The 144179-nt window shown below is 41.9% G+C and overlaps 3 protein-coding genes across 3 annotated transcripts in view; 2 read left to right on the forward strand and 1 right to left on the reverse strand.

The window, feature by feature from the left end:
- Nucleotides 1–854: 854 nt before the first annotated feature.
- On the reverse strand, nucleotides 855–88757 carry ARFGEF3 (ARFGEF family member 3; the record flags this gene model as incomplete). Its single annotated transcript, XM_082305643.1, has 36 exons — nucleotides 855–1046; nucleotides 1802–3032; nucleotides 6767–6897; nucleotides 8101–8232; nucleotides 8865–8967; nucleotides 9615–9729; nucleotides 10299–10475; nucleotides 11026–11154; nucleotides 13887–14031; nucleotides 15587–15690; nucleotides 17978–18100; nucleotides 19204–19348; nucleotides 19741–19920; nucleotides 21495–21640; nucleotides 23181–23314; nucleotides 24671–24985; nucleotides 25592–25742; nucleotides 27155–27265; nucleotides 27524–27739; nucleotides 27986–28093; nucleotides 29543–29708; nucleotides 30977–31143; nucleotides 32344–32427; nucleotides 36020–36930; nucleotides 37680–37792; nucleotides 39203–39527; nucleotides 42264–42368; nucleotides 45756–45834; nucleotides 46851–46893; nucleotides 48450–48572; nucleotides 50843–50974; nucleotides 53670–53738; nucleotides 68201–68332; nucleotides 71135–71216; nucleotides 87443–87494; nucleotides 88673–88757. The coding sequence occupies 36 exons, from the start codon at nucleotides 88755–88757 to the stop codon at nucleotides 855–857; spliced, it is 6756 nt and encodes a 2251-aa protein (XP_082161769.1).
- Nucleotides 88758–111815: 23058 nt separating this feature from the next.
- LOC309588019 (p53 apoptosis effector related to PMP-22-like) lies at nucleotides 111816–120435 on the forward strand (the record flags this gene model as incomplete). The annotated part of the gene is made up of 3 exons (XM_082306726.1): nucleotides 111816–112026; nucleotides 119415–119558; nucleotides 120200–120435. The coding sequence occupies 3 exons, from the start codon at nucleotides 111816–111818 to the stop codon at nucleotides 120433–120435; spliced, it is 591 nt and encodes a 196-aa protein (XP_082162852.1).
- Nucleotides 120436–130692: 10257 nt separating this feature from the next.
- LOC309587246 (p53 apoptosis effector related to PMP-22-like) overlaps nucleotides 130693–144179 on the forward strand; it is a gene marked incomplete at both ends in the record, with an annotated part of 14732 nt that continues 1245 nt past the window's right edge. The window contains one exon of the mRNA XM_082305255.1: nucleotides 130693–130903. Within this exon, the coding sequence (XP_082161381.1) occupies nucleotides 130693–130903 (211 nt within the window). The remainder of the gene's footprint in view (nucleotides 130904–144179) is intronic.

The following is a 144179-nucleotide window of genomic DNA, read 5'->3' on the forward strand; positions in this document are numbered from 1 at the left end:
TTCCCCCCAGCTTCACTGGAAACAGCAAAACAAACTTCCCTGTTGCCCTCAGGGGGAATTAGACACGTGGAAAAATGATCAGCTGTAGGCATAGCTGAAGAGGCAGCCAGGGTAGTGCTGTATAGAGGGCAGCTTGACAGTGTCATTTCTCTTGAAGCAATATGCCACAAGAGCAATGAAAGGATGAATAGTCTGTGCTTGGTTCACCAGTTTTAGACCTGGGATACTTTATTAGCTACCCCAAATGTGACCAGACTTCAAAGGCTCTTCTCAGAGCAAAATAAATTTCCACTTTCTCTAGTGAGTGAGGCATATAGTTATCACAATAATCTTTATTTGGCTTTCCTCTCTCATGCTAATTTCAGAAGGGAAAAAAGTTACCCTAAACATGTGTCACCTTTTTACTTGTCCTATAGCCCCACCTTTTCCCTGACTTTTATTTATTTATTTTTTTAAAGTTACATAGGCTTACTGGCCTGGTTTGACATCCAGATGACAGTTGCGTTCACAACTAATTGCAAGTGTGGAAATTCAGCTGCAGTTTCATGTGGGTCCCACTGTTGCAAATTGGAATTAAAATGAAGGCTACCGTAATGTAACACCGCTGTAGGTACTAGCCTGATTTACTGGCAGGTTCTGGGGCCATTCCAGACCCCCCTGGACACGCTCGTGCTTTGCTTCCTTTGCTAGTGTGAGTGAGGGACACACAGTCTCAAGTGGATAGAGTATATACATCGACAAGCTCATTGTTTCTTAATTTATCACCAACAAATAGGCAATTAATGAACCCCAAATACTTCTTTGCTGTATACCTTGGATGTCTTCTCCCCTTATGCAACAGAGCACAGCTAGGTTTAAATGATGATATCGTAAACTCGGCCCACTCTTCCCAGCCATTCCCGTACTGCCTGGCGGACACGGATATCTGTCACATGGCAAGTCAGCTGGCTGATACAGGGGAACACCGCTGGCTGCAGGGCTGTAAAAGTTTGGTCTGGCAGGGCCTGAATCTGGCTGAGAACTGTCAGCACCATGTTGGTCCATGCCTACAAACAAATTGGATACAAAAAAAAGACTCCGTTAGAAGACCCTTCTAAATCAATGAGCCCATTGGTTGAGGCAGAAAATAAGATACCTGGTGGTTGCATTCTCATGAAGAGGACTGAGTAATGTCAGCATATTCATTTAAAGTTTGCTGTGTCTTCCTAATTCACATTCAGTACTGTAAGTCATTGTTTGACTTTGTATTGTGGGTATAGTGCTCGCCCTTCATCACCTTTTATTTTATCCCACAGTGATCAAAGACTTTCAAGTTTGATGCTTTCACTGGATTTGTTCACTTGGACATGCAAGGACCAAGTTTCTGTCTAGCAACAGACCCTGCTATTTCTGCTGTGGAATTAACAAAAAAACCTTCTTAAGTACAAAAGCATTGTGACAAGCAGCATCACATTTTCAATAGCCCTTAAGTGGGCTAGAGCCCCTAGCAGTAAGCAATGAGTTCATTGTAGGTTGTTAGGACTAAGTGCAGCTTTGGCCCCAGTGAGAGAAGCACTCTTGAAAGCTGTACTAGTATATGCCTGATAACACTTCCACTGATTTTCTTTTGATAGGACAGAATCAGGTTTTTATCAGTGCCAGCTGCTGAAATATTCAGTCCTCATCATGATGACTTCTTTATGTAATGAAGACATCTAATGAAGAGATTATAATCATTATAATAAAAGCAATAGAAAAATATTTATAGCTCTCTTTTTAATTATTGCTATATTATTAGTAGCATTCTACAAGTATGTCCTACCTGTATCTGGGCCTCAGCATCCCTAACAGATATATTCAGGGAACTGACTGTGGATCCTGAGCGTGGTCTCTTCTCTTGCCTCAGGATCTCTGGACCAGCACTGAATGAATGCCTCATTTGACCTTGATCTATAAGATGTTGTGGCCGCTGGAGTATGGGCGAGTCTGGTCCTCTTGAACCCAGGAGCTCCCCTTTCTTTTCCACTTTGACCTCTTTGGTGAAGGATGTCATGGCCTGTTGCTGCTTTCTTTTCTTGTATTCTGTCATGAGCTTGGAGATAGTTTTGTCAGTGGCTATGGTATAGATCTTGTTGCCAGCACTCTCCCACCATTCTTTTTTCCTGGCTTGCTCTTTTTTCTCTGGTTTAGGACTTAGGGGGGGAGGTAGCAGCAACATTTCTCCACTCCCTCCTCGGGGTGTCAGGCTGTCTCCCAGTTGGTCCCTGATTTGACTCCGGTCATCTTCTGATGGTGTGTCCTTCCCAGATTGCCCTCCGGTCGATGGAGTGGAGGTTTCTGAGTGAAAAGATGGTAAAATGAAGAAAGGGTCTCCTTTGAACACTGGAGGCTCCTCTACATTATTCTCCAGGTCCAGATGCATCTGAATATAGTTGTTGCACAGTTCCATACAGAGCTTATGAAGCCGCTTGATTAGCCATCCCCAGTCTGCATTGCTGACAGGCTGTACGCTCAGAGATGGTATTCGAGCCCTCCACTGTCTCTTCTCCTTCCCTCGTGGGGGACTGACCTGAGCAGTTTCTTCAAAAATGTCTTCATCTTCTGAAGAACACTGCTGTGATGAGTCTGTGCTTCTCTCGTCATCTTCAAAGAGGATCTTCTTCACTTGCTCTGCAGTGATGTTCTCCTGGTTTGTCAGGATTGCACAAACCAAGGCATGGAAGTAGATGTTGAAGCTCATTGCTGACTGGCGATACAAGTTGGCAGCTCCACTAATGCCAGACACTTTTTTGAGCAAACACTTCAGCCCAGGTCTGGTGTCAAACTCTCTGGCTGTTCTATAGGAGTCCAGCAGTAAGTCAAAGATGACAGCCAGGTTTTGCATGGAGATGTACCTGAGAAAACCAGCCAACTTGTTTTCTGGTACTTGTATTGTCATTTTCTCCTCCAAGTTAGAAGGGCCTCTCACAAATTCTTCCAGCAAGATGTCATATAAATTCTGGAGCAGTACTTGGTGGGACAGCAAGCTCACCACTATTGTCCTGAAAGGAATACTTGGTAAACCAAGCATAGGAAGGAAAAAAAAAAAAAAAAAAATTAAAATGGTGCATTGTGCTTTTACTAGAAGTACAGGAATACTTCGTATTTTAGAATCTAACATGAAATATGCTAATGAAAGGCCAAATTTTCAGAGCTTTGTTACAAAAAAGTGGAGGAAGATAAAGTTGTCTAGAATGGTCTTTCAGCTACTCTTTCAAATACCTTCCTAGAAGGCAAGACACTTACATTGGTTAAGAAAAAAATAACTGTCCACAGCAAGCACACTAATGGCACTTGTGCAGAGGTGGTATTAAAACAAAGCTCTATTATAATTTTTGTCCTTTTCTCCAGAGATGTCTAACACCGAGGGATTAAATATTCTGTGTTTCAATTTCAGCTGCAAGTACTCTCAATATTTCAGCCTGCTGTAACTGAGGAATTTGTTAACGCACAAGCTATGCAGCACTTCTGCCATTGGTCCCTGACTATATTTTCTGGTTTTGTTGCTGAACTTTGACTAAGTTGAAATATCCTTAAAATTCCTCCACCAGCTTTTCAGCCAACCTTAACTTTGCCATGACAAATTGAGGCCAAAACTAGTTTACCACTTGGCTTCCATTTCCACTAATGACAGGAGTACTTAAAAATAAAACACAAAGAGCCAACCAATAAAAAAATATCTACAGAAACATCAGCAGTGCAATGGAGCATGCAAAGAAGCTTAAGTCTTGCTGAAAGCACATTTCGCTGTTTGCTCTTAAGACTTCAACTTGAACACTGAGAGTCTAGCATGGAAATCTTTATTCCTAACCCTGTTTCTCACATGCAATACTGGGTGATTCTTAGCTGTGCTCCTGTTCAGAGAGATGCTGTGAGTTGTTCTAGATCTTACTGATTTTTGATTTGCACAGGGAACCCAGGAATGGCAAATTCCCCCAGCCAAGGTTCTCAGATCATTCACTAGTAAATAACACTGAGCGGCTTACAGGCAAGGGAGGCTAGGAAGAAGGGGTGGGACAGGATTGTTGTTTAGTATCTCATGGATTTAAAATTATAAACTGTGAAACCTATCTTAAGGCATTTAAAAAAAAAAGTCTTTGCATAAGATTACAGTGGTAATGTTTTAAATGGAGCTGATGCTCTGGTACACATAGTAATACTTGTTTTGATTTAGGGAACTATGATGGGTCACATTTTAATTAGCACCGCTATCTAGTGAAGAAGAGATTTTTCAGTTTGCTTGCAATACTGAAGTTTTAGGTCTAAGACAAAGTAAATCTTCATGTAACATGAGATGTTCAGTTGTAGCCCTGTAATTTTTTTGTTGCAAAAATTATCCTACTTGCATTAAACAACTTCAAAAGTGTTTTCAAAGTACCGAAACAAAAAGTCTATTTTTTCTTGAGAAATCATATCAAAACTCAATTTTGAGAATGCAACACAGAAAAATAAACCAGAAAAACACATATTTTAACTCTCAAAATTTTGCCTTATGTTAATTGACTTTATAAAAGCCCACAAATGGTCCTGGTTTAAAAAAAAAAAAAAAAAAACACCAAAAAAAAAACTTCCTGAGACTTTTGAGGGACTACCATATGCTTGGCCATGCAGAAGCTTTACGTCAGACAAATCTGTGCTTCTAGGGTTAATTTACCTATGTCAGTTCACTTACCATGACACAGCTGCCAGTGCCAATACATCAGTAGAATTTAATAGTCTTATTATCTGACAGTGCTAAAATCTTGATGATTAATACAGACATTGGAGCTTTTTATGGGGAAGTAGCTTTCCACTGTAAAAATCATTAGAGGCTCTGACTCAGAAAAGCTCTTAAGAGGATGCATAAAGTTAAATGAGTGCTTGCATTGATTTCAAGAGACTAATCCTGTTTCAAAAGCAGGATCAGAATGGAGATCTGTTTTCCTTGTAATAGCCAAAAAGTCCATTTCCAAGGACAGTTTAAAGTACTGCTCAGTTCCAAGAGAAACTACTACAGAGCTATAGGTGCAAACACACAATGCCAAAGCTGGTTAAGGATAGTATTTTCTTATTCTGCCCAAAGTTTCAAACTGAAACATATTATTACTTTTCAGGAAGAAGAAAAGCTCCCTTACCCCAGCTTCCTGTGAAACGATGCAGCATTAAGGAAACAAAAGCAAAAAGGGAGAAGAGAAACCCCACTAAGGTTAAAGTAAAACTTTTGAAAGGCCACAGTTACTAGCATGCAAGACTGGCATATTACTGCACTGCTGTAGCAAATAATATGAAAAACAGTGGCACAGTCAACTTTTGAGCCCTGTTTTGGTGAAAAATGAGCATTGCTGGGGTAACATTTGCCTATTGGCATATACACTTTTTGCAGTTTTTTAGACGAAGCACAGTGTGAGAGCATTCAGAGTTTGTATTAATTGCAAGCTTTATTTATTTATTTGTTTAAAGACAAGCAAGACCCACGCTACCTTTACGAATGCAGCCTGTTAGATTGCGTGGTCTTATGCGTCATGAGAGGGGAGTACTCCAGTCTTTTGCTTTGCATTCATTATAACAAGAAGAATGATCTGCAAACCTTTGGATAAAGCAGGTATTTTCCCACCACGAAGTAAGGGTTTAGACCTTTTTTCGTCTCTGTGCAGGGCCGTTCTCTGAAGGCAAGGCAACAGAGCACCTGCTCTTGGGGGAAACTTCTGTACTGCTGTGTAAGAATAGAGACATCGTGCATGGTCTTTCTTCCTGTCCATCCAAAGAAGGACTACCACATTCTGGCTCATCGTTGCAAACATTAGCTTAGTTTTGAATGAGAAGTGGTACAGAAGCAGGTTTGGTATCTAGCAACAGACAATTTCATGCCACGTGTTACATACCTTGCAATACAAACACAAACCCTGAATGCAGAATTCTAATTCTTGGCCCTATTGATGTTACAGCAGTTGTTTAAACAACTGAGTGCAAGCAAAAAGAAATATTCTTTGACAGGATCAGATTGTCATGCAAATGCATGAGTTTCTGAGATGGGAACATGTAGAAGGACTTCCACAAAAATAAAGTGCCAAGCAAAACCAACGTTCCCTAGATCAATATGTTGACAGTTTTGCAGCTTTGGATGTGGTCTCTTCTTATACTGCTCCAGTTTATCCATTAACTTTTTCTACCTTCTTAATCCAGTAATACTGAATTTAAAAGACCATTAGTGAAGCGGACATTATTTCATTTGCTAGGCATCCTTACAAATGTAACAGTACTTCCAAAGCTTTCTTCAAACTGCTATTTTTAACTCTACTTCTTAAAGAAAATAATCTCAATATTGGAAGGATTTCCCTAGTATTTCCTATGAGAACTCTTTTTTTAATTTAATCTGCATTTCCTCTACTTGAAGGCTTTGTGTGACCTTACATATCCTTCAGGTATCTGTAACCTACCAATTTTTACTATCTATTAGAAGCGTTTTCCTTATTCAGCTTTCCAAGGGCCACATTATAGACCCTGACACAGGCTTGTCTATAACTGTAACAGCTCTTGCACGTGCCTGCTCACCAGTGTATTAACATGGGAACATTTGGAGAGCAGACAGTAGTAAACTATTCTCTCCTGTATTACAAAACCTAATTTTTATTTGATCGGTGTATTTCATTTTTTTGATGAGACCTATGGAGAGGCATAGTTTGCCAGGCTCTGTTCACATCTCTGCCAGTCTGACAATATTTTTATCTTGCTTTTAATGACCCAGTATTTTCCTGAGAAGATATTTTACCTTCTCTGGGTATGCCCATTTGGTTTCTTATCTGGTGGCAGGTCAATGATGAGCACGCATGACTGGGCATGTTCAAACCCTTCCTTGTTGCTAGGGGTCTTTGGGGAGCACTGAGTCTCCAGCATGAAGACCTAGAAAACAACAAGTTACATAAAGCAATCAGTTTAGCACTTTCACTGGGTCCTTGGAGAGCCTGAGAATAGGATTTCCTGCATTGTGGAAGATCTGTTATGACGACTTATTTTACAGTGATGGAGAGAATGCAAGGTATCCCCCCAGGCAGGCCTTCCCTGGAGCTTGCCGCTTTGGTAAAACAGCCTCAGAGCCGTGGGCTACCTCCAGACACCCAGCAGAGAACAGGGCAAAGGATAGACATCTTTTTCTTTGAACTTGTATAAGGCATAATACCAAATGCCAAAACAAGCTTTCTGCTGTCTGTATACTACTATCACAAAATATCATGTACAGTGGAGACAAGGATCTGTTTGCATAGTTAGTCTGTTGTACCTAGAAAGGTTGGGTTTTGGAAGGATTATTTTCAGCCATGAAGATACAACAGACGCTTAACTTGCAGTTCTTTCAGTGAGAAATGGGGAAACAACTCTCAGTTGCTGCAGCTTTGTTTTGTAGCTTAGTAGTTGTGTCAAATCCCCACTGAGAAGGACTCAGGGAGCACCACTGACAGCGTGTACAAGAAAAGTATAAATGCCACATTCCCTGCTTTCTTGAGTTCTGCATCTTTAAAACTTAATTTAAAACATTTTTTCTATTCAAGTAAAGTCTGCCAGTGCCACATTATTTGTGATCACAAATCCTGGTCTGTGTGTCTCAGATTTTCAAGCAGCATCAGGGTATGATTAATCAAGTCAGAAATTGACACCAAAACATCTGTTGGCTCTTTTAATCCAGCTGCTTTCCCATGCTGAAACTGTCATACAGTATCGACAGGTTTATGGTACCCTGCAGGTCATTAAGTTCAGCCTGCTGTTATTTCAAGGAACCTGTTTCATATAACCACTTTCATGAAATGAACAACCTCCGCTGTAGTCAAAAAGACCCCGAGAAGGTCGTCTCCAAGCTTGCTCTGCTGATTAGGAGTTAGTGGTGAGTTTTAAATAATTTGTTAAATGTCAGCATTTTCCTCTAATTCCCAGTAACTCTTTTTCTTCTCTGCAATCTATACCCTGGTATTAATAGAGAAAAAGATCTGTATTCCTCTTCAAACTCTGCTTTGATAGGTTGAACAAATCTTGTTCTTTCTATGATGTACTTTCATATAGAAAACCCTCAAGTTTAAAAGGTTCTCTGACTACCCCTGAAACATCAGTCAGTACCTGTTGTGCCATGGCTCTGATTCTCCAGTATTCAGCTTCAGCACTTGGCGAGAGGGAGGGGGCTGCCACCTTCACTTCACAGGCATCTCCACTAAAGCTTTCGGAACCACTGTGGAAATAGCCCAACAGGTTCTGTAGAGAGACACAACATCAGACTTTCACTGTGAGTTAAATGAAGTCAGTGACTGTAGCGTTGTTCAGCCTGTTCATATGTAATACAAGATTCATAGTCATCTGTCCCATTACCATCAGCCAGTCACCGGCTATTTAGCATTTGATGTATTTGATGCAAAGGCATTACAACTTCTTATGTAGTGTGGCCTGTGATAAGGATTGTTTTGTTACAAGAAATATAGTGAGTTGAGAAATAATCTATATGGAGCATGCAGCTACAGTATCAAGTAAGCAACTTTGTCTTCTGTCTAGTTTTAGCCAATTCAGAGGAACAAACAGATCAAAAGTTAAGTTTTCACCTACTAAACTCTTCTGATTTCATACTGGCAGGGCAATTTAAAGTAAGTCTGGACTATTAGTGACTAGTGTTGTCTGCACATGTTTAGAAAAACTGATTTCAATCTCCATTGTTGATCTAACACCTTTTATTGTGAGTGAATTGACAAAACAACAAAAGCTACCACATAATCCTTGCGCTTCTTTTTTTGGGACTGTACCCAAAAACTTTTCTGAAAAAGCAACCTGTCAAAAGCTAGTGAGTCTCTAACTAGTGTGATTACATTTTGACTGTCAGCGAAAAGGCAGTTTACCTTTACTGGCTCCAGAGTAGCAGAGAACGCATCCTGCAAGGCACAACATGCAAGCCTCCACATCTCTTCAGTAAAAACAGGCCCTGCTGTCACTAACACATACCTGCAAGGACACAGAAAAACGTTACCATGTTCAAGAAGAAACTAGACAATTCTTACTTGTAATGGGAGAAGGCTGAAAACAGAACAAAAGGCCTACTCGGTAGCTAGCTAATGATATCCAGTCTCCTCAGCTGTTACCCTGACCTGTTTTTGCAATTACACTCTAGTTTTGACTTGTTTTTTTTCTTTTTCCCCTTTTGCTTTTCCTCTTTAAGTAGTCATCCTGCCCGTACAAGAACCACACGTTGCCTAAGTATATAATGCAGTGCTTATTTTGTTTATGACTGTAATAACCTGAAGACTGTGAAAGGTATTAATTACCTCTAAAGACCTGTGAGTTCCAACAGAAAGGCCCTTGGTTATTTTTCCTAAGGATTAATTATTGACTAACTGAATATAAATAACGTACAAGTGCTTTTTATGGTAATGATACACATAGCAATGCCTAAAATCACAGGTTCTGAAGCAGACAGAAAACAGCAAGAGAAGGTTAGTAAGTCTAAAATTAATTATTCAAATAACAAGAGATAGATATATTGTAGACTTATTTTGAGATGTTAGCCAGCTTAATCAGTCCGCAATTTCTTCAGAGATATAAAGCCATCTTTTTTTTTTTAATATGCTAACAGAGTGAAGAGACTGTGTTACCTGATACAAGAGCAGCCAACTCTGGAAATAATTTCTGTTGGTTCTGCTACACAGGCTACCAGCAACTTGAAAAGATCTTTCAACATCGTATTGATCATATTTTCATAACCAATATCTACAAGGAAAAGACACAGACTGGTTTCAACATCATTGCCTTTTCATTATTAATTAGAGATAAACAGTCTTGCTACACTTACTGCTATTCAGAGACTTTGCAAAACCAAATCTTTTTATGCAGCTACCACCCAATTTTGAAACATGCATCGCATCAAACTGAAATAAGAACAGTCCTTTTGATGTTAACAATATAAAACGTCTGGGCTTAAGTGGTACTGGAGAAATTCTGCTAGATCCTGTTCTGAATATTCTAGTTCTTTATGATCAAAGTCTCAGTATCTTCTTTTGGAAAGCAGAATATAGACTAAGATGATTTAAGTTTGAAGATAGCCTTGCTCTGATTGGAGGCTAGAACTTCCCTAGGTCCCTTACAAGTTAATTTTTTCCACAATTCTAAACCCTATAAAGAAAGAAAAACAAACAAACAAACAAACAAACAGAAATTTTCAACCCTCTTCCTCTTACTTTATGCTTGAGTAACCAAAAAGCAATGAAACCATCTCCCCATGTAGCTACAGTAATATGCCACTGATGACTGTCAGTAGATGTGACAGTGCAATGACATACCTGAGTGTATGAAATTTTGGATGTGCTCCACTACGAGTTCGCAGGAAAGGCCAATGGCATGCTTGAAATTAGCAGATGCCACATCCCAGTAAGAATGGTCACCATGGCTGCGATGGAGCCAAAGAGACATCGTGGGAAGAAGAAGATGTACAACTGCGTAAATGCCAAATCCTGGGCCTTAAAATAAACACAACAATGGTTGTATATTTTTGCTTACAAAGCCTACATGCACAGTAAATTTGCTAAGTTGTTCCAAGCTTGAGGCCAGGGGCAGCGCTAAAGAAAGCAGGTTCTGAAACTTTTTTTGTGGGATGAGAGGGGTAAGCAGTTTTGGATCTAGTTGTGAGGTAGTATATGAATATTTAGCCAACTGTTTACCTGCTATTGTTCCCAGCAGGTCTACAGGACTATATAATTTTCTTTTTCCATTTCCTGGACAGCAGCCAAATGTTTTCCGTGGCTAGGACATTGATAGAGTACTGCACCTCTTTGTTTGTGCAATAAATGTAAGAGTATGTTCAACATACTCTTACAAGATGCCTTTTGTCTATATAAAACAATGCACTAACTGGAACAACAGATCACGCTCTGAGAAAATCCCTTTCTACTTGAGAATGTCTCTATGCAGCTCTAGCATGAGTAACACACTTTACAGAAGTGGTTTAGGATTCTAAGAGGTTCGGGTCAGGGCTCTACTAGCTCACATTTTTTCACACCCTTTCATTACCAGGTGTCTTGGCAACATCCCTCAGCAATTCAAAGAGCAGATCCAAAGTAGGAGGCTGGTGCTGGCGGGGACAGTTGGATATGGCAGTTGTTAATTCTTCCAGCAGAATAATCCAGACATTGATAAGGCCTACATGTAACGAAACAAAGGTTAAACGCCATGAGTGAGATACTGCATTGACCACAGGTGGAACTTCCCCCTCAGAAAGTGATGAAGGCTAAGAAATTAATTAACTTAAAGATCATGGGTTCTGGCATGTTCACTGTTGCTGTGTAATGGTTGTGGGCAGTATCAATTTTTGAAATTATGGTCTCCATTTCCTTCTCTTTTTATTAAGTTTGTGTTTTGTCCCATCCTTCCTCCTCCATGTACATCTTGTTCTGGTCTTCCTTCTTAGTTTACTACTCCCACGAGTCCAGTTTCTTTAGCCTTGTTTTTTTGTTTTGTTTTGGTTTTTTTTGTTTGTTTGGTTTTTTGTTTAATTTTTTTAACGGGACATTTTATACACCTCACTAACATTGCAAATGCTTCCCAGACTGGATAGTACCCATTTAGGTTATGCTTTTAGGTAAGGATCCTAAGGTGACTACTCATAATTTAACTGTCTCTATTCGGTACCCAAAACTGAACAGTAATAATGCCTTATGAAGTATCATCAGGCGGCCTCACATGTCCTCTTTAGATGATAAGAGGTCACAGATAGAAGAGTATTAAATGTGGATATGGCAGAGCTGGACAATTACCAGAACAGCAGTTAGGATACAGGTAGTACTGTGAGTTCATATCTACATTAGGAAATGTATCCCTAAAAGATTATGGGATACAACTAGTTGTCAATACAATTCTGAAGGTGGTTAGGAATTTCTGCCCTTTAATTTTTCACAGCTCACTTACGTACTTGGTAGTCCCCCATGATATTATAAATGACTAGAAGGATCTTGCATATTATACTCGCAATGCTCCTGCAATGTATAGTGTTATTCTTGAGTTAAGTCTCCTTAAAACGCTATAGGTTTATTAGGCTAAAATGGATTTTACTTTGGTTCACTAATAAGCCCTTCTTCTCTGCCACTGGAAGCCATGCTGGTAGCCATGCTGATGTAGTTGGTGTCTGCATGATACTTGCTGGCTAATTATGTTCCAAAAGCAATAAAAAAGGCTGTAAGGGAACTTTGTGTAAGATGCACTGAGTTTGCTGACTGCAAGAGTCTTCCTAAGAATCAAGGAAAATACAGTGAAATAGTAACTGGGTTGATCATTTATTTATTCATACCACTTCCACAGGGCAGTATGTATGGTGACATTGTTTGGAGTCATATAGACTTTAATGATGTTTCTAGATAAGGAAACAGCACAAATCACTCAGCACAAAATCTGGGTATCTTCCAATCTGGAAGAACTGAGTATCTTTTAGAAACACTCTCTTGAAGAGTTTGGCACGGAATCAAATACACTGCCCCACCATAAGGCAAAGTAGGCTAAAACATTTTGTCCCATCTTGGTACTGACTTTCAGCACTAGACTGCCAGGTGAAGCACCGTCTTCTGTCTTTGTCAGTTTTGCCTAGCTATGTTCTAATGCCATTACCAGCCAAATACAAATTGGGTGAAAGTTTCAGTGCTTAGCTCTGAGAAGAACCAGATGAGAAGGTTACTTTGCTGCAGGGTGGCATTTCTATTAACAGCAAGCAAGACACTGGTAGGCAGAGCCACTTCAGAACAGTAGGCAAGTGGTGCTCACCTGAGTTGGGGAGACCCTAAGTCAAGTCCCAAGCCTGACTCAAAGCAGAGACTTCAGTAACTTGGGTCTCCCACAACCCAGGTGAACATCCTAAAATTTCCAGAGCGAAAAAAACCCAAACATAGAAAGAAGAAAGTAAAAGGTTTTTCTTTTTTTTTTTTTCCTTTTTTTTTTTTTTTTTTTTTAAACTAGGACTTGTGGTTTGCTTTTTTTCAGAGAACAGCTTTTCTCTCCTTTATCCAGGGCAGCAATGGAACAGGACAATCCATGTGGTGGAAGAGCCTAGATAAAAGTAGGTACCAAAAGTCATTCTGGTGAGGCATATGAATGAAATGCATTGGAGTCAGCCTGCTTTCTGCCTGGTGGGAGCTGGCTCTTCACAGAGGCAGCCAGGTCAGAACAGTTCAGTAGTTCAGATATTCAAAAGTGAGTGTACTGCTTCGAAGGGCCGTCACGAGCCCAGAAGCAGTAAGGCTGCATTCCTCTACTGGTTGGCTCCACACAGATCTAGTTCATCAAACACCTGATTAATCCACAACACATTTAATCCACAATGCATACAATCCACACAAATAATCAGGAGACAAACGCTTGTTTTTCTGAAGGTCATAGTGCTTTTTATGGACTTCAGAAATACGCCATTTAGTTCAACAGACCACAGGACATAAGTCTGGAAACATACTTAAACAAGTATTTTTTATCTTTCTAAACTCTAACTCAACACTGATATTTTTTCTGTTAAAGGCAGGCCTGCCGACACTGACCTTAAAAGGTTTTCACTCCTTTACTTCAGCTGTGGCCTAGAAAGTATTTTTGTGTTAGCTCTCAGAAATATATACTGGTTGTATTATGAATATCAGGATAACTAAAATATTATTATCTTGTCCCAAGAGAGGGCTGTATTTTTCTTATGTATGAGCCGTATCTTTTAACATAAAGAAGGTGATGTGACCTGAACTTCCAAGCTCGGTGTGTGCACATGTGTGTATGAAGACAACTGAAAGACAATAAACTATGAAGTTTTCCCCCTCTTTTTTGCTTTCAGCAGTTGGCAAAATTTACAGTGACATGTGGAAGAAGCAATTGATTAATTTTGCATTTACTGCTTTCAATGCACTTACCAGTGTCGTCATCAAAGTCGGAAAGGATGCACTCAATACCATCTTCACTGCTGGCTGACTGTTCCTGCACTCTTCGGGGCAAGTTAGCTAGCCGGCCACTGAGGAAGATGGGTTTCAAGGGCATTTTATAGATTTTGGCTAGCAACTGGCAGGGGCAGGAGAAAGGAGAGAGAGAGAGAAAAAAAGAGAAGAAAAGATAAATATATATGGGAAAGTTTGTAAAAGCTATCACATACAACACAGGTATGTAAAATAAAATAAAAGCTATGAAAGCAGCATAATGCCAGCATCTATTCTGTTCATCCAGCAGTAGTGTAAATGAAAAACACAACTACAGGCCAGAAGTTCATTGACAAGTAAGGGGTCAGGGGGGAAAAAGAGAGGGAGAAAAGCAATTTAAATAACACATTTTTGGGAAGTGAGTGTGCTCCCTCCTCATTTGTGAAAGACAAATGTTACTACTTACTGATTGCACCTATGACCTAAGAAGCTCCATTAGCTGTACACAGAATATTTTGGAGCTCTGAAGGACTAAGTAAATACTGATAAAAGGACCTGTACAGGTTTACTCCAGAGCTTCATTGCCTGGGCTGTCCATTACACAACAAATACAAACTTTGCAGAATTGTGCTATAGCTGGGATGCTACCAGTATTTTACCAGGCCTTTCTAAAGTAAACCATGTATTTGCAATGCACAGACAGGATTTCTTTTTAGTCATTCCTGTTATTCTTCTGCTGGCAAGTTAAAAGGTATAACAAGATAAAAATGGCTGCTTCTTTTAAAGAGGTGAAAATATTTCTGCCTCACTGTGGAATGGGATTTGTAAGGATGAGGAAGAGTGATGTGACAGACATAGTGTATAGATAGAACATAAATTAGATATACACATAGATAGGCACTAAATTTTTTTAGGTGAACAAGATAGCAAGTACAGTTTGATATGTCTGCTGTTTATTATTCTGAGCTGTCTTATCCTTTCCTTCTCCTCTCTGTGTACTGAACCCACCCGTTATCTCTGAATTTAGATATTAAGTCCTTTCAGCTATGGTAATATCCTTTGTTACGCATTTGTATTGTACCCAGAAAAAACATGGCCTGGGTCCAACAAAAAGACCTGCAGGTACTACAGAAATATAAACAACATTATAAAATCAGACAAAAAACATGCTAATAACCCTGGATATTAATCTGTGCTGTGTGCAAGGAGATTACAGGAAACATGCCAGCATTCTAATTGTTACAGATTTGCCCTGAGCTTCAGATATGTTTTCATGGTACAGATAAGCTGTTGCTGTATTTTAGAGGGTGTAACCTGTTCCTCTTCTTAAGAGCTGAGAATTCTCAGGAGTGTCTTTTTTTTCCCCTCTTCCATTCCCAACACTGTTTACAGTAACTGTTTAAATAAGAATGAATGTAGCTTTGAATATGTTACTACTAGGTTTTGAACATTCACATTTTCCCACATGCTCCTTGGGTCTGAGTGTTTTTATCTCCTCAGTTTTCCCACTGTTAGCTGGCCTAGAAGGTATGGGATTCCTTCAGATCACCACTCTCCATCTGGCAGTGCAGGTTATTACCATCAGACTTATCACAGATTCTGTTGTGTTCATGCAAACTATCTAACCATTGATGCAAAGCCTGGAGGTCAGAACTGTTTCCTAGGCCAGGTTAGTACCTGTATAAGATTGTTCATCATACCTGAGAACATCTCCTGAGGTAATCAAGCGCGGGAAGGCACAAGTCTGTAGATGCAGATCCTGATCCTGGCACACAGTCACCCATCTCCTTACAATCTGCTTCCCCTGGGGATAGGAAAGGTAGCATTGGGAAGGACAGAAGAAGAGAAACAAACAGAGCATTGGCTTTCCTTTTTCATTTAGTTGTGTCCTAATGTCTGAATAGAATCCAGAAAACATCCTTTGTTTGATCTTATTAGATGACAACCAGATGATTCTCATACAAACCATACAGTAATATTGGTCACAGTTTATACATGGACTTTTATATGAATAAATGCTTTGATAAATACATACCTATATAATAACTCTTTAGTAGAGCTTTTTGGAGTTCTTATAATTGTACCTTATAGTCATCTGTCATATTGACTCCACTCCACTTTTTTCCATGGGTGTATGAATTACTTGCTCATATTCACCCTTTTCTCAATTAATATACTCATTTTTTTCTATTCATTTGCATCCCAGTGCCCTGGAAAATTCTTCTACCACAAGTTCTTCCTTTTAGTTATTTACTCCTTAGATATATCATGTTATATTTTGTGCCACAATATTTCCTTCTCCTGCCTAATTCAGGTGTCAAGGTCTCACAGTTTCAACTGTATGATACCACAGACTCTAGTGTCTCAATATCACAGGTATTACTATGTGGCATCAGCAGACTCCTACTTTTAGGACAGCTTCACTAAGTGTATTAAATAAGCAGATCAGTTCCAAGGCATCCTGTTGCAGAGCTCCTCCCTGGATAACTCCATTCACTCCAGTGTTTTCCCTGTCTGCACAGTCTGTTTTCCTCCCCTCTCAGCCAATGTTCTGCCCACCCCTGGCTCATAACCATTTTTCCAGTTTAGCCAAATACTTCCCATTCAGTGCCAAATCTGAAGCTTTACTAAATGCCTATATGCATTAACATTTTATTGCCTTAAAAGCTATTCCTCTCATAAAAAACACAAGATAACTATTAAATCCTTTTATTAAATCCTACTTTATTCTCCTTTCACTACATTTATTTGCTTTTTCCTATGCCCTTAACTATTCCCTCTGTAATGTATTTTGAAGTCTTGTCTACTATTGAGATCAGCCAAGTCAGCCAGTGAAGTTTGAATCCTTTAGTTTTGTTAAAGTGCACATAAATGGTAGTATAGTTGCTGTTGCTCAGTACTGAAGTATTCCATAGTCCTACTACCTTTAATACAAAAAAAGATCTTGCTTTTTGACATGTAACTATAAAGGGGACAAACTTATGAAAGTAAGAAACCTAAAGAAAAATAAGACAGGCTTTTAAGTTTTCCAGAAGGGACATGAGTTCCCTCTACTGGTACTGGACATGCAAGTTTGTTTCTCCTTTGTAGTAATAATTACAATTCTGGTCTGTCATCACAAGCTGAATTCTGCCCCCCTTGAAATCCATGCTGAAATAGCTTAATAAGACGAGAGTAACATTAAGGACTAGATCTGCTGCAGTTAGGTGCTTTGTTTAAATCAAAGGGAGTCACTTACAGACGTAGATACCTCTGTGAATTAATATACATATAAAAAAAAAAAAAAATCCCCATTTTACCACTCATTAGAAGTTTTGCAGTTCACATAAGGAAAAAAAAAATCATTGCCACAGTTCAATGAAAAGTGTCAAATTCTAACGATCAAGGCAAGCCAGGGAACACGAACATGGGGGCAGAACGACCCAACAACATTTGCCTTTGTTCTGAAGTTTGGTGAAGCACCACAATTACTCTGCAGGGTCACCTTGACTTGATACACTGGGTCTCTGCTGCCCTCGGTAACAAAACAAAAAAACTAATCATGGGGACGGAGTGTTGTTAGTTGCAATGCTCATGATCTCATTGAAGGTTCAGCAGGTTTTCAGCACTGCATATGCCAAACTACTGCTGCTGAGGTGGGCAAGGGTAGAAAGGAGCCACATGGCTTTGACCGCTGAATGTAAAACATGCCCTGTTCTGATGCAGACAATCCATGCTGTCACTGCTCAATACCAGGCCACTTCTGCAGTATTCTAGTTTTTGGGTTTTTGTTTTGTATTGTTTTTTTTTTAATTAAATGAATCTAAGCAAGTCCTGATGTAAATTAAGATCAAATAAAGCAGACATTTAATAGTGAGATGCATCTTTGCTGCTATAACAACTTGAAGAATTGATAGCATTAGAAATGTTTCTGAAATAATCCCTTGGTCTTGATTTTATTTTATTTTTTTAAAGCACTCTGGACTCAATTTCTTCACTGCCTCTCTCTTCCCTACCATACTATGTATTACATAACTGAATTCTTCTCTTCTGCAGGATCAAGTTTGACATATCATGACTTAATGGGATAAAAGGAAAATAAAAATATTTACCCAGTCCTTTGACAAACTTCATAAGGCACATAATATAACTGGTGGCGGCATTGGCAAAGACCTGGATGCTGTCTGTGTTTAGAAATGCTTCAAAGACATCAAACACTGGAGCCTGGCGTTTCCCTGTGGAAATAACAAGATGAGAACTCTTCCCATCCCCCATAAAGGTGATTTTCCAACAGTTTTTCAAGAATAACTGAATCTGTAGAATCTCTTCTATTCTGGGCAGAGACAGAAACGATCTCAGAAGTAAAACCTTCTCTTGCTCCTGAGGCAACTTGTGTAGCCCTTCATAGGAAGTAATACAGACTCCCTCTGCCTTATCTATTAAAAATATCAGCTTAGGCCTGCCCAAATGGTAAGAGCAGGTTTGAGCTCAGTAGCTAACACTTCTGTTTGGTGAAGGTTTCTGGTTTACTTCTTGATGACTGCCAAAATGACAGCAGTCACGCAGAAAACTATTCAGACTACACAGTACCAAATTAGCCTTGCTTTTCCTAAGTAGATTATCAGTCTTCAAAAGATGTATACACTTGCATTTTGCCATCGATCACAACAGATCTGAAAGACAAAATTTAGGAGGAAAACCATATCCCTTACACATAACTTGTAACATTTAAAAATACCTTCTAATGGGGCAAAAGAACAGATTCAAGTGATTTTTCCCATATTACCCAGTTTCCATAAAAGCAAACATCTCTGGGAGGGATGCAGAATCATTCTTACAGCAAACATGGTTTGTAATAGTGCTAGCAATTTGAAGCCTTGTGATTAAGTGCCTTGACAAACACTTGCACAGATTATCACACTAACTTACCCTGATGTATAAAAGCAATAGGTTTTACATAGTAAGAAAGACAGTCCATGCGAGATGTGGTGGTTGTATACAGTATGCTTTCCTTTCTCTAGCAGAACAGTGACAAGGGCCCAGCCAACCTCAGTACTCCTGCACTACTGTTTTGATCAAAAATATTCAAGTAGGTTTGAAACATTTCTTTCTCATTCTACTCATCTACCAGAATCTAGACGATAAAAAGTCAGAACAATACCTCTGCTTTCCTTCCCACCCCAACTAATAAACCAGATACTTCAGTGCAGTCCTGGAGTGTTGCAGTGATCCTGCTAAGGTAGGGCATTTAAATATATTGAATTAGTTATTGTGTCCCCAAGGAATAAGACAGGGAAACAAAAGCACATATGAAACAGTCAGTGCAGTAAGTCCTTACCCATAGAGTATTCTCCTACAAGGTACTCTTTAACTTCTGACTTGCTGCTGCTGTGCACTGTTTCCAGGGCACTGAACAGGGGTCTCCATCCTGACTGGATCTGGGTAGAACACATTTCCACCAGCTCTCCTATAGAGGTGACCACCTGCAGACAGTGTAGGAGAGGTTAAAAGAATAAAACCAAAAACCAGAACTGATACATAGATTGACCTTCAGAAGGAATGAGGAAGGCTTATAAAAACATTCCTAGACTTCACTATGTTAGTCTAGACTAATTTATTGTTTTGGGTTTTTTTTTTTTTTAGATAATAGAAAAGTCTTCTTTAATTGCTTTAAAGCCAGGTGTACTGTGTCTATGCTCTACCACAATTCTGTCTTAGGTAGGCAGAGCCTTCTTGATTCCTCGAAGATGATTAAGGGGCACCATTTGAACGGAATTTGGGAAACACTCTCAAGTGGACCAAGTGCACTCTGGAAACCATCCTTCCTTTGGGCATGGTAGGCCAGATACAGACACCCTGATCAGGGCTGACTTGCCTGGTCTTGGACATCCTCATCACACAGCTCTAGCTGCATGATACGCTCAAAGGGGCGGAAAAGCGCCTCATTAAAGTGAAAATGAGAAGGCTCATTCCAGTCTGTCAGCACTTCCGTGAGGATGTCATGGATGAAGGAGACAGCCTTCCGAGACACGTGTCTCTCCTTATGACAGGCAGCCTGCAGGGAAAGGAGGAGTATTAGAGTTTGTCCAAGCAAAAAATTTGCTTTTAGTGCGACACTTTTAAGGGAGGTAAGCACTTCATGCTGCTGAACCCTAAAAACGGCTTCACCACTAACATGGTTAGGGACCCCAGTACAATTGAAATGGGAGAGTACTTCCATGGAAACAGATGACAGACTCTGAGCTGACTGGTGTCCCACAGATGCATGAAGGTTTGCTGACAATTCAAAAAGCACAGAGCTAAAATAAATAAATTAAATAATAAAACCCACAGAACAGAACTCACGTGAAATGTTGTCCTTTGTTTCTACCACGTGACCATTTTTCCTTTCAAAAAGGTAGTTTCTGCATATATTCACCATACATGTCTATGCATGACCAAATGTCAGTTTTTATTTGGCTATTTGTGGAACTTAAAGTGAGAAGGTTCTCATCACTTTTGGAAGAGCTATTAAAAAATTAAACACCAGTGAATCTGGATATAAAGCTACTGTTTTGAGCAACTATGCAGGTTATGCTAAATTCTATCCTTTCCCTGATGTTGCTCCTTCCCAGTAATGCTCTCATCTGCACCGAAGCCAACCAAAAAGACTGACCAGCCCTGCATTCTAAAAACAAGGAAGGTACTTGAGTTTAAACTGGCTTGGGATCTTAAAAGTGTTCAAAACATGAAAAGTATTTAAAGTGGTCTCAGGCTGGCATCCAAAGGCAAGTGAGACACTAGTTTTCAAGATAAAGGGCTGTTAAAGCATACAATAAAACTATTCTCTGCTATTTCTACTTCACTTAGAGGGATTCTACTGAGACTCCCCAATGTCTGAACTCTGCTGTAAGATAGTCCACACATTTTCTTGACTCAATGAAATGAAGTCCCATGGCAATTTACTGAACAGCCTATCTTAAAACTCCAGAAAAACATGCTCCCAATAGACCTGGGCAGATGACACCACATACCTCATCAACAGAAAGAAAGGAAGCACTGCACGTTTATTCATACCAATGACACAAATCCAAAAACTGTGAGAAGTCATGACACCAGCATTTCACTAGATAAGACTGAAAGTTTGGCTGAGGAAAGGTCATTTGTTATGACTGAAATCCATTATGTGGCTGCTACTGGCATGCCACTGACCAGGGTTCACAATGAAGGAGAAGGAAAGGGAAAAATGTCACCATCTTCCCAGCTGAGCTGGCTTATGTGGGAAAAGAAAGCCTGCATCCTTTTATGGGAAGACTTGCAAGGATGCAGACCTTGACTAGCAAAACAGGTAGATGGAGGAGTTACTTTTAATGTCTTCGGGTGGTTTCAGTTTTTTCACCACAGACACACAGGAAGTATTACATTGCAAAAATGGAACACACTGTCCCTGGACCTGCCCATATCAGTTATTTAAAAGTGTACTCCTCAGTGGCGGTATCCCAATATATGACACAGTATATACAATACCCCAACAGGAGTGTAACCAGATTTGACAGTGTTGAGGGTTGATATACATTTTTAAGAGCTATCAAGCCTTCCCCAGCTTTTTCAGCTTTACCATTGCATTCCCATTTTCTCCCCCACTCCTACCTCTACCAGGTGAGGTGCCACCAGGCTCCAGCAGCGCATGAGGTGGAGCAATGGGCGAGATTTACTCCTTACAATTCTGAGCATGGCATCACCAAGTCGGAACAAGTGAAGTGCACTTCTCCTGTCCTGGGTAGATTTTACTTCACCTACAAGAAAGTATAAGAAAATAAATGGAAGCTAAGCAACAGCAGCTCCTCCATCTCTAGATGTCTAAATGGGAATTTAAATCAGGTTAGAAATTATTAGTATTAAGGCGGGAGGGGGGCAGGCAGGGAGGATGGTGGAGAAAAAAAATGAAAAAAGAAAAAAAAAAATCAATGTAAAACACAGCCTACGCCTGTGTAGGTAAAAGAACAGGAGATGGACCCAAGTTTAAAGAACAACTTATTAAATACACTTTATTTTGATTTAAGTGATCCTTCTTTTTGCAAACACTTCAAAGACAAAGGCTTGGATGAATAGTGCAGAAAAGTTCAGCAAGGAGTCAAATAATTGATATTAAGACCCAAAACAGTAGTTGCAAAAACCTTTGGTGACATCTACAGGAAAGAATATAAACTGCAAATTATTTAGTTTGGTTTCTCCTTTTGTATTTCTTATCAAGCAAAGGATATGAAGCAGAGAATGTGAGAAAATACTTTTCTGTTCCCCAGCCAGTAACACTCATTGTTTCCTACTGAAAGGGATTCATCTTCCGTTGCTCTCACAACATTTGGAAAGACACTTCATTCTCTCATTTAAAATATGCTGGTGCTTTTATCTCTAACAAAAGATGTAATCGGGGGCATACCACTTTTAATAAAAAAAAAATTAATTGCTCTATACTAATTTTACTTTCATTCCTACTAACTACTGTTGACTGACTACTACATATATGATAAGAGGATCACTATTTATTGAAGTGATGAATGTTGAGGCCTGGAGACAAGCAAGAGCAAAAAACAAACAACTTGAAGTATCACTTTGAGAAAATGACAAGTAGCACTTGAGGGAGAGGAGAAACCGATTAAATTGGAGACACATAACAGATACAATCCACGTCTGCCACAGGACAGAACAAAGCCCATACCTTCTAAAGGCACAGTACAAATTTAAGTGAAATACCTTCCTTTGGGCCCAATCATTCTGCTCTATTTAAGACAGTGATGGAAACGACAACTTACAGGCTTCGTACTGTAAGGTATACGCTCCACTGTGCTGGGGAAAAGCAAGCAGGACAAATCCCACTGCTTTATTTAACATTCTTCACTTGTGCGCTTTGTTTGCTATCACCCATCTTCTGAACACTTCTGAGGTTATCCCACTGTCAAATGTCTAACCTAAATCCACTGTCTTCGGTCTATGTTCACCTGAATTTCCATACTGGATCGGGCTCCAAAATGGAGCTGTGATTAAATATCTGTGGATAATTGAACACCCCCAAAGTCCAAGAACCAAATTAATGTCCTCTGAAGTGTTCCATAGCAGGTGTGGATCTGGTCCCTGTCCAAAAAAAGCGCTCAACCTCTTCTAAAGACTTTTAATTGCTCCTACATAAAGATCTTCTTAGATTAAATACTGTTCTTTATTTATACCTTGAAATTTCAATTGGAAAAATTAAAACTGTAGGAATTCAAAGCAAGCCCAGTAAGCAGTACAGTTGTATATGAAACACAGAACTCTGTAAGGGACCTTGAGGTGATTTACCTGGCATTGCTAGGGAGTAATCAACTGTTTCTGTGACTGAATGGAAAAGCTGGGCCTGAGAAGCCTTCTTGAGCTGGTAAAGGAAGCCTGCCAATGCCATCAAGTTTAACTTGTCAGCAGCATCTTCAAAGAGCCTGTGAGTAAAAGAAGAGAATCTAACTGAAAAATTCACGAGATGCAGACTTAAATGTTTATCTAAGAGGATAATCCTTATCTCTACATGGCTGCTGGGTGTTGCCTTTGGTGACACATTGGGTTATTGAGGGCTTTTTCATTTATACGGTGCTACAGAAAGGCTTTGATCCAGAAGCTTTATTAATTGGTGGATGGAAAGTAGAGTGCTGTAGGACCGGCCAGAACACTTCCAAGATTCAACTGTGGTACTAAAACAAAAAGCCGCTTTTTCACAGAACCAACACTTCCCTATTACTGTATCTTAATGCTACAAGCAGTTCATGAACAAGTAATCAAAAAAAGTGAGAATATGCCCAGTCCTCACAACATAGATCATCATAGCTTCATTGACTTTAGAGTTACACCAGTTTGCTTCATCTGAAGTTACAACCCCTTACATGAAAAACAAATTAATTCAAGTCTTGGACTTAAAGTTGTTGTACCTGAATTGCTACTTAGGAATACAAACAAGAGTTGTTATTTTCAGCTGCAATGAGATCTTAAGATTTAAGAGTTAAAATCTGTAACCTTAAAGCAGTAAACTCATGCTTACAGAGGAGGTGGGTTCCACAGAGATTATAGTGAAATTTTATGTGGTGCTGCCACAAGTTGACACAAATACGATTTTCTGACGTTGCTTTTCATGAAAAACTTTCTATAGTCCTGGGAAACTAGGGATTGAGTCCTAGTAACGTCGGCACTGAAGTAACAGTGCAGAAATCAAACCTGCATCATTAAAATTATAGTACTACTATTCTCCAGTCTTCGGAACCAAGTTGTATTGTGATCTTCCTGAATAAAAGGTACTTTTCGCTCTGGAGACCGTGTTGTAGGGACACGTAACCTAGCCATTCTGTGACCATGCTTGGTGGCCCTTCCTCCTCCAGACACATTGGGGCAGGCTGACAAGCTGTCCACACAGTCCTGATAGAAGCAGCTGCTTTCTGACACTGGTCTTGTCACTCAGTCCCTTCCTATCAGGACAAGACACCCACTTATTTTGTCTGCTTTAGTGAACACAACAGATTAATTTACGTGCAAGCAATAAATCCACCACTCTCAGGATGCATTTGATTTACTTGGCATATTCACTGTTGTGCACAGACATACTCAGCCCAGGGCAGGTACTGCAGAGATGCAGAGAACCAGGTCTTTTAGGAACTGCTGGTTGTGACACACATGCAGCTCTCTTGTGAAACTCAACTGAAGCAACTGGCTGCAACAGACAAAGCTCAGGCCCTACTGTACCACAGAAAGGTCCATTTTGGTCCTGTTTTGGGAACAGGGATTCTGGTTCCTGACAGCGCTGCTTTTACCTGTCAGCTTGCGTGGAGAGTGTGAGAACAGCCTTGGCAGCACTGGTCCCACACAGCAGGCTGCCTCCACGGAAGTCAAAAGCTCTGCCCTTACTGCTCTCCTTGATGAGCTCCTGGATAGAAACTGGCTGAATGACAGGATTGCTGCTGAGGGTGGTTTCCTGCTGGGGGGTCAGTGCCTGGGGAGACTCCCCAGGCTCAGAGTCTGGGTGCAGCCCTCCAGGTGCCTGCTGTGACTGGGTGATGGTAAGGGAGGGCTGGGAAGCACCATCACTGAAATGGGTGTGCTCCAGTGTGCTGATGTACTCACACACCCTGAGAACAAACAGAAGCAAAAGATGAATAAAACCCTCAAAACAATACCTCCTCCCCCCACTAATCATCAGGCTCACTGAAGAAACACTTGGGTCTGTACTCCAGAGGTGCGTCAGAAGGATAGTGCAAGTATAGCTCTTGGCTGCCTCGCAGTCTCATCACTGTGAGCAGCCAGCTTACGTGGAAACCTGCTGCCAATTCACAGGCACCGATTACTAGGTCTGAACTACATACGATGCACAGGACATTTTCCTCAAACCATAAACAGACGATCTCTAACTCTCAGACTACACATAGATAACCTGTCTTCTTACATCCACTGGCCTCCTGTGTGCCTAGATAGCAAACAGTTTAGTGGAGGTGCCTGAAAAGCCCATTTAGGTTCCTGGGTCTGCTGGTTAACTTCGAAGTTTCTAAGCGTTGATTTTGTCTCTGCGTAGTGGTGGAAAACAGCACAATCTTTTCTCTTACAGATACTGGCAGATAATTCACTCTGACACTGTTTATACAGAACACTCCCAGAGCATGTAAAGCCCTTTTTCTCAGTCCATTACTTTCAGGCAACGCGGTATAAATTCTGTTTCTTTTGGGAAAGCTGGTGAGTACCTGAACACATGAGGCCAACAGTCCTGATTGTGGCTTCCCATCTCCAGGCCCACGTTAAGGACTGCATCCATACACAAAACATGAGCAGTGTGCAGGCAGACTCCCTGCACTTTCCCCATCTGCTCCAGTTTCTGCTCCACTTTCTGTTTCACTGCAGCATGAAAAAAAGAAAAAAAAATTAGCTTCTCCAGCTTTTAAACAAACACTGGTTTGTATATAGGGTGATGGCAAAGGTATGCAGTCTGAAAGCTATAAAAGAACATGGATTTTAGACAAAAAGAAGATTAGAGAAACCCATTCCTTCCTAATAAACATAAGTCAGTTTTAAAATTAAAATCCCTTTTGATTGATCTTATATGCATGAAAAAAAAAAAATCAATGCCAGATTGACACCCTCCACCCCCAAATTCACATCTAGTTGCCCACAGAACAGATGCAGATTGCCAGTGATATTACAAGTTTCTCTTTGAAGCTGGCTGGCTGGATATTTATTTTTACCAAAATCTCCTTTGCTATGGGGAAAAAAAAAAAAAAAAAAAAAGAGTTTGCAGATTTCACATCAATTTCCATATGAAAGGTTCACCGAAGAACTTTTGTTAATGGATACTCTTGTCAAAGCAAAACTAATCTTGAGCTGAACTACAACCATTTGGACCTCGTTCTTTTTCCTGAGAACCTCTGAAAAGCTTAGTTTTCCTGCTGCATTGGAATGGAAACAAATTTTGAAGCTTTGCAGGCTTTCATGGAACAGATCTGTTGGCCTCTGGCCACCACCACTGCCTCCTCTTTGCTTCAGCATGGCCTGGCCAACTTGTTTCAGTCATATCTAGCAGAGTGGTCAAAAGCTAGTTTCTGCTCAGGCCTATTCAGTTTTGTTTTCTCTACCGAGACACCAAATTTAAGTAGTAATCAGGGTCATTTGTGCAACACAGCATTTTGTTATGGGCTTCTTGCCATTAGAAATCAGATGTCATCAAACACATTTTATGTGCTTCTCCAAACAGCCATTGGAGACAACAATTGACTTTACTGACTACCACTGAGTTTGAAGTAGTGGTATAGACATGCAGAACTTTTTACATGTTATACATATATAATTTTTTTTATTCCAGCTTCATTTAACATGATTCAGAAACAGTTTTAAATATCTGATGATGACAAAAGACAACCAAAGATGTATACACAAGACAGGGAGAGGGACACAAACTCAGCTTATATTACCACCCAACACATTAAAAAAAAAAAAAAAAATATTGTTTCTCCGATGCCCTCTGGTTGTACTAGTATCACAAGGCTTAAAAAGTGCACATTTCAAAAATGCTGTTGTCTTATCTGTTGTTCCATTGATTTTAGTTCCATATAAAATATAATTAGCATGACATAATGTTAAGAACCTAGGACAGCAGGATGTGTACTGAAGCCTCTAGACATACATCCCATATGCCTACAAGTGAGTGGTGCACAGTAGTGGCATTCCCCTCTGTCCTTGTGTAGCAAAGTATTTTCCAGTTGCATCTTTGCAGGCAATATGAGATAAGGTAGGTAATATAATGACATAGTTACCTTGAGCTATAGTATCACTGGGCTCTTGGATTTCTTTTTCCTCCTTCTCTTCTTGGACACAGGAAGCAGCAGCCATTTGGGCAAGAGCAGATGCACAGTTAGCAGCAACTCCTGTAAAGCAACAACACAATTACTGTTTAACCAGCATTTCCTCACCAATCCCATGCAATCTCAACAACAGGTTGTGTCAAGGAAAGTTGGCTGGATATGTCTATGCTAGGGCAGGTGTGCTCTACGGGGAGTCCTACAGTCCAGGTTCCTATCCAAAACTGGAACACGATGCTGCTTTTCTCTCTTTCCCAAATTCCTTTAAGGAAAGTTACCATCCTGTTTTATGAGTCTGCCATGACATCCCACATGCAGCAGTACCTAAAGCACAGCTCAGCCGGGCTGCCCTCCTCAGTCCATCCAGGCTCACGCAAATGGAATCCTTCTCCTTTTGGTTCTGCTCCTTGGCTCCTTCTGCTCCCAAGATGAAGGCCAGCCCCTTGGAGCTGCCTGCCATGCGGCCAGTCAGCGGTGTGGACAAAGTGTCAATCAAGTTCTTCCAACAGCCGATTAAAAGGTACCGGGCAAAAGCAACTCCTGGAGTGAGAAATGCATTACTACTACTGGAAAATGACACAACAGTAGCTTTATCATCAGTGGTAAAAAACCAAGTCATATTTGTCCTCTTCATGCTGGACTACCAAGTAACGTATAGGATGTACCGACATACTTCCTTCAACCATTAGTTGTTGTTCTAAAAAAACAATTTATCTGAATATGCTTATGGTATATAACGACCTGCTGCTGGTAGATACACTTGTGCTTATAATACAGTCTTAATACCTGCAACAACAGAATCCTCTGTCTTCTGGTTTTGGGAAAGAGGAGATTGAGCTGAAGCAGATGCCATCAATTGGCCACCAATTGCACTGCTTCCCAAGCCATCGATGTCTGCCAGAACATTAAAAAACAACAGATTACTATTTGACACCCAGATGGTATAAGGAAAGCATCTCTTACTGGCTCTTCGTTCAAATAAGTACTACCGCTCCTGACTTCTCAGGTATGCTTTTTAGTTGCTCTTTTCTGGCAGCCTTCTGAATCCTTGGCATAAACGAGCTGTGGCATCTTATGCTTTGCCCAGTATAGCCAACGTTTTCTTGAAGAGGGGAAATATCCCACTCTCAAAAGACACCCCCCCTCCCCCCCCTGAAGTTACACAGTCAACAGAACTCTCAGCAAAGATTTAATGGCATTTCTTACAGTTCAGAACTTCCCACACCCTTAAATCTCCACATTTCTTAGTATAACCTTTCAAATCTTGTTAAATCCTGTATCTAGATGTTCCCAGACCTCAGTCTGAGTCCTCAGAAGGCACTGGGATCCTATGTCCTAAATGCAATTTTTAGTAGACCTATGTAGGTTCAATCTCAACAAAAGAAATACAAGCCTTTCTCCAACACAACGGAAGACCAGCTTCCAGCAGACAGTTTAATGTTAGGGACTTCAGGTTGATTTTCTTTCTAGCAGCCCCTGTCTGTCTGTCTCTTCTCCATATACTTCATGGCTATTGTTTTTCCAAAGTGTTTCTTTCAGCTTCCCAGCTCAATAGCTAAAAGCAACGCTGAGCTCAATACAATCAGCAAAAAACTTTCAGAGCAGTGCCCTTTGATTACCAGCTAATGGCTCAGCTGAAGCCAGTGTTCTCCCTGCATACATTGTTTTAATTTGTTTTAATTACCTCTTTGTATTCATACAGTATACACATCCAAGCAGACAACGCATTTAATATCAGTAGAATACCATAGACATTCTGCTGCCTTTCAGCTGATACTCTTTGATTTTTTCCCTCAAATGAAGCTAAGGATTGTTTTTAAGAATTCACTAAAGGTGCTCCAGGTTTTCAGCTTCTCTCTAGCGCCATTTGGCATATCCCTGGCATAGCACAAATATGAATCAAGGGGAGCCCAATCTGTATAATGCTTCCAGACGCCACTATTTATATTTGTACTGCACCACAGGCACAGTGAAATGGCTTTGCTATGACATCAAGAAAACAGCAGGCTTACCGCTCATCATCAACAGGTACCAAGTCTACCTGAACTGAAGTGGACAGAATTAAGAGATGTTTTGGTTCAGTGAACAAACCTACTCTCCCTGTCTCCCAGGAACAGTTTGTTTTTAAACCTATGCTTCAAAAGCTGTCTGTCTGATCCAAAACAAACACTTAAATACCTGCCACAGTTAAGTCTGATTCCTTCTGTACCAGTGATTTCACGAAACACCACGTGCTGCATAATGACATGCTTCTCTGTATGAAATGCAATGAAGCAGCATGTTATTGTAGTTTGTTTCAAATGTGTTTGGAAGTGAGCCTTGCCACCATAACATAGTACTGACCAGTCAGCATGGTGATAAGTGGAAGGCTGTGCTCTTCAGGGCTTCCCCAGTATCCAGCTTCCCCCAGCATGTTCCTTTCTAGTACCTGGTGGTACAGTTCTTCAACCCAGGCCTGGGAAAATACCATCAACACTCCACTGGACTGGACCTGCTTCATGAACTCCTTCTGCAGAGAATCATAAAAGCCAGATGTAAGACAACAGTAAGCCCTACAGCATGAGCCTCAGCCCCTAGATCTACTCCTGAGTGTAACGGAATGCAGGAGTAGAAAAGAAGTTATGCAAAGACAAGAATCAACTGAGGATCGCAATGTGTCTTTATGGTGGAGAAGGGCACGAACAAGGAGCTTTCCCTTGTCTTACTGCAGTTCATGCAAGATGCAGGTCATGACAGTTCTTGCACGGTGACAATGGCACATGCTGATCTCTTACTATTTCCACAAGGCAGAGATAGGATCTCAATTCCAGTAAAAAGAAATTGTGGCACCTAATGCTGCCTGTCCAGCAATCAGGCCCTTCTGCACTGAACAGTCACCACAGATGAACTCGGGTCCAGTTAGATATCTGAACTATTTTCAACAATACTTAGGTCATGCTCAGGCCTGCTGTGCACACTGCTGCCCCTAGAGAAGGTTCTGAGTCACAGATTTACTCTCACAGCTGCTGAAGGACATACCAGAACTGATGATGATGTTAAAACCCACTTGTTTTTGAGGTCTTCTAGCATATAAATTCTCTTACATGGGAAGCTCAGTAATAATGGTACATGTTGACAGATTTTTTTTTGTTTTCATTTTTTTGTTCCATATATCACCATTTTTTTTTATTTTTAAGAAAACTCTGAAATGACTTCTCTTGGGCAACTTAATTGAAAAACACAGATTCATGTTTCCTAAGTCCTGCAGCCTTCAAAACAATTTTTAAAAAGTCCAAGAAGCTGAGGAACCCCAGGTGCCACAAAGATCATCAGTTCATATTACTAAAACCTAATTATTTTTCACTCTAACTTCTCAGGTCTTCATCTGCATAAATACAAATCAAGTATTAAGCAAGAAATTTGTCATTACGCTCAAAAGTAGCTGCAAGATGAAGGTACATCCCTTGAAAACATGCATGAACAATACTTGCTGCATCACATGATGCTAATGAAGATCTGTTCTGAAGACAGAGTATTCATCAAAATGACGGCTACTTTAATGATAATCAGTGAGCAGCATTCATTCGTCCCTGAATTAAAGAGAAGTTGTGTAATTCAGATGCATGACATTTATCATGCAAGATTCATAAGCAGCGTGGAGAATGCTTCATTTGCAATTATTATTTCTCCACTTAGCAAGCAGCCTGAAGGCTTTACGTGTGGGCTGTTTTATGTGAAAGGAAGCAAAACAAATTTTCTTTTTTTTTTTTAACAGTTTTCCCATATCCCCCAACTCACCAGCAACACAGGGGCTTGGGCAGGCTTCTTCCTGTAGAAATCCGAGTTGGCCAATTTTAAGTTGAGCAGCAGAGTGTAATGTGAGACCATGTAGAGACTGTCTGCATTCATCAGAGTCTGGAAGCTGAAATTTAGGTTTCCCTCAAATCCTGGTGAGTGCATCATACCTAACAAAAACACCATGTGAGCTCTCACATTTTACACAGATCTTTGCCTGAGGGGAAAAAAAAAATCAGAAACTAACCCTAGCATTTCAGCAGCAACAGATTGCTAGAATAGTTAATGAATCATCAGTAGAAATTACTCTACTAAATGTACTAGAATAGGGAATAGAAAAATAAGTAGTCCATTTAGAATGCAGTGCTGCAAGGCAAACTGAGCACTCCAGTCACAGTCCAGCAAAGCAACATGCTAAATTTGAAATACAGAAGGAGCACCAGCATTCATTGGGATGACTGCCAGGTACAAAGCAAAGGGCAGGATACATCTGCAATGCTGACTGGAAAGGTGAGGTGGGAAGGGGCAGAGGCAAAGCCTGTGTACTTAACTGAACATACATTGCACCAAATGGTGCTAATGAGGGTGACAGCCCTTTTAACCCCCCAGAAAATCTGTCCTGGCTAAGTGAGTTGTTGGATGGGGACTGGAGTGCTTGGCACCTTGCAGGATCAAGTTGTAACCATCATTCTCTCCATGGCCTAGAGATATGTGCCCTAGAGATATTTCAGGCCAAGCTGGCTGGAACTCATTACAACTCCAAGCCCTGTTTAGTTCATACAAGACCTGCTTTCTAGATAGCTGAGCGCTTGCAGCTCTGTCAGACCCATAAGCCACCTGTAAGCACTCAGTACTCCTGAAAACACCCTTTGTATGAAACGACAGCCTACAACCATGCCCAGTAGCACAATCCCTTCGTCCCAGGTAGGATGGATGGCACATACATTTTCCTCTGAGTTAGCTGACCTACTGATAGAAAAACATAAATCAAGTATGAGCAATACCTAATTGAATCCCCATGATCTGTAGTTTGAGCCATCAAAAAAACAGAAATACTAGACACCCCCCTCCATGACCCACAGTATTTCATGGTTTTCACATCAACTGTGAAATCCATTCATATGTCAATTAGGAAAGATTAAGGAGTAAGCTTTATCCTAGAGGAACATTTGAAATGAAACAAAAAACAGCTTCCAAGGTTAGTTACATGATGAAGTAAAGCTGTGTCATTTGTTAACTGCTGCAGTGGTTTACTGTGAATATATTCCTCCCACCATAAAGCTCATGCCTTGTCTTAGACAAAATACAACAAACCATTAACATTAAAAAAAAAAATCCACACACAGAAAAGAAGCAAATGTTTTTCTTGCCTCGTGAGGGTTTGAAAGCTCTGTGCTGCTGCCTTCTCGGACTTTCCACTGTCGTCACTTTGGGGGCGTGGATAAGGTGAGTAACTGTTTGAGGGTGGATTTAGAAAGAGAGTAACTGTTCCAGGGTGGGTCTAAAAAATGAATAGCTGTTCAAGGGAGCAACCTTTGTGGGCGAGGGGTGATGGGGCTGGCCACAAACCACACGCACACAGGTTGGCGTGTGCTTGGGGTAGATTTCTCATGGTGAACGTTAACAGAGACTCTTTATCTAGCGCCAAAACTGCAACCATGTGCCTGAAAGTAGCCTGTGAGTAGCTCCAGTAACTCCTTCATCACTGAAGGCAAAGATGCATCTTAACACGTTGTTGGATGGAGGATCATGATATTGATGTAGCTAGAATATATAGATTTGATGCCTTATCTCTCTTAAATATGTACCTCGGGGACTAGAATCTGCTAGAGTAACAAAAACCTCAAGGTAGAGAGGTATTTAAAAGAAAAAAAAAAGCCCACTTTGTTTTGTATTAAAATATTTTAAAAATTGTGCAACCTCTTGTGCAAGACTACAATTAGAAAGGAAGGTGTAGAACTGCACATTAAAATGGCTACTACATAGTGGGTATGTATTTGAGCACCCAAAAGTGTTTGGGAAAAATATGGTCCCTAATTTCCTCTAAAATATGGGAAAATAAACAACTGTATTTGAGAGATGCTGAGATCTCAAAAGATGCATATACTTGCAATGATACTTAATAACATAAAAACCTTGCTGCTAAAAGGTATGGAATCAAAACTGAAAAGAGGTGCTAAAAACGTTTGCTATGATTATTCACGCAATGGCACGCTATTTTTAGAATTAACGCCTTGACACTGCAGTTCATGAGAATAGTTATGTCCGAATTAAGAGAATACTGATCATCAACTTTAATTATAAAAATCTGCCAGCCACAATAAACAATGAGGTTAGCACACTGTCTTAACAGAGACAACAGTTCATTTAAATTGGCCAGGTAAAAGGAGGTCCTGAAAAAATGCAAACTTAATGTTTTGTGCAAGTCAAGATAACGTTGAGAATTTTTTGATAATTCGGTATTTTTTAAGATAGACATCACACTCCAATGTCACTAAGGAATTTCTGGCATTGGTTTTACCTAGCAATAAGGAGGAACTTTCTGAGGAAAGATGAAAACTGTAGATTAGGAAGGCTTTTAACCAACTGGCTTCCAAATCTTAATTTCACCATAACTCTGCTTAGCTGACTTCACTTTTTCCATGCTTATACTCCCATGCCAGTGCCTCAAATTCCTACCTCCTTTTATTGCTTTTCAATCCTACGAAAACGTAACAATATTACAATACTATTTAAGGACCTAGCCTGTAGGAAAGACTACTAAATTGCAGATAATGTATTTTTCCCCCAAAGTGTAAGAAAAATTGAAAAATGAAACAAAGCAGTTAAATAAGGTCTCTCAGAAACACAAAAATACTGCTTCTGTACTGGCTGGTCTCAGAACTGCACCTGTCTCTCTTCTCAACTCGAATCTTAACCAATACTCAAATTTCCTAATGTATTCTTCAGGAATTATACGTGAATAGATGTTGTACATACAATGAATAGGACCAGTTCCTCTAACTTCACCACCTAATTTGTGCCTTGAATTGTTGGTGCTAGTGAAGGAGTCCTGAAGTAAGGACTCAAACGTTGCCTATAGAGGCAGATCAGACTGGCGTCTCACAAGGTCTCCAGGGGGAGTTCCTACCCCCAGGCACGTGTTTCAACTTTCGTAAGTCTCTCTCTCTTTCTCCAGATCTTCAAACTCACGCCCCTCCCACCTACACAGGAACAGAAGTCCTCACCTCAGGAGGACTGATGGACTTTTGCTTAAGATCTGCAGTACAAGTTAAGGGATTGCTTCAGCTGGATTGAGTCTCATTCCAGGTGTCCAGCTGAAACATGATCTGCACAGATCTTGTGAGAGCATAAAATTACACCTCTGTAACAGTCACAGCTCTATGAAGAACAGTAACTTGCTACTATATTTTTCCATGATTCCTTACTGAGTGGCATCTTCTAAGAATACTTCACCAAATCAGACTGGAAACATGGTATAAATTTTTAAATACAGATTTAGCCACGGGGGTGGCTTTCTTAGGAAACTGAAAGGTCTTCCTAACTCAATAGCCTAAGTCCAAGACTAGGCATCTTTTTAAAAGAGATGTACAAACCAGAAATTATGCAGAAATCGAGTGATATTCTTCCATCTTTCTCACTGTATTAGTCATACTGGATGACAACAAGAGCCATGTTTAGCCTTAAAATCTAGAAGTCTGCCAGGTCTACCTCTTCCAATGCTTTAAAATGTTCTAAAGGGATTTGACAGACAAAAGAGAAAAGAAGTGGTATACTCATGCACGAGGGAACAGGTGCACGAAAGTTTGAGCTAGAGTTCTAGTCCTGGTCTTCTGGCATAATCTCACTCTTTTTCAGCAAAAAGAAATCCCTCATGACAGAAAGGATGCTTTTGAGCACCTCAATTAGGAATGTAATTAATATTAACGTCCCCTTTAAGATATCTCCGTTCTGTGATATAACATGGCCAATGTTTCTTAAGAATGTCATCGACCATCTTCCTGAGTTAGGGCTTATTTGGGCAGCATTTCAACAGCACATCAGGAATATCAGCTCATTCACCCTGCTTCATATTTGAATTATGCTGTATGATGATGGGAGGCATCCTTTCTGACTCTGTATGAGTTTAATGTGTGTGAGAGAGCACAAATGAATGAAGCAATGATTAGGAGAGGAGCAATAGGAAAGGCAATTGTGGTGAATTAAGTTAAAGAAACAGAGAAACATATTTTAAACAAACATTTCCACTTTGGCCACTGTCAGGAAAAAGAAACCCTTCTAAAAATATATAAATTTATACACATTTTAAATATACTATCAACAGGACAAACTAGCCTTTGCATGGCGTTTTTTTGTTTGATTGACCAAGTCAAAATCCCAAAGGTTCTAACCCTGAAATAACTGCAGGTATTTAATCTCTTAAAAGGTAAGATCTTTAACTATTTTTCACTTGGTCCGAGTTTTGAGCTTTGCATTTCCTGTAATGATAGATAGCAGTATTTAAAAAAAAAAAAAAAAAAAGAGTGAAGAAGAAGAGAGTCGCTCCTCTTTTCTTATCCTTTCAAGAGCTTACTGCTGTGGAATTTTTATCACCACCTTTGCAAGGCTGGCATTACCAATAGTAATGCAGTGATGTACTAAGCTACTTAAATCTCTTTCAAAACAGGTGATGATCCTCCTCACACCCCTTTGATGCTAAGGGGCAACCCCAACCTCTCTTTAATGACAGCATGTGCAAATCTTCTCAACAGATCTTCACGAACCTGTGAAGAGGTATCTTACTACAGAAAATTCAGTTTCTCTATTGACTGAGGATGTAATCCAGAGCCTGTTAAGAGTCAGTGGATTGACCTCCCTTTGAATCAGCGCTTGCATATTCAATTTGCTTTGCCCTAAATGAAGTGTGCTGCTGTGGAGGAATGCGCTTTGTAAAGCACAAACCTGATTCTGGATATGTTCTCTGAAGATGAGATCCTACAAAAGAATCTGTGTACAGTGCTGTCGCAGTGTGCATGCTGGTTAGACAGTAAATATTTGCTTGCAAACCTGAGCAGAAGGTTGAAGAGAAACTCTGCAGTGCTCCATCCACCTCCTCTATGCTGGGAAGAGCTATAAGCCGAGGAAGAAGAGCTTCAAGTGACTGGATAAACAGCCGAGCACTGTGCTGGTCTGCTTCTTGGTTTTTCAGCAATTTCAGAGAGAGAGCAGCAGTACGTAAGGACCTGTGACCTGGACAATCCCGTGGTGTCTGTTCCTCATCAGCCAGGGAGCAATTGTCAGAGCCTATGTCTGAGACATCTGACCTGCCCGAGTCCTTCTCTGCTGCCATGGAATACTGATCGCATGAATCAAACTCAGTCCTAGAAAGGTCCTGGTCATCTACACTGAAGTTACTTTCACTGTATCTGGATCCATAGGACCGGGTCTTACAATCAACTGATAAGAAGTTAGTTATATCTGGATAGACTATGGTGTGGCTTCTCTGAACAACATCTGGCTGGTCAATGGTTTCTGACTCTGGTTCTCTATAACGTATCTCTTTGCTTTCATGTCCAGCTGGAGATGGCAGTGAGTTTTTTTGACTTTCTGGATTATCCTCTGGAGTTGTCTGTCCCATATCCCCTTCCAAAGTGGTCTGACCAGTGTCTGTGGTAACACTAATGCTAATATCAGGACTCTTCTCATTTCCTGATTCCCAGGCAGGATTTTCTGAGGACAGGATGCGCCTCTGCCACCTAAAGTCGGCATCGTTGATCTCCATGGAGTCCCTGCTTGTCTCGGTCCCATCCTTCAATTCTTCTAAGCGCCGGAGCAGCAGCTGGATCTGCTCTTCACTAAGACCCCTCCCTTGGCTCAGCTCATCTAATGCTCCAAGCAGGGCAAAGACACAGGACACCGAAGCATAACATGCTTCAATACCACCTTTGATGCACGCTTCTGTCATCCCGTCCATGATACTACAATTCAAACAGAGTTTATTTAAGTGATGCAGCACATACAGTGAGCGCATGTCACTATCATCCAACACCATCCCTCCATAACCAGGAAAAAAAGAAGTGCAATTATCCTGTAAGATTACTCCTGAGAAAGACAACTAGTATTAGAACAAATTATTATCTCTCTCATGTGGACACGTCCATTCTGTAAAGGGAGTGCCAACCAGGGAAACAGTTACCTGCATTTGTACCAGCATGCGTAGCATGTTTTCCCTTACAGATAAGCACTTACACTGAAAAAAAAAAACCCAACACCCAAGTGAAGCTAAATTTAAAGCCATCTGTGTCCTGAAAATTATCTTATCTACAAGATATGATCTTTATAAGAATGAAGAATTCTTCTTGCTCAATCTGACAATGTTTAAATTTTCTGTTACCACCTTTGACTTCATCTTGGAAATGCACCTCTAAATAAGCACACAGTTATTTCATTGCAAGGTTAGGGACCCAAACCCAAGACTTTCCAGCTGTAAACCCAAATATTTCGGTATTTTGGCAAACTCCATAAGGTAGTTATCTATGCCTTTACAATCAGGCCCAGACTGATGACAGACCACTAAGAGCTTTTACCCCTCTTCCATTTTCACAGCTTATTTAACCAGGGAGATAGATACCCTGGCTCATATTTGGGTATGCTTCTGAAGGTACAAGTGTTTAAGTGCCCTGTGTGCACAGGTTTAAAAGAGGCTAAAGGAGGAAACAAAGCATACAGCTTGAGAAGATCCAGATGGGACTTCCTTTTAGAAATAGACCTCTTCCTGGATTCTGACTCAGAAGAGCAAGGCCCTGCCAAATCACAGAGCCGCCGAGGACTGCCAAGTATCTGAAAGGAAAGGAAACAAAATTTACTAGAGGATTATCTAAGCATTATTTAAATACAATAAATGAGTCATAGCTCTATCAAGCCCTGGAACCCAAGGTAGCAGTACTGTAATTTCTCACAGCAAAGGAAAACAGCACAGTGATGTTCTACTTATTAAAGCTGCCTTTCCTCTTTTTAAAGGCAGAAAAGCAGACAGAGTAGAATATTCAACAAGAATCACATATAGAATATTCTCCAATGCTTTACATTTTGACTGAATATGTTTCAACTGATACCGCATACAAGACAATCTTTAAGCCTAAAGATAGAGCAAGTATCTTGCATTATATTATATACCAAAGGGGGCCTTTCTCTTCAGTCACTCAGTTACAAAATGATAGAGTCATGCAAAGACAAGCAAAGTGATTCCTTCTGACTCAACCTGCTGGGTGGCGTCCTGTGAATGGCCACCAGAAAACACAAGGAGAAGGCTTTACAAACAAGCCCATATTAATAAGCAGAAAGAGGCAACAGATATGTCCTGCAGGAAACAATGTTAGACTGAGCTTTTCCTAAAACTTCAAATGTCATATTGCTATTGTTTAAAATTAGAGGAAGACAACTGCCAGGGTGACTGCCAGTTCAGACAACCACCCAGTGGGTGGCTGTGTGGTGTTAGGAGACATCTTCAGACACACAACAGTCTAGGTATGCACAAGCTAGAACAAAAATCCTCTGAGAGAGACCACTGTTCCTACAAATTACCTAAGTTGCTTTGTGTTCAACAACATGAGAAGAAAGCTGCACACGTGAAATGGGAGGGCCCATGATTTCAGCTGCTGCTCAAAGACGTCTCACACTGCTCCAGTTCTCGTGCTGTCAGAGGCACTGGGCAAGAGGCCAGAATAGACTGGTCTTGGCATAGCCACTAAAGACACTGGCAGCTTCCTTGTGGCTATTCTAATAAAGCTCAAGGAAACTGTATTTCAAAAACCTGGCACGTAATCAAAGCATATATTCACCTTAATGCCTGGAGTACTACGCTGTGAGGATGAATGCCTCCTTCTAGCAAGAGCAGAGAGTGGGGATAGATGCCAAAGAAGTTGAGAACTGGATCACTATACTGTATCTCACCGAAAAGAGCAGTCATGACTCAGTGACAAGATCTGCTCCATGCAGTACCACAGCATGAACACTGATGGAGTTGCCATAGCAGCTTGCGTTATGGAGACAAATATAGCTATTACGACTTTGTAAAACTAAAAATATTTGTCAGAGTGGCTTTGATGTAAAAGCTGTGCTCAGAAAGGGCAATTTCAGCATCCCTAGTGCTCAGGTATGGAATGGACTGGTATGCAGGTATCAGCAACATTTACTGTTAAATAAACATTTTGCTTTACATGCCTGGATTTGCACGTGTGATTATCCTACCTCTTTCATAATTTTGATGGCTTCTACTCGGTGCTGAGGTGGTGGGTAAAGCAATATCCGGTGATAGAGAGACTGCAGCACAGGCTTCATGGATTCCACTGACCCCACCAGTCGAACTAGTTCTGCTGCAATATAATATATTGTCCGTGCAACTGGCCCACTGAGGGCAGGTGCTGTGGAGGAACAACCTGAACCCCGGCCATGATCAGAGATCCCTGAGGAAGGTGAATCAGCCTCAAGGCAGATGCTGCTGTGGGCAGAGGTGATAGTTTTGTCATGGATTGGATTTCCCAGGATTACTACTAGGGCTGGACACAGTTGCTTCCTGAGAAAAGGAGAAAAGCAGCAGATGGTAACTGAAAAAAAAACCCCTCACAGGAACAGATTGAAAATAGCCCACGGTTAAATGAGATACACACTCTTGTTTTAATGATCAGTCAACAGCAATGGCTAGATAGAATAACAAATTACACCAGGCTTTTTTCATCTCCCAAGCATCAGCATGCTAGTACATATGGGAATACTTTTGGGTGCTTTATAAACATGGTACTGATTTTGCAAGTTCATGTTGCTGCACAGCACCGCCCTTTACAGGATAGCATGCCTGCCTCTTTCTTTGGCTACAACCTATCGTAAGGTAAAAATTCTAGGTTTCTACTGCCAAGTGTTTCTTCTTCAGTCCAACTTGGGAGCTTTAAAAAAACCTGACCAAACAAAAACCAATCTATGTTAACTAGAAGGCCTGATGTTCCACCACTGAACTGCACATGCATGTATTTTAGTAAGCACCCTAGTTGCAAGCCTCTTTTTTGCTGGCTTTTGAGAACATAATTAAAGCCTTCTACAGTAACCCAAAGGGTGCATTGTAACTCTTCACATGCCACTAAACACTAAAAACACCGTCCTTCCTTCAACTGGCTTTCTGCACGAACACTCAAGTGATTCCACATCAGCGTATCAGTCTTCTGTGGAACAGAGCCAAAACCAACTCAGCACTTTGCTCCATTAGCTGTCATTTCAGCTTTGCACTCACGCACTTGACATTTTACTTCAGTCTGCAAGACCCTAATTTAAAAGGCCAAGTGCTGCATGAGAATTCACTCCCAAACCTGATTCACCCACATGCCTCAGAGGTTCAAGCTGGCACCTAGAGAAAGCACCCAATGACAAGTAACGATTCAGCATAAAAAATAGCACATCCTCATAGTACATCTTATTTTCTCAAGATTTTTATGCAGCCCAGCACTTCTATTGCTTCTCTTAATGTTCTTGCTAAAACAGCTTGGCTTCCTGAAGTCACAGAAAGAAAAACAGCTTTTAATCAGACATTAGATAATGACTTTGAGTCTGCTTATTACATTTCTTTCTCCAATCAGGTACACTTCAAAACATATCAATTCACTGCTTAAGAAACGTGTCTGCCTCGAAGCAGGCATAATCACAGGTTGCAACAGCAACATATTCCCCACACACCTTAGTCCCATCAAAGTCCTTCCGTATCAAGCTATGGAGAACACTGTCAGAAGAACACAGAGCTAAATCTCTTTGTCTGCTGCCTTCTTTATCTTCTGTTGAGAACTGACGACAAAGTGCCAGGCAGAAACAGAGCTGTATGCATGTAGGCAACAGCTCCTTAAAGAACAAAGACAACTATCAGTTTGGTTCACAGCTTCACTAGACAGCTAATGGATTAGTGTGAACTTATACTGCTATATATTCAAAATTATGTTTGCAGTTTAAACTGATTCATGTCTTCCTAGTGGGGCTTTTTTTTTTCCACTTCATCTTAAGCATGTAGCTGGAGGATGCATATGTCTTGGCAGCAATGCAGGTTAAGAAGTCCTGCCCCTGATGGCTTGCCTTCATGATACAGAGTTACAAATACAAATACCTGTAGATTTTCAGCGTAAACTAGATCATCAAAACGATGTCATTTGAAAATAAAACAGGAAATGTTTTCTTTTAACCAAGATAATTTCAATGACCTTGCTTATAGGATGACCCCACAGTCAGTCACATAAGTGTAAACAAAGGGTTGGGTGAAATTCAAGTGCAGAAACTTCTGAAATGGGTTTGCTATGAAAGAGAGAATTCTGCTCTTACATTAGAGTTCCCAGAGGCCTCAGCACAGGGTCCCTGTGCAACCTTGCCAAGTATTATCAACCTGAAGATCTCCCAGTCCGGCAGCCACTGATTTTCCTAGGACAGCAAGGGAAGTTACGGGTGCCTCTACATGTCGCATCCTTAGAATTGGGCCCAAGTCAAACACTTCCATTTCAAAAATTACAGGGTAAAAGCACAAGAAACACATTTGCCATTAACAGTCACATATATCTTTTCTTAACAATCACCTGCCAGGGTCACAGGATGGGCATGGACTGCAAGGAACTGCATATTAGTTACATTCTTGGGTTTTTACTATGACTGAACTATCCATATGCTATTCAAAAAGCACTATTGCAAACAAAAAGAGGGAAAAGGATTATTTCAGGTGCTCCGAGGTGATGGTATCAAACAATTTAGAGGTAGATATGAACACTAAAGACATCAAGCCTTTCTGGTGAAGTGTATTAAAATGAGGATTTCTTGATAAAGTGGAAGCACCATGAAGACCATTTAGCCTCAGCCTTTATATACAATGCAGATCATAAGCATTTCTGGTCACCAGCACACCATCTGACATTAATTCTGCTTATCTTCCTGTATTACTGCGTCAGAGCAGTAAGAATCTCTACAGCACTCTCCTACAGTAAGCAGAATATTTGTGTGTTTAATACCACACACAAATACGAACTATTGCAGAAAGTGTAAGAGATTTTCTGTTCTGACTAAATACATTACACTTCATTACAGTGACAATTCATTACAGGGATTTAATCTGCTAGCTGAGCATGAGGTCCTAACAAATCTTATATGAGGCACAGAATGAACTGATAGTAGGTTAACAGCAAGCTCTGCTCACATCTAGAGATTTATTACAGGTTTGTTTGCATGGCTGCAGGGAGAAGGCCCTTTTATACTTACAAACTGAATATTTGCATTAGTCTTCAGACATACTCACCATATTAGATCAGTGAATCCTTTGTGCTGGTGCATGCTGGGAGAGGAGCTGTTTAACATGGAGAGGATGCACTCCAAGTAAAGAAGCTGAAGTTGCCGATTGTCACTGGCAAAGAGAAAAGATGCCGTTCACAGCACATTAAAACAAGGATTATTTAATTTTCAAAAATAACTACATGAGTTCACTTGAAAATTATACCGCAATTTACAGCAGTGATTTACTTTGCTTCTTCCTATGGATTTACAGTGGTGTGATCACTTTTATCATCCCATTTATTTTTAACTGATCACATGCAGCTAGCTATCTGCTACTTTTTCTAAGTAATAGAAAGAAAATAGATTTAATTAATCAAATTTCAGAGTGAAGAATTAAAAAAAAATCTACATGAAAAAAAGAGGAAGAAGAAAACAGAAATAATTATTCAAATTCAATCTATAAACTTGAGGATGAAGGAACCCTTAAACAGAGGAAAAGGAAATAACCAGAAGATTTTGGACTATTGGATAGTTTCTTTGGGCAATGCGAAGGGCATTTAGGCTGCTCTCTTCTGGTTATTTTTTCTCTTTTCTTGGCGACAGCCACAATGGTCAAAAGTCAATGTCTACAGGCAGAAAGTCGCATGATGACATGGCTACCTTTCAGGGCCTTGCCAGTTACTCTGTCAAAACCATAAACACAAAGTGAGCTTCATGAGGAATAACGTGAAAAATCCTGAGGACACCTGGAATTGATGCGCTTGTAATGTACGATGTGCTTGCACCTACTCTCAGAATTAGCCGTGGATTCAGGAGACAAGCAAGGCTGAGGTCTGCCTTATGAAAGGAGCTACCCATGCCAATTGCACTCACATTATGGCTTTCACTCCTAAGAAGACTAGGATTTAATCATTCTTTTTTGGTCCAAGATGAGAGCTGGAGGAATGTATTTTCTGATATATGATGGTAGCTAAAGGAAGCTGTAAAGAATGGATTTATCTTAACTGAAATTAAGGAATGAGAAATGTCTGCTCTTCCGTCGCTGCCTGAATTCCTTTTGTTCCAATAGATGAACTTTCATCCAAGTAAAACAGTACTTGTTTCACGTGCCATGCAGAAAATAGCGAATCCCGAGGCTCAAAACTAGATTTCTAACTCTATGCTATGGAGGGTTTAAAACTGCTGGCTGGTTATATATTTTAGAGGTGATAGCCTTTTCCTCACAACAGTCCACATCTATCTGGAAAGATAGGCACATTCCAGATTCAACTGCCTTCTTTCCCCACAGCTTTTCTTACACTGTATCTTAATGCAGGTCATCAACATCTTGCAGTTGACACTTGCATGGGCAGGAACAGGGCATCCCTGCACTCTTGATTGCTCTGATGACTCTTACTACCAAATCGTTTTCCTCCAAGTAAGAAAGGAACATTGCACTCCTGCACACCTCAGCGTAGCTGTTGTGTTCATATCACCGCTCCCACAAATGCCAGCATCACCAAAGTCACCAGTGGTCCCGAGAAAAAAATTCACTTCCCTGAACTCTTCCTCATCACTCATAGCTGTGCCTCCCTCAAAACCAAATTCTAATAAGCTTGAAATTTAGAAGGAGGAATTAAAGTCATCTTCAGACTAAGATATTAGAACAGGCAGTATAGCATGCTAAAGCCTCACTTCACTAACCTGAAGGTTAGAAAGTTAAGTTGCTGCCAACAAAGTGTTTTGAAGGAGATACCAAAATTGGCCTTGAAAGAAATAAAGGCTTTTCATTCATGGAGTTAGTTCTTTAAGAAGCCATCCTAATTAAATTTATTTTCTTCAGATTCAATCAGAATTTTTTTACTATGCTTTGCACATAATTAGAGAACCTAACAGTCTAGGTACATCATTACAAGCATGAAGTAAATCATGGTTCGTCGAGTATTTTTAAGTCCTCTGAATTTCTTATTGTACTTTATCTACAGCATGCCTCAATCTGTTCTAATTCAGTACAGTTTTATGGGGAGAGCTGGGATTGCAGAGAATTCTTCAACAGACTTTCAGTGATTTTGAGAGATCCTGTCAGGTAGTTTAGTTTTGATATTTCATAACCAGTAATTCAAAGTGATTATCATTTGGTGGACAATACTTATCAGATGAAAGCTGTTCATAGCTTCACATGTGGGCAAAATTTGATACAAAGAAGTAATATTTCAGCTGGTTTTGCCGCTTACTATTGTTAGATACACACTTTTGAAGATCTCTTCTTATTGTCCTGTGACTATGCACACAACTTAAAAAAAAAAAAGTTCCTTTAGAAGATTCAGAAACATGCTTTTGTTTGCCCAAACGCTGACACTGATTAAATAATGCTAAGTAAGGCACTCTTCCCATTCAAATCTTGGTGTAATTAGAGGCATTCAAGGGAGGAAAGCGTATAGAAGAACTGCACACAAAGATGTCTGCATTGTCCTTGGCTCCAGTAGTCCCTAAGCCATAGACTTCCTGAAAACGGTAGAGCGTATAAAAGGAAATACCAACGCATGCTTGTTTTGCATTTCTCCCATTTCCCCAAGTTCATCACTGGCTACTTTCAGAGACATACAGTCCAACCAAAGAGAGAATGTTATGCTACATTTAAAATAGTTTCAAATTGGCTTTTTCGCTGCCACTCAGGTGATTCGCAACTGGCAGTACTAGCAAGTTAAATCTTATTTTACTGATACAGAAACAATGTCGTCAAGTAAGAACTTGTTGTTCCCATAAAACTTTCAAAGTATTCCAGCTTGCTCTATTTCTAGTTTTTAAATAATTGCTGTATAATGTCTGCATTGCTTTTGGCTGGTTTGTCACCTCTCTAACACTTAAGGCTTTTTTTGGCTCATTTCTTAATAGACCATTGGTCGAGCCATGCTAGAATGCCACAGGAAGTAATTTTTAACTCATGAGTAAGTATTTACTGATACAGTACTGGCCACTAAGAGACTCTAGTATTTTAATGCAGTGTAACACCCTATCACTGCCCATAATAACTGCATTTCATAAGTCAGGCTCATGCATTTCCAAGTAGGTAGAGTGTATGATATTCCTAAATTTAAGGAATACTTTGTTAATGCAAACTATTTCAATTGGATAAATGTTGCCTTTCTAAGAAGGACATATTAATTCATTCTGCACATCAAACGTTTCTGTTAGGTTTTTCCATGTCTCTTGTAACTGTTGTTCTCTCTACAATGGTTGCTTTCAAGCCAGAAAACTTCTCCTTTGACAAGTATTTTGCTGCTGTATGGGAGTTACTTATAGATTAGATTTACTAGAAGCTATTTAAAGTTGAACAGCACACAGAGAAGGCAAATTAGCTTCTCATCTCAAGTGATGATTAAATTAATGCATCAGGAACGTTACTTCCTCTAATAAACACTTCATTTAAGCACAGTTTTGCTCTATAACCCCAGAACTATAACAGTACAATCACATGTATCAGTGACAATCTCAATCTCCAGGTAATAAATTCAAATTATAAACTGAAATAACTCACTTTATGACAGCCTGGAGCTTCTCACAGAGCACAGTGAGGACAGATACAACATCATCACAAAGAGACTCAGCTGAAGTACCTCCAAAAAGGACAAAGATCAGAGGCATTACATATGCGCAGCTGGATTACAACCTCAATTCACTGCACAGACTTTCAGAGTTGGTCGGAGCTTCTAAACAATGAGCGGGGCTTCCAAACTTCACAGAGAAGATGCAGTAGGAAAAGTCCTAGATTGGAAAGTGATCTCCATACAATGAAAAAGCAGTAATATTAAATTCAGAGAGAGCACTGATTGCTTACATGCATTTACAGAAGATTAGCTGAAATCCAATTCAGATAATAAGTATATAAATAAATAATAATAAAAAAGGACTGGCTCCAGTACTTCTACACGGCAGCTAAAATTTCTGTATCTCTCCCTGTAGTTTGTCTCTGCTACACAGCTTCTGATGTCTGATCAGGTCCTGATCTTAAAAAGGGATGCTTGTGCACTTCAAAGATTTTAGCCTCCATCCACACAAGTTCTCCTGCAGAAATCCAATGAGAAGATCAAAAGCAGGGATTATTTCTACCTATCAGGGAAGATGGTGGAAGTTAACCCAGAATAGGAGTAGAAAGAATTCTCTTGTAAAATAATCAGTTGGCAAGTGTGAACACACCTTTGCTAGTGATGTGCTTTCAAAAGCTGCCGTTATACAAACTGCATCTCTGGCCTGAAATACAATAACACAATCATTTCCAGATTCCATGTCCTACTCTATGACTTTGTTTCAATTTACAAGTAAAGCCACTTACTAAAACTTCCTCCAGAGCACTGAAAATCCTTAATTAGAGAAGTTAGCACCTTGAAACAATCATTTATTACTATGTTGAGTGCAATGCTGTTATCATGGTCCAAATGAAGACACGACTGAAAATGCCAGGAACTAACAGGGCCGTCCCAGTTCCTATCACAGGTAACATCAAGCTATGGCGAATGTAAGAAATCCTGAAGATGCAATTCCTGTGACATCAAACAGTACTGTGCTGATGAAAGGAAAGTGAAGAATAAAAAAGCTAGATTGGAAGGAGTTACTAAAAAAGTGGTACAAATACCTTGAGTCTTGAATTTCTGCAAGGCGTCATGGTTTTCAATTGTCTGTCAAGGAAAGACAAAGGTTGTGTAATCAGTGGAAGCGGTAGAAAAATACTGTAGAAGCAATACTTTAACGGCAGAGCTTTCTTAACAAATCCATGTCCTCTATCTGTTTTGGGTTTTTTTGTTTGCTAGTTTTTTTTAAGTGAAGCTTTTGCATAACATTTTCAAAATTTCCTTAAGATCTGTTTTAACAGTCATTTAGATTTAAGGAACTCACATCTCATTGAGCTGAACTAGGATTTGTAAATCCTTAAGGGATTTCCTGCATCTAAAAAACCTCGGTAATAACTAGGCATGTAAGTCGCATTGAAAATAACTGAGAGGAAAGCATAGTCTAGATCTCACAAAGTACTTAGAAAAAAAATCAATTGAGTATTAGAGACATTATCACATTGCCATTGTTAATGTTACAGTGCCAACACAATTAATGGCAGCCAGGAAATGGAAACGACCTCTTACATCATTTGGTTCAGCTGTGGTATAGGATTCTTCTAATCAGTGCACAAAGGGGTCAAACCAAATTCTCCTCTGAAGCATCAACAAGGAACTGCCAGGACCTAAATGCATCTCTCATATACTTTCACCTACTCCTCAGCTAAGAACAGAACTAACAAAACTCAACTTTCAGATCCAACCGAAATGTCAAAACTACTGGTTTTGGTTTGTTTTGTTTTGGGTTGTTGTTTGGTTTTTTTTTTTTTGGTAAATGTCTTGGCTAGGGAAATGAACCTACTTAGCACAGACAGAAGATATGTTTAAGTAAACCGATTAATTCTGTTTAGCAGTTGCTCATTAGTATAAAAGTAATCTAGGCTAATAATCTAAAATAGAACTGATCATCTTAACCCAAAACAGATGTAAGGAAAATAATCTGTACAACTTCAGTTCTTAAAATTTCCTAACAAATAGAAACTGACTTTTACAAATAGTACTTTTTGATAATGTGATAATATACAAGGCAGCACGAACGAATGTAAGAAGCCAATGTAATATCACACATGCCCAGAACATTTACAGATTTGCTGACAGTGTGCTGGTATTTCATCCAAACAGCTCTCATGGATTTTAATAATGCAATAAATAGAATTTATTTTTTTGCTAACAACCAAGCAAAGAATTTCATAAGCTTCAATTATCTTCTACAAAAAAGTAGAAGAAAAACCTCCATTACACTTTCCTTAGTTGAGAATTTGTTTTGCTTATGTAAATATTTGTCATGCAAAAACTTTTGGCAAAAGGATTTCAATGAACCTTAGGAAAACAAGTAAGCAAAATAAAAAACGGAAAAGGAAAAAGCCAAGGCAGCCCGACATCAGAACAAAGCCTCTTTTGTTTAATGGAAGGAGAAAAAAAAATAATCAGCCAAGTAGAGCTGTTAATGTGAGAGCTGCGTTTCTGATGGACTGCTCTGAAGCAGGCGCAGAGTCAGAGCCCAAAAAAGCTTTTAAACAGGATTAATTGTGGAAGTGTCAAATAAAAGCCACAAGGCACAACAAGCCAGTACAATACACTGCAGCCATGGACATGGAACCATTTGTTGATGCCAGAAGGCTCACCATATTTTCTTGCTTTTGTCGTAACTGTAAAGTCAAGTCACTCAACATTTGGCTGAGGGTTGCCCGCACAGCGGTGTTAATGCTCCGCTGGTGACAGCTAGATACATATGTCTCAATGCAAACCTGATGAGGAAACAAGATAGCAGTACATAGATATGAACTGTAACTTACCAGTAACACATTTTAGGAGGATACCAAGGTCTCTTGCATGCAGATAGTCAGCCTTCCTTACTATTTCATATTGCTTTATTAGCACATAAAAAGTTTTCAGCAACATGGCAAACTGAGTAAGTAGCATCTAGAAGCAGTATGCAATTCATCAATTAGTCTCACAGCTGCAGGAATGGTAAGGCATATTGGCAAAGTCTTCCCTTTCTGTCAAACCCAAGTGATTTTGGCACTTGCCTTGCTCTGTAGATAATTCCCTAAATGCTGCTTTGATTGTTCATTTCTAGATACTTATTTGTACCTATCACTCTGCAAGCCTGTATCTGCAACGTAAATACCCTCCAATCCTTTAAGGCTGTTGCTTCTGTTGTATAGATATTTGGCACTTTTTCTATAATTGATCATTACATAATGCAGCACATCTGAAAGCCTAATACAGAAAATACAATAGTGTTTTATGATAAATAACACAAATGATTGCCTTTTAATAACTGGTAATCAACCCAAGGGCTCCTCAGCTCAGAGATCCCACGGGAGCCAAGGCACCAGTGGAAGAACCCTGATGGATCATCCAGTTCCCGGCTCCATGCCCAGCTGCTCACAGTTTTTTGACACTGTGCTGTGACCAGAGTTGTCCTTGACTTTTGCCCCCAGATGATGCTATACAAACGTTACCAAAGCATAACGCCGCTAGGATCCTGGGGACAGCACACTGCAAAATGCAGTTCTGTCCTCGATCAGATTTTCTGTGGGAGGCGTTGGTCTCTGGCAGAGCTGCTGTAACTGTAGTAACCACTGTAACTACTGCACAGTAACTACTAGGTGGCTAACGGCCTTGATGGAGCCGAGTGGGTTTGCGACAGAACTGTGCAATACAATCTTCTCAGACTGTGACCCAAAGAAGCAGGTTTGGTCCTTTGGCCTACACTGAGTTTTATCATTAACAGTGACCGTAAAAAAAACGTAAATGACTGTTCACGTACTTTTCAGTCTTTGTGGTTTTATTCTGCCATCATTCGGATATATAGCTACTGAGAAGAACCATGAATACAGACTAAACTAGCTGTGAAAAAAAAAAAGTAATTTAAAAAAAATATAGTATAAGTGATATGCATGAAGAGGATACATAAATGCATCTGGTGTATGTTTTCAAATGAGAAGGATATTATATGATGTAAAGCCATTTTTATAGTTCCCTAATGAGGATGAGTTTTTAAGAGGGAAAAATAGAAGTGATCTGCTTATATAGGCTAATCAGTATTGACACGGGCACATGGTTGATTGTTTCTAACTCCTACTGAAATGAAACCAAGCTATTCCATTGACTAAGAAAGAAAGGCTGTGGGCTTGAGGCTATCAAGTTCAAGATGAACACGTTGCTGGCACATTTCTGCATTTGTTAGAGTAGAAAACAACATGGGTACGTTCCTAAGACCCTTCTGACCTCCTCACTTTGGGCAACCTCACATCTCAGCATTTCAATAAAACCACGAGCACAAGAAAGCATGACTGAGTTTCTTGGATCCAACCCATATCTTAAGTGAGTGATCTAAGATGTCACACATGGAAGCTACTTAATTACGGCTCTTGCCTTATTTTCCCTTATTTCCCAACTACACTGAGAGAAAGCATTCCAGAGCTTTTCAAATGTATGTATATCTCTCTGCAAATGACACAAACTGAGACTGATTATCTCCTTTGACAATACACTAGAACAGGTTACCGTTGAACGCATTTGCAGGATATAAGGGACTGAATCAACCGCATCTCTCATTCTTGTTGCCCTTTTTCAAGATTCCAAGATCCCCTCAAATAATACCTCTCAAAAATAAGGGATTTCATTTAGCTTGAGATCAATCAGGCAGTGATGAAGATGGTCTTGTAAGTTAAAAGAAGGCCTGGACCAACTCTGCCCGTCATTCAGCTATTACCTGAACTCCAGTGGACAAAAAGCTCTAAAGCCTGTTAACCATGTACAGCTCTTCACAGAGGCCAAACCATTCCAGTGCTGCTGAGATCTTCTCTTGAGCTTTAAGTCTTTTTCTAGAGTACCTGAATGAACTGATGAAATACCATTCTTAGAGGTAGGCTGACTTTCTGGAAAGAGCATGGTTGATCTCTCCTTTTTCTCTCCCCTCCCCATGCTGGCTAATGAGCAACAGTACCATCCACTTGAGCTCCGATCTTACAGAAGGCCTGTGTTCTAAAACAGCTGGGCAAAGTACCTTTTGAAAAGCCATTGATGAAGAAGCACCAGTAAAAATGCGAGAGCTCAAGGCCCCAAGGAGGTGTGCAATGGACATTTTGATCATTTCATGCATTCGGGGACTTCCAGCTCTATGGCATGCAAAACACAACTAAGAGCAAAACACAGAAGGGTTAGCCAATGAAACACAACAGAGTCAAACAAAACAAACCTCCAAAATGTAGACAGGAGTAACAAATACACACATAAAAACAAACAACAGTCAGAGCATGAACTAAACTTTCTTGCAGGGGTCTAGGCAAGCATGGGAAGGCACACACAACAAGATTTAGTCTATTTTCAATACTTAAGCCACAAAATATAGTACTCTTCATGTTGGATGCTTCTGTAATTTGAAGCTGGTAATAGTCACAAAGATTTGGAGTGCCATTGTTTTGTACACATGAACTGAGAATGATCAGGCAGTGCAAAACAGCCAGACTGTAGCCTTGTTTGTCAGAGGGAGCCCTCAGGAGAGTTCTGTCAGCAGTGCAGGCAGCACCTTTCCAATTCTGCAGTGGCTCCACTCTGCTACAGAGGGCAGGCTAGGAAAACTAAGGGACTGACTTGGAAAGAAATGCCAAATAGCAGGGGCACTGGAGCAGAAAGCTCCTCTCTGCCACCTTTCCCTTAGAGCAAGTCAGAAAGATAAATGCTGAGGGTAAGCAAATGCTGAGCTCAGAAATAATTTTCTGTTTCCTACTGCTTATACATTACAGAATTCAGATATAAAGGCATATTGAGTCCACCTGTTACAGCCTTTGCCTTACCTAAAACCTGGCCAGGAAGAACCTGAGGAAGCATGTATGTGCCTAATGGGACCTGCTAATTAGAAAGACCTAGGCATTCGCTGAGACAATATTTTCTTGAGGTGCGTGGGGAAAATAGCTCTACCTCCAAACACTCCAAATAGAAACATGCATGCTCTGTATTACAGCTTGTTCCAGTTCCCTGAAGGAAATGAAAGCTTTGTTTGCTTTCTGGCACATCTCATCAGCCTGCATCAGGGCTCCTGTTCATTTTAAAAGAAAAAAGACACACTATCATCGTACTAACTTGTACCACTATACTAGCAAAGCCTTTAAGAGCCGGGCTAGCCATTTGGGAATGAAAGTGAAGGGCAGCCACCAAGAACAGCAGGGTTTAACTCCACTCTATGAAAGAAAACTGCCATTTTTCAGGATGCTTTAAATGAATAACAGGCCTATTGTTATTCAGATTTACAGAGAAAACAGAAAATATTATTTCTGATACAGCTTATAGCACACAGACCATGACTGACGGACCATTTTCCCCCAGTCTTAGGCAGTGCTCTTAAAGACTGAAATCTGAAGGGTTTAGAGCCATTAAACGCTTTTCCCAGCAAGTATTCTGTCTAAGGTAGAGCTCTTTAACTACAGCAAAGAGATGCACTAAGCTGAATTCATCAGCTTTTGCCTTGCATGTTAGAAATTCTGCTGAGAAAAACTGCAGCAGGGGAAACTATCTGTATTTTCTTCAGTTTGGGACACTGACCTAAAGAGGGTTTAGTAAATCTTAAAAAGTTGTGGCTTGCTCTAAATACCAATTCAGTTAATCCTTGCTGCAGCATCTACAGGTGGGGCTTACAAAGACCTCCAAAAATAGCCATACCTTATAGATTTAGAAGTCTCACATAGCACAAGAGAAACCAAAATCTAAGCTGTGTGGGGCATCTGGAATGAATACTACTTTTTTTATCCTATACATGTTATATACACAAACTGTTTATGTTGTATCCCTGCCTTTTAAAGCCCATTTGTTACAAACTGGCAGCTGTTTTCTTTGGTTCCCTGTTATCTCTACAGCCCCATTCTCAGCTTCCAATGGGACAATGCAAGGTCAGTTTTATTCCTAAAATTAGCAAATACTGTAACGTCCAGGTAAAGTTAGCTTATTTTCACATGGGATTTTTCTTTTTGCCAAAATACCAAAATTTGAGAAGGAAGATGTCTCTAAATGTCTACACACACTTGGAGTGTAGGACACATATACAACCTCTACGTTGCTCCATGGACATTAGCTCTCCCAGTACCACATTAACAATATAATTTTATAATATATTGTGCACACAATAACATGTGCTGCGCAGGAGGATTAAGTGTTCCTGTGCATCTTCTCTAACCTGAGCAAACACCCTCATGGCTTGCTACACACCCTACTAAAATTATCACCCACCTACAAAGGCTCACTTAATAGACCTGCAGGTATGTTTTTCTACATCCAAAGCTCCTTTGTAATTTAATTCAGACTAAAATCTAACGGAATAAAGGGAGAAGAGTGACTAATAGCACCAGGACAACACCATGTATCTAGAGGTGTAATAAATCTTTTACTTGGATGTATTAGGAAAAAAGATACACACAAGGCTAACAAGGCACATCGTGGCACTTGAGCTAACATGGCACACTATGGCCTACACACTGCTCTTGAGGAAACTTCATCAGTTTTAGACTTGCACCAAGTAAGGAACCAGCACAATGCTGTGTTCTAAAGAACTGAAGGAAATGTTTCTATTGCAAAAGGCAAAGCAAAGTAAATATGAGGAGTGGTAAATGTGCAACGCTGTAGTATAAAATTGTCAGTTTCCAAAAGTGCCTTCCCTTGCAAGCCCATCAGCCCTGTCCAACTTGCAGCTATTTCTTCACACCAGACATAAGGTAATACCAGTCCTTAAGATGGTAAGTGTGATTTGAACTAGTTCAGTTTCAGGGTATGCATGGAAGACACACTCTAGGTAGTGGGGGAACACTAAGTGACACAAGCAATGGTACGACGGTGACACTTACCTCAGCAATCTTCAACACTGAACTCCCATTCAGCTCAAATGTGGAGGTATATGTTATACAGAGCAAGACCTTGAATCAAAAGAGAGGGAGAAAGGAAAAAAAATAAGATTCATCTGTTATTGCCTCCCCTCCTCACCCATGTGCTTTTAGCCACAAATCCTTCCATTTTCAGACCAGACATCAGAAGTTTCTTAGCACCACGTGTTACTGGGATAACAACAGCACAATCAAGTTGCTTCCTACCGAGAAGTTGCAACTGTTGGCCCCAGAGGTACAGCTCAATGGATTATTTATTGTTGTCTCCTACGTCTGACCACAGAAGGAAAGACAATCCAGTGATCAACTCCGGCCTTGGACTCGATGGCCAGAGTACATTCATATTTTATCCACAAGCTTTGCATGATTTATAATCAGTCCTTCCATTCATTTCTATCAGTATTACAAAGGAGGAAGGAAAAAATGCATACAAATTATTACTTAGGTGACACAGATACATACGTATTATGTGAAACAAGCCATTAATAACTGTTTGACATGAGGATTTCCCAGCCTAGGGTATTTCCAGTAAGTGTATTATAGTCACTTGATAACAAGCAGCTAAAAAAAAAAATTCATAAGCCTCAATTCACGAGGGAAGGCTTGTCCTGTATTGAACTCTGCAGGAGGAACAAGAACTAAAAGCCCCATCCAACACCTTACTTTGAAGAGAAGGGGAGTGGGAATGTGATGTGATCTACCAGGGGGTAGTGTGGTTGGTGAGTGGGGAAATGTGGTGAGAGGTGCTGTAGTGGAATGCCTCTAGTGTCTGGAGATGTCCTCCCTCCCTCCCCATCTCCCTTTCCAATCTCTCCAGCCCCATGGAAGACTGAGAGAGTCTGAAGTACTTACTGTCCTCTCCCCTTCCAAGTATAAAATCCCCCCAATGCCAGAATTTATGCTTTCCTTGGTCTGAAATAGCCTGAGGTTTTGGGGATAAGCATACCAGGAAAATATCGATCACACTAACACTAATGTATTGGTCCCTACAACTTCCTCAGCACCTAAGAACTACTGTTCTCTGCTTCACCCGGAAATTCGGGGCATCAGGTAAGTTAGCATTACTGACTGTTAACCATTTCTTTTATTTATTACATGCTTCTCAGTGGTACTAGGTTTTTATTTTATGGGTAGGTTCTGTGACAGCTGCTAATGCACAACACCCTGAGGTAATCTCCTTAGCCTAGAAAGCAAAACAAATAAACAACTTTGCCACAGCCTGTCTGATCAGAACTTGCAAATAAACAAACAAAAAAAAAAACCCCAAAAAAACAAAAAAAAAAAAAAGGAGGCAAAGGGATGCATGTTTGGGGAGATTATTATTAGGTCCCCATAAAAGCGTCATTTTTCTGACCTTTATGGTGTTGCACAGTTTCCACATTACAGTGGAACAGTAGAAAATTGTAATGTAACAACAACTAGAAGCAGCAAACTAGATGGCCTCTTGGGTGCAAGCTGTATCATCTCTCTAGACAATGATGATCTCTAGAACCATCTCAGAGCCTTCATAAAGAACAAAAAAAATGCTGATCTGCGGGTTAAGAGAAGCAGACTACTCTAATATAGCACCATTTAGCATGCTGCAGCCACTGAACACCCATCATTACTATTGAATCTCATCTTGGGAGAATACTCCTCTCTGCAGTTATTTTGCACCAGGGAGGGGGAAAAAATCCATTACTGGAAAGCACACATTTAATAACTGTAGGGGAATTCGAACTCTCCGTACAAGAGAAGCTTTGAGCATTAGTTACTTGCTCTTACAGGTACAGAGAGAAGTGCCTGCCCATGGATGAGTGTGCCATTTTTCTGGAGAAGGACATAAACAAACACCTTTGCATTTTGGCAGTCAGACTGAAAAGTTTCTATGCACTGAAACGCACCGCATCTTTACAAACATTTTTCTCAGCAGAAAAACTGTATTTCACTACAGGTTGTCACACCTTACTCCAGGTTTTTTTTGTTTGCTTCTTTGTTTTGTAAATAAAATACCAGTCAGGAGCTTGATCCTATTCTTACAAAAAATGTTTCTACTATAAAAAGTATCCCAAGAAAACCATTACGTAATGGCAATTTTACATTTGTCTTTATATGTTATTTTGTCCTGACTCTCACTCAGTCCTTCATAAATGGAAGCTAAGTAATTTGTATAAATACTACAGAGAACAGAAAAGGGCATGCTACTCTTCTGAAGTACAATAGTCCTGGACTATAATCTCTTTTTCAGATATTTAGTATTCAGCTTTAGAGCAAAGCAAAGTTTCTGAACCAAAATTGGTTCAGCTTCCCTTTTCTGCGAAATGGGCAAAATGGATATTCTCATCTTAAAAGTGTTACACAGCCTACCTCAGTATTACAAGGAGAGATAAAAGCTATAGAGCACTAACACCTGAATTTGCCAGAGAAGGAAATCTAATTCTAATTACAAATTATCAAGAATGCTGCACTTTGTATTTCTTGATACAAACTCTGCAAATTTCTCTGCAACCTGCTGCATTTGCTGGCACATGGACAAGTGCCAGCGAGGAGGAACAGTGATAGCTTTTTCCCTGTCCACAGAACAAATCCTACAGAGTAGCTGAAAAGTAAACAGTCAATTATAAAACCCCTCAATAATCCCATTTGGTTAATAAGTATGTAAGTTATAAGGGTTGTTATTTCCATCTGCTGCTCAGCCTACCCCTGCAGAATTTAAAACTGAACAATTTTTTTTTTTTTGCACTAAGTGAATTCTAAACTACTGGTCAGCCTTGCATCCAGCTGTTGGGCCCCACCTTGTCAGCTATTAACTACCCTGAAATTTTATTGACATTTCTAATAGTTGTGAGAGCTCAGCAGCTGACTAAAAAAACATATTCAGTATTGAAGGAAAAATTGTGACTTGTACTCCCCACACACTGCTGTGTAAAACACAGGTGTAGCACACAGTTCGTAAACTCGGAGACAGACAACTGTCACTTCCCACTGACAAATCTCTTCTGATTGTGCTAAGAGCCAAGATGGACAGCCAGGCCCGTGACTAATCTTATTCAGCAGTTTGCATGTCCTGATTTTCCCTGCTTCATCTCATCTGCTTCATGTGATTTTCTGCTCTCTTGTACCATCTTGGCTTTGTACAGTTTGTTAATACCTAGTGCTTTCCACAGACCAAAACCTGGAAGCCATATACTACAATACATGGAAGTACACACCAATTTAGGCATTCTTACAAGCCCTTGCTCTTCAAAATCTCTTCTTCCCTTCCCTCCTTTTTTCTTTTTTTTCCATTTCCTACCTTTATAGAGCTGAACTGTGAAAAGTTAGTACATCTATGCCTAATCCTTTCTATAACAAGTGCCAATAACCTGCTTGTAACAGGTGAACGATCAAAAAGTCAGATATCAACTGCAGTAAGGAAGTGATGATCAAAACCTTGCTATGAAGCAATAGGGAATTTCAGCAAAAAGACTGCTAAGTTTTGATTGCTACTCTTTGTATAAAATGAGATCTGGGACCCTACTAGCTAGAGAAAGGGCATATGATATGATGTGATCAAATGACAGAAGCATAAGTTATCAGCCAGCATATTCTTGGCTTACTCCACTTGCTACCATCTTCCCTCACAAATCATTTGCGAGATCTGAAAAATGGTCTCTGACCAACGCACAAGACTGCTCTCAGCTATGATTTCCATCAGCGCCGCTGCAGGGCTCATTTACAGTCTTGGCGATGCTCCAGACACTCAACTCGCGTGTCTTCCCATTTATGTGGAACAAACAGGAAGACAGCAGGTTTCTCTTTTAGATTACTGGGTGAAAAATGGGATTAAAACCAAACAAAGAAAACCAAACTTAATCATTCACATCCACTAAAAACACTGAGTCTCCAGACAGTATATCCCATAGGCTGCTTAACTACTCATCACACTAACTCAAGCAGTCTGTATTTAAAAAAATTAAAGAAAAGAAAGATAGGTTTTCTTAGGCAATGACATCTTGTTTTTGCAACCACTTGTAGTGGAAGCAGAAACAAAACTACAAAGCAATTCCTAGTAACACCTTCAGTACAAAACAAAACTGAAAATCAGCTTTTACTGTATGTTACCGTGATGAGATCTTAATTGGTATGGACTCTAAAACACACTTCTTTCTTTTCTTTTTTTTTTTTTTAAAGAAGGAACTTAGATGACTGCAGATATAGTTTCAAAGTCACAACCACCATGATGTTTTAATTGGCTTGCATTATCTTGCAAATGCTCAGATGACATCACATTTCCATAAACGGCTTATCCATAATGAAAGTGTTCATTTTAATTACTGTTGACGCTCTAACTGTCATGGAACAAGAAATACAATTCCTACTCCCTGGAGTCCCAGGGTACCAACTGTAGTATAAGAGCACATGCATGGATAGTTTTCACAATAAGAAGAAACAAAACAAAACAAAAACAACAAAAAGAAAAGGTGCTTCTGATGATATAATGAAGGTCAATTGACACCAAATGTACAGGATTTGAACTGCAATGTAATTAACCTGACATTACAATGTCTACCCCATATTTTAAGAGAGGCCTTTTAAAGAGGGAAAAAGAGGGAACATTTTTAGATTGTAAGCCTGCTAAGTGTTGCTAGCCAAGTTCCTCAAGTGCTTAGCATATATTTGTAGTAAAAGGCAATTCTCACATTGAAGAGCTTATGATGGAGTCACATCAAATAAACAAGGTGTGTAAGAAAGCAAGTAGTATCCCCCAAGATGGAGAAAGAGGGAAAAGGTACAAAACTTTAAAGCAACTGTAATCTGTCGTCAACTGAGGATGCTTCAGCACTTCACTTGCATTTAAGTGCCAAGTCCAACATCCATATGCTACTGCTATCCTTTTTCTGTTCCAGCACTCAAAGTCCCACTGGCAAAATCCTCTGAACATTCGTGTTTCTCCTAGCTGGGATGCATGTAGACACTTTAGCCCTTAGAGTGCTGAATTTTGCAGCCACCTCTAATCCCTCTGTAGGATTCATAAAGGAAGCATTTCCTGACTTACTTACTTTACTTGCAGGCTTGTAAACTTGGATGCAATGTATGCTCAGATGAAAAACCCAGCCAGAAGACAAGGCAGGACAACCCTTTATCTCGTTCAGTAATTGACATTTAAAGCAGTCATCCTGTATTTCTGCAAACTAGTTTGGACGGGAGGTGTCCTCCTATTTGGCAGAATAACTAGTAATCTGCTCAGGTCGCATTCTTTGGCCTTGAGGGAAAACAAGGGCAAGAGAAATGAAGTGCATTAATGAACTCATGTACCTCGTGTCATGACGTATCACTGTACAAAACAGCGGATTTTAATTACGGAGGGAAAGGAGACAGTGTCTCCCATGAATCAGTAAACCCATAAAATGCCTTGCTATCACAGCAGCAACTGGTGCTCAGCATTATGAATGCACCAGGGCTTCAAACAAAAGGACTGTATCCTATATAGAAGAACCTCACACATTATCAGTGGTGGCATGCTGAATGCTCCCAGAAGACGATGCCCATTAGTTTACTAGACTAAAACAGAACTACCGCTGAACACTATTTATGGTGGTATGAAATCAAGTGAAACTTCTGCTTATGCAGTACAGTTGTAGAAGGGAAAGAAATTATTTAAAGCAATTGCTTAATAGATATTTAGCAGGTTTTCTTAACGGCTCTGACAGGGGCTTTTATCTTTAGAATTATAACACTAAAAGGCAGGAAAGATTTAAAAAAAGGCTGACTAGCACTGCTAGGATGGCATTTCACCCTTCACAGGTTACAGCCTATTTAGATATATTGCATTACTTTATGAATTAGAAGATATATATCTGAGTAAAACAAAACTGAAAAAGGACAAATACCAAACTGAAAAATACCAACACCAAGTTTAAAGAGTTCTCAAATAACAATGAAGTTACATGCACCCACTACCAAAATGATCAGAAAGGATGTCAGCACATGGGTGTAAGTAAACCCAGAGCTGTCGAGGAAAAAAGAACCAGTATATCCTCTGGATGGAAAATTCTGACATTTATTCTTGACGAAGGAATTTTTTGGACAGGGGAGAGGGAAGACAACTCCCTTACCCTGAGATACATGCAAGGTTCCATCGAAACTACATCAGGGGAAATTTCTGTGTGGCAATGTACTTTACAACAGCTAATTTAAAATTACTGTTTCAAGTCACTAGATTAATTGGCAAGAAGATAGCCTGAAGACAAGCTAAGAGGTGGCATCCTACAAACTGTATGGCCTGACAGAGGATTTCACCCTATCCCAGACCATCTCCTGACCTGCATCCAGGAAAGAGATACTAAAAAGCCAGATAAGCTGGTTTTGTGGTCGCAACATCAACCACTATGCCACATGAAGCTTCCATATCTTTTTCCTATCTCACAAGAGATACACAGGAGGAGCTTTAGGGAAGAGCTGGCTGGCACTGTCAGAACAACTTACTGGGACACAAATTCTCTCCTCAGCTGCCCCCAGAACCAAACAGTGTCAACAGCTATGATGGCAGCAGCCCTTGTCATGGGAAGCTCATAAGCAGAGAAGGTCTAAGCTGGGTGCATGTCATCTGTGGCACATCTGGAGTATGTGTATAATTGCATGTAAAAACCATGGCAAGTGACCCTTCCATGCCACCGCTATGTGGCCAACTTGGCTGGCAGAACTTGGCACTGTCACCTGCAGCACGCAATAATGTCTGGCAGCAGGGAAAAGATTAAATGGCAATATATGAAAGTTAAAGGGTTTCTATATTTGGGTTTGTGATCATACAGTGTCTTTCCAGTTCACTTTCCTAATGGTGAAGCAATCTCCAGGTTCTTGGTATATGTCTAAGACTAAAGAAAGTCTGCAAGAACTTGTACTTCCCCTCCACACAGGATAGGTGTTAAATTACACTTTCCAGGGCTAGGGACTTGCTACTTTCCACGTAGCACTGGAAAACCTGCAGGTATGATCCAATGACTCATTGCTTGCATATGCTGCACAACAGATAACAGCTCCGTGACAAAACTCCAGCACTGCTTGAGTTTCTTCATTTCTGCAAAATCCACACTGTTGCAAAAAAGAATGCCAGCCACAAGTACTCCAAAATAACAAAAACCCCTACATGAATAGCAAAATCTGTGCAATATTAATTCTACTTCTAAGCATGTATACTGTAATATAGTATTTGATCACAGTGTATCACAGGTAATAATTTCCCCCCCACCCCTCACAAAACAGTTATTCATCAGGTAACCCGGAAAGAAACCCACTGCTGAGTTAACCTGGAGTAAAGAACCCTTCTGCCATCCATCCGTGATTGCAGGAGGAATGACCACAGAGGACGAAAGACAGGAATCTTGCCTTCTTACCCTTCCTATGACTGCCTCAGCCCCAGGGTAGACCATTCCTCTAATTCCTGCTTTTTGTGACCGACCCCAACGATTTTGATTACACCACACCGAGTGGGACAGTTCCAACACAACAGAATGAGCACGTTCTCTGTCCAAAAACACTTTCATAACCTCACAGCTGAGGGAGTACTGAGAAAGTTAAAATTTTTGCATTAGAATTTCTTCAGGCAAGAAACTAACCCTACTTTTCTACTCCTGCAAACCTTTTAAGAGACAGGACCAACACTCTGCTTAGATTTCTTGAAGCCTCAGGGCTGCCCGGATCCACAGAGGTTGTTCAGGGCTATGAATTCAAGCACAGAAAGCTACTGAGGAAGAGCCACAGATCCTGGAAAGAGGCTGGATTTTTGAGATACTGCATTCACTACTGACTGGTTTAGGCAACTCCCATCCACCATCCATTCGGCCATATCCAGGCTGTTACCATTCTCATTCTTTTGTACCCATTAAGGAGAAAACTCAGGTATTTAATTCAAGACTGTGGATTCTGCTATGACAGCCAGGCACCTAAGAACCAGGGGAGTTTTTAATCACAATCTTAATTATGAGTATTAGGCATTTCCCATAGTTCTAATTAATTTGGGAAAGGATAAGCTTATCTTGAAACACACAAGGTAGGTCACTCAATCCGTTGGAACTAAGCTGGTTACTTATAACTAAGCATACACATAAAATGACTTTAAAAAGTCACCAGCAAAAAAAAAAAAACAAAAAACCAGAACAGTTGCAAATTATATTCTATTAAGCATAACCAAGTTGTATGTCGAAAGATACATTTCATAAATATTAACCTTAAAACAATGAGAAGATACATATATTTGTGAGTGTTTATTACAGTGATCAGCTTATTTACCAGTATCCAAGAAAAAGGTGCAGAATATAATCATCCACAGAGGCTGGGACTTTACAGTTGCGTTCTGTCAACATTTTGGATCAAACAGTTTAGAACTACTTTTCAAATACATAATATAGTTCGCATTAGATCAGGACTATCTCCCTGAACCTGTAACAACACAGTTGTGCAGAAACTAAAACAGGTCAACTATGATGGTTAAAAAACTAAGAACAAACAAAAAATTGTTCCCAAACTTCCTATTACTCCTTGTAGATCTTCAATAGTGACCTCCTCAAGCGCTGACTAATCTGACACTGTGACTGGGGCCCTATCAACTGAATTAGTTATTACAGAATAAAACCAATAAAGACTAGGACATGGCTCTTAGTACTCAAAAAATCACTTTGCATCTTTAAAGCATTACAGCAGCAATCTTAGAAAGAACAATCGCAAATACCTAATCTAAAGACAGCATTTTCAGAGACAGAGCTATTAATTTGCTCCATTCTGCCTCTCCTTACACAAGCTAAGTTTTACCACAGAACTCTAATTCAGATTTCAGTTCTGAATATATCCAAAATGAAAACTGAAATCACAAAAAAAGCTGTCTAGTATTATTACTGGAGAGTTCCTAAATGCTGTATTAATGGATCAGTGAAGAGACAAAGAGAAAAGATTGCCTTAACACAGCAGATTTAGCAAGCGTTCATTAAACCTCATTCACAGATTAAAAAGACTCCTGGCTGACTCCTCACTGAAAGCCTACAGAAAAAAATCATAAAGATTTTGCCCATCAGCAAGCAGTACACCTAATTCACTAACAAATGTAAGTTGGAATCACTGGAAATAAACTAAGCTTTCCTAAATGAAATAGCCATTCAGTCATGGACTATAGGTAAATAATGGGAATTAGAAGAGTCTTCTCTCTCTCAAGCTACTTTGGAAGAATATTCTTTGGTTCCAGAAAGTCGATTTCAAAAAGCACCACAAGTAGAGCAGCCACAAATACCGTGTGAAGTCTTCTCAGAGGTAATAAGAAACAAAGCTTGGAAGCTCCATTGACAGAAACATTACATTCATAACATGTCCAGCATATCATAACACCATTAATAAGAATAGTAAAACAAAGACCAAATATTTAAAAAGACATTAAATCAGAAAACTGAGCTTTCTTCATAAAACGTAATTATTCTCATTCTTGCTTGAAAATTTCTGTCTTGCTAGCTGTAAACTTGGGAAATCTGGGCACAGACTGAACCGACATGCACTGGATTATATGACACGGCTTTATCTGTGACTGAAGAAAACAAAAGGAGGCAGTAGAAAGGTAAATTTTAAATAATCAATCATGCCTTTCTTTTTAAAAACAACTTGTTTACTGTCAGTACCCATTACATTACAGTGTATCTGGTTTATCTGGAGAGCTTATTTCTGGGTGAGGACTCATCTACTAATTTGCAATTATTCATTAAACTCTTCTTTTTGTTATTTGAGAATAGCGTTATCACAGTTACACAGAGATAGGCACTGCATTAAGAAGGTTGTCAACTTATAAATGAAAGTCACCATAAGATTAGTGAGAAGAGAAGGGTAAAAAAAAAAAACAACAAAACAACAAAAAAACGTCCTTGCTGTTTCGGGTTCTGTCCACCCTATCCACTTCCTTCATAGTTCGTTTCGCCTGCTTCAATGCCACAGTTATGTTCAAAGCTGAATTCTAGTTCTTCCAGGAACCGGATTTTAGGATCAGGGTTACAGATGAAAAATTACCAAAAAATCAAAGAGAAAAAGTAAAAATCACAGAACCATTGAAGTTGGAATGGATCTCAATCCAGAGGCTCAGCTATAGATTAGTTTCCTTTTCACTGCTGATCTGACCATATCTGATAGTGCTTTTGTCAGTACTACATGTTCCTGCAAGCAAAGGTCTAATAGCATGAAGCAGAAGTACTTCAGCCATTTTAAAAACATCTGAAACCAAAATTTAAAACCATCAAAGCAGGAAAGAAATCAGGATCCCCCGCACTCCACAACCAAACCCAAACCCATGATATTCATCTTCAATCCAGAACATGTCTGCTTTCTGCTGCAGACTATCTATTTGCTCATTTGCCTAGTGCTTAAGGTCAACAAATGTCCCTACTCCTCAACACGAGATACACCCTTGCATTTCACTCAATTATAACATGGCCTCATGTCAAACAACAAAATTCTTCCCACTTCTGGGCCAGCCACATTGCATGATGGTAGTCTAAGGTAAGTGTTGAATTACTGCCCCCCTTATTTTTTCTATACATCAGCAACTGCATAAATAGAGCAGTGAGTCACTTTGGTGCCTCACTGATAAAACACCAAATTTGATTAGTAATCAGTATATCTCTTCCTTCCCAACTCACATGAATATTGTAAAGAAAAATATACAAGTAAAAATATTTAGATTATGCTGCTTGAAACTGCAATTAACGTATTGATGTATTACAAGAAGATCCACAACATGATATTGTATGATTGTGTGATTTTCCATTCCCTTGATACAGTCAGCTGAGCATAGTAAAAACACAAACCGGTATTACATATATTAGAGGGCTTTTCAGTGTGATAGCAAAGTATCATGGCAACAGCAAAGGTGAATACTAAAGTGGCCTTGTGTCAGATACATTGCTCCTTCTGGTCACACTTTCTGGATTATCTGGTTTCTCGGTATCTTTTAATATGATTTAAAGCACTTAAATAACCTCAGTTTAGTCCCCAGTGTGAAAATACTAATAAATCTCTGTCATAAACTGTATCAGAGGTACAGGGAATACACAGACACCACAGTCACTGAGATATTCTAAAGAAATACAAGGCTCAGCAGTTAAATAACATGCAAGTCTGAATGCAAAATATGTACACCCCAGAAAGCTTGCTTTACTATGTGGGAAATCAAATGCAGTTAGCACACCTGTGTTTGTTACAGGTGCCCATTCACCTCACAGAGAAATCATAGTCCTTTCCCCTTCCTCACTAAAAAGAGGGGAAGTTTTGTGCCTTCTTTTGGGCACAAAACTGCTGTTGACATAAAAATTATGCAGTGCTTAGTAATAATAAGGGTGTCCTGCAAAAAGATAAACAAGGACTTCACAGTATCACTTCTACTCTGGAAATTCAAGGGGGGAATTTCCCTACATAATCACTCTATTTGAAACCTCTAAGAGAAAGGTGCAATCCACAACTGGCATTCAGAATAACTAGAGATGCTGGCAGCATTCCCTAACTGGGAGTTTAGTTTAATATTTGCTTATTATAAAAAGTAAAATTCCACTTTAAATCAAAGTTTATAGAAAGAATAAGAGGTACCTCACCTAGCACAGGCAAGAGAGGTATTCTGAGAGATGAAGGCTTTGAGTTCATCTTGAGAGCTGCATTTGGGCAGGATAAACCTTCCCTGGCTGCCCAGGATGCACTCCAGCACAGTCCCCAGCCCTGGCCCTTAAGCCTGAACACTGTCAGTGTGCTGTTTTTGTGGCCCTCCAATCTGCGAATCTGTAGAGCATGCCATGATACTCACACTTAAAAATAAGGAGGATTTGATACCTAGCCATAAACTACTGAGTGCCGTTCCACTTTTACAACAGTGGCCCCAACTGCTTGTTTTTTTCAGTGACAGAAGAGGTCCAGCTAGCACTCCTCTCCATTTATTTTCAGCAACCATTAGTTACCCTATTCCTTTCTTGCCTAATGCTCCCCCTTTACAACAATAATTGGCAGGATCCAAAAGCCTATCAAGCAAGGCAACTAACTGCACTTATGCCTCTCTCCTGTGTTCTTCCTTTCACTGTCAATTCTAACTTGCAGTCACCCGAATATAAAAAGCTTTACAGAATGCTCTCCTCAGCTAATCAAATCTTTTCACACTCGCATCTGCAATACAGGTGGATGACAACAAACCATTAAAATAAATAGTCAAAACATTTGTTTTGGATAATATGTTAAGTGTGAATTTCTGGTGTACATCTATTGGGAACAACAGGAGATATTCTGGATAGGATTTAAGAAAAAAAAAAGTGATTTAGGAGTTTACATGCCAGCAGCTTACAGTGAAGTCTGTACTCCTGCACCTCTATTTTCACATCTATTTAGCATGACTAAAAGCTTTTGTGGAATCTTTGATGGTTGCATTCTTAATACCTGCAAGACTGGTGCAACTGTGCAGCAAGTCACAAAGAACCAGGCCGGTATCACTGCCGACCCAGTTTCATGCAAACCTGCTCACACTCAGGAGTGTCTAATATCTGCACTGGATAAAGATGTATTTAATTTCCTCCGGATGGTATAACACAGTCTAATGTACAATCATATGCTGCCTTGAGGACACATTTTAACAGATCCAGTGATATAAATGCATTGCTGAGACCAGCTGCCTAAAAAACCCCCAGAAGGCTTTAGCCATTCAGTCAGACCTGAGTTAGCTACAACATTTTCAAGGGTTGCAATGGCATCTGTAACCTTCAGGTTACAATGTAAAAAGATCTCGATTTGACTTTTAGGCAAGGCTCAGATATAATGACGCTGAGTTTTAACTGCCCTGATTACAACATGTTTTGGCCCTCTGGGCTCTTGAAATATTTAAATCAAAATAGAAGTTTTGCTTTGTTCTCAGGATGTAAAGATGTAGCCTGACTTTTACCATACGTGCATTTTGCTGTGCTTTTAGCCAGAAAAGGATTTGTACATTAAAATTTCAGTCAGTGGAATGAAGACGATGTTCCCCTTTCTCTGTTGCACTTAAACTGGAACTGAACATGTTGGTTTTTTTTTTTTTAAAGTGTACATAAATAAAACCTTGGGTTTTGGCTTGGGTTTTATGTGGTTTGGTGTTCTGCAGGTTTTTTTTGCTTCTCACATATCAAGGCAACTTGAGAAAATACTCACAACTGTACTAAAATACAGTGCTCACGTTCTTCTCAGTGTGCAGGCAATGCGTCACAGATGCATGTCATGGTTTTCAAAGAAACTGTGCATGCAGATTCTGAATCTGCAACACTCAAGAAGGTTAAAAGTGACTTGCAAAAAACTACTACATACCACGACAGACCTGGTTCAGTAATGCTGCTTCCTAACTCTTCCCCTTTCCCACTGCAGAGACAAAAGAGGCAGGGAAGAAGCATGCAGGGTTCGGGATGCAGATCTGGGTGTCACCAGTTAAGCCTGTACGTGTGCAGAAGCCTGCTCCCATAAAACGGGTAACAGTCCATGCAAATACTTCTCCCCTTTTTCTGCTGCTAGGCTCACCCTTCTCCATGTTCTGACACTGAGTCAGCGGCAAAGAGTACAGAGCAGTTTCAGAGTGGATAACATGTATTCATTCGAACAAGGCTGTCACATATAAGAAAGAAATAAAATACCTAATCTATGCACTTAGAAGTAAAGGACAGTCAAGTAAGTAGATCCAAATACATCAATCAGTACCAGGTATAGTGAACATGCAAAAAGGACCGCCAGGTTTGTTCCAAAACAGTTTCGACCAGTGATCAGCTATAGCACAACAAACCCTTTAGTACACAGTTTACATCCAACCATCTGAGAACTATTCACCATCTGAGAACTATCCACATATTGCTTCACACAAGTAATTACAGGCATTGGAAGTCACTTTTTTATGGCAGTACTGGCAAGTCATGCAAACAACCCAATGACAGGGCAAGGAAATTTGACAGTACCTCCTGGCAGCTGAGCTTCCTAATACATACAGGAGAATGCTAAAGCATTTCCAGAAATGGAAGTTTTCACTGAGTACACAAAACAGTAATTTCCCTTCTGCACTAGTGCAGGGACATTTTGGTGCCTAAACAAATCATGCTCCATCATTAACATTTTACAAAGAGAACATATAGCTAACAAACTATAAAGCACCTACACACACACAATTCAAAATTACAAACCTGCACAGCCCACCTCATGAACACTAAAGCTCAATACCAAACACAAACTTCCAAATCTACAAGTCATTTATCTGTGAACTTCCATGGAGTGAATTGATTGTCCTGTTTCAGTTTGCTAAAACTGGGTCCACCAGTGCATTGACTCGTAAATCTCCTGTTTAACCCAGGGAAACACAAACGAAGTAGAAATGAAAACAACCAACATCTGCCAGCAGGAAGGAGGCAATCAGGTACTGTCCTAAGGTGAAGATTTCCAAGGCAACAGCTAATTTGTTTGCTAACCCCAGCATTCAGTCACACAGCCTCTGTTGCAAGCACTGATATTTGTGAAAAACTAACCTTCATCACTTCAACCTGCAGGTCTTCATTGAGCGAAGGAGTCACTTTGACAGCATTCAGCATCTGATTAAGCAACTGTTTCTCATCTGAGTCTGTTTCCACAGACACAAACCTCTCATCAGACAGCAGCTTCTGTGGAGAGAAAATGGCAATGTACAAGTTGAGACAAAACTGCTGTAAACTACTACACCTAAACCTATTGTGTTTGGTACCATGGTGGCTAGGTTTTCTATGTACAAATTTCAAATTGATCCAACAATATAAAATATGAAAGTACAGCAAAACTTGGGAGACCTGTGCCATGACGAGGGGACAGTTAACATCTTTTGAATCAGCTGCCATTCTGGTATCATCCTTCCCCATCCCACTTCTCCAGTGTCCAGAAGAAAGCAGACATCAGTAACTGACATGAGAGATCGCAAACTACTCCAAGTAATGCCCTCAGCAGAACCTCTCAACATTTTAGAAGCGGTGAGAGGGTGGAACCCTCACACACCCCCCAAACCCAAAACACAACAAAAAAACCCCACTCAGGCTAGTATCCTGGCCTCTAGTGCTAGCAGATACCCTGCCCCGCAGGAGACAGAGTCAGCTATCATCCCGCTCACTCCGATAGGGCACAGAGCACAAGCACTGTGGAGGTGGCACTTATGATCACTGACAAGATGTGTTTTGTGTCCTTCAGAAGTTGACTAATAATGGATGCAATCCAGTCCTCAGGAGGAAGAGTACTGTCAGCAAGTGACTGGCATGAGGACTGCAAACATACATGGGAGTGCATTCAGTACAGACTGACTGAACTTCTGATCAGTCTAAAATATTCAGTCTGATTTTCTCTGCCTGGAAAAAGCCAGTATCCGAGTCAGTACCTCCCAGCATGGCCAGTGGCACTATTTCCTCAGAGTTCTACTAGAAATGCCTCTTCCATTTAGTCTATAACCACCTTCATGGGTGCCTCTTATTAGTGGCAGGCATCCTGCAATAGATGTACCCACTCAAGTCTTTTCCCAGCTCCAGTCTTCTTAGAAGCTCTCAAGACACAGCAAAACTACCTTGTCTTAAGCTGTCTTAGAGCACCTCTCTTATGAGGAAAGGCTGAGAGAGCTGGGACTGTTCAGCCTGGAGAAAAGAAGGCTCGGCAGGGAATCTCATCAATGTCTATAAATACCTGAAGGGAAGGTGCAAAGAGAACAGAGCCAGGCTCTTCTCAGTGGTGGCCACTGACAGGACAAGAAGCAATGGCCACAGACTGAAACATAGGAGGTTCCCTCTGAACATCAGGAAACACTTTATTGTGAGGGTGACCAAGCACTGGCACAGGTTGTCCAGAAAGGCTGTGGAGTCTCCATCCCTAGAGATATTCAAAAGGCATCTGGACATGGTCCTGGGCAACCTGCTCTAGGTGACCCTACTTGAGCAGGGGGGTTGGACCAGATGATTTCCAGAGGTTGCTGCTAACCTCCACCATCTTGTGATCCTGTGGCCTACTTTTGGTAAATCCAAGTTGTACTTCATCTCATTTTTGTCTTTTATCCTATTTTTTAACCTATCTCCAAAGCACCAGTTGTGCAGTTTGCTTTTTCTGTCCTTCATAAAACTTCACATATCATAAATGCAGATGAAGGACTGTATTGTTGCCGGGATCACTTTTTTAGGCTTCTAGATAGAAGGTAACACTCTTATTTAAGGTACCATGCTGCAAATCTGCAACTTTGCAATTCCAGTTCTTACAGAACTCAAGTGTATGTGCAGCAAGTTAGAAGAGTGAAAAGACAAATTCTATCTTCACTGAGTGTTCCCAAGGAAGTTACACTACAGTGGACAGTGTGTCATTCATAATTCTTCCACTATTCTTGGTTGATCATCACCCTACAATGTTCTTCTAACAGGCATACCTGCACCGGTACAAGAGTGGACATATGTTCAAGTCCCACTAGTCTACTGTTGCATTCACTTTAAAAGCAACCCTACCCCCGCCCCATATATCTGAAACACAGGGCACAGGATCTCAGAGTCGGACCAGAGTGCTACACTGCAAGAATACGTGTCTTCTGGCAGAGCCCAACAATTACAGTAACCCTTCAGAAAGTACCTTTTTTCCTTAGCTAAAGCCTCCTACAACCATGTAGTGACCCAATGCAGTGCACTCTCTAACCAAATGCCTGACACCTCATATGCTGAATTAAGTGAATTTGAATGATCCACTTACATCCTTATACTCCCAAAACAACTTCATGCTTGCCCTTTTTGAGGGAGAAATTTCTTCTTGGAAAACGGTGGCATGCATTTTACACCCCAGCAGTGTACCAGCCTTTTCCACAACTAGCATCCCCCTAGTGATAAGTATTTACTGATACATACTCATTTGTCCAGTTAAAAGAAAGGTAAACTCCTTTAGTTTTTATACTGTCAAACCCAAGAGAGTCTTTTTGTTGTTTGTATTGCACTGCTGTTTTCTTTTGCAATTTCATAAACTTCCAAATCAGATGCTACTCCTACTGTTTCCAGTGTACAAAAAACCCTGGAAAGTGCCCACACATAGAGAATGCAGCTCCCAGATTTTTTATTAACCTCTCCATCTTCCAAGCACTGCAGTCCTCTCTTCTAATCAAAGAAAACAGAAAAACTTGACTCAGTTTAGTTTCTAAGACATTCAGCAGTGGCAAGGCTTACTAAGAGTAGCACAGGGGCACACAAGTAAGAGTACATCTCCATTTCAACACTGAAAGCCAGGAACTCCCACCTATCTGCAGAACATTTTTACCTTCTACAGCCTTTACTTGCATCCTAACTTCTGAACACTTACAGCAACACGAACATTATTGTTAGGTCCACCCAAGGATAGACACTTTTTCTGTAGTATTTTTCAAAAGAAAAGCCTAGATTTCCTTGACACCCACTGCCTACTAACACATCCCCACTCTAAAGCCATACCTGCATCCCTGCTAGAGCCTGTTGGGCCAGCTTCATGCTCTTTGATTCAAGAGCCAGTTGGAGAGGAAGGAGACACTTCTCCCTGCGGAAAATTAAAAAAAATAAAAGTGAGAGGGAACAATGGAACTAAAATTGGTATTCAAAGGAGTAAAGTTCCAGAAGGGCTGTATCACTTTCAGTAAGATAACGCTTGCATACAGTAATCAAGGAGAATTTCACAACTCTGTGAAGCACTTTTACCCTTTAAAGAAAGCTGGCATATTTCTTCACATACTGTTAAGAATGGCCTTTTAACTGAAATTTCACAAAATACTTCCAAACTGTTAGCCCTCTGTGTGCGTGCATGAATGTGCAAAGCATAAAGAAAGGATTCACAGATCACTAGTGGTCCTCCAACTCTACGTGATAAGCATTACACTTCAGTCACTTACCTTCTGTTTAATATTCAGGCTGCTAGAAAACTGGTTTCATAATCCCCTTTGTGTTAGTCAAGTTTTGGTCATAGAATGTCCTGAGTTGGAAGGGACCCACAAGGACTATGGTCTGTGGCCTCCTCTACAGTACAGTGTGTCCTGTCGTGTTAGCGCCCTCCAACTATAAACGGTGTAGACAAAAGCAAATGTACACTAACGAGTTTGGTTTACACCTGAATTAGCATGTGCTAGAACAGCAACTAAGTTGTACTTTGATTACAGAATAACATCATTTTTAATATTTTAATATTAAAATAAATCACGAACTAGGACAGTGGTTTAGATGCTTTTGACTCAGTGCTCAGGTACTGAATTTTTTTTATTTGGTGATCAAACCAAACAGTGCCTGGAGCTGTGACTTCTCTCTTTACTCCTTGCTCCTTATCAGAGAAGAGCTGCAGCATCTGAGGAATACCTAGTAACCACAAGCCCTGTAAGCAAATCCTGTTAGTTGGCAGGAAACTCATTCCTGATCAGCCCATGTCCAACCGCAGTCTCCCTGAAGGTTTGCAACACTTCATTAGGTCACATATCATAAGAGGCACTTATCTGTACATACAGACTCTATTTTTGCATTTGTATAGACATACTTGCTTATGGCAAATCATTCTGTGCCAGCCCTTAAGAATCTTAGTTCTTCAACCGTCTGCATTGCACCCCAAGGAGTCCTTTTGGAATCGCATTAATGCCCTCCCCATGGAGACAAGTGTGTGCAAGGTAAGAAGGAACAGAAAACAACTAGTTGAGTCTTTTCTTACCCAACTGGAAACCAAAAAGGCCTGAGTTGGTCCATTTGAAGTATTCTTCTTTGTCAAGTCTCAATGCATCCAAACACACAGCCAAACCCCCTGTCTTTTCAAAGCAGAGTCAAAGATGTTTAATTTCTAAAAATACCAAAATGAAGAGTTTTTCTTCTTTGGCTCCTTTGACCTGAATTTGCTTAGTTTCTCTTGACTCAATGATAAATAGTTTATTTGCCTAAAAGTATATAAAAATAAAAGTATTTACTAACCCTCCTACAACTCTAAAGATTCAAGTTCTGACACGAATGAAATGCATGCAGTAGACTAGCGTGCATATTCTGCTCCTCTCACAAATCCTCCCTTCATAACTAGCTAAGGAGAAGCCCTAGGTTAGGGCATTAGTGATTACCGGAGTTTCAGATATATTGTCAAAGCTACCTAAAGTCACGCTTTACCACAGTCTGCCCGTAACCTACCAACCTCCCCCCAAAACTGGTAGTCTACAACCTGAACTTGCTTTTTAAAAAACTTAAATGGACATTACCAAACACTGCCCATCTCAGCTTTGGGGAACCTAGCTTGTAACTCCTTCAGCGGATCCTGCTTGCAGAGGTGACTGAATGTTCAGTCAGAAAAGTCACCTCTATTTTGGGCGTGTTCCGTTGGTATTCCTTTCTCTCCACCTTTCCCAAAAAAGCACACATCACAAGCTACGCCAAGGGGCACAAATCTGCTATTTGCTCCTTGAAATGCAACCCCTTCTTTTAATGATAAATTAAAGACTTGAGAGACACAAGCATGGCTCAGTTAAGCAATCTAGCAAGCTTCTGTACTTGGCAAAGACCTCTTGAGAATCTGCAGGTCTTTTCTTATTTGTACCTTCTTCCCAGGTTATGAGAATTTGTAAAAGGCCATTTGGCATAACACCACAAGAAGCTTTTTAAAAGAAACATGAATTACACACATTTCTAAAGAACTTGAAGCAGACTACACGTGTATCTTAAAATAGGTTTCTAACTAAAAGTTAACCATTTGCTTCATCTTGGATATTCTGAGAAACAGGCAGGCACAAAGCCCAATTTTCTCAGAAGCTCCCTTCTTCAATGTTTCTGGAATCAATTTAACCAGAAGGACTCTTAAAACCTGCAAGTTTCGCATCCAAAACAGCTTGAACTACAGAACATCTAGGAAATATTTCCTCAGAGTGTCGTATCATCCAGATCTACAGAAACTGCCAAAACATCTATTCCAGGGTTCAGACAGTAATCCTCCAGCCAGTACAGAGCTGGCTACCACCTATATATCTACTGCCAGCTTTGCCTGGGCCCGGAAACATACACAGCATGCAGGTAAATTGTGATAGGGCTCTCTGGTTTGGAGAGGTGCCACAGCAATACATCTCTAACCCACAACGCACCTTTAAGTGCTAACTTTGACATTGTGACTTCAACATACTCTCTCTTTTCAAAGTTGTCACTATCAGCCTCTGGGGGAGAACTGACATTTGAAATCAGTAGATCAACAGGTGCCAAAACAAGGTCCCTGTGCATTAACTGGTGCTCAATCAGCCAGACACACACAGGAAAAAAAGAAGAAAAAATATTAATAATAGTGTATAGTAGTAACTGCAGGGATGCTAAAGACTGATGATTATTTAGACCTGCACCTCTTCAGGGCAGAACACCACATTTCTTTTAGAGTTTCTACAGTTCACTGCAACAGCATATAAACAATTGGGGTATTATTAATACACAAGAAACTTATTCTCACATTAAAGTGGATGGAGACTGGGAGGAGAGGGGAAAGGGAAGGCAGTCATAAGTCACTGGAGTGGATCCAGTTCAGTTTCATTATAATGAAGACAGGTGGGAGCTCCTATGGCTTATGTGTAGCTACCCTGCACATCAGCATGTTGCCTACCATCTGCCGTCACATACTGCAATGAGCAGAGAACAATGAGAGCTGTTTCTAGAGATATCTCCCAAAACGAAGAGCAAAAAATGACAAACAGGAGGATGGAAATTAGAACAGATTCAATTAGCTGAACTTCCCATCCTTGCTAAAAATCTTTAACTGAAAATCTAATTAAGGTTGCCGCAGCCTGTGTTCCCACTGTATTCTCGGAGAAAATGAATTGCCATTGTGTCATTTCCTGTTCTTGTTACACACTCAGTCAATTAAATCTTTAGCACTTCCATGCTACAGCTATAAAACACCTGCAGAGATACCTCACAATGTTTGATTAGCTTGAGCATCTTCCACACTTCAGTTCGACCTGCCATTTAAATGCATCATCTGCTAGTATGAGAACACAGAAGGACACAGCAGATAATCCTCAGGCAGAATGGGAGAGGATGATGTACATTAACACAGTCGGTCCCTACTAAGGTCTACCACTTAAGCACTGCGTTCAATAAGGCTGTACAAGAGATAATACAGACCAGAATTTGGTCTCAGAGTGCAATGAAGAAAGGGATTGAGGTTTCCTCTCATACCTTACAGCCCTTTTATAATTCCACCCTGTTTTGAGTGTTCCCACACCATGGGGTCTCATTGCTTACTCCACTCTGCAGTTCTATACTGTCAAGTGACAATTCATTCAGGTTTTGTAGTGCTACACATGTAAGACATTTTACATATGTGAAGTCCTCAGAATAAGCTGGTGCACATCAATATACTTCAAAACACATGTTTTCCATTCATGTTACTGTACAGGAACTAGTTTCACACTGGAACTCCTAAGTTTCCATACTGATGCATGCAGGTGTGGACATACATACACATAGTTTTAGGCACAAATACCAACTTAACCCCGAATGAGACGAGTCAAGCACAACACAGAGCGGGCATAAAAGGAAGGGAGCACCTTCGACTTGGAGGAGGGGAAGCTACCAAAAGCTTCAGGATAAGGTATCCTGGGCATTGACAGATGAAACAAACCAAGTAAAACAGAAGCTAGAAGGAGGAAAGAAGTTGAGATGGTGTAAAGAAGGAATGATAGTGAAGAAGAAGGATGTGCTCAGATATGAGTGGTGTACTATGCTGAAATCCACACTAATTGCATTGTTTGCATATGTCCACACAGCAGTATTCTCAAAACACAGCTCAGTTTATAAAACAAAACAAAACAAACACACACACACCCCAAAAAAGGAGGGAAAGAAGGAAAGAAGGAGGAAGAGAAAAAAAAAAAAAAAAAAAAGAGGCACCAATAACAGATCTTGGCTGTAGTGCTCTTTCCCTGACAGCAGAAGAGAAGACAGGAATCACTCTTCACCTGCTGCTGTTGTCACCTGTGCAAAGGCTATGGTCAGAGCCACTGCAGAACAAAGGTCTGGAAGAATGATTTTACAGCACAGAAAGTAATTGCAGAGACATGAAACAGCTTTCCTAATCATGGTGTTTCTATTGAAATCTGGTATAACACATAAACACTGAACAAATGAGTACAACATGATGGCAGCCCCCTCCCTTCAGAAGAAAGAGCACCACCCACTCTCCTGTCCTGACCCAGAAGACCAATTAAAAAAAAAATTATATAAAAATATATATTCTAAGGTCACCAGAAACCAGTAGCCATTTGCACTAACAGGCACTCCATTACAGAAAACAGCATTTGGTAAGTGTGGACCTTGTTACATGCAAAACAGAGTAAGAACAGAGCATCAAGGACAAAGACTCAGTCCTGTTCCTACTGAGGTTACCTGGAGTTTTGTCACTAGACCTCCATGGTATCTGGACTGAATCCCAAGTGACCTGCCCAGGATCAAGCAAAAAGGTCAGAGACAGAACCAAGTGCATAATCGAGGACCAGTACCTCCAGGAGCACAGGTTGTCCTTCCTGAGCTACCCACTCCATGACTGTCAGCTTCGTAAACTGCAGAATGAGTCATGAGAACGTAAATAGCCTTTATATTCAGCATGCTGGGTTACAACGACCTTTCTAGTCATCCGAGTTTGCCATGGCTCATCAACCTACCTCTTTCCCTGCAGGTCTGTCACAAGGGATGCTATGACAGGCCAGTCAAAACAGACTGCCAAAAAGGTCAGAGCAAGACAGATTACTATTGTAAGTAAGAGATAATAAAAGTCTTTCTGTCCTCATTGTAGTGGAAAAAGCCTTTAGTGAGAGAAGAATAATGGCTTATTAATTCACTCATGATGAAAATTGTAACGAAGACAGGAAATGGCCCAATCTTAACTTCTCCTTGTTAGTGCCTGGAACACAGTCTCTTGGCCCACCTTCACCTCCATGATACTGACTTAGGGAAGGGGGTACTGTAAATGAAGTATTTGTCACCACTGTAAGAGTTATTTCCCTTCATGCAAATGGTGATAACCATATTAATTTTCAGAAACAGAATTAAAAATAAAAAGATTAAAAATAAGACATCTCTCTGCATTATCTTCCCCCTGAAAATTACATAGCAGAAGCAAAATTCAGAACCTCAGGGCCTTACCAGCATGTAATTTGCATTCCATAGCATAATTCACAACCCAGTCAAAGAACAGATAAGAACTTGATTCATGGCTGTTGCCATTTTCTGATACGCTGCTTGTTAGGCAGGATAACAGTCATAGCCAGAGTCTGACATTTTTCAGTCAGAGTAACACTGACAGTTCAGAAGAGCTTCTCAGTCTTCGTAGCTTAAAATGGACAAAGTATCACAGCGTGTAACTCCATTAGCCTCACCTACTCAAGCAGAAAATTTGGCCCACCATGAGAAAATAAATGGTACAGATGAATTCTCAAAATTCTGGAGGTACTCCCAGCTGTTACCCTTAAATAAACTGAACAGAAGCAAATACTGTCCCTATACAAAAGGGATGATTTGGTTTGTGTAAAACAAATTCCAGCAGCGTACATATGAATACATGTACATATCAAAGTAGAAATAACTCTTCTTTTCCTGTGCTAGCTTAGAGAACATGGATAAAGACTCCACCAACAACTTTATGGTGCATAATGAAAGTACTTAAAAACTGGAGGAGGAACAGGAAATAAATACATCCTTTTCCAAGCAACAGCTCTTCAACAAGAAAGGAGATTTTAAGTCCTTGCTCACATGCTAGAGAAATGATTCATTTTATCTACAGCAGAAATGTGACCATCCCACTTACGAAGAGTATTACAGTTGAGCTCAGACAGAAGTTTGGAGCTTGCAGCGTACAAATATAGGGCAAGTTCTCATGCCTCCACAATGAAGGAAGTCAGACCAGATGACTACAAGAGACCCTCCAGCACCAAAATTTCTATCTCTATGCAAATACAAGTTTCTTGATAGTACTTAGAGAGCTCTTAGAGCAACAGGATAAAAGACAAAATCTGAAGCCTTCCTTTTCAAGAACAACAGTAAATTACTTTATGATGCTGTACCACTACAAGGTGATGACACACTGTTAAACAACTTTGGTGCTACAGTGCTACGTAAGAACGAACAAGCAGTCCATGTGGCAGTTTACAGGTCCTGAAAAAAAAACAGTTGAGAGACTGCTGTCATACTACGTTGATATAAATTCTGACGTGCTTCGGCAGGGCCAGGATTTTACTCCAGGTACTCACAAGCATAGAGACACTTGTGTGCCTGTTTCCCATGTCAAGAGATTTGCCTCCCACATAACCAGGTGAGGTTCCACCTTTACTAATAACTTTATAATTTCTGGCTGAAAGCCAGGTCAGGTTGGATGGGACTCTGAGCAACCCGATCTAGTTGAAGATGTCCCTGCTCACTGCCGGGGGGTTGGACTAGATGACCTTTAAAGGTCCCTTCCAACCCAAACTATTCTATAATTCTATGATTCCATGATTTTCATTTTTCTTCCTCACCACTTGCAGCTTCTTTTTCAAAAAAATCTTATTCTTTTTCTCCCCACACAGTACAAAACACTTCCATCCAGTTACAATGGAAAGGCTTCTTTTCATATGACTTGAGCTTTAACTCTCCTTTTCTTTCCATATCCGATTCTCTCTCACCTCAGCTGCTGACATCAGGTCTCTCTTGGACTTCCCTCTGGATCTCCCCTCCAGCTCAGTATTTCCTTTTTCCATCCTCTTTGCTTCATTTATTCCCCCCTTCCCTTGACTCCTTTAGCTTTTCAAACCAAGACACAAAGTAATCACTTCACCCAACACTAAAATAAACCTGCCTCTGGAGGGAAGCATATGAGTTGCTTATCAGAGGACACTGAATGAAATAGGGAAAAGGAAGTGAGGAATAACGCTTAAATGGAACTTAATACAGTTTGTTAGCTAGAACTTTAAAAATTTTTCAACCTGGAATGTTGAATAGGATTGCAATTTGATACTGTTTGGCATCAAAAAAGTGACACAGTGGCATTTCTAATTTTTGTTATTTACAAGATTGTTACTTTCCAAGAGAAATGGATTTGCCATAACAACAGAAGTATAGCTCTACTCATGGGAAAGGCAAACGTGAACAATTTAATCTTCCATCCAACCTAATGCAGCCAAGACCACAGAATTCTTTCTATCATAATTAAAATGCTCAGCACAGTCACTCAGCTGGAAAGCGCTTGTAAGGTCATTTGCTTCTTTGCTATACTCGCTAATAACATCTTGATTTCAACACAAACACAAAGTTCCGAGATAGGAGCCTGATACTGTTGTCAAAATGAAACCCAAACAGAACAAAACAAGAACCATAAGCACAGGATGTACCTTTGCTTGAGAGGAGAGGAAGAGAGGCAACAAAAGATTCGACACAATATTGAAGTGGACAAGGCCAAAATAATAATCAGGATGCTTCCAGTCTCCAAAGCTGTAGTGTAATCTCTCTGTGATACCTTATTATAACCCTCCCTAGAACATCCGCCCCAGTAGATGTTTGCCCTTTGTGCACAAGGTATGACAGCCACTTACTAACTCTGCTCTTAAGGAATTTGATGACACACATAAACCTCACAAGGTCTTCATTATAAAGCAATCTGTATCCTTTAGGTGGTTTTATTGATTATCATTTGAAGCACAGCATGAAAATGAGGTGAGAAGCAGAGTATCCATCCTTAGTGTACACCTCCTGGCCTGAGGCAGAGCACATGCTGGACTTGCTCAGCCTACAATTTTGAAAGCTTATCCAGCTGTTCCATGAAACCTCTCTTCCCTATATTTGGTAAGCCTGGAAGGGAAGCTGAGGATTTTTGCAGTGAAAACATCTTTGTTTCAAAATTTCAGTACACTGAGAACAACAAATAAAGCATCTTATGAGAATTAAACTTCCATCAGGAGAAGTTTTACAATGCTGGGACGGGGTAGGATTGAGGGAAGAGGAAAGAGACACAGAGGTACTATAGCATAGACATCTTGCAAATTATCTTATTTTCTCCATTACACCTGGATGGCCTGGAGTTAGTTACAAAACAGTTTGATGAACAAATGGGAGGATGAAGTATGTTTCTGGTCATTACAAGTTACATTTTGAAGGTTAATGCTGCAATCTGCAATTCCATTTAACTTTCACAGCAGTGCAATGCTAAATCTTGACAGACCTAAGGGATGATTGTTAAAAATATCCCCACATTTGCAATGCATTATGTAATTTTATACTCACTGCACCTTGGCATATTCAATTTCTTAAGCAAACAAACATTCAAGGAAACCAAGGGTAGTGTATTTCCTGCAGCTTTGTTACTTTTCATGGAATGTAAATAAAAGAACTGTGAGAAAAGACTTCTGTTATTCCCACTCACCCCTTCATTTTCGAAACAGAGAAAAGTCATGACTTGCGCAGCACCACACAAAGACCACAGCAGAGCCAAGCTTTATTTAGCAGGAAAACAGTCCTCTCAGTTTCAGTGCCACTTCTCTTCTTCCATCCCCTGGTTTCACCGCCCAACTATATTTCATTCTCTAAGGCAATTACCAACAGCCTCCCGATGTTCTCACTTTCTTCTCCTTTGCAAGCACTAAAGGTGATCAGATGTTTAAAACAAACACACACACTCCTATCCTATTATCACCCTTAGACCCTCAGGGCAATATTTCCGTTGCATTTGTTGTTAGAAATTAGACAAACACTCAAAACTATGGCTGCTCTCATCTTTTATTGGTGCTACTCCTGTACGGAATGAATTACGTTCATCCCACAATAACTGTATGTTGGGGGTTAACCCCAACAGGCAGCTCAGCTCCACTCGGCTGCTCCGCACTCCCACCCTACCAGCTCCTATGAAGAAAATCAACTCTAGCCCAGCCAAAACCAATGCATTGTGGGCCTTTGTCACAAATCTAGAGTGGACTTTCAGAAGAATCCATAAAGGGAACAAAGACCCAAAGCAGTGGTTAATATTAAGGTTCACTACTACAAAAATGTCCGGAAGGGCAGAAAGTTAGTTTTAGAAACAGCAAGCACTGCTCTTTAAAAAAAATAAAAAAACCAAAACCCCACACAAATCCACAAATAAGAGTAACAGAAATAGTCTTTCAGAAGCATGTACCTTTTCCCATGACAATACCAAACCTTCTTTGATACCTTCAAGAGCCATAACCCCAGCTGACAGGTTTTTAGGGACTCCTAGATCTAGAGGCCTTCCAACATTTCTGGAATCTTGCCTTGACAGCAAGAGTTCAGACATGGATGATGGAAACCGACCCTATACACCCCTTTCCTCTCAACACTGCTGTCTTTTGGGGTCTCAGAACAGATGCAAAGTTCTGCTGAGACAAAAATACCTGCCCACCAGACAACAAATAGGGCCGGTTACATATCCCAGATTAAACATGCAGACTGAGCCAAATACTATATCAAACAGTGGCACACTGCCTTTCTAAACATGTATCTCCTCCCCTCACCCACCCCCCAACATTTGAACTAGGAATGCAACATTTTAAATCAAGACCAGAGCATATACACCATTCAAAACACCAAATGGACTACATAAATGCCCCCAAAAGTCTGGATCCAGCCTGTAAACTGCCAGCACAGGAGATACAGCTCAGCAGTCCACACTGCCACTAGAATCTCTTCTTGGCCAGATGCCTGCCAGGGAACATCATCCACTTGCTGAATGCCAGATAGCAACTGTGTAATGGTTGAGCAGCATGAGTCACATACCCAGCAGTCAGGTTCAGGAGGAAAGCACAGGAGCACTTAATGCCAGGTGGCTGTGGCAGCATAAGCAGGAAGTAAAGTGTTTTAAAAATAAGAGTAAAATAGAGATAGGTATGCCACCCAGAACCCCTCAGAGACAGTCATTTCTCCCTCCCTGCTCCTTTCTTCTGGTCAGGGGATCAGAGAGAGAGAGAGAGGGAGGGAGGGAGAGAGAGAAGGATCCATATATATCAGCTTCCCTATCCACTCTCTCCCAGTAGAAAGAAACTAATAGAAACAATGAACAAAATCAAGTAGATAGGAGAAGAATGAAATGATTAAATCACAAATATTTCTTCACAATGGAGAAGCCAAAATGCATCCCAAGCCTCAAGATTATTTAAGTGCATGAATTATCTGCAAAGTTAAGTGGATTGGAAGTCTCCATGGCATTGGATGTTTGGTGATGATAACATCGTATTTACTGCTTTTATTATTTGTTGAGCACATGCAAGCTAAAATGTGTGAGCATGTTGTTTTATTTAAGAGTTTGTTAAGCTGCATCTGCTTCTCAAGAAGTATGTCAGATGCAAAGCCAGAGATGCAAAAATAAATCGCAGAGCAGAACTACCCATTTCATCCCCAAATTCCCATGATTATAGGGGAAAAAAATGCAAGGAGGATAGACATTTCAAAGTTCAGCTAAGTTTAAGGTTTAATTCTGTTCCTGACCACTCAACGTTGCACAGGGTTCCTGAAGTTCACAAATTGCCCTCAAAAATGAGCACCAGGATGAATAGCACTGGGACACAAACAGGGGACTGAACTGGAGATAAGCTGGTTATTACAGAGGACCCTGCTCACCACCGAATTCTGACTTTCCAGCTCTAATCCCCAGAAATACTGGCTATTTTTGAAAGGCCAATGTGAAATACCAGAGGCATGCAAGCTTTTGCAGTAATGAACATAAGAACTGCTACCAACACAAATAGGACTTGGAAACGCTTAGCACCTCTGAAAGCCAAGACCCGTATCTCTCCAATTAGGCACCCACAATCGGTGCCTTGAAGGTTTGAGTCAGCACCTCCATTTGATTTCAATTACTTTCTGCAACTTTTAGGTACAGAGATGTGCAGCGTACAGATATGCTGAAGAGGTAAGTAAGCATTTGGAAAGCCTCTCTGTTTCTTCTTTGAAGGAATGTAAATTACATCAGTTACTATGCCAGAACGCTTCACTCATCAACATGTCTCATGGCCATTACTTTAAAGTCCACAAGGGAAACTTTAAGCTGGCATGAACAGCAATTTACACTATCGAGAGTCTTGCGTATGCATCTTCTGCCCTCAGCCACGTTCCTCTGAGAGTAAAGAGAGAACCGTCACACAAGCTCCACAGAACAGCTCCAACTCAAGTCTGCAGCAATGCTTCCGCTACACTGACAAAAGGGAAAAAAACGTATTTTGTCATTGTTCTGGTCAGAAGAAAAGAAAAGTAGTGACAGGATAGTAGAAAGACCTGGAAATTACAGGAAATATCTTAGAACTATGAGAAAGTCTCTTTAGGATAATAAAAAATTTCCTAATGAAGAATGGCAGGGACGTAGTAAGAAATTCTGTATACAAGATTTCAGGTTCCAGCAAGGACAGAAACACCAAAACACAACAGCTAAATTACCCACCAAGCCACAGCCTCCCTCAAAAGTCCCAACCAGCCTCCTCTTCACAGCACCAAGTCCGTGCTGAAAGCAAGCCACTAAGTTTTATACAGCCTATAAGGCGTGACTTAATTGCATAAGGCATTCCAAGAAACTCTAGAGTAACCAAGTTTTTTCAAAGCACTATGTGACTGGCAAGCTCTGTCTAGCCTCATATTTTATACTCTGGTATGTATATAATCCTCATCCGTATTAAACTGCTCTGATCAAACGTTCTCTTTCAAGGCTCATTTTCTTGTGTCTGTTCAGTTACCTTTTACGGATCATACTTCAGCCTCTAAAATCACAGTAGAGAACCTGGCCAGGAATGAGCCAAGAGAGACTTGCTCAGTGTAGGTGGTTGGCCTTAGGGCAGAATTTGTCATCTTGAAAATACTGAAGTGCGTGCGACCCAACTTAATAGCAAACAATTGTTTGCTTGCAGACAACATTAAGCTCTCTTAAGCTATTTTCCATGTGATCAATTCACCAGTTAAAACACCAGCACATCAATTTCTTTTATCTAATTCATTATTTACAAGTCATCCATCCAGCCTCCTCAAGCACTTAGTATATATCTAATCTTCACGACACCTGTTCATCAGAGACAAACATCATACTAGGCAGGCAACAACGGACCGGCTACCAATGGGTTACATGACTCTCCCTTCTCAAGAATTCACAAGACATCTATAGCAAAGCCTTGAACTGACATAAGGTCATTTCCATCCCAGTCCACTTTAATCTTCTTTACTATTTCATACCCTTGCTCAATAGTCTGATCACAAGTCAAAGTACTGAAAAAGCACACACATACTGCTATCTCAAAGCAGAGCTGACGGGACTCTGCGTGGAAGTCCGTATCTGCTGGACATTTGTATTTCTTTAGGAAGCGAGACATTTAAATAACGCCCCTGACTAGAATTAATATGCATGGTCATTAACTAGGATTTGGATTCTTAAGTCCAATTAACATCAAAGGAAGCTGAACAGCAAAATAGTCTCATTTAGCTGCCTGAAGATATACCCAACAGATCTCTATCAAACTAATTAAAGAATGACATTCCAGGCTGAATGTCCAGTCACTGCACTCCCTTGGGGCAAAAGTACCCCAGGTGCTCCCAAACAGAGCAGGCACGTGATATCTGAGCAGTTACCAGACAAGTGCTGGAAACAGCTCCCGTACAAATACTACAGCTGAACCCCCTAACTCATTGCATGGACTTCAGGAAACTATGATATGGCCTGCCTGGTGTTCAGTAATAGAAGCCCAACACAAGGGAGGAAGCTATGGATAGGTCAAGAGCAAGCCAGAACATAGAAGTTATCTACCCCAACAGTATGGTGCAGGTAAGTACGTAGCTGATATAACACATGTAAAAACCCCTGAACTCAACTAGTCACAGTGCGAGGAAATGCAAAGAGATAACTTGTCCTCCCTGTTCTCACACTAGGATCACTGTCTTAAAAGAAAACATTATGAAGAACCTCTACTCATCTAGAACTGTGGTTTCAAAACCCACAAATGGCCTTTTACTTTTTAAGGGAAAAAAGGGACTATGCAGTTTACACCTTCTCCTTCTTGTGAGCAGACTTCATTCTTCAGTTCCAGAAAGAAAAGAAGGACTTAAGTAAGGGCATGGCCACCCTGTTAAACAGCAGTAACACCAGAACAACTTGCTAGTGGAAGCCAGATGCTGCTTTGTGGAGAAATTTAAACAATACTGATTGGGGTACTTACTAGATTCACTATTCCTGAAACTGAGCCAGTATCTATCTCAACTGGACATGGCAGATCATGAATCTCTGTCCCGCATTCTTGTGCAGTATAGATGTGCCCTAGATCATTAACTTCCCCAAATATACTGTAGAGAGTGCCGATATACTTTCCTTGTATTCAGCATATTCTAAGGACACACCAAACTTTCCTACTAAACAAGCTGGAACATTCTCCCACCATGCAGTACTCATTCAGCTGCTGCTCTTGGAAGAGACATCAAAAATACATATTTTTCTCCTGAACTATTTGGCACACTGCCTTTAACACTTTCAGTATGTTACCACTTTGGATCTCAGATCCAAGTGGTGGACTAGGGTCACTTGGTGGAAAGATGATACATACCTTCACTCTATTATCACAGAGTATTCCAGCCTCTGCTACTACACCTAAAAATATTAGAGCAGAAAGGGTGAATGGCAGATTCAAAGTGGATGAGCAGCCAGGGGCTGATCTGTGTTACAGCAGATGATGCAATCTGCACCTGATCAAGATGAAAGCATGAAAGGGGCATGGTCAGGATTCTCCATCCTGCACCCATCTGGGCTGGATTTGTGGTCATGGCCACTGCTCCATTTTCAAGGCTATTCTTTTACAGTGTTAGGAACCAAGATGTCACAGTGTTGTTCTTCAACAAATACCAAACAAAGATGAACTTTTATCTAATTTGCACATCACGCAGGTGAACTCCAACCCAAGATGTGGCTCAGTGTGCTGATCTGGAGTCTGGCAGTAGCTTGTTAGCAGAAAATGAAGAGTAAGCTCGGAGTACTGGTGATAGCAACATCTCCCACACTGTCTGAAGTTGTGTGGCAGAACCATACCAAGGACCTCACAACCAAAGCTTTTATTCAAATTCTCTAGTGCAACCTTCATTTTGTAAAACATCCAGTAATATTGAACGCATTGTTACTGACAAGTCTAACGTTAAGAGCTTACTTCATCATAGCTACACCTGTGAAGGTATTAGCTTTATCTAAAAAGATCAGGATTTACAGTGGGAAAAAAACCCAACTAAACAAATATAACGTTAAGAATACTGGAGGCAGAAGAGAAAAAGGTAGGCATATCTGTAAAGAGGTGGTAGGCAAGTGAAAAAGGAAGAAATGCAGTAACAGCTAACTAACTAATTCATAGGGAATGAGAATAGTACTTAAAAACAGAGAGACCATACACTGTATTAAAGATGAAGGGTGATAAATGGGAAGATAAAAAGCCAAGTTTTCTCCAACCACAGTGCCAAGCAAACATAATCTAATTCTAATGGAGCTACTGGGAATTACTCATCCAGCTGTTCTCAGCTGCCCAGCCTGTGTTGGAAATGCATGTGTCTGGCACTGGTCATGTCAGACCTGTGCTACATCCATTCCCCATTGACTTGAGGCTCCTTGTGGACTGCAGCCGACGGGATTTTACAGCAGCAAAAGAACTGCTTTTATTCCTTCCCTATTTGGTGACTGCTCTGGAATAACTAGCTCTTCAATCCCTAATTTTCCTTGCACAAAGCTGCACCAAGCATATCTGAAAGAAGCCAGTGGGGAGTAACAAGGTGATAGAAATACTCCCAGGAGAGTAATACTGTGGTAAAAAAGTGTCGCCTCTGTCAGCAGCTAATAGCAGATACCTAGGAGGACTACAGGACAGGCCAAATTCATAGCAACACTCCTACATACTCTCTTATAAACTCAGTCATCTCTGACTAAAGTACTGCTGTATAAGAAGGCGTACCTTTGCATCCGATAGACTTCAATCAATTTCTTCCATGGATTTTTTCCATGCAAATGTTTAGCATCCATTACATTCTCTAACAAGGCAAGCCTAAGCACTTCACATCTTAACCATAAGCTGCGTGAAATAGTGCCCTCCTGTTTTGCACAGTGCACTTGTAGTTACTTTTGATGCTTCCTAATGGTTCTGTCAGAAGGGACACTGAATAATTTTGCCTATTTACTTTCTCCATAGCAATCAGACTTTCCAAAATGAGATCTTAAATAGCTCTACAAATGAGGGCAGTGCCACCTCCCCCATTTTATAGGTGTATAAATGCAGGCAGGAAGAAGGGAGAAGGTTTACTCAAGATAACCTAGCAGGCTAAAGGAAGAAGTAGGCATAGAAACTGTATTATTTTAGTTTCTACCCAGTGTCCTAGCTATATGATGATACAACCTTTCAGTTTCTAGAATATTTATTTTCAGTAAACAAAAACTGATCTAGATTTAAAAGAAAACAAACACACTGAGAAGACTGAGAAGCATCATCACTTATACTGAAGGCTGTAATTTAGAAGTAAAACTCTTTAGACCATAAGACAGCCCTCCTTTCTAACTAAGTGTCACCATTATACATACTCATGCCCATTTTAACACATTTCCTTACATTTCATTCATGGCTAAAGGCCAAGGGCTCATCAGCAAATTATCTGCTACTACCAGCCTAGATATGTATATCTACAAACTAAAGAAACCACATAGATTCAGCCCCCTCCTCTGTCTACATCACTTTTAATTCAAATTTTTACTTCAATTTTACAAATACTCAGAGCTCCACAGGATTCAACATTAAATGTTCTTACCTTAGCTGATATGGAGGTATCTTGACAGCAGCATCAGGAGAATCCAAGGTTTCTGTATAACCAAAGGAAACAATAGGGCTTTTAAAAGAAACTTTTGAGTTCAACCATAGTAGTACATCTGGCTACAACCCCTGAACCAACGATCCTAAAGTTTATACCTACTCCAGCTGACAGAACAACAATCACTGCTGCTCCAAGCCTCCAAAGATTTGCATGAATCTATCAGGACACTGGGTGCCCAATGAGAAGGCACCGAGTACCATCTTTTCCTCAGTGAACTCCCTTTCACATATCAGCACTTCAGCAGCACATATACTAAAACTGGAACAGTATAGAGGATTTTAGCGTGGCTGCTGTGCAAGGATAACACACAATTAATGAAGCAACCTATGGAACATCAAGCTGAAAGGCCACTAATAAGACAGCAACAGGTATAAACTACCACAGATTGCTGTAACTATGTATGGATGAAAAATAAAAATTTAAAGCAATTTTAAGTATCACAGTTATGCTGATGCAAGTGAAGGGGCTTACTGACTAGTGCTCTAGGTAGTTAGCGTCAAAAGCACTTCAAGCCACAGCCAATCTCTGAAAATGGGTGGATGCTGAAATGTACCTAAGCTCATATTCCCTTAAAAGAAAACTCGTTTTATTGATCATTATTTCCATTATAGAGCAAGGATCAAAGAGCGCATGGAATCCAGTCAAAAAAAATCCAGCTTTTAAAATAGATGCCCGAACATAAGCCAGCAGTGAAAACTGTACTGGAGGTTTTTTTATGATCATTGGGGGGGGGGGGGAGGGGGGGACCGGCTTTTAGAGAAAAGACAACCCCCCGCAACATACACCGAAACCGATAGCTACCGATGCCCGTATCTGCCTCGCAAGACCCGCGAAGCAGACGCGGGCGGTGGGGGTGGCGGGGGGCGCGGATGCCCTGCGGGGCCGCCGGCAGGTGCCAGCAGCGCCGAGCTCCCGGGCATCTCGAACCGCCGGAGGCGCCCCGGTCCCTCCCCACCCGCGGGCGGCTCCGCGGCCGGCGCCGAACAAGTTTGTTGAGGTCTCCCTGCCCCCGCCGTTACAAAACCTCTCCATCGGCGGCTGCTGCCCCGCTCCGCTCCGCTACGGGCAGGGCAGGGCAGGGCCGGGCCGGGCCGGGCCGTGCCCTGCGCCGCTCCGCTCCGCCGCGGGGTCAGCCCGGCGCCGCTGCCCGAGCCCCCCGCCCCTTACCGATGGCCCAGGTGCAGCTCTCCTTGATAGCCCTGTGCTTGCTCCCCGACGCCTCCTTCTGCAGCTTTCGCAGGATTTCTTCCATCTTGCCTCCCCCGGGATCCTCGCGTAGCCGCGGGGGCAGAGGAGCAGGCGGCGAGGGGGAGGAGGAGGGCGGTGCGGGCGGCAGAGCGGTGCCGGGGCTGCCCCCGCCGCGGCCGTGCCTACACGGGGAGGGTGCGCGGCACCCCGCTGCCGCCCCGCCGCCGCTGATGAATCACGCCGAGCTCCATGGCGGGGACACGTCAGTTGCTGCCGCTGCGGAGTCCCTCCTCCTCCTCCTCCTCCTCCTCCTCTCCCACCCCGGGCAGGCCCCGGTGGCGCAGCCGGGCTGGGGCCGAGCCTCGCCCTGCCCGCCGCGGGCGCAGCCCGGCGGCTGCGGCCTCCCCCCGCCCCGGGAGCGCGGGGAGTCCCTTCCCAGCGCCGAGGGGAGAGGAGGCGGCGGCAGCTGCCGCCGGCCGCGGAGGGCCCGGGCAGCGGAGCGGGGGACGGCGCCGCCGGAGCTGGACCCTGCGGCGGCAGCCGCCCCCGCGGGAGGAACACGGCGCGGGCAGGCGGCGGGCGGGCTGCGGCCTGGCCGGTTGCCATGGCGACGGGCGGCCTGGCCGGCGGGCGGGGGCCGGGGGCAGCCCCTGCCCGCCCGCCCGCCCGCGGGAAGCGGGAGGGGTGGGCTTGGTGTCCGCCGGCGGTGCGGGCTCAGCGGTCCCAGCCGGCGGACCGGCGGGGTCGGGCGGCGCGCCCCGCGTCCGGGGCCGGGAGAGGCTTTCTGGGCTTTGCGGGGCCCCTCCGGCCTCCCCCCCGCCCCGCTGCTGCGCGCGGCCTGGGCCCGCAGGGCTGGGCTCCTGCGGAGCCGCGCGGGAGGGACAGAGGGAGTCAGGCCCGCACACCAGCGTGTGCAGGGGCTGGTCATCCTTGAAACCAGTGGGATCAAAGAAATGGCCCGGAGCCCTGCAGGACCTACGCCTTTCTCCACAGCTGGCAGGTGCAGAAGGTCACGACTCAGCCTCCTCGCCTGTGCCTTGAGAAGAGTGCACGGCCCTGTGTCCCCCCACCAAGCCAGCCCCTGGGAGAGAGAACAGCCGCTCCGCTAGCTCAGACCTCCCTCCTCACGCCCCGAATGCTTTCCACCCAGCAAAACTCCTGCCTTCTTCAGTTTGTTGTTTCCCTGCCTTATCTCTAGGCTATGCTACTTGCCCTTTTTGCGACTGCGTCAGTTAATGTTAATTGAGTGTTTTAATGCCCTTGTCTTGTTGCAGAATCTCTCTCAAAACATACAAGAGGACAAACAAGCTAGTAAAAGAAAAAGACAACAGATAAGAAAGCAGTCCAGGTAGCAGCTGGCGGTATTAGCGGTTATGTCTCCTACTGCTAATTGGAAGAGTACCAATTGCGAATTACCAGACAGAATATTGGCACCTGGTGAATCAGCCATAGCATTTCCCATAGGATATTGGCCTTTCAAAGCTGTCCCTTATCCAAATACTTACAAGGGCTGATCCTGCTTGTGTTCGGAAGTATAATGAATGCATAATCCATAGTTGCATTTTAACGCCAGAGTGTAAAACTCGTGTCTGAAGAAAAGGATTTAGAATGATGCCAGAAAGGTCTGGAGATGGATAGGGAATGCCTAGAGCTACAATACTAAGGATTAAAAAAAAAAAAGCTCTAACAGAAAGACCCTTAAGCTTCAGATTCCAGGGCATAAACCATCCTCTAAGAAACTAGAAGTAGCTTCCCAAAGTTTCTTATCTTTGACCGTGCTCTGCCACCTTCCTTGGAATAAAAAAGTAGTAATAGCTAGTGGCCAGGGTTGCCAGTGAACCATGATGCTCTAAGTCAAGGCTGGAGTTGAAGTGATGATGAATTGTTCCCTACCTATGTGCTTCCTCTTTATTCTGTGATGTGCTTAGTGGAAATGAACATGGGGGTCAGTTTCTGTCTTTTCGAGTCTTTGATTGTTTTTTTTTTCTGGGGGAAAAACAACAAAAAGGACTGTGATGGTGTTTGAGGTATTTTTAATGTAGAAATGATGTACCAGAGGTCATTTGGACCTGTGGAATGCTAGAAGATAAATATGTATCTATTCATAGTAAATAATTAATTGCTTATTTTCAGGAAGCCACTGATGAAACTGAATTAATTTTTAATTTTAGATTATTTTCTAGCTACATGCATCATCAACTCGCTAGCTAATTTCTCTGTGGTCCCTACAGGAAGCCCTTTGCAGGTGAAATCTTCACTAGAGCTACAGTGTTTTCATAGATGCTGATGTCACTGAATCAAGATTTGCATTTATTTGTGTTTCACTCACTGTCCAATGTCTTCAAGCAAAATGGATTCTGTGCTGCTAAACACTTTTTCCCAGTAGTTATGTCAACAGAGTGAGAGAAACAAAGGTCATGTTCAGGCTCTCTAGAGCATCTTAAGGTCTGCCTATAAGATGATGCAGATGGAAAAACAAGTAAGCCATGATGAATCTTCCCAAGCAAATGTATGTCAGAGTACTATGAGTCAGCTTGCTGACACTTTTCATGTGAGGCCCTCCATCTCCAAATGAACAGGAGTCCATCAGTCCTTGTCCCGGCTATTCAAAGCCAGCAGACTTCTACGGGGGTAGCGGCTACGTAGGACTCAGCTCTGATGATCCCCTGCACAGCTCAAGCCTTGTCCAGCTGGAAGTCAGAAGGATCCTATGCAGATCTGGTATCTGCAGGATGCAGTCGTTATGTATCACTAAGATGCAGCGGCAGATATGCAGCGTGCTTTTGTGACTCTCACCCGGCAGCGCTACTGATCTTTTGCATTACGTGAATGCAGATTATATCCCAGGATGTATCCACAGCTCTGAACGCAGCCAAGAAGTGTGTAAGCAAAGCCAAGCTACTCAAGATACCCAGAGTAACAGAGTTGTGTTAGTACAATTCTCTCTCTAGGCTTGTAAGCAGACTTAAGGAGCAGCACATGCTTGCCTTCAGAGATCTCTGTGCTACTATGGCTCTGCTCCTTCCAGTAGCCAAGGAAGGCAATGTGGTGCTAGTTTAAATCTTTTCTCGTATTATATAGCCATATTGCCCACACACACAGCTGCCCCGTCACTCTAGTCTTTGAGATCCTAAAAAAGAACCAAATGTACAGTGGAAAAGTATAAGAGAAAGGCATTAGAGGGTGAGATAATCACATAAATTTGCTATTAGTCATTATCACTCATGTATTACCTGTGCTTTGGCCATTTTAACAATATGCTTGGTCAAGATCTCCTTGTACACTGCAGATGCTGGACAGTGTGGACCAAAGAGATGGGGTGTGTCCCTGAGAACTTCCAGTTTAATTACAAAATACTAAGAAATACTCTCTAAGGACAGCAAAAACACCTGGTTCCATGGTTCAAAAATGGTGCTTAGCCAGATTTTTCAAAATTACTCTTTTTCCCAGAAGCACCCCCATGACTGGACTGACCAGACTTGCAAAAGAAGCTTGGGCCTGCTTTTCCGCAGGAAGCTCTGTACGGGTGACTCCCCTTTTGTAGGACAAATTGCTCAAAAAACTTGATGTGAAGGAGGCTGTAGCTGGGACACGGGCTCACCAACACCTTCATGGCACCTGATACCAGAGGAAGGTACCCTTCCTTCCCTCTCCCAGAGGGCAGCAAGACTCGGACAAGCAAGACCTTTGTCGGGGTTTGTTTTCAGTGTTGGTTGTCTAGACTGTAACCACATCATTGACGACAGGGTGGCATCTGTCCTTGTTTGCCTGATTACACAGTGAGTTACCGGAGGCTAGCTGAGTGCTCAGGGAAGTCGTTCCTGATTAGGTGCTGCTTTCTGCACCCTCCACAGCACGACCTTGCTGAACAAAGGCAAAGCACTGCAAAGCACAATGACAACGAGTGCTGCTGAGCACAGGGATTACAAAGGTAGGGAGAAAAACCCTCTGGAGTGGGAGCTGTGAATAAAGCTAGCATATATTCAGGACTGACTGTTCAACATAACCTTACATCGTTTATTCTGTAAAGAACAGTTGAAGCAACAGTAAAGTCTTGAGATCCATGGCAGGATAGAAATAAGAGACAAGATTCTCTGGCCCTGCTGAGACATACTTTCTGCAAAGACAGAGGAAAAGCAAAAATCCCCTTAACTGCCTTCAATCTACCATAATCTTCTCATCTCCCTGCAGAATTGCAAAGGCAATCGAAGACGGTATCAGGAACGCAGAACAGCTATTCTGGGTCAGATCAAGGTCCTTTTTACCCAGTAGCTTATTTCTGACAAAAGTTAGTTGGGGATTCTTAAAGAAAGGTTAGAAAGAGTATAGTGCCCCTTCCTCTGGTAAGCTCTCCCAGTTTCTATTAATTTGCCGAGTAGGTACTTCCTGAGACAGCGGTTTTATTCACTTTATGCATTCAGTAATAGCTGACAGATTTTTCTTCTGTGAATGTATCTAATTCTTTTTGAACTTTAGACTTTTGACCTTCACAGCCATCCTGTGGCAGCAAGTTCCACAGCTGAGTTGCACACTTTTTTTGTACAGTTTTATCTTCTTTTTGCTTAAGTTTTTGATGCTACCTAGCTTTTGTACTGTAAGAAACACTGCATAAGCTTTCCCTATTCACATTCTCCCCACCATTCATGATGCCTTACGCATTGAGTGTATCCTCCCTCAACTGTTTTTATTCCAGTCCACAGTGGACTATTCTATTTAATCTTCATATATGTTCTTTGGTCATACTGACTGCCCTTCTTTGTGCCATTTCCAGTTCTGCTCTACCCTGAAATACAAGAATTTGGAAAGAAGAGTGAATACATGGGAAAAGGCAGCATGAAGATTTGAACTATAAAAGCTCTCTGTCTTCTATCAGACTCTACTGAAAAGTCTTCAAGGGGAAAGGAAATTACCAGTAGCTGTGGAGTTAAACTTGATATCACAAGAGTTCCAAGTTGGCCAGACAGCTAAACTTCAGAGGACTCATTGTGTCCCACCTTTCTCTCTGTAGTCCAGAGGATTCCCATAGTCTTAATCTCATAGAATCATAGAATGGCTTGGGCTGGAAGGGACCTTAAAGATCATCTAACTCCAGCCCCCCTGCTATGGGCAGGGATGCCAGCCACTAGACCAGGTTGCTCAGGGCCCCATCCAACCTGGCCTTGAACACTGCCAGTGATGGGGCATCCACAACCTCTCTGGGCAACCTGTTCCAGTGCCTCACCACCCTCTGAGTAAAGAATTTTTTCCTAACATCTAATCTAAACCTCCCTTCTTTCAGTTTGAAACTGTTCCCCCTTGTCCTATCACTATCTGCCCTTATAAAGAATCTCTCCCCCTCTTTTATATAAGCTCCCATTAAGTATGGGAAGGCTGCAATAAGGTCTCCCCGGAACCTTCTCTTCTCCAGGCTGAACAACCCAACTCCTTCAGCCTGTCTTCATAGCAGAGGTGCTCCAGCCCTCTGATCATCTTGGTGGCCCTCCTCTGGATCCGTTCTAAAAGATCCACATCTTTCTTGTGTTGAGGGCTCCAGAGCTGGATGCAGTACTCAACGGAAATCTATGGAAAGAGAGCTTAAAAGTGTAACAGCAGTACATTCAAAGGCTTGAATGCTAAAGTCAGGATTGTACCATCTAGCCATCATAGATTTGGAATATGCAAAATGGGCAAAACCAAACTCTCTGAAGCTGTGTCTGGAAAGAGACTGAACTGACAACTTGTCATATAGCTGTATGAAATGTAGGTCACTCAAAGGTACAAATGCATTATACATATTTGGGGCCATAAATGGCTTTGAAATCTGTTGTGGCCTTTGACTGAGAAAAAGATGTCTCTCATTATGAGGAAACAAGGACATCGTGGCATCTACAGCTGTCAGATGCTTGTGATGTACAGTCAAGAAAGGTCGGCAAGACCTAACTCCATCTCTGCCGACCAGGGAATGGATTGTGAATTGCGTACCCTGTTTGGTGTTAAGCATGTAAATAGATGGGTTGAAGTACTAGAAATATTCCTAGAAAAAGCTGAAATTGTGTAAGTTTTCAACCTAATATGCTCTTTTTAAAATAGATAAATAGATTTTCATGCCACTATTTCAAATTGTAATGTATGGCTCCCCTGTGACAGATCCCTAAATTTGTTAAGTATAATGCAAAGTGAAGAGAAGCACAAAGGGACAGGTTAAAAAGAAGTTTATTTAATAGTGTTGATTTGCAGATGCCGTTCTGCCACAGACAGATCAATCTGAAATGAATTCCCTGGTTTCAGAGGAATGTTGTCAGTTTTACAATGCAATAGTGGCAAAATTCAAGTCAGAGCCTTCTTTTTATGCATTCATATAATATTCACATATACAGACTAAACATGAGAAAATTTCTCCTTTTTCTTCTCCACGCTGCCCTCGAACTCTCTGAGATGTCGTTTGACTGTGTTAGTCAATGGTGCTTATTTTGCCAACTTTAAAGACCAACTTAGAAGATTTAAAAGATAGAATGTTCTGAATTAAGAGAGCAAGTTTGCTCCAGAACATAGTTTGGTTCCTATTTAGTGTGCTTTGCTCTGCACAATAATAAGTAGAAACTTATTTCATGAAAGGTAAGCCCTGGGCTCCAAAAGCTCTTCCAAAGGACGTAAGGATCTGTTACTCCCCATGTGCTCTTGTCCCTGCAGACACTACTCATCTTCTCAAAGGCAGAGCATGTTCAATACTTCCAACATGAATTAGGAGACTATCAATTACTTATACATCTCTCTCTACCGTCTGACTGGGCACAGGACCGATTTGCTGGATTTGACACTTAAATTGCAAATTAACAGTAAAGTCAATCTGTAAGTAGACCTGTGGTATAGTCACATGCTTGGAGGTTTTTCTTGAGATGTTCTTCAAGACAGCAGTTTGCTATAAGCTGACCGATGAACTTGCATATTGAGTGATGCCCTTTTAAATTTCACTACTGGTATTAATCAATGTGAAATCAATGCTCAGATTGTTATTGGCGTATACTTTCTGGAGATATAATCAGAGGGAATATAGCATTCAGCTTCCAACTTGCTAAGAGTAGACAGTAATTGCCTCTAAGTCATGATCTGAAAATCCAATGCTAAGTGGATATTGAACCACACAAAAGCTCTTATTACAGCAACAGGCACACAAGCACACAGCCTCGTAGGCTTGAGGGACAGCGCTGTTATCCAAATGTTTTTTAAGGCTTTTGGAAATTGCTCTTACAAATAGAAAATCTAGCAGAAAGACACAGTGTTTCCCAACATGTATTTTGAAAAGGGGTTTCAAAGAATGGCATTGCAGAGTTCTGTGTTTGGATTTCAGTAGCTTCCAGATCAAATATACTTAGCCTACAAATGAAAAACCTTGGGGGAAAAAGGATCTGATAACCAAGGCTACAGATTCATCTGGTTTCTATCAGATTGGATTCCTTGCTATCTACGGTATGCTATGGAGTAAGTAGAAAGAAAAAAGATGAAAACATGTGGGAGATTATTAGAATGACAGTCCTTTAGAGAACAATGGTTGTTTATAGGGATACAGTCTGAATGGATTTAGTTGGCTTGATCTTAAACATACCTAGCAGAAGCCGTGCTTTCAGGACTACCGTAAGCCTCATGGATTTCAGTGGTACATGATTGGACGTATGCAACTCTTTTCCCTCATGTTATGTTGCCACAATTGCAGCCAGCAGAACCGTCTGCTTTCAAGCCTTACTGATATGAAAAGAGAGAGGCTTTTCTACCATAGCCCTTTACTTTTGCAATGTGCTCTCTCTCCCCTTTGATCTGTAAGAGCTTGGATTGCTTCACAGTAGCTGCACTGGTTTGCCCTTTTTTTTTTTTTTTCTGGGCCTGTAAGGAACAGGGAGATAGGAATAATAAGAAGCCAGACCACTGGACTGAAGAAGATTGCTCTTTTATTGGAGAATAAGATACTTGCCTTTTCAGGTACTTAATTTCTCAGAATAATTTTGTGTATATGGCATATTTTACAAAAAGGCATTAGATTTTAACACAGAAGTTCTTCTGTGTAAAATTTAAACACCAATTAATGTTCAGACGTGTACAATAATTGACGTTTAGCTTGAATTAAAGATGTTCTGAATTAATATTGCTATGATTTCCTGACACCTAGTTTACAAGAGGTGGTGACTCTGCCCTCTTTTCTTTTTCACCTGTCTTTGCTGTTCTGTCTGGTATATTCTCACGTTTAGTTAGAATGTACATACAAAAGCGTAATTATTAGAAGAACGTTGAGATGCAGCTTGTGCGTTGTCATAAAGCGTAGATGCTCATCCAGCTTCATGACTCCTCACAGTCCCAGGCTCCTTGTTCACTCTGCCCAGTTCTGCCCTAGCTCCTCTGTGCTTTGTCACGTCTCCTCTCTTTCTGCAGGTGCTTTCAGCTATTCTCACTGCCCTCCTGTCCCACGCTTCTTCCCAGGCCAGCCATAGTTCGCCTTGTACAGGCATCAGCCTACCTTGCCCCTTGCCAATGTCTCCCCTCAGTCAGCCCTTCTGTCTGTGTCTGTTTTATTTTTAAAGAATGAAATCTACCCCTTAGCAGATCTTAGTTAGATGACATATTCCTGTATGTGGGACAGTTCTGAATTAGGTTAGAGTAACTTGGACTGAGCTATGTGTTGCTGCAGTACTCTCCGTTTAGGACATGAGTAACCAGTTTATGTTTAGATTGGGCTCTGCTAAGTTATGTGGACACCATTACCAAACAAGATAAGCAAGTCTGCTTGCTCTCACACATGCTAATGACCGCCCACAAGTGTGCAGGTTTACAAATACAGCAAAACTGTTGTTTAGTCCCTGACAGTGTAGAGTATTAGCATCTAACTATAAAAAGACTCTTCAGAGATTTTAGCTGATAAAATCTAGTGGCCTTACTGAACATGTGTAGACTGATTTTCTGAAATTAGGAGAGATTTGGACAAGTTTTCAAAAATGAAGCAAAAAAGCATAACCCTGATACATAAGCCACTCATACATTTTGTTTTAATTCTTCACAACAGCAAACAGGGACAGTACATCTTCTCAAAGAAAGGTTATCAGATTGTATTAACACTGGCAAAACATTATTTTCTCTCTTGTCTAGAAACAGTGGAACTAATCTGATCAAAATGCAAAGCAATCACCCCTGCTCCCATGCAGATGGAAGACTTCAGCCCCAGTTAGTATTTGGCAAAGTGAGTGAAAATGAGATTGTACTGTGGCAGTTGCCAGGTAATCTTAAGGTAGTCCCACCTGTAATGCCAGCCAACTTTATAAATTATGTATATATTACAGATACAGTATTTATTTCATACAGTCACATTTCATTAGTAATAAGAATATTGTTCATTTAATTTAATGTGCGTTTTCTGATCTGTGTGGAAGATGAAAACATTATCTTCTTAAATACCAAGTGTCTAACTTGAATAATTTCTTCATTTAGGAACAAATTAGTCCAATAGTTGCTCATGTCAGGAGTAAGCTGATCTTTATGATGCAGAACAGCAGAGTGTCATTGACTCATTAATGAACAGCAATGAAGATATCAGAATAAGATGATTTATTCGTGTAACCCGAGGATATATAAATACGAAGTATATGAAAAATAAATAATTGTCTCTCTCTTTTTTTTTTTTTTTAATTAAGCTCCCAGGTTCCATTTGTTTCCATTCAGCCTTGTGCAAAATGTTGGAAACTAATTTACTGTTATTGGCCACTGAACGAAGACACACCTTCCTGCAGCAGGAGTCAATTGCTGTTACAGGATTTCCCTTCAGCAGTGGAAGCAAGTCTTGTAGCTACCATGGTCCTTCCCAATAACACAAGTTAACGTACCTCACGTATTTCTTGCAGTTGCCAGATGCCCCAGTGTATGTGCGTGCACTCTACCCTCTGAGGAGGGCAGCAGCAATTCCTGTACTCTCTGCCTTCATTCTCAAAGGCTGTTGCTGTAAAATAGATGTTAGCCACTGTAGGTAACTGCAAGACTGTGAGCTGACACAGGTCCTTCAGAGCCACAGAAGATGGTCCAGTAGAGTTACACCAGCAGAAGAAGCAGGCCTATATTTTTTTATGCTGAAGCATATATATATACACACACCACAATTTAGAGTCTCTAGTTTCATAATCCTAAGAGAAAATCAAATGTCTGGATGCTAATTAAATTTTATTAACTTAATTAACTTAAAGAGAAATTCAAGGAGTAGATATACTGCTTGTTAATCTTTTCATTAATGACCTTTCCCCATTATGCTCACAATGAATCCAGTTCTACAGGAATTTGCATTCCACAGATGTATACAACACATTAGATTATAATTTAATTTCTTAAGGGAAAACCCTTAAATGGGCATTACAGTGATTTATGTTATGTTGTATGGATGGTTCATGTCTTTTGTCTTTGTGCTTAACAGTGCAGCACGAATACCGTATAACAAGCTGCATGTCAATACGAGGATTTATCACTGAGTGCAAAATGTAAGCTTCCTACGGATGATGCATCTTTATTGACACCTGCATGTGCTGAATCTCATCACTTTCTTCCCCTCTCCTAATTATTTGCCCCATTAATCTATTTGCCTCAGTGCTTTCTGATGGTTTTTCTCTAGCAAACTAGCTGCATAGGTTTTCCAAATTCTCACATGGCCAGAAAACCACAATCTTCACACTTACGTTTGTTTAACTTTTTCCTTGTTGAACATGGCACTGGGACATATTTTCAATGAATGCCTTCTGTGCTTCTCCGGTATCTCACAGCCTTGCTGTGGTGTTCAGTTACCTACAAAAGCCATTTATTGCCTCACGTGTTCCTCCACCATGGGCATTACCCCTTAAATAATTCATACCCCATTGTGCCTTACTGCCTGAGCTGCAAACAATATAAAAATATTTAAGGACATTCTTTACATAAAGCTCACATAATTCCATATAAGTACAGTTGAACCCTCTTGTGGAGTCAGGTTTGCTTCAAGAAAACTCCAGCTCAGCAGGAAATTTACTGTGTCGTGTGTGAACTGTTTTCCTCATGATTTGTGTCTGAATCATGAGAAAGAACATCTTCAGTGCAAGCTGCATTGTTGGCAGAGCATATACCAGCAGTTAAATCACTTTTATCTCCTTGATGCTCTTGTGATTTGTTCTTTTTGTTTGGTTGGTTTTTTTTTTTCCATTTACAATCGGGGGCAGAGCAGATGGCAAAGGCTTAGCTTGATGTAACATCTCCATAAAATAAGCAAAGCTGTCAGGGAGCCTTCTCTCCAGCAGGCCTATTTTACTTTCAGGAGAATTTTTCTTCCACTGGAATGAACCTCAAAAAAATATGACTTTAGGAAGAAATGAGTAGCTCTATGAGCAGCAAAAGTTAGCGGTTCTGCGGTTCTCTGTGAGCTCAGTGTAGAGCTTCTCCCTTAGGGGAGGAAGGCGATACTCTGGGATTCTCTCCTCTGCAAGGCAATGTGTTTTGACGAAACTTGTAGGAATTCCTCAGTTTTGCTGCTTCTGCTCTTCCGTCATGAAAGGGTGTTTTGGGGAAGTAGGGAGTGGCAGGAAGCTGGCAAAGCCATAGAGGCATCAGCACTGCACGTGTGCACGGCTTGATAGAGCCAATCGCATCAGTAAGTGCAATCTCATTAAGTTCTTCTCATCAAGTTCCAAAAGAAAAAAGAAACTTTGCTTCGATATGAGTTGAGCTAATTCCTAAATATCTTCTGAAGTTGTAACTTCAGAAGCTATTTCTGCTGTTACTTCTGCTGCCAGGAGTGCCCAGCATGTGCCAACATATACAGCCCTCTACAGACAGACAGTAAAGACAGGCTTTACCCCAAAACACTACAGGTGAAACAAACTTTATTTTTGCTGATTTCTTAGCTAAAGAAATGATGGCATGGACTGCTTAAATGATTTGCCCAAGGCCACACACAAAGTCTGAGGAAGAGCTATGCCTGAGGCAGAGCTGTGAACAGAAAATCTCTCCCAAGCCAGAGTTCAGTGCATTAAGCACAGTTCATCCTTCCTTTTCAGAGTACTGCCATGTAGCAACGTATTATTCAAAGTTGCTGACAAGTCTGAATAGCTCCTTTTCTAACAAATGAAGGAGTGGCAGTTGGCAAAAGGTAATAATAGCACTGGGCAGCAAAGATTATAACTGCCTGTGCCATGCATGGTATTATACATTTTATCTTTAAATTCTCCCTTAGAGAAGCACAAACAAGAATACAAAGGAAGCTGAATAATCTGACACCTGTCTATAATTTATAATACTCATTATATTTTGGGGACAGCCATCTCTTGGCAAGGTAAGTTCTTTTATTTATAGGCAGGGGCTAGTCATGATTTGCATGCTAATGCATTCACATCTGCAAAGCCTATAAATTAGCCTCCAGCTCGTCATGGCAATGCCATTGTCCTACTTGCCAGTATGTAATCTGATCCCAAATGTTTCAGATGTCCACAGAATAAAACCAGCCTGAGGGAAGAGCTTCACTGTTGCAGTATTAGCACACCAAAAATATCCCCCCCCCCCCGCAAAAAAAAAAAAAAAGAAAATAACATAAAATGACTGGAGGAGAAGGAACTGCTAAGTGTTTTGCAAAGATGAGCCCAAAAGCCTAACACTCAAGAAACTGGAAAGCTGTTGCTATGTTTTGAGGTGCTTACGCCAGTTCAGCCAAAAGAACGAATTTATAGCAGCTTTTTAATGGGCTCCCAATAAAAGTATCTTCATAGAAGATTAAGTCATTTGGCTGTGCATCCTGATTGTATCCTAATGTATCATACATGAACACTCTTGTTATTATTACTGTTTACATACTGGTTGTGCCTAGCTATCTGAAACAGACACTGAGGTCCTTTTTTTTTAGTGAGCCTTACAAAGACCGTCCCTACTTTCAGCTAGTCAAGCATTTATGATTATGTCAAGATTTTGCCCCTTCATTAAGCCGGCAAAAAGACGAAACACAGTGTAGGCAAAGCAGGCTCACAGAGCCCGTATCCTCTCCCATCCAGATGTGTGGATGCCTCCTATGTTGATTCACTTTGTCCAAGTTAACTGGATGCTACAAGACCGCTGGCCCCACAAGTAAACATTCAGCTTCTGAAATCTCTGCAGGCTCCGCTTTGCTCCTGTGGGCAGGCTGAAGGCTACTCTCCACCAACCTCAGATAAACTCCAGCTCACTCTTGTAACTTCCATCTGGTTACCTTTAACTGTGCTGAGACACATAGACGTGCCCATCCTTAAAAAAGAGAAAAGCGAAACCCTTACAAATAAACCCCAAACCCTACCTACATTTCTGGAAAGATCATAAACGGGATGACAGAGCTGCTGTCAGCAAGCTCCCACCCACTGCCCAGACCTGCTTCTGCATCACCCTACTGCTTGCATCCTCCGGCCTTTTCATCCCTTCCTCCCAACCTCTCCACCTACTCTTCCCTGGCTGAAGAGTCCTCAGAAAGCTCCCTTCTTCGCTGCTACTATACTACCTATAGCCTACTGCTATAGGTAAATGACCGTAAATGAGAAAAAAGCCTGAAACAGAAGAGCTTCAACTGAGGCTTCAGAGTGGGAGGGGGCAAGGCGCAGATCATTGCACAAGTGTGATGTCGGATTCAGGATCCAGATGTACCTGCATGCAGGAGATATAGCTGTATCTTTATTAAATTTCTTTATTGAATTCTGGTTGATAATAATAGCTGGTTATTTATTTATTTCACTGTAACTCTCTTGTTTGTCAGAGTAGGTGGGAGAGGAGCAGAAAAGCAGGGCTCTGCGTGAGTCATAACCCAGAAAAAGCTCTGCTGAGAATACAGCGCACGCTGCTCTGCAGCGTAGCCCAGGTGATAAGCATCAGTGTTGCTGCTGTCCCCATGTTGTCGGTCTCATGTTACCATGAATGACAAGATTCACTATGATGTATTCAAATGGGGCTGTAGGCGGGGATAGGTAGGGACTTCTCCATTTCATTTTCTTATATTTGTCTTTTTCACACTACCATAAGAAAGGCGAGTTGCATCATAAAGAAAAATAACTACTTGTTTGGAACAAACAGAAATCTAGAAAAAACGGTGTTGCTTCTAAATCCAGGGTTTTGACCTCAATTCTGTTCAACTGTACTTTTGATCTTGCAAAGAATTGCATGAGGCTCGGTCCAGCTGTGGGGCACAAGGAGGCCTCGAGCGGGCAGTGCCCACGCGCGAGCCACAGCCCTGTCACCCTCTGTCATCCCTGCAACTGGCAGATAGCTGGCAGGTCTTTCTTTTTAATATAGGACAGTCACAGTGAACTAGCTAAGAGCTGGGCACAGAGTGAGGGAACAGCAGAGCCTGGTGTTCTCACTGAAATCTGCAGTTCAAGCACGCGTTGAAAGGCAGTCTTCCTGCTCACATTAGGAGCTGGGCTGCTTGGTGCTGAGTCTGCGATGAACTTCTCACAGAGGAGCCCTGGAGTGGTCACTGCTGGATGAGGACCACTGGCCGCAACCACGCTGCTCTGAAGGCGCCGAGCTGGGGACGGCAGTGAGCACTCATGTGGGTACCTCTCCTCACCCTCACCCAGAAACTGAAGACCATTTGGGGCTGCTGAGATGCCGGACACAGGAGGTCTTGCATGTCCCACGGAGAGCGAGGGAGCTCCGGCTGTGCCTGGAGCTGCCCCTGTAGGCTGGATCTCTGCGCGGGCAGCGCATCTCGCCCGCCGGGCTCCTCTGGCCCTGCAGCAGGCTGTGCTGACAGACTCTGGGTAGTTGCAACCGATTCCTGTATTTGAGTAGTTTATCGATGGCTCCCATGTTTATTGTGTTTCTTCTTTTCCCAGCAGAATGGAGGATGGAATACACTGGGTGTTGCTGTTTAGATACCGCACTGAAAAGTATAGTGTCAGCGCCTACGCAGAGCTGATTCCCATCCCATTTCTAATTGCATTCACTTTCTGAACATGGCATAATGTCCTTTACAATAATATGTGTGGGGAAAAAAAAATCTTGATAGCATTTTTGTTCAGATCACTTGTGATAAAGCCTCATTTTCTCTTTCCTCTGCCTATTGTGCTTTTCTTTAAACTTTTGCTGAACCTATAGTTTGGACCTAGCTCCTTCATGCTTTGTACTACAGAGATCCAAGGAATTATTTCTTCACAAATGGTAGCAAAAAAAAGCATGCAAAGGCTAGAAACAGGCGTGCTGTAAAGACCGTTTAAAAGCATACATTTTCCTCTGTGTGTATTTAACAGTTTCCATCTTTGCCATATGTTCTTTCCCTCATCAATTTGCCTTTTAGATTGTTCTTTAACACTTGCCTATTTTCTTGCTTCTGCAACAGAAGGGAAGTTGATTTTTCATTTGTTCCGCAAATATTCCTTATTGTCGCAGGTTTTATTACCCCATCTGTTATTGTGTGATCAACTGAAGTCTCTCGTGGTCTCACTTTTCCAACTGATCACACTATACCACAGGTTATATTTCAATTTAATTGCTATCTACTGTATTATGTGTAAACTAGAAAGAGAGGAGCAAAAAGATGAGGATGTTTTTCCCCTGCCTACCATTCCTCTCTTTCTGTGCAAGCACGTATCTTCAACGCTCACTTGTTATTGGTGACAATGTTTAAACTAAATCCCTCATCTCCACTCTTTTCTACGCAAATCCAATGCTTCCATCTCAGTGTTTACGACTTTAAAGCACAAAAGTATTTACAGAACATGCTCACCAACACTTGAGAGAAACGGGTAGATACTGTCACACTTCATGAGCTGAAGCAACACTTCCCTGCAGCACCCTTGCCAAAATGGAAACTTCTCCCTCCAAGCACAGTGTTTCCCCATTCTCCCTCCTCCATCTCCCAGCCCTCTCCTACTGCTCCCAAACACTTGGTCATGCACAGTTGTGTTATCTCCGCGCGTGTGTGTATTTTTAAAACTACTTTTTCTCCCATTTTTTTTAGGCATTGATAAACACTATCTTCTGCAAAATCCTCTTTCATCTTCCTGCACTCAGCTCTGTCTATCACAGCAAGGTGTTCAAGGTCTGCTTTTAAAATCAGAGGTACAGTACTATTTCTGCAAGGGGAAGCTAACCCTGTAAGTGTGATCAAGCTGATTTGAAGAAGGTCAGTCTTCTGCAGCAGAACAAATAGATGGAAATTTCTCCTGTCTGTCCAGTGCTACGGGAGAGAAGACTCAGCATTGTAACTATTTATAACTATTTATTACTATTGCTTTTCATAGTAAGAGAGCAAAATGGGTCAATGCCAGGGAGGAACACGGAGGCAGCTCCTGCTGGAACACGGCTCCAGAGAGATTGCATATGAAACAGCACCCCCGATTTGCCCCCGAAAATAATGACTCAAAGTATTGACGTTCATGCATGCTGCGTGAATCCAGTGTCACGTCCACGTGTGCTGCTAATTTGGTGCTGTGATCCCTCATTTGAGCATGCACTTAAAGACCAGACTGTCTCTTCGAAATCAGGCCTCGGTGGACTGAGCTATTGGGTGAGTCATTTATAAAAGCTAAACAGGGTCTTTAATGTGGAGCTGTGCAATATGAAATGTACCCTGTCTGCTTCTGGATGTGCACATGGAGATTAAATTTATCCCAAAAGCTCCTGATGCTGCTGCTGGGAACCAAGACATCATTTTACAGTAGCTGCCTCTGCTGAGGCTGGAGAGAACAAGAAATGTGACAGTCTTCTACAGTGCTGTGCGGGCAGGTTTGAGACGCGCATGGCTTTACAGAGGGGATGGAGGAACCGAGACAGGGAATACGGATTAACGCAAGGAAGTGCTAATACTGGTGGAAAGGGAAGCTGCTGTAAATCTATCAAGCCAAATGTATTTTCATTAAGATATTTGAATGAAAAACTCTTTCTAGATTTGACTGTTTCCTGAAAAACATTGAGAAAAAAAAAATATAAATCTCAGTGCTAAGAACGGACAGCAGGAGAGCAGCTTCTGGCTCCCTACGTGAACTCAAACCCGGGCATGGCAGTGCCAGGCTCCCAGCGGAGGGCATGAAGGCGTCAGGCTCTACCTTATGCACGTCTGTGGCGTGGGTGCACGGCCGGGAGCTAACCCCACAGGCTGGATAACTCGCCATCATCAGTGGGGGGACAACCAGACATTTCTCCTCACTTCAGCCTCAGCCTGAAACAGCCGAGCGAGAGGAATCCCGCTTTGGATTCCCGGCCTGCGGCTTCACGGGGGGAGTTAAGCACCGAGATCTCTCGTTGCTACAGGAGCAGGAATAAAGACTTGCTGCCCGAATTAGCGCCCCGCCGGGGAGGCTCCGCGGTGCGGGGCTGAGGGTGCCGGGCAGGACAGGCCCCTCGGCGGGCTGTGGGTGTGGGTGAGGGGGCGGCTTTTGGCGGGAGCCCGGCCGCCGCCGGCGGGCCGCGGCGCTGTTGGGCCGGTGTTCCCCGCCCCCTGGCGGCCAGGGCTGCCCGCCGCCGGCCTGCCTGCCCTGCCTGCCCTGCCCTCACTGCCTGCCCTGCCCTCACTGCCTGCCCTGCCCGCACTGCCCTCACTGCCTGCCCTGCCCTCACTGCCTGCCCTGCCCTCACTGCCCGTCCTGCCCGCACTGCCCGTCCTGCCGGCACTGCCTGCCCTACCCTCACTGCCTGCCCTGCCTGCCCTGCCCTCACTGCCCGTCCTGCCCGCCCTGCCCGCCGCAGATGTGGACGGGACCATATACGCATCCCATGCTCTGTTAAGAATAGCGTCATCGCAGGAGAAATCTCGGGTCTCGCTTCAGCTGAGTTTGAAGCCTGAGGCCCGTACTCGGAATGGCGTGAAAAACTAACAGTACCCCTGCGGATCAGCGTTACAGTAACTGCGTTTCAAGCTTTGCATCTGACATCGCACAAATACGATATTTTCCAAAACACATCTTCTCTCAACTTATTTGATGGGAATACACAATTCGGTATAAATACAAGCATGCTGCTCTGCAAGAATTAAGCCTTCCCTGTACTTCTGAGTAAACAGAAGTTTCTGTTAAAAGAAAACAAAGCCAAACACCAGTGAAAACCTCCAGACCCTTGTGCATAAGTATACACTATACCTCGGGTTTTCTTGGAGGGGTGGTTCAAAAAGGAAATATTAGCAGCTTTAGGAAATGATGTTCACATGCTGCACCAAGCTCCCATTCCTGCAGGAACAGTTTCAGTGTTAGCCGGGCAATTCCTAGCACTTTGTTACTACTCTTCAGCATCGTGCACAAAGATGGTCAGTTTGCAGCCTTGGAGAAGGACTTATGGACAAAACCAAAATCAGTATGGAGGTCAAGGATGACACAGTTCTTTATTTGATGCTTTCTTTTTTTACATTTTGAAAACAAAAATGAGAGGATGAGGTAAAGGAGGAAAAGTTGCAGCAACAAGTCCATAGACCTTAAGTGTCTGAAGACCCTGGATATTGCATGGGCATGACCTAAGTGAGCCTGAGGCCTCTAGAGGGCTCTGGGGCAAAATCCCAGCCACCAGGGATTCTGCCATTTCCTTTAATAGGGACGGGATTTCATTCAATAATACAGAGGCCTTCGCACAACCTAAGTATAGAAAACCGGAGTTAGAGAGCTCTCTTACATGCACCTTTCCAACTATCTGTATGGCAATCATAGGCACAGGGTGCACAGAAGAAGGAGGGCCCTTTACCATCTTATTATTTCTAAGGTTTTAGGTCATCTCAGGCTGATGGAGTCACATAGGGTGTCTCTTGCTGGAATGAGAAAGGGTTAGTCACACCTCTGTGGGCCACGCTGATGTCCTAGTATTTTCACAAGGCTTTTCAAGCAGGCTGAACAGCACATCAATTGCACAGAGCCAGCTTATTTCAGCTGTGCCAGCCCCAGATGAGTCTCTAATGTAAGGTGAGTTCAACCAAGGGCTACTGACAAAAGCTGGTCAGAAAAATTGCTTTCTTTTAAATTCAGATAATGGCAGCGTTTCACCACACGTGAGGAAATTGAAGATTGATCTGGAAATACTGCTGGAGTGGTTGTTACTGGTTATACCAAGTACCTCCCTTCCCTATCCTGTTTTATGGGTTGAATGACTACCTTGTTTTGGTGATGCTAATTAGGTATTATGGCTGTGATGCCTGAAGAGAGATTAAGTAGAATTAGGGCACTTGGACATGGAGGAAAGTGAGCATAAGACGCTGCTGAAGGACAACACCCATGAATTATAAAATAATTGGATTTACAACAGGTATTCAGTCTGCAGACATTGCTTTTTTTTCCTAATGGTTTTAGCTGAGAGGTAAACAGGCTAGCAAATATATATTCAGATTAAATGGAAAAAGGAAAGGAACCCCAGCCCTGAGGGGACCCCCCGCCCTGCCCCACGGCTGCCCGCTGCAGGGCGGAGGGGTGCCCTTGGCACTGCGCTGCCCATCATCTCCCCCCCCCGCCCCGACATGCATTCTTGGGAACCAGCCTGCGGATTCCCACTGGCCCATTTCAGAGCCGTGCCCATCTGGGCTGGAGCTGATTCCTGACCTTCACTCAGCGCCACTTGGTTTTCTCTGATAGCTGGGTGAATAATTGGCGGCAGTGGTTAATGATTTACTCCATGTAAAGCACCATCTACTAGAGGGGCATATCCTAGAAGGGCAGAGAAAAAATATCACTACAGAGCCCCAAAGATTATGAAATTATCTAATTATTTACATAATAAAGGTAAGGATAGTGGTGGTGAAAGAAGCTTGTGGCTCCTTTATTCCATGCTACAAGAAAAATTTGGGAAAATGGTCTAGATTTTCATAATAACTACAGAACATGTAGCTGTGTTCATAGCCAAAGATAACACACTTTTGACAGAGCAGCTTGCTCCAGAATGCCCGGGTATATTCAGGCATTTTTGGTTCTTTAGTAAAGCAATCCTCCAGTTTATTTTGTTACGTATTAGGGCATCTTTTTCTCATGATCATAGCACTACATGTTTTTCATGCATGTATCGTTGCAGCCCCACAGAACTGACTCCTACCATCTGGTCTCTGTGAAGATGCAGGCTACACAGCCTGGAGGTGAGAAAAACTACATATGCTGCTGGAGCTGCCTATTTTGCTGCAGGAGGCACTGGTCTATTAGTTTGCTAGATTTCCTCACTACTAAATCCAAGCAACATTGGGACTGAAGGCAGATAACTTCATTGACTGTGTTGTAAGCCCTCAGTCACACAGAATGAAATCTTTGCTATATTATCTTTTAACTTCAGCTAGATTTCCCAGTTGTTTAAAAGCCAGATGTTTAAAAACAAAGGAGAAGACAGCATTTCTCTCTTCATGGGGTCAGTGGGAGCAGCAGGGTAGCCGACAAGAGCTACTAATGCCAGAGGTGGGCTTGGAGGGATTCGGTGTGATGTGGCACAGCAGGGCCAGGCTGCCCTCGGTGCTTCTCGTCATGCTCCCCCAGCCACTGCAGTGTCTGGACACTGAGGCATTAATGCAACTAATGAAAATGGCAGCCAGCTCTATGCTCCCATCTGAACTGGGGGAACTCTCTGACTTTTGACCTTGTGATGAAGCGAGCACTTCCCTGAGCGGTGCATTCCTACTGTATTTCTCACAAAATGGATGAAATTTAACCTCCCTTCTCTTCCAACAGCTCTCCCTTTTTGTGCTGAAGAAAATACCTGCTTGTGTCTGCTTCTGACGTGACCTGAGTGCTGACGGTGAGACTGCTGGAAAATCAGCTCTTGGCACGGCCCGAATGAAGTTCTGCTCTAGTGACAAAAAGAGAAGATCATGGTGCCCAGTTCTGCCCTTACTTCTCCTTTATGCAAAAATTGTGTGCTGAAGAACTATGCTTGCAAGTAGTTCAGGCAAAATTTGTTTACAGCTCTATTTAATAATGAATTTGGAAGGAAACCTGAAAAGTGGGCATGACCATCAGGAATGAAGGAGGAAGATTATTTTGGTTGTAGTGTGGTACTGAAGGTTTGGTTGGATTTGAAAAGGATAAAGTTATGGTAATCAAGGCTGCAAGAATAATACAAAGGTAGATATGATTTGAAGTGATATTGCAAGGAAACACTGGTGAGAACTGAAGGGTGGAAGAGCAGCTATGAACAAAAAGTATTTGTGTGTAAAAGTATGTATATGTGTGTGTGCATGTATATATATGTATATATTACGAAACAGTAAATTGATACCTTGTCACAATACAGATTACTATGCAGGAATATGAAGGCCATTAATTTTTCAAAATAGGTGATTTAAAGCTAGATTAGATCTTAAAGCCAGCCCTTCATTATTTTGCCAGTTGATATGCACTTGCCAGTAGAAGGCCTTGGGACAGTTAAGTGGCAAGTAGACCCTCAACAGTATTAAAAATGAAAATTCTTAAAAACATCAACTTAAAAATACCCTTTTTTCAGTTTTTAGGAAATGTTACAATAATTCATAGCTATAGCTTTTCATTTGCATTCTTTGAAAAGCCACATGCTATGCAGCAAATATGCAAATAATCTTTTAAAGCTACTTTTTAACAGAAATTGTATATTTTAATTATTACTGACAGAAGTAATACTTCTCACGGTCCTATTTTTCACTCACATTGTATTAACAAGTACATACAGGTACATACTTTCTAGATACATATAGCATCTTTCTAGGTTTTTCTGGTGGGAAGTTTGAGGAGGATGTTGAGAAGGCTGGTGAAACTCTACATGGTTTGAGGTGACCTGCCTGAGATATTTGCAACTTGCCTATGGTGATATCATCTCATTGTTCTGATTTTAGCATCACAGTCCATTCCCTGGCGTTTGCCAGCAATTGGTACTCAAGTGAGGTTCACCATCCCACCTCACAGGACACCTCCCCTGAGTATCTTTTGAGGAACTGACATCGGGCACAGCCTGAGCATGTCTGACACGGCTGTGACAAAACCCCATTTGATGCAGTCCAATAAGAACTCATACACCCCCATTCTCCGTGAAACCCATGTAATCCCCCCTACCCACTATTCTTTTTCAGCCCTGCAGACCTCAAAGATTTGTCCTCCTACTGACCTCTTCACTGAGGCCTTGAAGCTGCTCCAAAACTTGACCAAATATGTGTGCTACCTGCCCAAAATGCATGCACCCCTAGTCCTGTGATAGGCACGCATCTGCTCGTAGGAGGAGAGTTTGCACTGGTGCTGGGATGACGCGGTGGGATGCGTGTAGATCTTATTGTGGAGAAGCGTTTCTCCCACGACCAAAATTTTGGGTGTTCATTCATGCCATGTGATGGGGAAGCCTTCATTTTGGTCACCTTGGGGGTGCGTTTCCAGAGATGGGATGGGGGGAGATCAGGGCGTATGGGTCCTGAGTACCACTCCCGGGCTGTGTCCGGCACGGCCTGGTTGAAAGCCGGAGCACAATTGCAATCAAGCGCTTGTTAGGTGGCCGTTAGGAAACGGGCATTTGTTTAATGCTGAGCTTCGTGCCAGACAAGTGATTCCTTGTTCATAATGTCACATTCCCATCCTCAAAGAATACCTCTCTTCTCATTTGCATGCAAATTGTCCAAAAACCGGGCAAGAAGTTGACCATTTCAACTGCAAGGCAACTTACGACAAGCTCTTGGTACCTGCAGTGGCTAACGTCGCCAGTATCACCAGTGCTGGGCAGCGCTGGGCTCCCTGCCGAGGGAAGGGCGAGGAGGAGATGAGCTTCAGCACCCGGGAGCCGGGCAGGGCTCGGGAAACCGAGCGAGAACCTGAAGCCTTCGCTGCGGTTACGTTTTGCGGTGGCGGGGCCGCGACGCAGAAGTAAGCGGGCCCGGTGGCGGGAGGGTGGCCGCCAGCAAGGGGTTAAGTGCAGGGCTGAGCCGGGGCGGCCGAGCGGCGGGACGGGGGCTGCTGGGGCCGGCAGGGAGCCGGGGCAGAGCCAGCGGCCCGGCCCGGCCCGGCCCCGCGCTCCCTCCTCGCCTCGCCTCGCCTCGCCTCGCCTCTCCGCCGGCCCCACCGGTTGCGGCCGCCGCCAGGCTTAGTCAGAGGAATGTGGGTGGGACTCCCTCCTCCCCCGGCGCCTTAAAAACCCGCTCGGACCCAGGCGCCCGCAGACTCCCGTCCCGGCGGAGCGTTCCCGCCGCGCCCCATCCGCGACGCTCGGGCTCGCTGGCAGCCCCCGCCGGCCGGGCAGGATGGTGGTGTGCGGCCTGGCCTGCTGGAGGTGCAGGTGGCTCCTGCCCCTGCTGCTGGGCCTGGCCATCATCATGGGCATCATCGCCCTGGCGGGCCGGGGCTGGCTGGAGTCGGAGTCGGAGCCCTACGTGCAGCAAGCGTCCCTGTGGGAGAGCTGCACGCGGGGCGAGGAGGACCTCAACTGGCGCTGCGAGTCCCTCATGGACTACGGTAAGCGGGGGGACCCCTGCGCTCCCCCCGAGGGACCCCGGCCCCTGCCGCCGGCGGCAGCGGGTGCGGGGGGCGCTGGCGCCATCAACGGTCTCCCCACCTCCGCTGTGGGGCGGCTGCTTTCTGGGATGGGGTTTCCCGTGCAGAACCGGTACTGATGCTCTTTCAGGGCTTCAGCCAGCGCAGAAATACAGGTCCAGGCTGCTTCAGAGCAATCTTTTCTATCGATCGGTACAACACTGAGAAGCCAGAGTGGTATTGGTTGGTTTTGGTTTTTTTTTTTAAAAAAAAAAGTTATTTTACAACCAAAGTAAGAGAGCCAACTGGTGACAGCTCCCTTCGGCTCTCCAGTTTGCTTTTTCTTGGTGATCTGCAGGCTGTGGTCCCGGCAGCTGTGCCCGGCACTGGCCAGCTCCCCTTCTCTGCACCGGCAGCCTCGCTGGTCAGACGGCGAGCGTGGAAGCCTTCGCCCAGGGTGTCCTGTGCAGAGCCACACCTGGATGATGGCAAAACTGCCTTCCCCCAGCCCTCTGGAGGGAGAGGGCACCTTAATTTAACCCTGCCTGGCCAAGGGAACTCAGGTATTCAGATGCCTCCCAACCTGCAGCTTAAAATGGCCTGATGTGGGTTTGCAGATGGAAAAAAATGCTGTTTCCTGACTATACTTCTCTATTGCACTGGGCCTAAATCAGGGGATAATTGTGCCTCCGTTTTAACTTGCTGAACTGCTTTTGTGTCTGGCATCGCTGGTGTAATAGTCTTAGTGCACACTCCCAGTTTTTGGGGGACTTTCTGTTTTTGCTAGAACGCATGGGTCTGACTACATCTGCTTGTCCTTGAACCAAAATGCTTCTGGACAAATAAGCAGACCCGCCTTAAGATCCTGGACGAGGGTACTTTGGGGACTGGGAAGCTGGAAGGGCGTGTTTCAGCTGGGAGAGCTGAGACTGCTGCCCCGGGCAGATCCCCTGCCGCCGGAGCACAGTGGACTGACTTCCAGAAGCTCTCCGTTGCAACACTCGTGCGTAAGCTAAGTCTTGAATCTATTGCAAGACCAGTGGCTTCATTTCTCAGCCGGGTGATGACTGCAGGTCTTACTGTAGGTGGAAGAAATCTGGCTAGTGTGACAAAAATATCAGTCTCCCCCATTAGACAGAGTAGAAAAGCTAGGGCAGAGTTGCTGAAATTTGCGCTGCACAGGGAAGAAGTGCTAATACAGTAGAGCTGCTGAAATCTGCTTTCTCCTGTAGTGACACTGCTTCTCACGTCCCTGAGTACTTGTGGGTGTGTGCTTTGTGTCAGCTCAGAGCGTCCTGGGGCAAAAGCAACTTTCTGCTGTTTTTTTCTAGTTAACAAGCTGTTGAAGAGGAGTAGTATCTTTGACTTTGCTTATTTAAGCCTTGGTTTATTTAAACCAAAATTTATTTAAATCCTTGGCTTATTTAGACCAGTTTGACTTTGCCTCTTCTCTGATTTTCATGACATCAATGCCACTGTCTACTCAAATACTATTTACATCTAGAGACAGGATGTAACATATGAGTTCAGGTTTGATTTATTTTTGTTTCCTTTTTTCTATGCTAATGCAATTAGACCTAAAATAGGTGAGGGCATTTACAAAGGAAAAAATGCCTAGCAGGCATTTACAGCACTGCTGCAGGAAAATAAAAGTTAATTAATTGAGACGGATAACTTCTGTTTTGCATAGAGTAACTACTATGCACTAACCGTCCTGTGAAACGAAAACTTCAGAGTGGATCCCCTTCAACAGAAAGCTCCATTAGACAGTTTCTTAATTGAGCTGTGGCATGCGTACTGAGAAGAGGGAGAGAAAGCAGGGAGTCACTTATTTTAAATGGGGGGAAAAAGGGGCAAGAACAGACAGACTTGCAAATAGGAATGTCTCCTAAACTGCATTGCTTTTTGATGCACATTTGCAAGTGCCACATGAGAGGGAAGAAGTGGAAAGGGAAAAAGAGTGGGATGTCATTTGGCAGGGAAGGATTTTGTTTAGAGCTCTATACTGGCTTGCGTCTGGGAAGTACCTGGCTGGCAACATCTGTGTATTATCAAAATGTTGCAATGTAGAGCTATTGTACTGCACTATAATATGACTCAAGATGACTTAGTCTGGACCATTGCAGAATTAAACTGTTGACTCTGTTTAAAACACATCAGTAAGCCATCAGATATGACATGAATTGTTTGCAGTGTGGTTACTTGGAGAGGATGGTTGTCTTTAGTGATGAGGCTGTAAGTTTAGGAGCAATATTTGTGGGTGGCTGTGTCCTCCTGGTTCTGAATGGCTGCTCCCAGCGACTTTGCTTTGAATTATCACTGTAAAATATGGGTGTGTGTGTGCAATAAAGGTGATCCCATGGAGGTTAACTCTCTTATATTCCTAACAGCCAGTTGGTATTCATCAAGTACACAATAGCCGACCTAGAAAAAGGGAAGCATTCATCTGGATCCTTAGTAAGTGCCAAAAAAAAAAAAAAAGGAAGAAAAAAAAAAAAAAAGATGGAACCTAGAAGTAGGAGCCCAGCCTTTGTGAATCATGTTTCACTGCAGCTGTGCCACTGTACCTGTGTCCCTAGAAGCGTGGACTTTGATATCACAGATTACTGGTGAAGCTGAGTGCATGTGTTGACTTCACTGAGGGGCCAGGGAAATAAAGGAGGAATGTTACAGGTACACTTAATTTTCAGTATGTCTCTTTTCAGGCATGCTTCTGTCTGATTTATGATGCCAGGGTGTATTCAAGACAACTTAGTTTATAGTGTCAGCTGAGTGCGGCACTCTGAAAATGCTAATGGCAGAGGTGTAGCAGTTGGTGTCCCTGTTAACACTTGGGAAACATTTGCTGGAACTCCCCAGTAAAAGATCCCAGCAAGCAGGCGAGGCTGGTTTCCCTGCCAGTGGGCTTTGCTGGTCCATAGGCAGGCGTATTTCTACTGCTAGCAGCCTGCAGGCGTTAGAAGTTGGAAATATATAGGATTGTGCCTCTCCTGAGCTCCTGGCAGAGCCAAGTGGCTGAAGCCAAGTTTGTACTGGTGGGCTTTTATTGAATAGTTTGGTACTATAGCAATCATACTTCCTGCACTCCTAAAACCAAAACAGAGCTGTGATTCCCAGTATTAATTCCCAACCAGCTCTCCCAGCAAACCTTTGATTCTGGGCTGTCCTGTGCTTGTGGAGGGTATGCACATAGCTTTCCTTCACCAGTTGTGCTGCCATGGAATTTTGCGCATTATGTGAGCAAGAACATATTGCTGAACATATTGCTCTTGCTCGCAGTCCACTACTGTTTTGTCAACAAAAGCATATTTGGGGGGCATTTGATGTTATGAGCTCTCAAAGCCAAACAGGAATTGCTACTGCAATTTATATGCAGAAGAATATTATAGCTGCATGTAAAAACGTCTCATCTATGCACATCATGGTAAAAACTTCAACCCTAAGATTCCGGTTATTCACAAGCTAACAAACTAGCTTCTGCTTTTGTAAAGACGTGAACAAAGGTGAGAAAGGCTTGCTACTTCAAATCCTGTAGCAGTTCATCTTCCTGCTAGACTATTTTCCCAGCCCTTTTATTCATTTCTAAAGGGAAATCTATATTTAAATGTCCTATGTTGTAGAGCTTCCATCTCCTCCCTGTGAAGGCTGAGGCACAGCCAAATAAAATTAGGAAATACAGTTAACACCAAGGCTCTGTTGCTTTTTTGTTTATATTTCATCATATGCTCATCATTAACTTTAAATAATCCCCACCCCTCCTAGTTATTTGCATGGTAACATTTGCAGCTTATTTCCTTTCCATAGTCATTGTTAATCAAGGTATATAATAAAACTCTTAATTCTTCCTGAAAATTATAGACCTTCATTCCCCTAATTGATTAAGACTTTTCTGCTGATTAGATGCAAAGTACTCAACTCTTCTTTGAGGCAAAGCCGACCTGGGGAATGCTCCAACTGTTCCTCTGCTCTTCTATTCTGCTGCTCTTCTACTTATGCAGCCCCAAATTAATGTGGCGTTATTGTTTGATTTCAAATATACATCATATTTACGCCTATTTTGAGTACAAAATACTCTCTTTGCCATATGAAGGGACCTAAGAATTTTCTGTTTTTATGGAAAAAACTTAAATTCTGGCTAAATGTCTCATGAGTACAAGGTACTTCTGAGCATAATCCAGCTAGAAACTGGGGCTGATCTGTTTCTCTTGAGCATGAGCAGGTCTCTCCAGCTCTTAAGGCAGCAAACAGTGAGAGTGTAAACCTGCACCTCTCCCCTCCCAGGAGCTGTAGGCAGAGGATCTTGCAGACGGAGACAGGAGAGCTGGGTGCCTGCAGGGGCTCAGTCAGCCCTCAGGGGTCTCTGGGAGGAGCAGGAGCCGGGAAAGCCGGACTTGATAGGTATGGGGATGAGGGGGATCCCGCATGGAGAGACATCAATTCAGTCAGAGCCCTGCAGCAGCCCCACCACTGAAAGCTCTCCTCGTTGCTGGGGGTAGCAACAGTTTGTGTGGGAAAGGAGCGTGCCAGGGCTGCGCCCTACGCTTGGTAAGGCTGCAGCCTCCCCCCCAACCTCTTCCATCAGTCACTTATTATAAAGACTTCTGGTTAATTTTTTGAGATTTCTCTTACAGTGCATATATGTAGAAGTCCAGAGCTTTTTGCTGCTCTTCCTGTGACCCCCACTGGTGCTCAAGTGGCAGGCTGGCCATTCAATGGCTGCTGTCTAGTCTGGCCCAGAGTAGACCCATCCAGAGCTGTGGCCAGCACCTATGACTTGGTCTTATCAGTATCAACCTGCTGATAACTGCCGCTGGAGAAGATAATCCAGCAGGAGAAGGAGGGGAAGGTATGGGGTCACCAGCACCAAGCTCTGTCACACATGAGAACAAAACCCACTTAATTTCATAATGGTGGTGTCTACTGTTGCTCTATTTCTGAAGACCTGAAACAAAGCTGGGCTTGATATTAATCTTCCTGATGAGACATCTCCTACAGCTATGTGTGGTGTCACTTTCATATCACCAGAGACGAGAAAATAAATCACTGTGAGCGGAGCCGGGGCTGACCTGTATCCAGAAGCTTGTTACGCTCATAAAGTAAGCACAGAGGATATGGAAATAGCAGAGAGAGCACTGGGGGCTTTCAGGCTCGTATCTCCTCCAGTCACATTTGTGTTGCGCCAAACCCCAAGGTGTCTAACCTGCAGGTATAGTTGAGTTTGCAACCTAAATTTTATCGGGCAGATGCCAGACTTTGCTTCCTACACTGTAATGCATCTGAAAGGGAATGTACTTTGATAACTAAGTGTTCCTTCTTCTTGTTGTGCTTTTTTCTTAATAGGGCAAATATCAATCCTAGGTCATTTGGCCTGAATCACTTTTCCTGGGCTGTCTGTCTCTAATGGTTAACTATCCCTTTATATTAGTTATCCCTAAATAAATCCTATTGTGGAGACAATATCCAGTACCTGCATTAGGTACATCAGAGAATATTTTGTATGAAAAGATTTTATCGGACCACTGACGTAGCTTTAATCTCCAGACACTCATCAGGTGTCCTCCCTCCTTCCCTCCTCGCCCCACAGCACTCCCTTAGCAAAGGGGTATGAAACACGCACAGCTGGCTGAAGGAAAACTAGTTTGGAAAGTTTTTGCTGTCTTGAGTAGCTCCAAGAAGGGAGAGGGGAAAGAAAACCCTTTTCCTTACCCTTTCTATGCCAGCATGACTGTCTTCAGGTGGTGGTTGTGGGTTTTGGGATGAGATCTGGCTGACGGATGGCTGCTGTATTTAGCTTTTGCTGTTGGAATTAGGGGGAAAGAAACCAATTCAGACTGATCTAATGAAAATAGCTGTAAAACAATGCTTTGCTTTCAGAAGATAAATTGATGTACATAGTAAAGGTGTCTGAGATAGTTTTACTGCCTTCTCTGTCTCAAATTACTAGTTTTTCTCCATTTATGCAACTAGTAGAGTACGTGAGTTAAGGTGGAGGATTTTAACTCTTTAGGAAAAGGTTCTCTGTCTCAGTCTTCTTCCTCTCAGTTTTTGCACAGAAGGAATGGAGGCTGCATTGAAAGCAGGGTGTCTCCAGAGTTGCTTCAGCTGTGTTGGAACAGACAGCTCTGATGAAAGAGTTGGGTGTTTTGGGTTTTTTTGTTGTTTTTTTTTTTTAATGTTCTGACCTAGATCCCGCTGCTCTTATTCCTACATTAGAGGGAGCTCGGGATCTGGCCCTACCTCTGTCTGAATGTGTGAAAGTAGAAACCCACGTTATGCAGACGTGGAAAGTGAGTTGTGATGACAGCTGGCTGGAAAACAAAGCACTAGCTGGCATGGTTGAGCCCATGTGGGCAGGTATCCTGCCTCCGGGGCAGGAACACCTTTGGTTGTTGTTGTTTGCGTTGGACTCACCTGAACTCCCACTTGGTTTCTAAAGAGGACAGGGTCTGGCCATAATGAGGGCCTTTTCACAAGCCAGTGTTATTGAGAAAGGGGAATTGCCGACTGTTTTTTCTGGGAGGTTTTCTTACCTGGCCTGTGGTGGGTGAGTTCTGGGCACTGGTGCTGCTCTGCTGGGATAAGGCCACTTGCTTCATGCCTGAGCCTCTCCAGACTGCAGTTGCTTGATCCTAAGAATCTGCGCCACTCCATCCCATCAAATGTCAAAGTAATGATTCAAAGAAAGAGGACTCTTCCACTTCACCTCAGATTCTGCTGTTTCTCTTCCATCTGCTACATTTTAGCTGTTTCTAAATTTTTTTTAGCTGTGAATAGATACTTATCTTCAAGAGCTTTCTCTTTGTCATCTCTCACTTCAGCTATTCCAAATCCATTTCTTTTTGGTCGTTCTAATTTTGCTCCACACGCATTATTCTTGTAATAAACAAACAGGCAAGAAGCTGTATGCTGGCAGCACTGTTATTTCCCATCAGTTATCTCCTGTGGTGCTACCCTCTTGTCTGCTCTCGTACTTCCCCATGCATGGAAGTGGTTTTGTAAACTTGCATGTCGAACAGGAACGGTAATGATAAAGTACATGCTCAGCAGTTGTGTGCCCTATCTGCTCAGATGTCTGTGGGTCTCTTACAGATACGGAGTTTGGAGGTATTATCTCCATTACCGTGCTGCACTGTATCCCTCTCTTCAGCAGGACAAGTTAGCGGGCAGGGAGTTCTGTGCTGCCCCGCCAACGGTAGTGCCTCTGCTCTGCAGCTGTGTGCTTTGGAGGCAGCCAGTATTGCTTTGACATAGAGCATGCTTCTTACAGTAAAGGATTTCAACAAAATATGATTAAAGGAAACCAAAGGCCTGCAATGACCTACAGTTCAGTGTGCTGCTGTGTGTAACATCTTTCTTGTTTTCTCTTCAAGGATGGGGGAGAGCAGCAGCTGCCACGTACCTCGTTGGCTTTGTGATCCTGGTCATCTGTTTTGCTCTCGCAGTCATCGCGTTCTCAATTGAGATACTCCGCTTCAACTTTGTGCGAGGAATTGGAGGCTTGCTCTTTGTTGTTGGTAAGTCTGGACACAAAGACAATGTTATTTTAGATGTAAAACAGGCATCAGCAGAAAAGCATACTAGATGGAGCCTCCCTTATGAAATAAGCTGTCTTTGTCTGGTTTATGACTCATTCTCATGGAGAACAAGGGAAGGTTGATTTACACTCTGAGAGGATAATGGTTAGGGAAGCTCCAGCGGCCTTTGTCAGTTAGCACTTTCCCAAAAGCAGTGTACGGGGGGCAACCAACACCTTTGACCCTGCACGTCACATGCTAAGACTTAGGAGCTGAGAGTCCCGGGTGCTTCCCACCTTCCTGAGGGGAGGAGGAGCGATGGGGCTATGGTACAAGTGGGAGGTAACTGGCTCTGCAGGGATCATGGTGCCTGGCTGTAGGACAGGGCTGGTCGTGGCACGCAGATGAGTGCCTTAGCAACCTGGCAATGTCAGCTGTAGCTGCTGCAGCCAGATAGGCGTGGGGATGTGCCTTGGCCACGAGTCACATACCTCTGCAAGAAGGCAGATTTGATTGTAGGACTGAACTGCACATCCTCTTAAGATATGTAAGGATTAGCTTATCTCCAGGTGGCTTTCTTTAGTGGGAAATGTAATATCATTCATCGTCATTTACTCCTGCTTTTCTTTCTTTCTCTCTAGCTGCATTCCAGATCATAGGCTTGGTCATCTACCCAGTGAAATTCACAGAAGAAATTCCACTGACAGGAGATAATATGTTCAGCTGGGCCTATGGCTTTGGTTGGGCCAGCACTGTTGTTGTAATAGGTTGTGCTTTCTTCTTCTGCTGCCTCCCCAACTGGGAAGATGAAGTCCTGGGAAACATCAAGCCTACCTATTACTACTCCTCCCCAGAGAGAGCACCATACTTAAATTGAAAGATTAAATCCAAGTACAGTCAACTGTCAAAAAACAGAGGAGCACCTCTGATGTAAATTTGGTGCCATTGTAGGAGACTAAAAAAAAAAAAAAACCACCTTATTTCTCCAGAGTATTTCTTACTAGCCCTGGCAATAAATTGGTAAAAACATTGGCATCTTTAAACAAATAGCTTTTACCTAAAGTATTACTTACGTATTCTCATGTCGATTCTGTTTGAGTGGTTTACTTGCTCCTTCCCCTCCCAACTAATTGAGTCATCCTTATTTTATTCAAAACATTTGCTTATGAATAAAGATGTAGTGTTTCAAGCGTAGAAAGAAAGAGGAGAGATTTTAAACAACCCACTAGAGGAACCTACAAGTTATTTTTGTTTTCACCTCAGACAAAATTGTCTTAAATGGAACTAGAAAAAAACCCAACCTTCCAAAGAATGCTTTTTCTTCCACCAAAATCAGTCCCAAGGAAGGAACTTCCCTGAGACTGTTCCAGTCACCTGCTGCCTAAGAATCGCTTCTCATTCTTGTTACTGGACTATTGTTGACTATTAGCTATTTGAATTAAGGGGGAAAATAAAATTAAAATTTATTTTCCACCAATTGGTGCTGTTGGATGGAGACCTCTAAAGCATGGAGCTGGTGTGTATACCAGTGGCTAATGTAACACTTACTGGTGTTTTTGTGGCCACTGCAGGACTTGTGATGGAGCCACATATAATTTAATATACATTGTCACAGAGAGGATCAGTAAACCTTCAAATGTTAAAGTTCATATATTTTACATGGTATTTGAGGGATGCTGATTTAGAAAACAACTTTGAATAGAAACATACACTGTTCTTTATGTCTACCTTTTTAATACTGCAGTGTTTTAATTATCAGCTGTGCTTTGGAGAGAAATCTTAGAAAAAGGAGTTGAAAACCTCTAAAAGTTTCTAAAGCACACTGTAGGTACTCCAGAGTTTAGTAAACTTGGGAATGCTTTGTGAGTCACTAGGGATAACAGGTAAAAATAGAAAAGCAGTTCTGTGAGCAATTTACATGTGCAAACTTCCTACAGACACCTGTCTCGGGGAGTAATCTGGCTGGCTCCTAGCTTGTGTTTCTGGAGCCAGTGATTCTAAATAAGTATTCCAGCCAAGCAGAGCCGTGTCTGTGTTGGTCGTGGGCCTGCAGCAGCTTACAGCAGATTTAATTGTGGTTTATAATCTTTGTCAGAGCTTTCTTCAGATGGGGAAGAAGGAAGATGCTCATTTGTGGAGCTCCTCTTCCAGCTATGGAGGAAGTAGCTCCAGCAGAGAAAGATTTCTGAGCAGGGTACAGGTAGGGTAGAAAGCAAATGCTGCACGTTACTCTGTAACAAGCAGCTGGGGACTTCTTACTATTGTGAACCCAGTACTTGGGAGGGGGTAAGTGTGGGGGTATATGTGTTCATGCACATGTACAAAATAGAATTTATAAAGCATTAAGCATCATACTGTAAAGCTAAAGTCATTTAGAACTAAGTTTTTCAATGCCCAATATATCTTGTATTATATGTTGTATAGCTTTCTGTTTTGTAACACCTTTTTTAATTTGGTAATTCTGTGTATTGCATGTGATCCTGTTTTAGAAAGGCCAGGTGACCTTCCAGGCCTGTATTTTATAACTCTACAGAGCGTAAACATCTACAGACTTCAGAACTGTGTTACAAGCTCCGTTGTAGCATATACAATCAACTGTATGTATGATTCTTGCTGAAGAAGAGAGTCCTGTGACAAATGTGTCTTTTTTTTTTTTTTTTCTGTACAGTACTGGCTGGTGGGGAATACTGTGTAGACTAACTATAGTACCTACTTTCTAGTGAATTCATAACACAGCAGAGAATCCCAAGTCTGCAAAATCCTTGCACAGCTAAGGCTGAGAAGGAGAAAAGACATAAGAAAATGGACAACCTTCCTTCCTAATGAGAGGGAGAATGGTTTGGTAATAAGGTTTAGCATAACTTAAGTCTTTTGTATGTTTTTTTTATAAGCATTGTTATAACTCATCAAAAAAACACAAATGTAAAATAAACTTGGCTCTGAATATACTGGGAGGGGTGGAAGCATAACCAGCAATGTTACACAATTATGATGTTAGTGAGAAAGCTATTGCAAATAGTCATTAATTACTCTCAAGTGATACTAATGTATGTGGTACTCCTTTCAAATGTGGTGGCTTAATTAAAACTGCTTTAACTGACGGTTGTAGAGACTTGGTGGTGTTTGTGGTTCACAGATTCATTTCATAAACCAAAGCAAATAGCCGTTCTTTACTTCTCTTACTGTTAATATCAGTGTCCATGAAGTGTTGCGTTAATAAAATAAAGACCTTATGTGTCCAGGAGACAACAACTTCATGTTCCAGTCAAATAAGCTTGAGTACACACTTGCAAAACACAGCTGTGCGCTTTCTGCGGAAGTGCCAGGCATAGAAAACTCTCTGCTAAGACAAAACCTCTTAAAGGCATCACAGCTTGAGGGGGAACCCTAAACATTTTAAGAACATTATGGTCTACAGGAGGTCTCAGATGTGGGAAGCCTGTTCTTTTTTTATCAAAACTGTGCCAAATAGCTTTCATATACTGATCAAGAACTTTAAATAGGGAGAAAAAGATGGAGTACTCACCTGCTATTTTCAGTGTAAGACTGAACTTCTCCCATGATTAGAAACCTTCCCATTCCTAACCTCAGATGACGCATGGCCTGTACGTAGCCCTGTGCTAGTGGCATTCTGTACCCTGAACAACTCTTTCTCCCTCTGTGTTTTTACAGAGAGCAAATCTCCTGTTGGCCACCTCTGTCTTAAACCAGCCTGCAGCTTCCAATTTCTGGAAAGACAGGTTCACCATTCTTCTGATTTTTTTAGCTGTCCTCTTCCTTAAAAGTCTTAGTTTTAAAACATGCTTACCACCCTGAAATCCAGCATCTTCCATAGGTTTCTTTTGGGTTCCCCCCCCCTCCTTTAATTACTCTTAATTTTAAATACACAATTAGGGAAAATATTTTTGTTCCTTTTAGATTTTCCTAAATGCTTTGAAGATAATTGGAGGGTTTGTATAATGCCCATTTTTCTGACCTGAAGAACACTTGTACTCTTGTTTACCTGCCAGTCTGCAGTCAGCTGCAGCCTAATTCTGTGCTCACTGAAAGCCCCTGAACGACCTCAGCGAGCTCCTTCTAACCCAGCCCTGGAGAGGAGAGAGCAGCTCGGGAGAATCCCAGCACGCTGGGCTCTCGTCTCAGGGGGAGCTAAGAGCAATCAAAAACGTGTATGACTGGGTGCTGGGGAAGGCTAATTGACCCAAATGGGATGACTAATGCTTAAATCTCATGGATATGGGAAACAGCTGCCACACCCCACTGGGATTTTGCATTTTTAGTTGACGTAACAAGTGATTCATTTTTCAGACAATTCATTGACAAGGTAGTATACTTAAGAAGAATTCACCTGACCTAGGGTGAATACACCTATTCATCCTGCATCTAAGGACTTTTGGACCTAGAATACATACATAAATCAATACAGCGTAGTAACAGGTCATTCAAGATAGTTTTTTTTGTGGGGGGAGGGTTGTTATGGTGATAAGCATTATAGAAACAAAAACACCTGTGTACTAAAAGGAAAGATTACACACACAAAAAAAGAGTTGCTGAGATCACTGAGCACTTTTGATTTAATCATGAACTAAGCACATAAATAAATGGAAACCAAAATGCCTTCGGAGATTCATGACAGCTGAAAGATCTGAGGTACTGGGCCCACAATGCAGAGCAGTGGAGGTTACTGGCAATATGGATCAGCACCCTGAAAAAGCAGGGGTTTCAGTGCTAGTAAGCGAAGCTACACAGATTTTAAATTGAACTTGGGAGATGATACAACCAGGATAAAGTGTAATCAAATGTGGAGGATATGTTTGCCAAAAATAGGGATGCTGAGTTTCTGAATGCGATTCCTGTAACAGGTGTTTGTACAGGAGTAGTAAAATCCACGTGCAATGAGTTCACAGTGCCTGGGATACGTCAGCGTTACTGCACGGGTGCAGCAGTTCATATGTGTAGATCCCATTGACCAAGAATGTGTCGATTTTGCTGTGCATGGACAGCGTATTTGTAAGATAGGTCCGATGCATCCACTGCGCATGTCTGCGCTGGCACAGTAAGCAGCGTTTTGTCTGGGTTTTTCTGGCATCCAAAGGTGCGGGCCAAGCTTCTCCGGCTATGGAGCCTGACATCTAGAAATTCCAGGCAAAAAGCCAATGCCCTCAAATTTGGCCTCTATAAAATTATATTTAAATTACTTGGGAGTCGTCAGAATAATCCAAAGGGTATTTTTTATTGTGATTTTTTAATACCTAAATTTGATAACGCTTTATTTATAATAAAGACTGTAGTGGAAAACATGCAGGCATATCTAGAGCTTTATAATATAAATACTATAGCTATAAATAATATAAATAAATAACAATGTATGATAAGCAATATGCATTGCAAAATATAAATAATAAATATACATGTTTCCATGAATGATATTCCTCATGTGTTCATCTTTGCAGGATTGGATAATATTTACTAGAAGGTTTGGTATGACTGTTGCTTTTTATTTATTTATGGGATTGCGGGCAACACATACTATTTTCCACAGAGATCTTTATGAATACGGAATATTTTACAAGTATTAAAAATTGCTAAGCATCAAGGGGACACATTGGAAATCAGGGTTCGCTGAGTTTGAAAGGGCCCAGAAAGGTCTGGAGTGAGCACTCACATGAAACTGTGAGCCTAAAAGCCACCTAACTCCTGTCCTCCAGTGTGCTGCCCTGGGAAATGATCACGGATTAAAGTACGTTAGTTGACTTTCATGGCCTTGAATACACATGGAGGCATGTAATTGGGGCAGGAGCTGATGTGTGGCCATTACAGTTCCATTTCAGTAAACAGTCTATTTTTAAGCTCTCTTTGTGTTAGCAATCCCATAGGACAAGAAATACGCAGAACTTATCATGAAAAAGGAATTTAGATGAATCGTGATACCTGAAAGTTAATTTCTGTTCTGACTTGCAGTAGAAAGACAAAACAACTTGCAAACCAAACTCGGGAAAATCATAATTGGCATTTTGTATCAAGACAATAGGAAAAGTTGAAAATGTTGATAGGAGACCACCATTTTCATTTCAGCCCGCTTCCCAAATCAATTCCATATGAAACATTTAAAACTGAAGAGGACATTTCCATACAACATTTTGGTTTCAGCGAAACCCTACTTTTGGCTGGAGAATCTCAAAGTGAAAATTCATGGCCGAAACTCTTAAAGATATGCTTGGTATGCATGTCTTTCTTTTTCTTTCTTATCTGTAAACATCAAAGTGCTCAAAGAAGTAGCTGGTGCTGTTCCCAACTGACCCATAAGGCACAGTAAATGAAAGCCATTTCTTTGACAGAGAAATGTAAGTAGCAAAGGTGTGGCACCTGCGAATTATCTCCATGAGGCTGATTTTATTCCTCTCCTAAGGCAGCTGAGCTATATGTTTTACAAGGACTTACTGTTATGATCCACTACAATGGGACAACTATTTAGTTAGCCTAGCTATGCCACAGAGAAGTTGTGGGGCCCAAAGCAAGTAGTTTAAGTTAAATTATCCCATACATAGAACAGGGCTGCGCTGTGCCACTCTAACTGCTTACACACAATTTCATGAAAACCCTGTATGCTTCATGCGTGCCCACCAGAGAGCTTGTGCTCCTGACAGCCGCCTGAGGGAGTAACAGACCCCCACAATGGTTACAAATGGTCAGAAGCCATCTCAGCTGGTAGCTGCGTGGTGGGTTTACAGGACACCCTTGATTTCAGCTGTTTGCCTGGGGAGGGTAGGCTGAACTCATCACACTACCGCAGAACATTGCTAAGAAATAACTGGGGATTAAACCTTGTTCCAGTACAGATCGCACCCTGAAGAAACCGTGTCCTTTAGTGAAAACTAGCTGAAAATGAAATCCATGCTCAGGCACACAGAGACTTTTGTGTTTTCCTAATTTTGTGTTTCCCTAATACAGGAAGCCAGTGAGTGCTGTGCGTGGGGCAGGCTTTGGAGGTCCGACCGCAAGCAGGTCCTGGACAGCTCTTGCTAAAAGTCTTAACAAGACCCCATGGAAATTTTCCTCCATGCTCAGCAGCCAGCAAACAGAGGAGGTCTCAAACCTCTGCAGAGCTTTCCTATGCTGCAAGAGGCAGCTAGAGGAAGGCTTTCCCAGATGCACGGCAGCAGGACCAAGCACCGACCACTCCCAGGTCACCACAAGCACCACAGATGAGCCTCAGTGTCCAGCCATCACAGGAGAGTCCCTCAGAAAGGCCTGGTGGGTAGGAAACTACAAGACCTCAACTGGGTTCATTCTTTTAGGAGGGTGTTCTTATTTTGCAATGAAGCAAAGTCAGGTCCTGTTCAAAATGCATTTCCAGTATCCTTCCAGTTAACACAAAGGAATTGCAGCTTGGATTACCCTGTGAACACTTTTGGTGTCTAAAGGTATTTCTCTACATGTGCTTACTATGGATGAAACAATAGTCACATTGAGAACACTATTGTCTCAGTGCCCAGGTGATGCAGGGTACAGAGAGTGACCAGAAGGTACAATTTAGCCTGAGTAGGATTTGTCTGACTGACTTGCATCACTGTATAGGCTGTGGCTATAACAATAGCTGCGGTGCAATATACCAGTTGCAAGGCAAGGTGCAGCCCTCTCCAAAGAGAAAAGGCAGACTGGCATTATGAGAAAAAAGGACCTATGGCTGTAAAGGTATCGATAAGGATAATAACACTAGTCATAAGATTTATGATAGCTCATGCAGGAAGTGTTTCTCAGTTGCTCAGGGTGACTTGTTAGATGTAAGATAGCATGCAAGAGAAGAGATCATAAAATAATCTTAGCAAAGCTTTTAAAAACCAAACTCTGGGGACTTCTTGTTTATAAGCAGTATGAATATCAGAGGATGAAAATGAGCTTGCTGCAAAAGTCATGAACATGCACGACAGCTGTGTGTCAATCCAGTCATTTACATAGCTCAGCTGACCAGGTCAGCAGACTAAAGATGGATGAAAATGTGCTGCCAGTCATTTGTTAGCTTCTCCTTCCACTAAGAAAACCATTTGTGTCTTGGCTGAAAAGGGCATATTTTTATTTTTAGCTCTAATGCCGTAGAATTGTTTGTTTTATCAATATCCTGCTGCTTACACGATTACTTCAAGTAGCAATGAAGATTCATTAAGGAATGTTTTCAGATGCAGAAAGTGCACTACAGTCTACTGGGTTTAACACTGGTAATATATCTTCATTTTCAACAGATGATTCTCGTGTTAACCACGAGGGACTATCCACAGAGAGTGGAAAGGAGAAAGCATTTGCTTTCACGTAAACACCCAGCTCATATGCTGCAAAATACAAAGCACATTGGACGTAAGTCATCACTTCAAACCACAGACTCCTTAACAAAAGTTTTCAATCATTTTCCCCTGTTTGCCATAGGAGTATCAGAATTACACAAGATACTTCATTTCGTCACCTTTGAATACATCTACCTCTCTACTGTTCCAGGTATCACAAAATACCCTTGTTGAACGTGAAGATTGCTTGTAGTTTTAAGTTACTTCAGGATGATAAAGATGGGCAAGACGCAGAAACACCTGTGGTGACTGAACACTACTCATCTTTCTTTCACAGCATGATAAATATGTTCTGCGGTATCATCTCACAAATGCTAACATTTGTGACAATATGCATTTGTCCAATGGTGAGTTATGACAAAAACTGATGACAAATCCTTCAGTCATAAATGCCTACCTGAAACATGGGTGAGCATTCAAAAAGCAGGGAAGAGGATTTTGTTCTTCAACAAACACTGGCTCTCAAATACCTGGCAGTGCCTGACTTCATACTGGATTTCAGCTACAAAATTGCTTTAACTGGATTTGGCTATTTTCTCTGAGAATAGAAGAAAAGGCTGAGTTTTTAGAAAACTAACTGTTTGTGAAGGTTTAAAACTTGGCCAGAGACAGGGTATAGACAGCTGAGCAAGGGCTACAGTCTACTGCCACATGCATGACTGTTTTTGAAGTAATCTTTTACAAACCATTTAATATCCAAATCCAAATCCGTGTTCTCTCAGTCTTTTGGAGTTTATTGTGCCCATCTCTACCTCAGCTGTGGCAAGAGAAAGAACATGTGTAAACAGACCTGGACAGCTTGCAGGTACCAGCGTATTGCACTCAGGGTGAGCTCCAAACGATATTTGTTTTAATGTAGATATTTTTAAAAATCATGCATAAAAATGATATATTGCAGTGTTACAGAACTGGTAAATGGCATTTTAAACATTATATTTAGGTTAATGATAACAGAATTTGTGGATAACGCAAATGTGGACTTCAAGGGAAGATACATAATATTCTAAGGAAATGGTGGTTCCCTAAAGTGTCCTTTGCAAAAAATACTGATCCGTTTTCCTTAAGGTTGTTCCTCATTTGCAACCCAAAACAGCAGCTGAGGTGTCTTCATAGTTGGCTTTTGCTTTCAGTGGCATTCAAATTCAAAGGCCAAAGCTGTAAAAATGTCTCCTGCTCTCACAGAGGCTCGTTGAACGCCCCTGATGGACCTCTCACAACCTCAGGGATATTGGGCCGTGCCCGTACGACTACGGGGGAGCTGTGGGCAGGATGCTTCAGCTAGCCAGAACTGCACCGGCTAGAGAGTGAGAGGCAAAGCAGCCACACCACTGCTAATCTGCCACCCGGCTGATAAGCTAGCTCTGATTAGAGATAAGGCACAGCGTCACATTAACCTGTTCAAATCGCTTTCATGACAGAGCTACTACCTCTTCACCGTGCTGCAGGTCATTGCTGTGGATGTTCCAGTTCGGGTCTACGCAAGCTCAGCGCCCCTTCAGGCACTCCCCTGCAGAGTGTAATTTTTTTTATTTAGTCCATTATTGATTTATGAATATTAATTCAGCAGAATGCTGTGGTGTTTGCACTTCGGTATGGATGTCACACTTCACCATGAAAGCTGCAATATAGTACCCAATCTGTGTGAGTAAATGAGGTCTGTACTTGGATGCCGACCTGCCTGACAAAATCTACGATGGGAGCAAAGGATACTTTGCGTCCTCTGGGCTTAACCAAGTTTCACGGAAACCAGCTTTGATCTTCAAGAGGTGCAGCTGCTTCTAGATGTAAACACGCCTGGGCCTAACCAAAATACTAGGTTGTAGCACGTGTTACTTCAAAGGCAGAGTGCTACGAATATGGCTATATCACTCCTGAGCTGACAGAAAACTCTGCCCCGCACTCGGCTGGGCGGCCTGCCGGGGCACGGCGAGGTAATGGCTGATCTCTGCCTTGCTCTCACAGCACATTGCAGGCAGGCTCTGACAGGCCCCGGGCAGCGCACGTACAGCCAGAGCCACACACAGGGCGTGTTTGTAAGGCACGGTCAAATCAAAGCTCAGTTTTTGTTCTCCCACTGAGGCTATACCCAGACCATACTATATTTTTAATGGTAAACCTTGTTTATCTTCCCCTGCAGCTATGTCCCAAAAGGGGGAGGGAGGGCAGTCACACATTCTTTATTGCCTTAGCTTTATAGCAGCTAGAGGAATCTTTTTTTTTTTTTTAATTGTAAAAAATAAGGTATCATTTTATTTTTAAATGGAGTCCAAGAAAAGCAGCTTTCAACCTCCAGGTGGCAAGTTTCAGAAGCAACCACCCTCTAATGCAAATAGTTCCCTGGCTTGTCTCCTGTATTTGCCTGCCATAATGCAAATCCCTTAGGAGAAAGAAAGGTGTAAACACAGCTGTGACATGCTCCTGCTGGTGGGGAGTGGCAGGAAGGAAAGCGTTAAATGCCGAGGGTAAACAGCACCGGATTTGTTACCTAGTCAGCAGGGCAGAGAGGATCCCACAGATAAACCCAGCCTCAAAGCTTCTCCCCAGCTCAACTGGTTATTGCTCAGCGGCAGCTCTTACTCATCTGAACCTAGGTGGAGCTCCCTCCCTCCATCCTTCCCTCCCTCCCTGACGTGTGTCTCCTGATTAAAAAGCTTTTCTCAAACATCTGCACACACGCTTGCAGGTACCGGCGCTCGCTTTCCAGGAGCTTTGCGGAAGCACCCTTTGCTTCGTGTTGCTCAGTCGGTGGCAGAGACGGCCAGCCTCGTCCCGCCAGCCTCCCCCTGCCCTGGAAGATGGTGAAGTACGGCCTCGACTACACGCGGTGCAGATGGATCCTGCCCCTGCTGCTGGGCATAGGCGTCATCTTTGGTATCATTGCGCTGGCGGGCAGGGGCTGGCTGGAGTCGCAGACCTTGCCCTACATGCACCAAGCGTCGTTATGGGAGAGCTGCACGAGGCCTGAGCAGGGTGGGGAATGGACCTGCGAGTCCCTCATGCGTTACGGTAAGCGCCTGCAAGGGTGGCAGGGAGCAGCCTCTGAAGCAGTGGGTCACATCTCCGAGCTCATCTTCCTTCAGCTCTCCTAACCGTACCGCCTAATATCTGGTGTTTATGTATGAAGTTACGGGCAGTAGGGACTGTCACTGAAATATATCAAGGCTTTTGACTAATAGGGTGAAGAAGAAAAATGCCTTTACCCCTGCAGAAAGAAACCCGGTTGCTGTAGATGGTGGGTTGCATAGTACAAAAAACCACACATGGTAATGTACCAGTGCAGAAAATATTACAGCATTTAAGGTTTTCTTCCTCTCTTAGAAGAAGCTAGTAACCTCTTCTCACTAATCACTGCTTTCCAAAACTTAACAGCTACTGCTGATCAAATGTCCGAACAGCAAGTTGCATGGGTAAGCCTGGTATTAGTGTGATAAGCCAGTCCTGAGTGCCAGCAAGAAATGGGGAGGAAAAAATGTAAGATGGTAGGAAGATATCCCAAGGGAGTGTCAGGCTGCAGAATGCTGCCCTGAAACTGCTCTGGTAGGTGGGTCCTGTGAAAAGAGTCTCCTTGTGATTATGAAAGAAAGCTTTAAAAGATGAAAGGATTTCTTGTTTGTACTGAGTTTTGGTTAAGTATGCTATTAAAAGTGTTGACCCAGGTGCAACCTTCAGCTTGAAAAGGTGTAAACCACTGAGCCTGGGAGAACAGGCAAAAAGAAGGATCAGTCTAGATGTTCCCTGTTTCTTTTTTTGTTTCTTTTTTTTTCTTTTTTTTTTTTTTAACCTATATATATCTGCTATTGGCCACGGTCTGAAACAAGTTATTGTGAGTGATGGGCTGTTAGCTTGAGCCAGGAGGAAAGTTCAAGCGTTCTTACAATGTATGCTTATTCAGATTAAAAAGAAGAGCATTTTCTCTCAGGCTCAGAATCTCAGCTGCTTTTGTTGAAAATGAGCGTAAAAACACTTTCAGAAGCAGTCTCAGGGATCATTTATTACAGCTTCTTAAAATTGTTCCTGAAAGTTTATCATCTAAGGTCAAACTCTACCTTCTATGCATAAAATTCAGCTGTAGCGAGTTAATTGTAGCAGGCCTCTGTGAGGGTAGGGCTCCAGGACAAGACTGGCTCCCTTCAGCATCACGCCCAGTCCTGCCCTCAGAGCTGTGTCAGCTGGGTGGCTGGGCATAGGTGAAGCCAGTTTGCTGCCTCTGGTACATGGCGCTGGTGAGCAGGAGAGAGACCGTGATGCTTAGCAAAGGGCTTCTCAGTCCTAAGTTTCCATGAAAAGTGAGCCCTCCTCCTGACCTCCAGGTTAGGCACTGTGTCATGAATGCTAGCTTTAACTGGACAGAAAATATTAAGAAGTTTCACCTTGCTTCTCTTGATAATACCAGAGATGTTTCACCTTGCTTCCAGGTCCTACATGGTTGTTTTGCATTTCACTTTCTTCCTTATCCTGCCTCACTCTTAAATGCTTTAATTCTGTAGTTGTATGCACAGTTTCCCACTGGACAGCATCTACAGACAAACCAGGGAGGTCATACTCTCTGTGGGCCATCCCGCAGTGTCTGGGGTTACCATGAACCACATCCACAATAAGTCCAGCACTTCTAACACAGAAATGTTGGACTTAGTACACAAATGCAGAATATTCTCTGGTGCGTACACTGGAGAGTCAGCTGATGCTTCTGAAACCACTAGAAACATTGTTCATGTGCTGCATGACTGCATTATGCTCTCAATGGGCATGCAGCTATCATTTGACCTCTTCAAGCTTATTAAATACCCAGAAAACCTAAGCAAATCCTCAGAATCCTCATGGACAAAATTTCCAGGTGGAAAAGGAAGATATGTCTGGGACAATGGAGTCACTTAGCCAATGGGAGAATGCATAAAGCCTGTATGTAAACAATGTGTGCATAGGCCAGCTGACTGGATTATGCTGCCAGGCTTCTGCCTCTGCAAGATTATGCCATTACAACGTAGATCGTGGCCATTGCAAGGGTGGGTTACGCCTGACCCATAAGAGGGCTGTAGATCTGACCATTAAGGATGCAAACTCGTTACTGTCTTGATCCTTTCCAGACCCTTCCTTCAGACACCTTCTCTCCAGGGGTGGGATGTATTCAGATCCAATTCTGTCTTCCGGTTTTCCTATCATTCTGTCCTTGTTCAGTTGGTGTGGGGTTGCGATTTTTCTTCTGGGGATCCTGCCTTTCCCCACACGGGGTGCAGGTGCCTGATGCTGGTCTTGGATTCCACCCAAAAGACCAGGCCATGAGACAGCATCTCACCGGTGAGCATCCAGGTCTTGTGTTGAGCTTGATTCCACCTCCCTCAATGCTGAAACATAGGGTTTTAAGAATTCTGGGATTACGTTTATCCACACTGCTCCAGAAAGGTCATAGAACAGAAGCATTCAGCATCACGTTCTGCGGGATATTTAACTTTGTACTGTGCCAAGCTAAACACAGTGCTGGATAAACAAAGTGTAATTACACACCTTCCTGAGCACAGAGACAAAAGGCATGATGTAAACAGAAAGGATAGAAGTGTTTTACACCTTTCCTGAGATGAACTCTCTCTTTCCCCCCTCTATTCCACAGTTCCCATCTCCTTTCCTCTGGGCTTTACTCTCAGCTTCCCTGCCTAATCTGCCACAGGCTGGGCAGGTTCTGAAATTTGGTCTTCCTGCGGGGGTGGTTGCACTGACATACGTGATACGCATGCGTATCCCAGCAGCTGCCAGCAAATATTCTCAACATGACTTGGACAGTGTAGCTATCTTAATCCACTACAGACATCTTCATCCTATCATAATTAAATGTAACTGTAACATTCTTGCAAGTTGTTCAATATAATGTGCAAATTCAAATCAAATTCTCCACCTGCAATGGTTGTAATTCCCCTTGAATCTCTGCTGTTCGGCTTAACATATGTATATACACAGACAGAAGACAAAAAGCCAGCATTGTTGAGGTCAGTCAGTTTGGAAGGGAATGTTTGAGGTTGAATGTTTTGAAGGTTGAATGTTTCATTGGTTGCACCAGTGGAGGTTGGGGTCTCTGAATATTGGCTTAAGCTGACAGAATTCAAAACCTCACAAAGAAGACAAGATGCCTGTACAATTTTTTTTTTTCAAAGCCAGGAGAGTAACTCCACCAGTGCAGTTATCTTCTGTGAAAGCATCTACACACTCTAGGTCTTCTGCAAAGTTTATGAACTCTGTGGAAAGTGAGAATATGAAGAGTTTATACACTCTGTTATCTTCTCCAAGAGTTCAGATTTTCTTCTTTAACCATATGATACTCATCTAGACTTTGTCAGAAGTCTCTTGCTTTTCAAACATATTCAGCTCAGATAAATAGAGCTTTCTAGGAAAAAACATCTCATGCATTAGGACACTTAGTAGAAACAAATGGAGTTTAGGATGAGGGACTGAGAGATGGAAACTGTAGCTCTGCAATGTTCTTGCACTTGGAACAAGTAAAGGTCTCAAGCTTATAACATGCTTGAACCTTTACAAAGACAGAGACAAAGACTTTTTGGATAGATAATGAGCACAATGTGGAATGTATCTGCCTGGGACATGGCTGAGCTTGCAAAGAAAATGCAGAGGTTAAATCCCTTCGTGAAGCTGGCACAGCACACCTTTGTTTTTCTTGATTTTTGACTATATAACGTCTCTTGAACAAGGTGTGTCTCACAGACCTGAGACACTTTTTCAGTGTGTAATTTATTCCACTGCAGGCTTTGAAGATGTTTAAACATGTGTGGGTTTGGTTGGGAGAAAATAACTGATTTTATTTTATTAGTCCCAATGTGATGCACAGTTAAGATGAAAAACTTATGGCTACAATTGTCCCACCTGGCCCTGCAGCTCTTCCATGTATAGATGCTGCCATCAAAATAACTGCAAGCTTAAGGCTCTAAATTTAGGTTGAAGTGGTTGGCTCATTTGCATGGTGCAAATAGAGATCTTGGGGAAAAAATCAGGAAAAGACATTTCCACATGACAATTGGAATCTAGTTTTTCAGTTATTTTCACATCTTAGTATTCAATTACAGCCTTTTCCTAAGATGTGTGGAGGGTTTAGTGTCTGTGGAGATTAGTGGAGGGATGAATGATTTTGCCATCTGGAAAGTACACCTTCCTGCATCTTGTCTTCCAGGCAAATAATGGGTAACTATGCTCTAGCTCATTCCAGTTTTATTTTGGTCCATGAATATTAATACAATACTACAAGATAGGAGTATAATGGGCAAAAAATTACTTCAAATATGGCAGCAGATAAGTATGTCTAGGGGATAAGTGAAAGAAGGGAATGTTGCAAAAGGTAATATTCTCTTGAGGAAAGAAATATTCTGCTTTCATCTTATAAGAACCCCATTGAGGAGTAGATTTTCTTCCCTGTTTTGCCTATATCAGGCTCTCGGGTCTGGAGAATCTTTTGCTGTGATGAAGCATCATTTATTATTCTGGAGGAATAACAAAATGGAAATCACTTGCTAAAAATGCCCAGCTAATGATACAACAGCGAGGTATGTGGTGTGATCGGGAGCAGCCTCTGAGCAGCAAAGGACCTCTTTTGGTGCTACACCTACCAGTGGCCTTGCACTGCTGGCCCCACAGCTATCCCTCTGGAAAACTATCTTCTCCAGCAGACGAGTGACTCATCACACCCGGGGCACAGGACAGAGCAGACACCAAGTTTCCTTGTTGCCATGCTGCCTACGTAAAACTGTTTTGCCTTCCTCCACGTTCCCATCGTATCTGACAGCCAGCACCTAATCCCAGACATGGGGAAGCCCTCACTTGCCTCAAGCTGAAGCAAGCGCCCTGAGCAGAGTGACACGGGGATATTTCCAAAGGGATGGGCTCAGAGACAGCCACTCTCAGCAGGGCCTGGGAGGAGAAGCAGGCTGTCCCAGCAGCTCTTTGGCATCTGAGGGTGTCTGCATGTAGGAACAGAAATGAAGCAAACAAGTTAACTGTGCTTTTGAAGCAGGGACCAGCTCAAGTCACAGGGCCTTTATTGCAGACTTTCCCCGAAGTCAAGGTTCTGCACCTAAAGGCTTTCAGAATTTGGTAAAATTCAAGTAGATTTGGAAAAGTGTCCTTAAAGCTGGGAAACAAAGGCTGGGGAGGTTTCTGACCAGTCCAAGGAAGCCTGTGGAAGAGCCCAGAACGGAGTCCAGCTCTGTGCTCTGTGCATTGCCTGGATTACAGGGCAAACCCTGACTCCTTTAACACAGGGTGAACTGAAAACCCAAGCTTGTTGCTGTTCCTACTGCATTGTAGCATGAAACAGTTATATTTATATACAGTGATTGCCTGTAGTTTTAATAACAGTGAATAGAGAAGCACATAATTTCCGAAGTCATCAGTCTCCTAAAAGTGTAATGTTACCTGGGACTCACCAGTGAGAAATGAGATTACAAGATTAGTTACTTAATAACATAGAATATTCAATCATTATTCAAAACTTAGAATGCTAGAAAATACAGGCTCAATTAAACGTATATAGTAATGAAAATATCAGAACAACAGCGTATTTAAGGAACTCTGATGCAAGAAAGAAAGAACAAATTTGATTTTTCCCCAGCTTGTAGGAGACATTCCATTGTTACTAAAGAGGTATAGGAGAAGGGAATCAAGCCCAGAGCATTTAATTACCATTGCAATTTTTATTCCTCATCTGCAATTGTTAACATGCTTTCCCTTGTAATTTTAGGGTTTGTCCTTTTATATGTTTAGTGGCAGATTCATTTAATCAGACTCTTTTCTAAATAATAGTTATGCTCTTCAGCAATTAACTCTACAGAGAGCAATTGCAGATGGCATCCCACTGTTTGTCATCCAACCTTCCTTTAATAATTACAGTTAAATTGGGTGGAAAAATAGCAATCGTGTGGAGGGTTCTCATCTCCCCATCACGAGATATGAACTGCTGGTGCTGAGGACTTCATGAAGATCCTCAACACTTTGCATCGTCAGGACCTTAAGTCCTTGAGAGGATACCATTCACTCACACACACACACACAGACACACAAGAGGCATCTCTGCTGAAAATGTGTGGAAACTTGTGGCTAAACTCTCATTTCTCTTCACCTCATCTCTTCCTCTAGCTTATTGAGGTAATCTGATACAGCTGGGCCATAATAACCTCTCCATAGTCTGAACAGTGATAAGGGCTGCAAGATGGATTTTGAATTCCACTGTAGGGTTAAACAGTCAGGTTGCTTAAGCAGGAAAGGAGTTACGCAGGAAAAGAAACAAAACTCTCAAAACACTGTTTTTTTCACATTTCCATGTCACTTCTCACTGACAGCTTGCATTGTTCTGAGCAACCTTGAATGCATTGAGTCAGTGAGTATTGTAATGCCGTGTTTCGTCTTTGTCAAGTACCATTACAAAATCTCTCATCAGTCAAAGATTCCCAGGAACTCAAGGTAGTTTGTGGAGTGATGATGGTAGCCTACGTCCCAGAGGTTTCTGCCTTCCTTCTACTGGTACTAAATAACACTTCAGATCACATACAGTTCTGCTGAAGTACTAATCTGCAACTGAATACATCTAAAGTCACCTATTATGTTGAATATGCACACTGTGCCCAAATCAGGCCCTAAATGTAGGAAGTCTCTGTGCTGTTCTTTAACAACGCCATCAGCAATAAGCAGTTAGCAATGAAGGCTTTCAGGATGCACTGTAAAAGCTATGTCATTCACAAGAAGAGTAAATAGAGCTTAAGATGTATTTTATGAGCACAAAGTACCATTTCTGCTTATATGTTGGGGTTTTTCTTTTGCAAATGGTAAAATTTTGCTTCTAACAGAAAATTAGATCCAGATTCACAGCTGCTCTCTATCAGAGAGAAACTCCCTAGTGCAAAAGGCAACTTTCAGCAAGGTTTCAGAACAAAGTTTGCTCACAGCATAAAAACTGCGGATCAAGAGTGAGAACAATACTTGGTGCATACGGAAATGAGATGTAAATCCAGTGTTCTTTGGCCTCAAGTGGCCCTGGGAATATAAAACTTAAAAAGAACTTTTTGGAAAGGCTCCACTCTGCTGTTTCAATTAGAAATCCTAGTTCATACCCTGTGGTATCATGGAAATTGATTCTGTTTAATTCACATTAAATATTTTAACCCACCTTTAACTCAGGGGTAGTTAGGGAGCAGGTACATCTTGCTACTCTGATTAACTGAGCTTATGTATATGTACTGATTAATCAATACCTTGCCTGTTTTATTTACCAGACCCTTCCAACCCCTATATACACATCCAAGTGTAAGTAATCCTGCTTTAATTTAAAATAAATAGGAAAGAATAGGAGGAAAAAATGTTATAGCATTAAAGTGTATAAGACTGAGCTTTAATTCTGAGATGTTCTCAATGTATGCAACTGCTTCTGAAGATAATGTGAGATAGGGGGAATTCCCTGACTCTCTCATGAGCAAACCTTTAAATTTGAGGCACTGTGTGCACATTATTTTTAATAGCTAACTTACTCCCTTGGTGCTCCCTTTGATGATGGCTCTACGCCCTCTGCCACTTCTGCCTCCCTAGCACTAAGTAAGCATCAGGGAGCAGCCCTCATTAATACAAGATTTGCAGAAGCCAGCTTCTAAGTCAAGCTTGTACATGCCTGGGCTTATGCTGAGACGAATTTGAACCACTCCCTCAAGATGTAACTGCTCCTTCCCTCAAATTCAAGTCGGAATAGCTTCTAAGTTGAATTGCCTACCTCAATAAGAGAAAAGGTTTGCAGAAGTACATAAAGCCTTGGATGCAAGCTTTACCTCTATATGTTTGTGAATGAAGTCAGTGGTGGGGATTTAATAGGTTTTTGCTTTAAGGGAGTTAAAGTTCACCAAGCCAAACTGAGCTCTCACTTTAGCACTAAGCTACGGTCAAGACACTGCTTTCTGCTAATCTATACTGTGTTTTACTTATAGATGGCCTATGCATAAAGGTTTTTTTCCTTACTGTTGTCATTTAAAATCATTATTATGGGGTAATTGTCCTAAATTCCTAATCCTTTCTCATTTATATGGGACCTGCTACTAATCACGGAGAAACTTTTGTAATGATATTATCTTAGTGTGAACCTAAATAGGTTATTCTGTGCTTCCATGGTTGTCTCTTAACTAGTGGCAAGCTAAAAGCTAGTTCCTGCTCACATAAAAACAGCTTGCATGTTATGAGATAATACTCTTATTAAATGAGAAACCCATATTAACTGCCAATGAATTCTAAAGAAGTAATGCTAGGGGAAAAAGAACGAAGCTACCAAAAAGGATGCTGAACAGAAGGACCAAAAATTTTGTATTCTACTCCAAATGGTATAAACTCACACAAAAAAAACCCAAAGAAAAACATCCAGTATTGACTCCCCATGGGAAAGATATTCAGAGAATGCAGTTGTTTTAAGATGATCCAGAAGCAATGAACATAGAAGCTCAGAGAATAATACACATCCAATCATGCCTTTGATATTTTTTTGTCATTTTATTCTGTTCATAAATTATCCATGACTAACATTTGATTTTCTTCATTTGTATAGCCTTCCTTTGAAATCATTTTCAGTCAATAGCTTTCAATCTGCACATACAGTTTATTCATAAGAAACTGCTTTTAATAGTTTCTGATTTATCTTGGCTGTATGCAAACACATGCACACTGGTATTTCAATGCCAGCTTATGTGATCAGCAAACACTTGCAGAGATTTAAATGTTCACTGGTTTTCAAAAAGAGCACAGAAATTTCGTGTGGTTGGCATGTTACAGAGTCATGATTTCCAGAAGACAGGATTTTGCACTGTCCAGTGTTGCACAGATAACACAGGGAATCCAGAGTCCTGGATGACAGTGGCTTGCATATATACCAACAGCTTGCAAGCCTTCGGGTGATAAATTCAGATGTGGGTTAATGGGCTTGATGGGCCATCTTAAGATTCAAGCTAAGGAGAATACATGTTCTGCTGCAGACATGCTCACTTTCCAATGGAAACTTTCTTGAGGAGAACAAACCAAAATGAAATGGATAAAACCTGGCCAAAGCAATTCCTTTTCAAAAAGTGAAGCATGTGCTCTGCAGAGTTCACCACACCCTGATGAAGAACGTCAGGTTGAGAAACCCAAGTGAGTTCAGCTTTGTTTCCAAAATAATGCTCTTTCCCTTTAATCAGAGAGACGTAAAACAGGTTGAGCTCTGCAAACTCAGCCTGGAAACATTCTCATTATGTACAACACAGAGATGAATCACCACCACGGCAGATTTTAGTTCTTGTAAGAATTGCTTTGCAAGACTGGAGCTAGAACTGCAGGGTTTGTGTTTCTTTCCCTTGGTGGTATGAAGGATAACAGAGCAAAATATTAGTCGTCTCTTGCATTTTCTCCTTCCCCCTCCCTCCCCCCCCCCCCCCCCCTTTTGGATTAAAACTATCCTTCCTACAATTGCTGCACAATTCGCTGCAGTGGCTGATGTGTTAAAACAATCAGTCAGCAAGAACCTGTAGATAATTGTTGGTGTCTGCGAGCTGGCAATAAACATTTGTTTTTCTTTCCAGTACTAGTTGTGTATTTAGCTTCAAGCCAGGAGGGAAATTTGGAGAAGAATGTTCTTATTGATTAGACCAACTCTCTGAACTCTCTTGGGTTTCTTTCAGAAAATGAGTCTCTCCAAAGGGAGAGACTCAGTAGTTCATATGGTTTGGAGGTACCAGATCAATCAAAACATGAGAATGTCATTGTGAATGTTTTCCCATGTTTTGAACCACATACACCAGAAACAAAGAAATTTGTATTTGTCATGGGGGAAGTAAAATTCACATGCTATTTTCAAGGCAGGACAGCTATTGTTTGAAGGCACTATTTGGAGCATGAAGTACGGCAGGCTAAGGAAAGACTAGATCTGGTGGTTCAAAGCTTTGGCTCAACTTACTGCTGAGCAAGGAAGTTTATTTCCTTATGTGTGAAGCAGAGACAGTGTTTACATTTTTGCAAACTGGAAAACGCATGAAGGAGTAAAATCAGGAAGGCAGGACGCTGGAGACAGTCTTCGTCCTGGATCTCTAATCAAGTCCATCAGCTTCCCTATGGCTGCAGTCAGCAACAGGATATTCGGAATGTGTTTAGATGGTGCAACACAAGAGGCAGCCATGCTGCCTCTAAACTGAGTTAGCTTTAATAGCAGCGTAATAAAGCTGCATTATTATTGTATACTGTCTCAGCTAATTATCATGCTCATAAGCTATGGTGAGCTCTGTACTGGTATGGGTAGGCTCATTCTGGTCTCCAAATTAGCTCAGGGGTCTTCTCACAAAGCAGTTTTAGAAGGCAGGCACTTATTTTCATTTTCCAGTGGTCACATATTACTGTATTCACTGTGGGTAGTCTGGACTCTCACAAATCATTGCTGATTGACGTACAAAAGACTGTAAATAGAAGCACTGTCTTGCTCTGCTTGAGATGATAGGCATGAAAATGTGGGTTCCTTTTCCCTGTTTGGGGTAGCAAGGTCTTGTTTTAAGACAGAATTGCTCAGAAAATTGCCACCTAGGAGGAGTTTTCAAGAGTGGACGGTGTGTAGCTTCCTACAAACCCTTTCATGGCGTTCATTGGCATTCTTTCAGCTGATAGAGGAGTTGAAAAAGGGAGAAATAGGACCAGCACACAAGTGTTACAGGATCCTGCTGGTATTCAAGGACACTCTTGCATAAACACGCATTTCTTTTCTAACGAGCACATTTTAACTCTTAAGCAGCCAAACCATCACTGCCATTTTTGGGGGCTGAGAAAACAGATTTCACAAATTGCTGAATATTTTCACAGACTCAGACTGATGTCTTGTAACCTGCTGCTCCATCTGTTTTTATTTGTGATTTGACGACAGGTGGACTAGAGCCTTTCAGCTTCAACTGCCCTCGCTGTAGAGTCAGGCGTACCTTGAGTTGGTGTTGCACCTGTGGTGATTCTTTGGCCGGGAGTTCACATTTTTTAAGAAAAAGCTTTGCAGTTAGAACAATTTATTTATGCTTTTGCTTTATGTTACAGCAAAAAAAACCCCCACAACATTGGAAGATAAGAAAATATTTGGGACCAGATTAGCCACTCACGTGTCAGTGTTTTCTGATCAATTTTTCTTCTAATTCTGGCATTTTTAAGGAATTGTAAGTGTTAGTTCTATTGGTAAAGACACTAAGCTACTCTAGTGCTCCTGGCTGGCCCAAGGAAAAATAAACATCTCAGATATAGAAAAAGTTGTAATTAATTCTACACAAAGCTTTTGCTACCTTTTACCCTAGAAAGGTAAGGTGTTTGCACACTGTGGTCTTAGACTACTGATAACTGCTACTTTTTGTAAAGGACAGATGAAGTCAGGGTACCATTCCTCAAAAAAACCCCATAGTGACTCTTCCATGCAATCCTATTGCCTTACTTGGAGCTGCGTATTGGTTTCCTCCCAACATTGAGTTAACTCTTTTTCTCTTTTGTAGAAGTGAGAGTCATAAAACTGGCTGTTAGGTGATTAAGCAATGCCTCCCAAAGATGTGAGCATCCTGCAACAAGCATGTCTCTTCTTGCTGTATAGCCAATGCCCGGCGGGCTGGGCGTGCACCCAATCTGCTTTCATACAGTCACAGCATTTGTAACACTACTTCAGGAAAAACACCTGGGCAAGCCCAGCGGAGGAGGGAGACGCTGGCATGGGCAAGGTGCCACTGCACACGGCTGTGGCCACCAGGCACAGCCCCCTGCGCCCCCAGCCCAGGCGACGCTCCCACCCTGGGGGACGGTGCTCTGCCATCGGCTGCACTTGGGAAGCAAGGCTGAGCTCTGGCAGCCCATCTGCTGCCCACAGCAGTGGCAGCGGCAGCGGGTGAGACGAAACCCCCAGGTCTGATGGTGCCTCAGACTTCCTGGGCACGCAGCTGCCCTCTGAGTCTGCTCTGGGAAAGGACACCCCTTTGCCCAGGAGTTTTGCACCTAATCACAACCAGTTGTGCACCTAACAAAAACATCACCTCTAGATGTCCTTGTCATTTCACCCTTCTGCCAGAAGTTATAACTCTTGTATCCAAGAGCAGTGAGGTCACCACTGCTGAGCAACTTCTCTTATGGCCAGGAGCCCCTCTTTTTGCTGTTGTAGAGGGGTGGCAGAGAGCCTGGGAGCAGGAGCATCCTCAACAGGGTAAACTGAGCTGTGGCAATACGAGAAATTCCTCTTACTGGCTCTTTCCTTTGATACTCTGCTTGAGGTGCTGCCCTCCCACCTGTGCCTCCACATTGCATGCTCCACCTCTGAGCCTCCTGTAAACTCCCCAGGAGTAGAGTTTGGGCTAAAATACTGGGCTAGAAACTGAGACGTAGGCACATTTTTGCTGTCCTTTTCAGTCTTCTCAGGCAGCTGCCTGTTTACAGGAAAAATAATACAGTTGAGAAGCCCTATAAAAAGACAGAAACTTCTTGGCATGAGGAAGAAAAAGGACACAACATAAAACTGAAAATATAGTGCAACAGGTAGAATGGAGCAGGGATCATAAAGCAGGGGGGGGATGGTGAAAAGCAAACAAAAAGGGAAATTGGTTTTGATGGGCTGATGGGAAGGAAAGTAGAGCTGGAAAATCCGGATCCATATTTCTAGTCTAATAGCAGAGGTGGTGTGGGGCCTGGGGGAAGAGAGGTTGAGCGCTAGCGTGTCATCTACCAGGGCCAGGATGGTGGCTTTCATGCCTACCCAACACTGGCCAGGGGGAAGGTAGGACACTTCGCATTTTATTATTTGCATGCTCGAAGCAAACAAATTGGCAGGTTACTGTGTATCAAAAATGTTAATTTAGTTCCAGAGGGAACTTTTACTGAAGAGTACGCACTGCATTAAGTTGAGTTGTAATTATTGTCAGGGTTGTTTGGGCTGTGATAATTTTTCAGCATTGCTGCTGTACATATTTGGTTAGAAGCTGACACCTTACAAATGCATAGTGTAGGCGAAGGGGTGAAGTCTGTAGATGCCCAGCAGACTTTAACTGCCTACTCCATCTACATACACAATTTTAAAAGTGTCAAAGTGGGCTTTTTACATTCAGAAGAGGAGACACTTTGATCTCTTTGAGCAGTAGTTGCCCCTCAAGACTTAAAATACTGAATAAATAATATTTTTTCCAGTTGTTATGCCAACAAAATATGCTTTGCTCTGACATGTTGTAACATAAAGTTATATAATTTGAAAATGAAAGTATTAATATCCTGAAAAAGCTTTTCAAAATAAAATGGT

The sequence above is a fragment of the Platalea leucorodia genome (genome assembly GCF_965183815.1).
Source record: "Platalea leucorodia genome assembly, chromosome: 3".
In the NCBI taxonomy this organism is placed as follows: Eukaryota; Metazoa; Chordata; class Aves; order Pelecaniformes; family Threskiornithidae; genus Platalea; species Platalea leucorodia.